Genomic DNA, 132,759 nt, shown 5'->3' with positions numbered 1-132,759 from the left:
TGCGAGCACCGTGCCATAGCAGCCATATCAGTACCATAGCGCAGTTGGTTGGAAAGGCAACTGACTCATTCTTCTTTCGCCGATCCCCTGGTCTGAAAAATGCCAGGGTGATGGCTGTTCTGCCTTGGTCGGGCAGAACAGTCATCTGCCTTGTTCCGCCTTTAAAATGTTTGTTTTAGGAATGGAGGCTTGCAGGCGTTCTAAAAAAGTAACAGAGCATGTGAGCGTCTTACACCAGGTCTAATCCCTTTATAAGACTTTGGAAATGATGCATACGTCATGAAATACCTGGTCAGCCCGTAAACAGCACCGACATTAGTTCAGCCATGTACCTTGCGTCTTTTGAGTGCGAAGGTTGGCTTGAGCATTTCGTAATTGAAGGACGTTAAGATTATGAAATTTGGTCTATGCAAACTCAGATGTTCTTTCATAAAGTCATGAGGTCACTGTGCATATCATGGCGCAAAAACCCTTTCCTGTTTCTGGCAATACAGTTAATTTAACGGTCATCTTATACTTGCGATACCACATTTTGCATGACACATTTGAGGCATCACAAATTCCTGACAGCGCATGATAGACACCACAAGCTCCTGACAACGCCTCATACGGTATCCTGTTCGACGCCCCAATCAGCGACATTCACAAGCATTACACTCAGACCACCTTCAGCTGCAGCTAACTAATCTCATCCCGACATGTTTTAGTGCCGACAGACCACGCCCAGTTTTTGTCACGTGACATGTGTCATGCGTCATTTGTCATGTGTCACGGCGCTCCGGCCTGTTTCCAAGCGGCCTGTGACGATCCTCAAAATGTGACGCCCACTTCCCTCCACATCTGCGATGTCGTTCCCCCCGCCCAGGCCCGCCGAGGACAAGTTTTTCGGTCGGAGTCCGGAGGGTGGAGAGCACGATGTACGTGATTGGTTTAGAGGAGGAGGCAAGTACAGGTATAAAACATGGGTTGTCCTGACCATCAACATCAGTTCGATTCCCAACGACATCGCATCATCATCGCCAACATGAAATTCGTAAGCTCAAAATATCACTGCAACTGCACGTCTTTCTTTCTTTCTTCTTTCGTCTTTCACGTCTTTCGAAGGGACAGTGTATGTCCATGACCATATTGGTGCATTCGCTTTTGACTGAGGTGCTTTCTGATGTGCTTTTTAATTGATATTGGAAGAATAATTATTGCAAACCGCTTAAGTGCACTACTGGTGACTTTGCCTTGTCTTTCCATCAGATTTCACAGCTTATCACAAGGTTGCCGTGCGCGGGACACGTTTTGTCGTCTAAAGCTTTTAAGTCTATAATTGTATGAATGTATAGTTTAATGTATACATGTATAGTGCAATGTATGCGTGTATAGTCTAATGTACAAATGTATAATCTCCAAGTGTCTAAACGCGTATTGAAACAACTAAGTGCAAAGCGTTCTCATATACGACCGCTGCATGCATCACGAAAGCCACCGTCATACCGAAATCCAAAGGTCTGACGATCGATGGGCCTGTTCTGCTCCAGTTCCTGACCCTCATGCTGATGGGAGCCGCCTGCGCCACCCATCACGTTGCCGACGACTCCTCGGTGGCCTCGTCGACCTCTCACGCCGGGCATCCGGGTCACCTGGGTCACGCCTACGTCCACCCCACGCACCTGGGCCACGTCGGCTACTCCGGACATCACGGCTTTGGGGCCTACCCCGTCGTGCACGCGGCCCATCCGTACGCGGCGCACTCGGGTCAGCACTACGCCATGACCCGTAAGTACAGCAGGTGTGAGCGCGTGAGCGCGGGAGTTGAGCACACGTAAGCTTGCCAGCTGACTAACTCGCAGCTTGGACGCTCCGTATTTTGTACTTGTTTTTCAGTGTCCTGTCCGTGTTTGGTGGGAATGCTTGGTTGCTTGTGCATTTTTTTCATTTGAAGATATCAGCAAGGTACAAATGTTGCATTCCGTGCCAAGTAACCATCGTTAGAAATGACCTTCATCTGTCACTGATGTTCTTTCGCTGTCTTTACGAGACAAATTGTCCTCCTGCTGCTGGCCCCACCAAAGCACACAATCCTACATACAATGATCCTTAAATGTTCAGCTTTGGGCGAGTGACCAAGCCATGCAACTTGGGCTCTGATCAATGCCTCCCCTCCGGTGCCGTGTAAGAACGTGTTGGTAAAGAAACGCTGCTTCTTTCCAGACGGAGCCGGCGCCGCCGTGCACCACAACGCCCATGTCGCCGGCGCCCCCTTCGGCTTCCCTTACGCCCAGCACCACGTGCTGTAGAACAGCATCAGATCCGACGACACTTTCCCAAACCTGAACTGACCCTGATGGTTCGAGCGCTGCGAAGTATCTCCGATAGCTGGTTGGCAATAAACGAGGCAAATGCTTGACGCCCAGTGGTTTTGATGGCGAAGCTGATGATGAAGGTGAAGAAGATGATGAACGATGCTGTCGTTCCATGGCTCATGCACAAACGCATGTTCGCTAGGCTTTATCCGCTGCCGATGGGATATAATGAAGTGTATCGAGCTCAAAAAGAAGGTCAAGGCTAGCTTAAAAAAACAACAAGATTCGCCGAACAGCTATGCGTAGCTACATCTTCCGAATAAAATGCATGTGCTGACGATTTAGTCCATTTTGGCAACTGCAGCACGTGGCGCTGTCTTGGATTGGATCAAGAAAGTAGTTCACCTAAGGCGCAATCTAGGGTCGATCAAAAGGACGAGAAATTTTGAGCTGTCATGCAATGTTTGCAGCCACTTTGCCACACAATTTTGAAGTGGCTTAGTTTCAAACTTCAAACGACGCAAAGACACACCGGAATTTGTATTAGTCGGTATTTTGTGTGATAACTTTAGGCGCATGCGATGGAGAACAGGGCTCGCAAACATACAATAAAATGCTGCAGTCAAAGAAGCCTGCGGTCTGTATTGCCTGCAGTCGGTACACTACCGTTCGCATTCGCCCGAAGTGACGTTAGCTTTTGGCTTAACGAATTCTGCGAAAAGAAGACAGCATGCTATTCTTGCTGCTCACTGCACGACAAACCTCCGGCCGTTCAGTTTAAATCTTAGCGTCATTGCTTTCAGAGCAGCAGGCTTCGAAATGTGTTTCATTTTCTAGAGGTCTTTCGTGGCGGGGGACGAGGGACGTGTGGCAGACGTGAGCATTGGTATCATGCCACGACATGACAGCTTAAGCGAACAGAATCCATCAACTTTGGGAACCACTTTAAATAGGTCTTATGACGCTTTGAAGTGACTGTCTTTCATGACTTTAGCGGGCAAGGAGGTTCACTAGTATAAGATGTGTGCGCGCAGACTGGCGAAGGACATTGACTGAAGCTGACTGGCTGGTGTGTTCATCTTATATGGCGACTTTGGCCCGGCCTGGCAGCTTTATTGAACAAGGCCGTGGAATTCGATCTCACTCGCGTTTTCGTTGACTGCGATCAGACTATCGCGAACATTGCAAGTCTTCTGCATGGTTTGTGGTCGCAGTGAGCCGGACAAAACGTCTGTACAGTTGACATGACCCAACCTCTCTTAGGTGAGGTTTAAGTGAGATCCATCAACGCTCAAGGTGAGGTCAGATTCGAGACCGGGCCTGCAAAACGCGATATTGGCCTTTTCCGGCCAGTTACTGGCGGCGCGATGCGTCGGGACCGTGTGGAGCGCGCTCAGTGATATTGGACGGTGCATCCACCTCCACCACGCGCAGCTGGTTGTACGCCTGCATCTTTTTTGATCGCCGATATTTTACATTAGTTTTTCCTTCTCCCACAGTGCCCGCTCCTCCGCCCAGGGTGGGAGACAGCCGACGCCCTATACTCTCAGCAGTTGGATGAGTTGTGAGGCCCTGATTACACACATCTGCGCCAACCCTCAAACTGTCCAAGAGCGGGGAAGTCAATGGTCTGTGCCCAGGTGCGCATAGGCTGGAGTGGGCTTGTCTGGTTGTACAGATCTATCCACACTTTATCAGCACAACTACCCTGAATGTGATGCACGTTTTCTCTGCTGTCAAGCGATTCTGGTCTCGTACTGCTGCAGCCCAGATGAGAATGATGATGTCACCAAGGTAAGAGGTGAGAATGTTAGCGGGATGAGGACTCGGCTCAAACCTGCGTTCTCCATTTATTCCCCCGTTTACAAATTCTACCTTGTCCATCTGAAAACAGGAACGATTAAAGTCTCACGATATTGTAGTGTCCCACGACAGCCATTCCTGACCAAATATATTCCCTGCAAACACCTGAACCGTATTACGGCACAGATTAAAAATTTGTTACTTATTCTTGGAATCTACAGGACGAGAACCGCGACTGGGGTGGCCGGTCCGGGTCGCTAAAGCTACACAACTTCCGGCTAAATGACGATGAGGGAAGGCCGTCCACAGTAAGCGAGTCTGCACCCTTGCACGCAGCAAGTGGGCATTTTCACGCATGCGATGCTGACCACAAACTGCGCGTGCGATGAATATCACCGGAAAAGGGGGTAGATAATGTCCTGGCGTCACGAGAACATCGCTGCTGTTCCACGCGCAGTGCACAATCGGCAAAAACCAAGGTCGGGCTTGCGGGCTACGGCGAGGAAGCCACGGCCGGTGGCGCTGGTATAAAATGACGTCACTGCGGGGCGAGTTCATCAGAGTGAGTTGAACAACTCAGCTGACAACTACCAGCATGAGATACGTGAGTTTTGAATAGTGACCTAACCAACAGGGGAGAGCACATGGACCATGCTCACCCTCTCCTGAAGCAAGAAATTTACTACAGATGCTGAGTGATTTCGCAGAAAATCGGTTCCAATTCGCACAAGTTCGGAGAAAGTTTACTTTTGCCCCCCCCCCCCCCCCAATCAAGGGAATATTAATTTTGGCAACCTGCCTGATTGTGAGATTACTTCCACACGATGAATTCGAGGGACATTAGATATTAAGATGACCCGTTTCGCGCAGATCCAAGTCCATTATTGCATACTTTATGTGTTGTCGTCATGAAGCACCTAAGCTTGTCCGTATAACTGTAATTTCATCGCCGCAAGCCATGCTCCAGATTTCGCGCAGAGTTTCGTGCAATATTTACTATGGGTCCCTCCGTTCCTTCACAACTTCGTGTTCTGCCATCACTGCTGATTAAACCACGTGGATGAATGGACACGGCATGTTGTAGTGCAAATCTTCAGGCAGTATGTCAGAGGAAACATCGGTCATGCTTCGGTGATTACACCGTCCGCGTCCAAGTCTTTATCCTACGCCCAGCGAACGCCCTATCTTCCGTATTCTCTCCTGACCACGAAATCCCACCATTTTCCACATAACTCCCCTCGAGTCTCCCTGGATACGCCACTGCTGACCGACCTTGACCTTATCTGCCACCAGTTTGCAGTTCTGCTGTTGGTGGCTCTCGCCGGCGCCGCCCCGGCCAAGGAAACTCCTGCCAAGGATCTGAAGGCGGACGAGTCCTTCCTCTACCCGGCCCTCTACAGCACCAGCGTCTACACCGGCCACCCCTACGCCTACGGCTACCACTGTGAGTCACAGCTCCATCGGATTCATCCAACGGTTGCGTCGATGACTGGTGATGACTTGTGGTGACTTGGTGACACCCGTTTCCCGTATCGCTGTCCGGGATCTGTCTCGTTTTTGTTCGTTCTTGGTTTGCTATGAAAACTTCGCCATCCTGATGGTGCGCTTCGTTTTTGTCATACCTAGCCCATGGTCTACAAACGGCAAAAAAGTCCTGTACCGTTTATCTGCCCGCGGAGGTCTTGGAAATGTTTCACTCGTTCTGATTCATTGTAATAAAAACAACGCTGGTAAGACAGTGTTAGTAGCCTTATTCTTCGGAGAAAACCGGGGGAATGGAGATATATTGCGTTGATATTTCGGCAATATGCCTTTATCGAGACAATTATTGTTTCGATAAAGTCATGTTGCCGAAATGTCAATGCATCTACATCTTTTTTCCCCGGGTTTTTCTCCGAGGTAGAAGGCTATTACTACGGTCCTACTTATATGCATAGTGTTGCTCGCAAATGCACTGAACAACTTGTATTAGTTACATTGACCGGCTCAAGAAGTGCATTAAGACAATTAACAGCAGATGATATATCAAAATAGAGGAGGATCTGAATGTATTTAACTAAATGATAAGTCAAGAGTACATTAATAGGCTCAATGAAGGCCAGTCTGCTTTCTTGGGCCACTCCGGTGTTACCGTTAAACGAAATTTCCGATGCTATTTGATATGAAACGAATCTTTGGACTCGTCATTTCCGGTTTATATGCATTTAGTTATCTATCTATTTATCCACTTGGGAAACTGCGCGCGTTTTCAGAGTGAAAACACAGCCGATGGTTTCAGCGCATCAGGATCGTAACAACTACACCGCTCTGTTCTCTTCTACCTGCTCATTCGTTACGTCGATGTTTTTCCAGACGCTCCTGCCACTGTCTACGGCACGGGTTACGGGTATCCTTACCTCGGCGGACATCACGGCGGATTCCATGGAGGATTCCACGGAGGATTCCATCACGGATTCGGCCACGGTCACGGAGGACTCCTCTACTGAGATGATGTACCTTAGCTGCTATGAGCTACGTTTCACTTGTCTTAAAAAGGCCTTTAGCGTAGTAAGTTCGGCTGATGGATAGAGGAATCAGCTGGTTTTAAGGGGCGTAGTGTATTGTGTATTTCCATCCTCAATATACACATTGAGCCTACATTTGCATTCGCATTTGCGGAAGGACAAATATCATGTTTCTCCATCTTCTGCAGTAGCACCGCATACTTCTGGACCAAACTCGACGAGCTGACGTTGACAGACTGTTCGACAGAGCGAGCGTGCGTCGTTTGCTGCCGGACTTCCAATAAAATGCAATGCAGTTGTGACCGTGGGACAATCTAAGAAAACGTGCAGGCTAGATATCGTTCCAAACATCAATGACGTCCACGCGCCGCTATGGCTTTAATGATAAACTTGCAACAATGCATGCTTTGTCACGAGCAAAGCTGCTGGCCGGATTACGTGCTTCTTGAGTAACTAAATTTTTAGAGCGAGAGAGACGGAACCGGAGCCTTCTGGGCTGTAAACTCCAACTCACTGCGACTACCTACCGGAAATGTTTGCGTTTTTTGCAGAGCCATAATAAACAGCGCAGTCGTAAAAGGCTTATATTTCATCTGTACAAATTACGATGTCAGGAAAACGATAACTGGCGAAGTTTGGAGCGGTCGATTTGTTTCAAGCTATCTCGCGAGCACTGCATTGGGGAAAACTCTCGTTATTGAAGCATCATGAAAGTCGGTCCCCCAAAGGCATTGGGAAGACTCTGCCTACTGAAACACCATGTAACTCGGCCCCCCAAAGGCTTTGGGAGAACTCTGCCTACTGAAACGCCATAAAAGTTGGTCCCCAAAGGCATTGGGATGACTCTGCCTACTGAAACACCATGAAAGTCGGTCCCCCAAGGCCATTGGGAAGACTCTACCTACTTAAACACCATGTAAGTCGGTCCCCCAAAGGCATTGGGAAGACTCTCCTTATTGAAACACCATGAAAGTCGCCCCCCCCCCCAAAGGCATTGGGCAGGCGTGATGGCATTCCTTTAGAAATACGTCTGACTCCATTTCTTTTTTAGTTTCTGGCCAATATCATCTTTCTTCACATCATGATAGCTAACCAGAAAGACCATGTGTACCCTATCACTGCGACAAAAATGTTATGCGAAAGACCAGCCCAATTGTGAGATACGCCTTGTCCTGACGAGCATTTTCAAAAAATGGATATGAGCCTGTAAGCATGAGTGGAGTATTGCACCTCTTTAAAACGGACTCAGTTCCTCGCAGTGTTTGACTTAAGTCCCTCAAAACACGACCGACATCACCAAAAACATCATTCCTAAATTAACAGAACTGCACAGCTATTTATGTCTTGGGGATTTCTAGTCCTCAGACACCAACTGGTTTGTAAGGTCCCATTTAGGCTTGTACGAATAGTGCACTCGCCCGCGTGAATTATTTCATCAGCTGTCCCTGAAAGATAAATCATGGTGCGTTTGGCAGCAGACAATACGGTGGAACGACTCCCTCGTAAAACCGTATGCAGATTGAGAGCAGTTCTCACAAACATTACAACTGAAAGGACGACTCCACCCTCCCATTTGTTTGTTCAGAAAATGAATAGGTCAAGACCTTCTTGCTAATGATTTGCCAAGCCAGCAAGTCCAACGATATCGGCTCACATGCCTCAAAAACTCGCCATCGCTAAGGTTAGTAACGTTATTTCATTCCTCCGAGTCGGTAGCTGTCAGAACTTGTAGTTTGCTTATCAGCCGCTGGATGGCGAGCACACAGTTTTTGCGTCTCGTGGCCCGTTTGCAGAATTGGAGGGTTTCACCGGGCGGATGGCACGGATTAATTGGTTACTTTTAGTTTTTAGGTCAGTAAGTTTTGACTAGTTCTAGCTTCAAGTAATTAGTCAATCAATTAAGTCATTGTCTAATTAGTTGCTGGCTTCCATTTGTATTGTCAGTTAGCATCCTTTGTTGCTTCTCGTGACCTGCCGTTGCCGATCTTTTCTGTTACACGCGATGCATTTTATGTCCTGTCGCCTCATCGGTTTCCGAAACAGTTTCGCAAAACTTGACGATCCAAGAACCACACTGCGTAGACACATTGCCACCGCGTTTTTTTACGTGGTGTTACTTCCGGGCCACTTTCGGGCCGCTTGACGTCACTCGTCGCGGTTTGACCTCGACCTCGGCGATGGGGGGGGGGGGAGAGCAGATAAGCACTCAGGGAGACCGAGATGTGCGTGCTTCTGCTCTAGACGACAGGAGCCCATACACAAAACCAATGCATTCCCGAGCCAACACGTTTTCGCCTTTCATACAGAAATATGGAAAGTTAAGATAAATAAGTAGATGCATGATAGATAAGATGGAATGTGGACATACAAGGCAGGTCGATGAGGAGACACATTAGGATCTTCTTAAAAAGCGACAGACACAGGATTTTTTATGCATTCATTTTTCTTGCGATCCTCCCGAGTAAAAAAGCTTAAGCGACTTTGTGCCGTGCTTTTCATTAAAAATGCTCCACATTCATACCACTGCAAGGCGTGAGGATGGGGATGACCTCAGCGAAATGCACGTGAGCCATTCTATCGTTTATTTTCGTAAATGTCTAGGGTGCCGAGGGAAAATGTTATATCATAAGAAGCAAAGTGAGCACGCTCCTTGCCTGAAATCAGCCTAAAACGATACCAGCTCCGTCGGACAGTTTGCGGTAGATTTTTCGAAATAGATTAGATTTTTCGAAATAAAAAAAATGTCTGGCCGAGATCTGTTTGCTGCTTAGAAGTGTTTGTGATTGCAAACGTACCTTCCTGTTTCTGGAAGCTTTTATGACAGCAAGATGCTCCCTCACGCCCAATCGAGATGGCTATCGATGTTGCCCGAATGCCGCCCGGGAATAATGGCGGTAGAAGAAGCTGATGAAGATGTGCTTTCTGCGTCATCGACGCCCGTTGATTCGTCGCTTAAAAGGAGTTTGGATTTGAGGCCAAAGGCTCGAAAAATATAAGGGGTTTGGAAAACAAGTTTTCTTGGGGGAGAACAAAACGTTTTTATGGTTGAAGTGTGTGCTGAATTGCAAGTGTGCGTGGAGTATAACACGATTTAAAATTGGTGATTCAAGTTAAAGTTAACGCGGTGGATCAAATTCAACATTATAACCATAGCAACATGACTTGACAATATACAGAGCGTGTCTGTGTGCTTAACTCACCAGAAAGATGATGTCGACTTCATCTCTGGTGCAATCAGTTCCTAAAACAACAGCACAAAGTTTTCTAGGGCAAGAAGGTGCAATTTTTCCCGAAATGGCTTTTCTTGAACTGTAAGATCTTCCGCTGCGAAAAAATAACTGTACAAAAAAATAGCCAGAGTTGTCTTGGTATCTTAAAACAGCGCCAAAAACAGGCACACGTGTCATTTCTACGGCTTCCTCAGTGCCGGTTTTATGAAACTTAAACACATTTCTCAAGCTATCATACGTGTGTTTATGTCCAGAAAAAGGCTATGGAAGAGAAATCTCGGCTCCGAACAATCATGTGCAACAGCATGTGTTATAGGACCAATACACGAGCGATTAGATATCACAGATTACAAGTGATCAGCGTACACCACAAGCGAACGAAATATGGGGCAGAGATACCACAAAGGGGGAATCTAGTACGTGGGGGGGGGGGGGGAGGGGGACCAGCTGTCACGACGGTCCTTATGTGTTCAGGGTTAGCTTGTGCCGACGAATAGCCGTTGATTCAGCAAATTGCCGGGGAGTGATATATTTGCAAGTGCGCAACATTTTGAGGGTGAGCTTTTCTGGTGGCATGGGATTGGTGGGCTGCTTTTTTAGTATGTGATGGCAAAGAGGAGTTCTAAATGCTTTATTCTCCGTGTCCCAGATACGTTCATTATGCCTCGTTCACACATGACACGTTGTCTCACCAATGTAGAAGGATTGTCTTTCAAGGCTGAGTTCCCCATTAACAAAGTGACTATTCTATGACGTCACAAGTGTTTACGCCATACGCAAGCAACTACACTCCAAGTCGTAAAAACCGTTGTCACGAGCTGACCAGCGACATCATATATTAGAGCTTGCTGAAGGCGTTTGACAATAGGGAACGCGGCAAAGAGGTACGCGGCAAAGAGGACGACGTATCTCCTAGATGACGTTGCGCGTTGTACACCTGCCCTCCCCACCCGCCTGACAGGTGCTGCACGCACAGTTACCTGTGGGTCGTTGTGTGAGAGCCAGGGGAAAAAGGATCAGTCGGTCCTTTAACCGGTCCTGTTCAGTTGTATGCATCCACTCGACAAGGGGATGCAGAATGGACGTAGTTCTATTGAGTTTAATATTTAGTTATGTTGATCTCTGGAATGAGTATAGAGAGAGAGAGAGGAGAAGAGAGAGATAGAGAGAAGAGGAGAGAGAGAGAGAGAGAGAGACGAGAGAGAGAGAAGGAGAGAGGAGAGGAGAGAGAGAGCGAGGGTAGAGAGGAGAGATAATATATATATATATATAGATATATTATATATATATATATATATATATATATATATATATATTTACGCATGTTTTATGTACATATGCACATGTTGATATGCCTATGTTTTATCACTCGGTGGATGGGAGATGTTGTTTCCATTTCTCGCGCGAGTCTGATGCATCGCGCATTTTATCACGCGCAGTGCAGTCATTTTAGGTGAAGATGCTTCCCACCTTTATCATCCCTTTTTGCACCGCCGTAGCATCTGAACCGAGACATCTCGCTGGCAGGATTGTGAGTGGAGCACTGGGCTCCACTCTGACACTGAGAAAGAGAAAAGCCGACGGGAAGCAACCCGTAAAGGGAAGCCTGTTGGTTGTTGTTGGTGAAGTTGTGCGTCCTGTTTGGGGCTTAGTTTCAGACATCATAATACTTGTGATAACTGCCAGTTGCGCCTGGACTGAACTCGAACTTGGAATGCAAGCTTTGTGAACTTCAGCCTCAACAATGCGGTCAATTAAATTAAGAAATAATTTGCTGATCAGTGTCAGTGATACTCGCCTCTAGAATCAAAGTATTCGGTGAGAGTAAAGCAGCTCTAATTGGGGTGACAAGTGATTTTCAGAATCAGTTACATAGCTCTTAGCAAAACACCGCCGCTAATTTTAAAGGCTGAAATATTCAAACACCGGCCAGTTTACTTTTTGCGGTATAATTAATTTTGATGTCAGCAGAATAAAATATATGATGCTCAACAAGAACTCCTGTAATCAGCAGTCACTCCCGATACTCTAATAAATATATCATAGACTCGCTGTCGTACTTTTGTCACTGCTATATGACACCACTGGCGGCTGATCCAGCGACGGGCCGGAACCGTCCGGAACCTTATCCAGTCCTTCCGGGAGAGGAGCAAAAACACAACCTTGGCCCACACAGCCAATCGCGGACACCCTTGGCAGCGCAACCAGCCTCCGACATCCGCTTGGAAAGCGGCGTGCCGTGTTTTTTTATTCTTTTTTTAAGCGTTTTTATGCGAGTGGTCGTTAGTGCTGGAGCTCATGGCATTGAAGCAGGGATGAAAATTTGTGCCAACGCATTGCACGCATTCGTCGCACGCCGTGCTTACGAAGCGGAGTGTAACATCTCACATTTATTGTCCCTGGAAATTTCAGTTCTTTTTGAGTTTTTTGCTCAAATAGTAATCCCGGTCCAATTTTAATGCCCACACCTTGCTTCTATTGCACGCCATCTTTTCTTTAGTACACAAGATACCTTGTTCACACTGCGATTATATGATCTAGGCATACAGCGAACAAGTAGCTTGACCCAAACATGTAAGAGAGTAGGTGATGGACTAAACCATGATGAGCGATTTTTCTGTCGCAGCATGGAGCTATCAACGACGCATCGCTGATTCAATGGTGATCATTACAAACAGGGCCAGCGGTAACCCTGTATGCATTTGCCACACAGCGGCAGGTCTAACGTTAACTCAAAGCACAAAACGTCATACCTCCAAGTCATGCGTGTCGTTTTCTTGAGCATAGCTGCACAACATTTTCGCTGTTGGGATATAGTGGAGCATCAGTCCCCATCCTGCTTTGAGGGGAGGGGACTGACCGACTGAAGGCATTTTTAAAGGCAAGTAAAGCATGTCTCATAACCGCTAAGACGCATCAGCTCAATTCTTCGCTGACGATGTGTTCCAGCTTCATCTTTGACCAATAAAACAAAGTCAGAAAGTAGCTAAAGGATTGAAAATGAAGCGGCAGACAAAACCATCACCTTACATGTTGGACAGACACCGTTTGCCGCAAATCAAATGCTATCGGCATCACACCGACCGGCATCACAGCGCACCGACAAAGACACCTTTTTGAGCGATGAGAATAGACACGGTACACTTCTTTCAATTAAGCTTTCTTGCTATTCTAAGGCCGTATCAGGAGCCACTCAAAGTGTTACCATTCAAAAGTTAAACAGCACTCATAACAAATCGTCTCCCTCAGTTTTCAAGCGAGCATTTGCTTCTGCGAGCGCCAGCCCAGCTCATAAAAAGTCAATGGAGTATTCATTCACTCGTTTTTCCGTCAGTTGAAGGCCTGGTGCTGCCGATGACCCAGCGAAATTGGTTCGTGCAAACTTACAATTCAAGCAGTTCATACAAGTTAGCAGTTTCAGCAATCCATGCAAACTAGCAATTCAAGCAATGCATGCAAACTGGGATGACCCATTCCCCACCCCATAGAATAGAGGTTGCAATCACAAACATGACGCCATTCTAGCTCATGCAAGCTGTCCTGACTCCCCCACTGCACAAGGCACCCATCACCTAAAAACTGATCATTCATCTCCCCCTCAAAACAGAGCCTGGCTCCGCCGCTGCGCACGCCGCCGCATCACACACAAAAACAAGACCAGCCATCTCCCCGCAGCAGGGAGCCTGGCTGCGCCGCTGCGCACGCGAACAACGCATAAATTGGGACAACGCACTGTGCCGACGATGTGGCGTAGAAACGGCGGGAGCGGGGGTGCGGGAGCACGTCAAGCCAAGCCAAGCGGCTCGGACCGGGTCGCCGCGGCGCAGCTGTGGGTCCTCACCAGACAGCCGCTTGTTCACCAGACAGCCGCTTGGCGCTTCCGCACGCTGATATGTAAGTTGTCGGCTAGTCGCTTTGAAGTTGGACACGTGTGAAAATTGCTTTCGGGCTTGTGTGGGGAACGTGCTTGATCTGTGTGCTGAACTTACGCTTATGCTCTGAGTGCTATGATGATGATGCGTAGGGGACGATGTTTTACTTCGTTAAATGATCGACTCATGCTTAAATATGTTTTTTGTGTGGATAATTATTCTATTAATATCGGTGTGTCCTTTTGCGCAAGCATTCGAGTGGAAAGCATCGCTCATTCGAGAGATGTCGTAGGATCTAGAGATGTTGCGGCACTCATAGAAGTCAGTTCTAGAATTGTCGGGTAGGCCCCGTCCAGTCCAGCGCGTGTTTCATTCAAGTCACGACGGTTAGTTCCCGACTCCGCCACCGACATAGAGTCAGCAACTCTCTGAGCACGGTTTTTAGCACATTTTTGTCGTTTAGTTGGGTCCATCCAAGTCTGGAAAGTGACCACCATCTGGCTGCCAGCCTGACGTGTTATCTTCCGAACCATGGTCAAACGGAAAGCTTTCCTTCTCAATTTCCCGTAGTACATAATAGCGGGAAATAACAATTTACAAAATTAAAATAGGTTATATTGATGCTTCACTTTTTGTTACCTTTTATGCTAATATTTTACTTTTCCCATTATCAGAGCACAAAACACATCGCGATCATAATATTTTTAACGTGTTACTGGTTCAAGGCGTGACTTCCTAGCATGGTGGTGGGAAAGTGCATGCAAATACTCCCTCACTATCATAATACGTACCAAGAGCATCATTTGCTGTATGCCTGGCTCCACGCCTTTTTGTTTTTCAGAGTATTGTTTGGGAGAATACCAGTCTATGGGATCATTGAAACATTGGAAAGCTGTCGGGAATGCACCGACCTTATTTATGGCTTAAGTTGTGATGACATCTCTTTCATTTGCAGTCTCATGCGGTTTTTTGCGCTTGTTGCCAATATCTATTTCCTCAACAATTTAAGCTGTTAGGTGCATTTGCGAGAAACATTATGCGTATAGATAAGACGGTAGTAATAGCCTTATTCCTCGCAGAAAAAAACAAGGAGAATGAAGAGACAGATGGGTTTATATTTCGGCAACATGCCTTTTCCGAAATCAATTACTGATATTCGTTTCGATAAAGGTATGTTGCCGAAATTACGTAAGCTGTTCAGCGCATAAGCGAGGAACATTATTCACATAGATAATACGGTAGTAATAACCTTGTTGGTCAGAAAACCAGAAGAATGGAGATATAGTTAGGTTGATATTTCAGCAACATGCCTTTCTCGAAAACTTGTACTCTTGTTTCGAGAAAGACATGTTGCGGAAATGTCAACCTAACTATATCTCTATTCTCGTGGTCTTCCGAGGAATAAGGCTAATACTACCGCCTTATGCACGTTGCCGAAATATCAACGCATCTACTTCTCCATCTCCTGGTTTTTCAACGAGGAATAAGGCTATTACTTTTTTCCCGATTTTTCATTGTCCACTAGGATTCCCAGCATCTGTTTAATGTTTTGCTTCCGCGCTGAGCTCTGTGCAAGACGAGACCAGACAGTCATGAAGAACCCAGGAAGCCTAGACAATCCAGACAGTCACGAAGAGCCCAGACGGCCCAAACAGTCCAGACAGTCATGGAGAGTCTAGACAGCCCAGACAGTCCAGACAGTCACGAAGAGCCCAGACAGTCCAGGCAGCCCAGACAGCAATGAAGAATGATGTCTGGGGTCTGCTAGAAATATAAACAGTTCAACAACGGGCAAACACGGCTCGTATTTGCGGGGTTGGCGCACGCGGGCCATCATTTACGAGTTTCATCGCATTGATAAATGATTTAGTTCAGCACCATCATCATCGGCTAATTCCGATCGGTACGCTCTTAAGAAAGCAATACTGTTACAACTGCCGAGCACAGCTCAGTTGAGTTTTCAGGAAAAGGTGGCGCAAATGTTTTCGAATGTGTTGCAATATTATATTTTTATAATACTTTTGTCATGCAATAAACATTATATTTAGGTAGCAATAATTCACCGAGGCCCGTTGTACAAAACTGCTTGGTGTAAGTGGTTTTATCAAGCGTGGTTGTCGTGCAACATTGCAAAATGTTATAAGTGTGAAATTGATCTTGTTAAATATTGGCACGACAGTCTTCCGGCGTCAATGTCTCTAAAATAAAAAGCTCTAACTCAAATCCAAGTTTCGGTTAACCGTGGTGGCATGACCACGGGATCATTCCGTCTTGGCTGAGCAGAAAAGACGCGATGAGATTCCACAAATGCAAGTCGTTGAGAGCAGCATTTCACGCGCCACCCAAAGTGCAGAACATGAACCCACCATTTTGTTGTTTTTTTGGGGGGAGGGGAATTCAAGGTATGCGGTGTCCGATCTCGCAGCCAGAGCATATAAGGGACTTTGAACTGTAAACGATAGTGACAAAGCTCCTGATTGGGCGCGTTTGGCGCGTTTTGGCGCGTTTGGCGAGTCCTTCACGTGTGTTTGCAGCACTGCGTCTTTTAGGTGTGACACCGAATTTTTAAAAGCAATTTTCTGTGCCCACAAGAGCTTTTCTTGCTATATGCTCATAATCACGCAATTAGTCATCATGAGTAATGTGTGCGTGTGACACGCATACTATGCCACACGGCAGATTTCAGTTTGTGCGGCGCCCTTGCGGGATAGTTTTGACCACACGCTTGCTCTCAGCCTCCCCAGGTGGCGCTTGCGCATGCGCGGAGGCTATATGTGCAGAGCTATCCCGATTCCCTAGGCCCGGTGAGTCAGAGGACTGCTCCGGTGACACGAAGGGGGGTCGTGTCCTCGGGGGAATACCACCGGAAGAAAGGCCGGAAGGCAGACGATGGGCGTGAACCCAGCGCTGGTACAGCGTTAATCCCATAGCGAGGCATCACCGTCCAGTTACTATCATTTCCTAGGCATCAACCGGTCGAGAAAAAGTCTAACGATGTCAGGCTGGAACCTTAGATCTCCCGCCTGTGTTGGCACGTGTATTTTCCAACTGCGCCACCGAGGTGGCCATGTGTGAAAAGAAGTTTGTTTCCAACGGTGTGACACCTCTCGGGGTGAATGCAAGCTTTCTAAAAAAAAAATTATCTACATTGTACGCCAGCAATCAACGAGAGCACATGTTAAATCATTTGAGCTATCTTTCAATCGTGTCAAGAACTCTACAATATTTTTCAAGCATTAGACCCGCATTGAGGAAGTTTTCACCTTTGCCCTTCGAGGGGAGGGCACACAATCCCCCCTGACATATCAAAAGTAAGCCAACAGGGGCCGCTCAGAACACGACATTGTAAAGATCTTGCCGAATTTCACTGGGATGTGCGTTTAAACTACTGGAAATATTCCAAAATGAGACTGGATTAGCACTCTCCTACCACTAAGTTAGAATATCCCTTCTAACTCAACAACTTAGCATGCTACGACAATGACAAGACACTGTCGAATAGCTCATCAAAACGCTTTCAGATAGGCACTAGTGGACATTGACAGATATATCCTGCGATAATGTCACGTCAGGTCAAGGAGATCAAGGTGATCATTGCATTGGTCCGACCGGCTATATCGCGAATTTAACAAGCCATGTCAATTGGGGAGCCTGGTCATAAAACTCGTTCAAGACATAAGGCATGTGTCATTAAGTCTTAAATCGTATGCTCTCCAAACAGCTAAACCTGCTCACGAGGAACAAAGTTTGACCTAGCCTCACCCTTAACGCTCTAACACCACTCGAGCCACCAGGACGGTAGCGATACGCTTCATAATGTTTTAGAAGAAAAAAGTAGTTTAAGAAAGATCTTTTGGAGTGCATTTCCTGCGAAAAGTGGGCATTGTATGTCACTTTCCAGCCTATGTCACCGAAAAGACCTTGTGAAAAGCGTTATAGAACATAAACTGTCGGTCTCAAAGGACCTTTTCATCTCCACAGGATGTGCAATAATGATGTAAGCTCAGGTACCCCAAGTTTCACTGCTCAGAAGTTATTTCGGAAAGCCTTACAAGTGGCCCGCACGCCTTCCCGGCCCCCTCGTAGGAAGGGTTAAGTATTTGCGAGGCTTGGAGCCCGCGCTCAGTGTCGGGCCTTGGCAAAGTTCTTTTATATTCGGAGCGTGCTTCCCTGGGGGCTCCCTCAGCGGATGGATTCCGCATGAATGACGAGGACATGGCATATTCTCATCATCCGTCCGTAAATACGATAGCGTGCACTCCCTTGAAATATAACAGCTTTCATTGCATTGCCTCTGACAGACTCACATCACCGACAGTTTGCAATGTTGAAAAGGCGCTAAACTTACGTTTTCTGTTATGCTGAATGCTACAGTAGCCACTTAAATCGCGTGGCAAGTGCCCGTCAAAAATTTGCGAAAAAAATATGGCGGCTTGAGGCGCATTACAAAACGGTTATTGTGCATTCAAATGAAACGAGTATATCAAACATGCCATTCACGCCCCGTATTGTGCATCATACGTAGGGTCGCTCATTAATATGCGGTTGGGTGAAAGAATTGTCGTAAGCGCCTTCAGCCGGCATTTTATATAGTTGGGTTGATATTTCGGCGACAAGCCTTTATCGAAACAATAGCAACAGTGAAGTCGAAGTTGTCTGCCGATGATCCTACTCAATTCTTCAGGTTTTTTTTTGAAACAGCAGACCACAGTGTTTACAGGACACCAACATTCAGGGGATGAAACAAAGACCGATTGCCAGCCATTACCACGATACAGTGCCTGTCTGAGAATTAGCATACGCGAACATACGGATTGCCTTAGGCGATTTGTGAAAATATTAAGAGTGATAACAATCTTATTTGAAACCCCGACGAGATGGCATTATATTACCACGATAACGGCTCTTATCACGGACATAAGATTTCCTCAGAATGCAACAGGGAAGACCCAATTGTTATTTTAAATTATTACTGTGCATTGCCACACAATTTGGAACTTTTACTTTTCGTAAGGCAGAAATTCTTTTTCTAAGGCGGGAAGTGAAACTTTCACTTTCACGTTCCGTGAGGCGAAAATTTGTTTGGTTCACCATGTTCATGCAAATATGACCATGTCTTTCGTCGACTCGCTGGTATACCGCCCAAAAAGGTGCATCACTGGCGTGAGTGTTCAGTTTTCCATTTCTTGGCCATTCGGAACTCGCACGCAGCTTAGTTGCGCCAGCAGCCAGTTCCATAATACGAAGCGGTAAATTTTGTCCGTTGAAAATTTACTCAGGGTAAGCACATGGGAAAGAAATGTGCCTCTTCATCTGATATTTTGATTTTTGGCTGCTAAGGGATAGCGCAAGTCTACAAAGCCAGGTATTTCTTCACAGCTCTTCACAGTCCTTAGTACAATCTGAAAGGTGTAAAATCACAGTTTCACTTTTTCCAACACACTACTAGATTTTGTGATGGAAAACAGCCGCAAAACAAAGGTTAATTGGAAAATTGCACTGTTATTGCAAGCATTTGCGCACATGTCCATGCTTGCAGTAGCGAATCAATATTTCAACATAATACAAACGTTACGTTTCACCAAAGGAATCCATTCCTCATCTAGAACAGATGAATTTCTATAAAGCCCATAGCATGTTGAAATTGCAACACATTCATGCCCCACGACCCATGCGACGACCCATACCGTTCTCCGGGCAGGGGCTTACCATCAACGCCTGAATCAACGCCCATTCCACCGCCCGCAGAGTCCGCTCCAAAATGTGGACAACCCCCGCCGTCGTCTGCGGCGTCTGCCTGGCATTAGTGACGTCCGCCCCGGCCATCGACGACGCCGCCCCCGATAACTACGTCTACGACTATGACGACTACGCCGACTACGGCCCGACCAAGGAATCGCTGCCGTTCACTATCTTCGACGACGTAAAGCCGCGTCCGCCTGCGCCTGACGTCAAGCTGCCGTCAGCCTGCGCCTGGGCTGTGGTCCAGTGCTGCGCCAACCCTGACGCCATGGTGAGGCTGAGGCCAGGGGCGCGCCCAGGCTGGCAGAGGGGTGGGATGCTGAGGGCAGAGGCACGGCCAGGGTTGCAGGGGAGAGGGTTTTGAGTGCAAGGTGCACCCACGGTGGCAGGGGAGGGGGCAGAGGCAGAGGGGGCAGAGGCACACTTAAGGTTGCAGGGGGGGAGGAGGGGTGGGGGCAGAGGTACACCCGGCGTGGCAGGGGATGGGGCGCTGACCGGAAGTGCACGGGAAGGGGCTATTCAACAGTTTCCTAGTTATTCAAATTTCATTAGACCATGTGTCTCCTCTTAAAGCCAACCGTAACAGCAACAGGAGAGCGGTGTCCATGATGGTGGTGTTTCGACATAAATGACGTGATAAGAAATAATTTGATGAACGCTCAAATCTCCTGTAGGTGCACATGCCTTACGCCCCTGGTTTTCTCTTTTACTGCTTTGTTTTCATGTCATTGGCTCGGGCTGCATTGACGTAGTTCTTAGCCTCAAGCAGCCTTAGACGTTGCATACGTTGATGACCAAAGGGTAGTTATTATACACACGTGTCGGGCTGAAGCTCGTTTATTTAGCTTCGCTCGTACACAACTGACAGCCATGAGACCCGTAACAAATGTGAAGCCTATGAATACAGCTACTCTGATATCCAAGTGTCAATGACATTCCCACCCCACATATGTAGGGGTTGGGGGGAAGGGGGCGCGTACTGAGAACGTGTTTCTCGCTGATATATTTACATGCTTTCCATTTATCTGGAGGACTTTTGGCACGCGTCGGGTTATTCGACAACAATACGTGAATTGCGATCCCCGTCCGAGACTTACGCGCATCCCCCCTGTCTCCCCCCGAATATTAGCACCTTGCAACGCCTCTGACGGAGGGGTCCCGAGTGGCTTTATTGGTGGCGAGGTCAGCCTCAAGTGGCCAGGAGGGCGCTGGTCTAAGCCAGCTGGTCTAAGCCAGCTGTGTCGCGTCTCACTCGTGTGAGGCCGCCTGGGGCTTGCGCCGACGATGTTTGTGAAGCCGTGGTGAATGTTTCACGCTATGGTGCTGAAACCTTTTGGATATTTTGGGAAACGGTTTTGCCTTCTTTCTGTGCAACACCATTGACTTGTGCTGGTTTTTGACAGTGGGACATGATGAGTCTTTGACCTCTCCCTCCCTCTTTTATCCTCGGTTTCGTGCTCATATTTTTTACATAACAGGCTACGACTCAGAAAAATGTCTTTGCAACGTGGGCCGAGCGAGTTCGTTGAGTACGACGTGGCGTAATGGCTTCATTGTATCGCGCCCTGGCGTCATTGCATCGCGTCATGGAGTCATTGTATCGCGTCATGACGTCACTCTGTCGCGCCATGGCATCACTGTATTGTGTCATGACGTCATTGCATCGCGCCATGACTTCATTATATCGTGTCGCGACGCCACGCATGGGGGAATCGCATGGTATGTTGTTCTAAAGGCTTAATCCCCTTTTGTTACAGGGAAGCCGAATCGGCTGTTTTTCAAACGTTGGTTGCTCCGGCGCCTGGCTACAAGACTTCTGCAAACCAGAAACCAAACAGCTAGTGCTGAAAATGGTTTTGCAATCTTTCCAGTTGACGCATAAGAAATAGGGTTGGCTATTTGGGCGCTGCAACTGTTGTTGACGCAATTCTATAATTTCATGGTCATTTGTCGCCGCGAAATGCTGGAGTTTTATGTCAAAATTGACTCAAAATCCGGCGTTTTCCGTTTGCGGTCATGACAATTTCTGCATGGTCAACACGATCACTTTTCATCATTTCAGGCACGCTATAAGCCATTCTCGGTCAGTAAATTGTCATTCTCAGGTACATCGTGGAAACAGAACTGTCCAAATGCAACTATCTGTAAAGAGAAGGTGACAATGCCTGAGAACGACTGGGAGCCTATTGATTGTGTTTTGGTCGCTTTAGATACCATATTGTTGGTAACAGTCGACTGTGTCTGAAGAACTATGAGGCACAATCCACAACGACGGAGTCATTTCAGTTGGCTATGTGTACCGGCCATCGAGAACTGCGCCAAGAATGTGCGAATGGTAACGAATGTAAGTAAGTCGTGTGACTACGTGTGACTACTAAGCGTGTGATTCGGACACATAAGTGAGATAATGCACGGTTCGATCAGGTGAATCACCCTTAGAAGATAGATATATGAATCTGGTCAGGTTAATGCGTGTCTTAATAACGCCGACTCAAAAATTCGCAACCGTTGCGGAAGCCGCTGTGTCCATGCTAGCCTGACCAATGTGACGATACGTCTGGTGTTTTCATTCATTGTAAATATCTTCCACTGGGTGGTTCCCGGTGACCATTACACTCATGATGAAATACATCGCACTCGATAAAAAACTGTTTTTCTTGGTGCGGCGCGTGACGACGCAATGCCGGTGGTTAGCACTTGAAGATGCTTTCGTGACAAATTTTTACGTAGCTGTTTCCTCAGTGCCAACGAAACAACCGCCATGAAACGCTTTCTCATCACTGCGAGTCATTAAATCTTATAATGCATAGTGCAGTATAACACACAGCGAAACTATGGGTGACCGCTATGCGTAACTGCATTGCAACAGTGCACGCCGTGGGATGGCAATAAACTCTCCTCGGTTTACGATGTTCACTCAGATGACTTTTTCTACAAAGCTACTGGTGTAAGTTCAAAAAGCACTCACTTACCTCCTTGTAGCTTGGGGTCAAATTTGAGAGGAGTTTTCCTCCAAACTACCTTAATACTTAATGGCAGCCTACCAATCCTCGACGCGCGGGGGGAGGGGCGTTACGACATCACCAATATCGCATTACCGATATCATGGAAAGACGGTAAAAGTGACAATGCAAAATTGGTGTAGCTGATGGAATGTACACTTGAACGCTTTACAAAAAGGTCAGCTGGTGCGTTACCTCATGGAGCTATTATGTCGCCTCTAACGGACATCAAAGCCATTTTACTAGCATCAGCATTTTGCGGATAGTGACGATCTGGGGTTGCCTTACACACTCTGACATTTTGATAAGCATCAATCCCTTGCTAATTAAAAAGCTCGGTAAAAGTAGGCGCTTCTCTTTTGATCTTGATGGCCGTCACCAACTGACGTTCGTATAAAGATGGTTCTCGATGTGTTGGCAAAAATGATTCATCACCGCACAATTCTCGACCGATGCACGTTTCGTGGAATTCGAGACCGGGCAGTACGTGAATGCTCTGAAAACGTGCGATCGTTTAAGACATGTATGCGCACCAGCATCATTTATATTGCTGTCATCGTTAGTAGATTGTAGCCGGCATAAACCGTTTCCTTTAGCATTCTTCTCTGTAGGTCATCATCATTGTACACCGCCGATTACCTTAATGATTCTTTGAAATCAACAATCATTAGTTATATCATCATCATGTGATCATCACCACATGATCACTATCACCCAAATGTGATCGCAGATGACGTCAACGTCACTCGAATAGTCTCCTTCCACTTTCAGGACTCTGAGATCACGAACGCGACTCACAGGTCCTGACACACCAGAGGCCAGCACGTCGAGTCACCGTGCTCACCATGGCGTGGGAGGCTCAATTCAGCGAGCTACCGGGAATACATGACTATTCGCGCCACCTCGGTGCCCTCGCGACTAATTTTGGCTGTCCGCGCCTCCCACAAGGTCCTCAAGTGACTGAATTGGCGGTAGCCGGTGACTACCACTTCCGCGACGCTGTGACTGGTTGTCGTTTCTTATTTCGAGCCCCCGCGGACAGTCACGTGACATTTCGTCGGCGCATTCACGTGATCACGTGACGTTTCGCCTGGCATAAGCCAGCGGTCACGTGACAGACTCCCAGGACGCGCTGTGGCCACGCAACAGGAGCAGGAATATCAAACGGGCGACGCGGCCTTCCCAGCCCGAGATAAGCTGAATCAAAACAGCGGGCGACGCAACAGCTGCAGAAGATTGACACCCGTGATAGGGCGGTCTTTGATTCGGCGAGGCGTTGCATTGCAAATGTCTCGCGCGTCTTGACGCTGCGGTTATGCAGCGTGACGCTCTGGGCTGTCCTCCCGCTTGTGAAGGCAGCATCAGATCGCCACGATGGCTTCGGCTCCGCTGAACGTCGGAAACCAGATTCTTGCTGCAAACTCTGAACCGACTGGTCTCTTGCGGCCGCGGCTCCGGATCGTGGGTTTTGCCGGATCCGGCCAGATCCGGCAAATCCGCCAGGATTCTGGTTTGATGTGTAGCGCACAGTACTTGTCGACTTAGGGAGCATCCCCCCCCCCTTCTTAACACCTAAAACTCTTTAGTTTCTGACCTACACACCTGCGGAGATGTGCAGGCTCCTTCGCGCGGATTATTTCAAGATCACCCAGACACCCATGACGCAATGATAACGTCATTCAAATCCTAGCATTTCATGGGCCATGCGGCGATCAAGGCGAAAAAAGACATCCTTGCCGATTTGTTCACATGTGACGTTCCTGAGTGCGATTTCCAGATATAATGGCCGTCAACTCTCTCAATCGATGTTGTGCAAGGTGTGGTGACGCAATCAAGCAATTAAGTATTGTGAAAAATATTAACTACGTGGGGGAAATTGTGTCGTCTAGGGCAGTCCTTTCCACTTCAAAGTATACTTATTGTCAAAAGTGAGCTTATTTCACCACACCTGATGCTTGCTTCAATATCTTCAAATTTGAAGCATTGTCTTTAACGTCTTTCGCTGGGAACGCCCTGTTAAAGTCCTGTAGACAAAAATCCAATTCTACGGATTACGCGGGACCATAGGATAGTAAAGCCGAAGTAATAATTTTCCAAGACGAACTCTATTGCCTGTGACAATGGTGCTATTTTGGATATTACGTTTCGACCGGTTTTCTTCACCCGATTATTTTTCAAACAGTATTTCACCAACAGATGCCAGTTGATCATGCGATGTGCCTGCCAATGGCTGCCTGGCAGACAATACCTACAAGGCCTCATTCATGGCATTCGAGGACGTGCGGAGGTGCTTAGGAGGTGCGGTTCGCGACTGGCTGGTTTCCGCGCTCAGTGCACCGTGAATGTCATATGAATTATATAACCATGACACCCACTCACTTCACACTCATCACACGACAGCAACTACGTATTCCAGGAGTGAGACCATCCCAAAAATGCTGAGGATGCGGGTATCATTTCTAGGTACGTTCTTTCTTTGTAACTCCGTAGGCGCACATTCCACGATAACTCGACACGTGCCTTACACCCTCTGCCCTTAAATTTTGATCGAAATGGGTCATAATGGTTGCCATCAGCGCTGAGGTCGCCTATGACATTTCTTAATCTCTCATCTGCACCGTTTCGGAGTTAGAGCTTTCGGCAAGTTCGAATTGCGTGGTTGCACTGGCAATTTTTTCTCTTTTATGGCAATTTTTTGTGGCAATTTTTCCACTCTTTTAAAGAAAGTTTGGCAAACCTATGCGTTGAAATGTTCAGCAAACTGTCCAGAATGTTTTTATGCCGCTCTTAAAATCGCCATTGCAAAATAGATAATAATCAGGACACAGTGAACTTTTTTTGCAAGGCACGAAGAACAATTATCCTATCTGATATTGACCTTTTTTCTTGCTTGCGTTTAAAAGAGCGTGGTGTGGTCCTCAAGGTCCAAAAATAAAAGGAGTGGTCCTCCGCTTGATCATTTGGGACCTTTCAGAAAACTATACTTTCGTAGTTCAAGGCGAGGTTCAGCTGTTTCACCAGAATGCAAAGCAATGCACGCCGCATCTTTTCGTGGTATATTAACTAGAACCTGGACAGCTTACGCCTACGAATTATTGCGCGCTGTCAGACACGATGAAACATAATTTGCGGTTGCGGTCCATACATTTTTTCTATTTTCTATTTCTACAGCACCTTTTACCGGAAGTGAAAAGCCCCATTTCACACATGAAAAAATGTTTTTCTTTTCAGATGGATCCGCTACGCAGTGCAACAACGGGTCCAGTTCTTTAAATACTTAGTTTCATGAGGGGAACTTAAGCGCGAAGTGCAAGTGTCATAACGTCGCCATATCCTATAGGAAGAGCCCTTTCCACACGGTTGGGGACCTTGAAAAGGGTTGCTGCCGGTGTCAGCCTGTCGCGCTTCCATTCAAATTATCTTCTCTCTGCTGAGAAGCTATGCCAGCTGTTGCAGAGCAAGGCTAATGTGCAGACAGTATGTTTCCGCGTACCGAAAGGAGCAGTCCTTCGCGAAGAGAATGACCTCAGCACCAGATTGCCTACCGCTAAGACTGTCAATGGGACAATTCAGGCCTGCAGAGTAAGCCCAGCGAGTGCTCGGACCGCCACTGTCGGTGAGCTAGATTCAGGCGTTGAGAGGGAAGTAGCAGTCGCTTGATTTCAAGAGCATTGATAAGTCAGAGAAGTTAGGCTGAGTCACTGGCGCACTGAATCGACTTCCACGTGAATGCGAGCCATCTTGATCTAAGCTTAGTGCTCCCTCACAACGTCCTCATTTTCCGCCGCCTGTGCGGAGAGACGCGTGGGAGTTACTGCGCCGGCAGCCAACGGTGGATGGCTCAAATAAAGTGTAGTCCCTTATTTTGACATCCTTTCTTAACCTTCCAGGCCGATAACCACCTTTTTTGCTTTAAATTATGGGTTAAAACTACGCCACTTTACACGTGAACGACAATAGGCTCTAAATCACGTAGGAAAATGGTTCTGGTTGCCTCACGATATTCATAATATCACAATCAAGATTTATTGTGCAATGACGGTTCCAACTACAACACACACACACGTAGCCTAGAAGGTTTTTGAACCAATCTGACATCCATACTTGTAAGGTTTTCTTTCATCGTAGTAAAAAAAAGCCTCCGAACGTAGCCATTGAACTTCACAGCGGGAAAATACCAGAGGCTGTGACTCCGAGATCGCTCAACTCAGAGGCACGAACATGTCACAGGCGTCTCCAGCGCCGCTGACAGCCACTGTAACCCATTTGACCCAAATCCGAGAGATGAGGGTATAGAACTGACCCTTCAACCTGTCGATTTGTTGTGGAATGCCCTAGTGAGGCGCTCGTTTTCTGCAGACCGCAGATACACCTCTAATGAACAGTAAAGCTACGCCCATAAGCCAACGCCTCCGGAAACACCGATGTTAAGCCACGACTGAGTCATGCCTGAGGCGGTTGTACTCATGGTTGTAATCAATCACTGCACCACATCGTTTATCAACAGGACGCGCCTGCCCGACCTCATTAAAACCACAACGAGCGGAAAACCCGCTCACTCCACCCACTACTAAGCCGCGCCTTTGCCCACCACTATCTCGCCTGGCCGGCCGCAGGCGGCGTCGCCCAAAGCCGCGCCGCGGGAAATGCGGCATCCGTCTGCGCGTTTGCGGTTGAATTGGGACGACCTTGACGGGCCGCCAAGGTCACCGCGTCTGGGGTTGAATGTCGACGATTGCTGTTACGAGGAAGGCCTGCTTGAACGAATATTCGTCGGGCGCCGGTGATGGCTGTTGAGTGGTGAAGATCGGGCCTCTTGCTCGCGATCTGTCTACACATGTCTGACGACCTTCTGACATGAAGTGTTAGGTTAACTTACCTAGGAAAGCCCTTACTCAACACCGGTAGCGTTGTTGATGACGTTACGTTAATCCTTACCTTTTGAGGCATGTTACGACGATAAGATGGATATGAACCGGACGTACTTGACATAAGCAGGCCGCAAATCCTCCACTTTGCAACGAAACGTTATGACTAGCATTGCACGAACGCGTCTCCTACGCAATGCGCACCTTCACATATGCGCAGCACGTGCAGAAGCGAGCGTAAATGTGCGTTTCCTTGCAGCGCGCGCGTGCGTAATGACGCTCCCAATGGGTTAACTTTGCACGTCGCGTTCGTTGCCGCGCACGTGCACGAGTCACGATATTCCACGCGGAGACCAGACTCACGCGGGAACCAGACCCACGCGGGGACCAGACCCACGCGGAGACCAAACTCACGCGGGAACCAGACCCACGCGGAGACCAGACCCACGCGGAGACCAGACCCACGCGCCTCGCGCCAGTGATTCAGTGATCCGCGTGATTGCCGTAGTTGAAGCGCACACATTTGATCTCCGCGACTCGCGGTTTTCACGGAATCCCGGCTTCTGCACCAGATGCCACGAATCAGCTTCCGCTCCTCACTGCAAACATTGCCGCCCAATTCTAGATAGGAAGGCAGCGACGCCCTGACTCATCATGTCTTTGCGGGAATGTGGGAAGGGTCATTGCATGGCAAATGGCTTTTTCCATTCGTGAACGGATGAGCGGAGGTATATTGTATTGCGCTAGGTACATTGCCTTTCATTATATATACTTGCATTTAGGGCGCAACAGAAGAAAAGATAGCATTTCAACTTACACCTCATTGCTCTGCGTGCCTACACAGCCGCCCATAACGACCTAGACTTACTGCCAATCTGGCAACGGTATAACCATATACTGGATATATTCATTGCTCTAGGAGATAAACTAACATCCTCCAAAAACTTTACAAACAACAGCGGACGCGGTATGTTCAGGGTTCGTCTTAATGGAAGACCACGAGCGCGAGCCCACGAGCCCAGAATCCCACGCTTATCGATATTTATTCTTATGCTCTGGTCTGTTGACGTGTTAAGTAGTCTTGCTGGTTTTGGGTTTTTGTTTGCTAGTTTTTTGCGGCCTTTGTTTTAAAGTTACCATTCCCAGGACATACTATCTGTAATCAGAAAGGACGGCACGACTTAAACGAGGCAGCACGTTATGGTGTTTCGTTGTAGTTAAAGGTATTGCCAGTTTTTCAGCCGCTTTAACACGTTGGGCATTTACACATAGGTGGTAGTAGAATTTTCTTGAACAATTGCGATGGCTAGTACTTCGTCTGCCCTCTAAAGCATCACGCGCAAGATTATCAGCCTGAAGATTTCGCCGAGTGGTCACTCAGACTTCACTAGTTTTAAAGTACACGAGTTAGAGCGTGAGTTTTAAGGTAGTCCCTCAAAATGCAGCTAGAAACCTGGCGTCGCAAAGAAATTACAACGCAGACCGTTTGCTAGACGTTAGTGCAAAACATATTTTGAAACGATCTCTCCAAAGCATTATTGTTAAAACACCTTTAATCTGGGCTCAGTGGTACGTCACTTCCTTTTCGGAAATACGTTTGGTTTTGACATGTCTTGAAATAACCATGATTGACAATACAATTAGACGTGGCGGCTGTTTGATGGACGAATCAGCCTCCCGGAAGGCGTGGCTTCATCACCTTCAGGACGATACATATTGGTAGATCCAGTATAACGACTCGTGGAAGCCCTCCCCCCCCCCCCCCCACCCCTGAATCGCATACCAGTCCCCAAAAATCCTGCCTAAAGGGCGGGAATTTTTATCCCGTTGTGTCCACCTAGATCCACTCCCGATAAGGCGGCCGGATTTATTGGTATGTACTACGGCGCAAGGTAGTTTCTGCCGTCATGTTGCAATATGCTATAGCTTCTAGTGTAACTGCTGCAAACGCATCGTCAAAGGCTGCAGCATCACCGAGGCATGCCCATAACGCGATCACGTTTCGTTTTTCCCTGTGCATGCAATTTGTGCTCTGTGTTCCTCCTTTTAGGAGATTGGACTGACTGGCATACTAGGTTAAGATCTTATCATCGATGCTTTTGCAGAACGTGCATGGGCATACATGCTCACTGCAGAACAGACAGCTTCGGCGTGTTAGGGTACTTGTATTCCATACTTCCGTGCCACATATGGTATGAGGTGCATACACGATGAGAGCCAAACGATGAGATGCGTTAGTGTAACAACAACAACAAACATAACAAACACTTCACATGAACGCGTGTCGTATGAAACAGGTACAATTGTCGAGACTCGCAGGTGGTAGTAAAGCCATGCGTGGGTACGTCACGTTTTTCAAAGACTCAGAAGCCACTCATTCAGTTCTTTCTCACGCAACAACACCACTACAAAGGATGTTGATCTTATCCATCCTTATAGATGAAGCGTCTATTCATTCGGCGAAGCTAAGGAAGGCTGGGCCAAATTATCGCTCAAGCTTCTCTTCGAAAGCCTTGGGAATTTTGTGTTCCTCTCAAGGCTCCACATCACACCTAAAGGACAAAAACTGACAAAAATCGCCCGCAACCAAAGCCCATCTGAGTCTACCACTCCTGCCAACCATATTCGGGCTACCCTCCCACGGCTGCTGCTACAACATCATCACCGCACAGACTCGTCACTCTCCTCCAGCCCGAGCGCCCCCTGACGCCACGCATCAGTGCTTCCGCAGCGAGTCCAGCACCATCTTGAAGATGGTCTGCTTGATGGTCGGGGTGCACAGGTCGGTGAACCAGGCGCCACTGCAGCCGAGGCGGGCGAAGCAATCGGCGCGGTTGCTCTGCAATAGTGAGAGACTCTGTTAGAGTCATGAGTCACGAGAGTCGTGGGCTCTGCCGCAGGACGAAGGACGCGTCCCCTCCAATTTTTACGGAACTTTACATCGTGCCTGTTACACGATTTGGAACGACACGCATTGGAAAGCTCCATGCTCCATTTCATTTTTCACCCGTGGTAGAGCCATTGTCAATGAGAGAGGTCCTCCTTGTGGTTTAAATAAAACGACACTTGAAATCGCTTGATTTGGTCAACATCAACAGCGTTTGTTAATCGATAACAACAGGCTCACAGACACACGTAAACTGAAAACGTCTCTTAATTTGCTTTTTTGCAATCCGTTTTTAAAACTCGTGTCTGAGTCGCTGAATGAGTTCTGTATATTGTGCTACCTGGCACCAAACGTCAAAAAAATATGGACGCCAAAAGACGTCAAACGTCAAAAAAACGTCAAAGACTTCAAGACTTCAGACGTCAAAAAAGTAAATATGGTTATCAACAAGAATGCTTAATGACCTTCTACTTGACCGGGCCTGGGCACTCACCCGTCGGTTGGGGATGTCGCAGCACTGCACCACGCCCCAGGCGCAGACCGACGGCTGCGTCTGGTCCCAGCGCGGGCTCCTCGGCTGCACATCCTCGAAGATGGCGAACGGAAGCGACTTCTCCTCCCTGCGCCGCTGCTCCTCGTACTCGTCGTCGTACTCGTCGTCGTAGTCGTACTCGTAGTCGTAGTCATCGTCGTCGTCGTCGCGGTCGGGGGTCGGTGCGGCGGCGGCCAGCGCCACCAGAGCCAGCAGGAGCAGCGCGAGTGTGCTGGTATTCATGTTGGAGGACCTGCCGGCGCACAAGGCACGAGTTATAGGAGCGTTGTGGGAGCCTGTCACTGTCTCCAGTGTGAGCGTGTTCAAATAATGCAATTATGCTTGCCGCGCGCTCCAGTAGTGAGTACCAGGTCCAGCGAGCATCGACCCCTTGTAGCGAGCATTGACCCCAAACCTCAGCCCAACTCCTTCAGACACCCGATCACGGACATCCGCACGGCGGAAGTGAACAACGCCACCAAGCCATAGAAATATTGTTCAGTGCGCTTTTTTCAGCTCGTCGCCCCGGGTAGAAAGTGGTTCGTGTTCGTTATCGATCAGTAGCAATGTGGAATGGCAGCAACACAATCTCAACGTGCAATTTCATGACGGCAGTCTGAGCCAGCAAATAACCTCCTCATGGTGGGTAGGAGCCCGAATAGGAGTTGAAACACATTTCACCATACGACAAGCGCACTGGGTATCCGCGTGCACATGTGGGCATTGTGACTGGCAGAGGTGGGATATGTCTTGCCAAAAATGTAGCTTCAGTGATGGGTAGAAATTTATCGCCTAAACTCTCTAAACTCGTTGCGTAACGCTTTTTAAAGTTTTTTTTAATGTTTTCTATTAAAAATATGACTGTATTAAAATCATTCAGCTTAACATTTCTCCCAAACGAAAGGCAACAACACACCGACCGGCTTAGATACGTGGCACAGTAGTTATTTAACAGGACGTAATCCAGCAAGGCTTCTGCGTGGTAAGGGCGACGAAGGTTCCAGCGTGATACAGTTATTTCCAGCGTGATACCCCCTCCCCACAACGTTTTAAACATGGAGAATGTGGCCCTTAAACGTTGCAGAGAAGAAGTCAGCCAATATCCTGTCGTGCTACCAATTTACGGCTGTTATAACATTCACAACACAGAACACTCCATAAGCAACACAACATGCAGGCTGCCACCATCTTTACACTTGGAGGGGGGGGGGGGGACTGGCCCTCCGAATGAACATCGTGTGTCATAAACCTCTAACCTTTTCTGAATCGACTTCTCACTTCTCGTCGTACGCTTCTCACTTCTCGCCGTGCGCTTCTCACTTCACGCTGTACGCTTCTCACTTCTCGGCGCCGTCCGTGCCCGTCGTCTCTCGGTTGCACACTGCTCTGCATCGGCCGGGCGGCGTCTATAAAGGGCACCAACGACATCCGGCGGTGAACCAGTGACGTCACCGCCCGGCGTGGGGAGACCAAAGATTCGCGGACGCCGCGAGGCGGGGCGCCGCCAGCTTGGAAAAGCCGGAACAGCCTGCAAGCGCCCCGCGGAAGCGCTGACTACGCGTTGTGCGTGTAGCGTGACTGGCAGGTAGTGAGGTCCTCCATGTTCGGGATTTGCGCGCGGTGAATCGTTGGCAGTGCTTAGCATCGGTAATGCGACGGATTTTCTGCGGAGCTCGGCGGCAGGCGTCCGTATGCATCAGCGCGCGGCTGCACATGCCGCCCGCGATCAACCGCGATAAGAGAGTCACCTGTCTGGCCGATAATCGAAGGACGCTGATTGGCTCGCGGGGCTCTGAGTGACGGTGCGCTGCTTGGTACCGCGCCGGCGGCACTTGGTGCCATTAGGCGTAGTTTTTGGAGCGAGGTTACACAAACCTGCGCGAAAAGTGCTGAAAGTGACGTGGGCTCGTGAGAATAGACTGAGCTGCTGCAGCGACATCGACATAGCTTTTGATGGGCTTACACCACAGGCAAAAGAAAGGATATGAGTCACCCCCATCTGTTAAAGGTTTAAAAAATCCATAACACTACGCATTATGCTTTATGTAGAAAACAATAATTTCAACAATTAAATTACCTTTCTTTACATTTCATTTACGTAAATTCGAGCACCATTGGTCTCGCGTATCACATCCACAACGCTGGACTAGTTCAGTTGGTTATCGCGGTGTGTCTCGGCGGTAGTTGTGTCGGAGGTCAGCGCTTTAGAATAAATTCCCATAAATGACGACAACGCTTTGCAACTGCTTCTAAAATTTACGGTAGTAGTATGCGCTATCGTTGGTAGTTCCAGATTATCCTTTCCACAGTACATTTGCCTGCTAGTTCTTCCCAACCAGGAAGGATTAACTCAAATAAATCAGATGTCGTCAGTGGCATGCAACAGACGAGACAGAGTGATGCAACAGCTAATACCAGTCTCATCTGAAGAGCGGTCACCAGACGTTTGTTTCAGACACTCACAGGTCCTGGTCCCCACTGCTGCTAACATAGGGGGAGATATGCTCCGTAAGAAGTGCCTGGAGCATACCCTGCTATTGTACCTGCGGACCAACCACCCCGTGGCAGAGTTTTTCTTTTGGCCAGAACCGGCCGCACCCAGGCCCGTCAAGGGAGAACGGCTGTAACCTAACGTTACTTAGAAAGGCTTTCAGAAGGCAGGCAGAAAGGCAGGCAGAAGGCAGGCAGAAGACAGAAAGGCAGAAAGGCTTTTGGTTTTAGAGGTATTATGTATTCGGAGGTTTAACGCCAATGTATCGACATTCATTATGCGAGGAAATACTGGTTAAACGCTGTTTTAGGGCAAACTTGGGTTACATTGCCAGCACTCAATGTTTCAAGCTATACTTATGATCACGAAAGAACGTGATCCTAAGCATAGCTTGAAACGCCTAGCATCGATAATATAACCACCGTTTGCCCGGTATTGTCGTTTAACCAGTTTAGCCATCTGGTGGTATATTCGAGACCGATCACTCAGCATAAGACCTCTGTACTTATAATGGCGATGGAAGCGGGAAGTTAACTCCGGGTGCGGAAAGACAGATCCCAAACAACTTCTGCTGCAGGAAGGCAGATCCAAGACGACTCCGGCTGCGACATGACAGGTCCAAGACGACTCCGGCTGCGGAAAGACAGGTCCAAGACCACTCTGGCTGGGGAAAGGGATCCACTCACACTGACCCCGTCCTGATATGCCTTTGCCTGTTTGCTGAAGCTTTCAGAATCGTGTGCTTCACTGCAATGTGGTCATCACAATTCGTTTCGTGTCCAATCCCATGGTTTTCGCCAGTCACATCTCACGCGAGAATCGCTTCACCTTAACTCTCCTTGATTCACTTCGCCTTAACTCTTTTTGATTCACTTCACCTTAACTCTTATCGATTCACTTCACCTTTACTCCTATTGATTCACTTCGCCCTAACTCCTCGTGATTCACTTCACCTTAAATCTTCTTGATTCACCTCACCTTAGTTTTTCTTGATTAACTTCACTTTAAATATTCTCGAATTACATAGAAACAACCAGGCTCTGACAATGAAGAAAATGAAAGCTGTCATGAAGTCATGCCGTGTCTATGTCAGCTGAGGTGCTGGGCTATACCATACATGGAAACTTTTCTTCGAAGCTGCTGAAAACTAGGAGCTTGCCAGATCAACCTATTATACAGGCAAAAACGAGACCTTGCCTCGAAGACAGTGATCCCGTACGAACAGAGGTATGGGATACGTAGCCACGCGCTCAACTCTCGCAAAAAATCAAAATCAACCCCATGGCGATGCGTAACAAGAAATAGTCAATATCTTCCACTGGCCCGCCTCCTGTTCTAACGTTGTCAAAGGTGTTTCATTCCGCGAGGGATTACAAGAGATTTAGTGGCCTGCAGCCCCAGACTGCAAATATCGGAAACCGCAAACTGCTGGCTTGCACCCGATATGGTTTCCAAGAGAGATATGACGTCACTTTGCCAAATGCTGTTATACTGCAAAGTTTTCATGGCACAGTCCGAGTCTCCCGCATTCGCACTAGGTCCTATTATAAGGTAATCATGGGTCTTAATCCTGCTATGGAACCACTGGGTTCTCGAGAGTCCTACCGGGCCCAAAGTTTGCTACGGCTTGAATATTGTGCATTCTCTCGCTGTGAAAAGCATATTTTTATGTTATCAGCATGTGCTGAGTAAGCGGAGACGTTAAGCAATTATTGGTATCTATCACGAGATCTCATAAGAAGTTTTATAATGTATGTCATGAGCATGCTCATCATATACATGGCGAAAGCTATGGGCTAGAGAAAGGTGAGTGTTATCACTACGAATCACAACGACTCCTTGACGTCCTCCTTCGACCAGCCCCTCCTGCTACACTGAAGGTCGTTAATTTGCAGCATGACAGCTCGCATTGCCGAAAAACCAAAGCTGCAGGCCCTTCTTGCGCACGTCGAGCATGACTCGACCATCGGTCGGTTCCAGTCACAGCCGACTGCCCGCAGAGCGGTGGAAAACCACAACCTCGTCCAACCCCCATCTGGGCCCCATGCCCATCCGGCCGGCATGGGCGGCGAATTAGGGGGGCAGGGGGGCAGCCACCAGCGCTCGGGCAGAATTCAAGACAAGCCCCGTTGCGGTGCACGGGAAGCGGAATCGCAAAGCGCGTTTCTCCCCAACTTTGTCGAGGATCCTCCGCCTCTGCCCGACGGACCTCATCACACCCTGCGCACGTGCGCTCTCCCGCATAGAACTCAGCCACTTCCTGTCCTTCGACCTCTCCCAGCCCCCCTCCCCCTCCCCGCGTCCGGAACAACTCACCGTTCCTTCCTGTTTCGTGCTCGTGGCGCAGAATCGGGGAGGGGCTCCTTCGGGTCACCGAGGTCAAAGGTTTGGACAGCTTTTTTTTCTTATGTCGCCGCGCCGCACCCCTGCGCACAACCACTAATATGCATGAGAAAGAGAGAGAGAGAGAGAGAGAGAGAGAGAGAGAGAGAGAGAGAGAGAGAGAGAGAGAGAGAGAGAGAGAGAGAGAGAGAGAGATAGAGAGATAGGGATATATAGGGATATATATATATATATATATATATATATATATATATATATTATATATCTGTGTGTGTGTGTGTGTGTGGTGTGTGTGTGTGTGTGTGTGTGTGTGTGTGTGTGTGTGTGTGTGTGTGGTGTGTGTGTGTGTGTGTGTGTGCGTGTACGTGTGTGCGAGCGCGCGCACGCGTGTGTCTGTGTGCGTGTACATATTATCCTTCGGGTGAACAACATCCATGGCGATGAACTTATCCCAGCTATACTAGCTGAACCCTTCCCCAACTTTGAAAAGGGAGAGGATTGCCTTGAATGGTGTTTGGATGGGGCAAAGGTAGGCTGAAACCGCCCCTGCTCGCTCGGAGCGCTGGAGAAGCGCGCCAACCGTGAGAGCAAGACCATTTTTAGATCATCCTTGTGATGCGCGAAGAAGCATTAAACATACACGGAACGGGTGGCCTTCTCTCCCCCCCCCCTCGCCCACTCGCTCACACCCAGCCCTGTTCCCTGCCTACCTGTACCTAAGCCCTTGTCACATGTTTGACGTTGCTGCCCTCCAGTTTTATTAGTCCTGAGAGGGGCGGCCAGCGGCCCCTGCGTCGCTGAGCCCGAATCGTGCAAACGGGCAGCACCGAGCATGCACGCATATCTTCTTAGTGTCACGTCATGTTGCACAAAAAAGAAGGCCCTGCGCCACCTCTGAGGGTCTTAGCTGTATAACACCACAAGCTTTGAGCAGTAAGCAGGGCCGCACGCTCATTATAACCTTAAGGAGCTCGTGGCCCCTCCCCTACCCATCTTACCAAATATATGACATGTGCCAATATGCCCGAGACTGAATGTGAACAGCTAACAAGTTCAGGTAAGCGCGTGAAGATAAGGTCGAGTAGATAGTAGAGATAAGAACGCGCCACGTTGGTTTATGATACGACAGAAATTGTGGTTGCCTGCGGTGCGCCAAACTCGGTTCCCTGTCAAATTTTTGGTTTATGCCGCCCCCCCCCCCCCATTTTGAGATCCTAAGAACGCCTCTGGCGCCAAGCATGCATGTGTGTGCTCGGAGTGTCACGTTATGTTGGGCAAGCAGATCACGCCCTCTGACATCTCCCGAGCTTCTTAGGTTGATTATACCATGCGCATGACATGGTTCCTACGCACATATTTTGAGTCAACTTGTGCCCTTTTGTACATTTCCTGGTCTGCGCATTTTTCGTCTCCTGATTGAAAAAGCACGCGCCTATCAGTTCGGTCTCTCCCATCGTTTGCTTTAAAAGCTACAATTGATATTCAATTAATATTCAATACTTGAGTTTGGTATCAGTGCCCATGAGTGCTTCGGGGGCATCCTTCCCAATGCTTTACTTCGCGTCGGCTTTTACGGCACGCTGCGCTGATATGACAGCTGCATGCAGAATACTCATCTCAGATGCATCACGTCAGAGGAGGTGCGGCAGGAAGCTCGTCACGTGATTTCCTGGAGGGCGTTTTGACTCACCCAGCGGAAGCTCATGTGTCAGGAGGAGGTGTCGCTTCCTCCGGGTTCCTGACCCTACTAATCTAACCCGCCCACCCCCTCCCCCGCCATCTTCCCACTTCCTCCCACTTGCATGGGGTGCGACGTGTGGCGTTTGATAGCACGTAACGAGCGGCCGTCAGATGATAGCAAGCAGCTAGCATGTGAGGGATCAGGGCTGGTAGATAGTAGTAGGCAGGTAGTTTTTTATTCGGTTGACTGAGCTCCAGCTCCCACCCCCTCCCCCTCCCACCCCCTCCCCCTCCCCCCCCCCGTCTCAACTTGGGCTTCAGCCCCGCTTAACTTTGGGAAGAAAGTGGGTAAAATCCGGGAAACCTCGTTTGCTGGAGTATTTTGGGGATAGGCTGCGTTATTTTTCACTAATCAGCCCCCCCACACCTCAAATCATGTTGCGAAACTTCGCCCCAGGTTCAGGGTTAGGCTCTGTGAAGGTTCTCTCTCCGTTCCTTACATAGGTAAGGTGAGCGTCTGCAGAGAGGATAATTCGGCATGAATTCAAAGTGCAGAAAAGCTGCGGCATTACGCGGTGTTACTGAAGTATTTCCAGGAAAAAGTTGAGGGCGACTCGCGCTTAAAATATTGACATATTAGCTGAGATCAGAGCTATAATCTATCAAAGCCTACAGAGTTATGAATCTTCAATAGGTTAAACACACACTGTTTTAACGTTACGGAGCAAGCATTACCCACATTGACAGAACCAGACTTTTCAAGTTTTGCTTACGAACACTTGTGATCTATCTCCTGGCTTACTGAAGATCGATAACTCAGCATAAAACTGTGAACTCACGGTGCCAACGGTCAGTAGCTGAATACGTTCTTTGGCTTGCATCAAAATTTAATTGCGTCTGTGCGAATATAGGCAGGCTTTGCCTCATTTCATGTCTGAAATCGCTTTTATCAATTGACGGGCAGGGCTACGCCTTACTCCAACGTCCAGTGGAGGGTATCAACGTTGCTCTCCGTAAAATCAGCTCAACCAGCTCAATTAGCACTGTCGTTTGTCCGTCTATTTACGGCTGGTGAACGAGGTGTCATTTATTTGTCTTCCGAAGCACAGAATCTAACAAGATGTGTATTCTCAAAACGGGACGCGGCCCACTTGTTGAATACATGACTGAACAGCAGCTGCAGAAGAGCAAAGATGCGAACTGCGCGCATGATATAGGTAGGTGCAGACTGCAAATAGGTGCAAACTGCGTGCATGCTATAACGAGCGCCTCGAAATAGGTCTTGAGAGTCAGACGCAAAATACATGAGGACCGTCGGTGGAATAAGGAATGATTCCTCCGACTCCGACACACCTCTTCTTTTGTCGGCGTTTTCTCACCAACAATTTTGGAACAAGGAAACGACGCAAAGCACGGGCTCAAGTTAAAGCACCGTCTAAAACAAAAGCAAACGGCAGCAAAAACGATAACAGTTGCAGTCACCAAAGATTCAAATTCGAAAAAAGCATGCGAGGCGAATGAAGACGACCATCAGTGCGAAGTGTCAGAAAAAACACGAAAGGGGTGCACGACACAAAGGCCAACGCTGCTGCACACGCTCTGCATGCTGTTTCACGTCTCAGCCGCAGTACTAACGCCAGGCCAGCATTTCTGTCGAACCGGCATCACTGCGAACCGGAAGCCGATGCAATGTGCATATCTTGACGATCGTGTGACACATCCAGCGCGACGAAATTCTCGCGATGATTCGAGGTGATGGTTTTACTTCCGCAGGGTTCTGAAGGCGTTCCTGAAGACATGCCGCTGAATGCTTGGAGTGCAGGGGTTCTCAAACCACGCTCCGCGGCAGCCGAGCCTGGAGAAGCATCCGGCGCGGCTTCCCTGAAATTTGAGAACTTCCGTCAGAGCAGCTCTAAGCGCGTGAGCTGTCGCCGAGCGAGCAATTGTTCCCGGCTAACCACCAGCTCAGGACACTTCACTGTGCAATGCTCTGACCAATGGCAGCATAGCAAAGACGAATGCCCGCATTTTCGTAAATAACCATGCCATTGCCACCACGCACGTGCGCAATATTTCGCAGTGAGGGACATAGTCGAAATCTTTTCAAGGAAAAATGACGGGAATGCAAACAAAATGTCATTAAAAGCGTGTTGAAATAAATGTTTCAGCAGGTGTCAGGACGTACACACATACCCTGTGACCCTTCAGACACATCCCTGCTTCCCCACCATCCCACTGCAGCGCAGGGCCTGACCCTCGACTTTATCATCCCAAAGCCACGGCCGCTGCGTTCAGCGCCGGCTCCCCGTCCCAAAGCCGCGGCCACTGACCACGGCGTCCGGATTGTTGCAGCACTGGACCACGGCCCACGAGCACGGAGACAGACGCGGCCTGGACCGCGGCTCCGGTTGGTCGCCGTCCAGGAACGAGAACGGCAGACCCAGGCGGTCCTCGTCGCCGTAGTCGGGGAACGGCGCGGCCGTAGCCAGCGCCAGCAGCGCGAGCGCGGCGAGCACGGTGGTGTTCATCGTCGTTCTCTGCCGACAGAAGTGGTTTGACGTCACCCCTGGCCTGGCGCCGCGCGTGATGACGTCATTAGAGTTTATTTTTGTTGCACTGGAGTTTATTCGCCCTGTGAAGGCGACCACGAGCGTTTGGGAGTAGGGAGAACGCAATTTTCGAAGTGGCTTGGTCGAATCGCTTTGTCGTTGAAGTTGAACTGGTTGCGACTTGAACAGGAGGAAGGTACGACGTGGGGTAATATTGCAACCACCTCTGATTTCGCCCGAAACCTCAGGACATAACCCGTAGGTAACCCCCCCCCCCCACCCGACGCCGGGCAGGGCGTGGGAGCGCTCGGAGGGAGTGAGAAGCTTAAGTACCCCCCCCCCCCCCCACCCGACGCCAGGCAGGGCGTGGGAGCGCTCGGAGGGAGTGAGAAGCTTAGGTAACCCCCCCCCCCCACCCCCACCCGACGCCGGGCAGGGCGTGGGAGCGCTCGGAGGGAGTGAGAAGCTTAGGTAACCCCCCCCCCCCCCCACCCCCACCCGACGCCGGGCGGGGCGTGGGGGCGCTCGGAGGGAGTGAGAAGCTTAGGTAACCCGACGCTGCCTCCTGCGGTGAATTGCTGCGGCCAAAGCGCCGCACGTCGAGGCTTTCAAAGGCGTGAGACGTGACGTAAAAACACGTGGCGAGGCGGATGTGGCAACCCTATACGGCGTTGTCTGGGGAGACACAAAGCTGAGACGTCGTGAGTTGTTCAGTGCATTTGCGGGGAACGTTGTTCACATATATAAGGCAATAGTAATACCCCTACTCCTCCGAGAAAAGGCAGGAGAATGGAGATATATATATTGGTTGATATTTTGGAAAGGTGCCTTTATCGAAACAATAACAGAAGTTTATTCTTCTGCTATTGTTTCGATAAAGACATGCTGACAACATATCAGCCCATCTGTATCTCCATTCTCCTGGTTTTTCTCCGAGGAGTAAGGCTATTACTACTGTTTTCAGACTGAAGTCTCACTTGCACATTCTCTCCCTTTAACAGTTCAGACACTCCGCAGCCACTGCTGACGACGTGGCACGCATTAAGACGAGAACACGCTCAGTACAATACGCCTTCGTGAACGACCCGTTATGTCGATGAAATTCAGTACGTTGGTTCACGCAGAAATGGCGCCGGATGACAAAAAGAGCGGAAGAGCGGGTGATTATCGTCGAGGTGGTGTGTGAGATGACAAGGGTTAAAATCGCTCCAGTCCCTTGACACGTCAATGCCCAAGTGTACGTGACTCCCAAACCCAGGAGCGGTGGCATCAGCCCGTCTCGGTATCGTGACTGTACCTCGCCGTGAGACCGCGTCAGATGCCGCCCGGCAGCCATCCGAATTTCATAATTCACTTACGGGGTCTTAAGTTACTACAGTCACAGCCACACATGCTGTGACTATGACGCCTCATGGTTGTCCTCGGCTTTGACGGTGAACTCACGCTGGGCGGACTCGAGTGATGAGTGCTGTACCACTCATGATTACTATGCATATTAACACTACGCACTATTAGTACTATGCACAATGTGCAGAGAAAGCGCTTACCCAAACATCCCGGAAGCACACAGACGTTCACCTCCGTTTCCTCACATACCTGGGTTGTCCGGCGTCCTCTGACGGTGTCCTCCGCGTGCTTCCTCGAGCTGATGGGAGAACGGTTCGAGCGTTACTGTCCTGCAGCCTGGATGCACTCCTCTCTTACATGATGGCCCCCAATGACGGCTCCGCTCTGCAAATGCGTGACGTCACCGCCCGAGCAGAGGTCAGACGGTCAGATCTACAGGAATAGAGCGAGCAGAGGCGGGTCGAGGTATCGAAAAAAGGGTATGCAAAATAGAGAAGTTCAATTGGCCAAGGTACCTGCATTCAGGGATCAACTCCGCCCAACACTAACAATCTAATAACGACAAATTAATTTAATGACGACAAAATCATTTTATTGACGTCAAAATAATTTCGACGGTGGCTAGAACGGCGATTGAAAGCTAGGGTTGTACAATCGCGCGTACCACACGGTGTGAGGAGAGCAGCTTGACCGGACATACTTGTTGCTTGGCCTTCCCAACCTGACGGGGAGTCTTCCCATACTGAGACGCAACGCTGATGAAAAAAATAAACATTACAAGTGAACAGGAGAAGCCATGCAAGTGCAGTCAGAGTTTTCCAGAATGAAAAAATCAGGTGGGACTGACCAGAGGATAAACCAGCGTTCGGGGAGAGCTCGGTGGACGGAGCTAGGGCGGAACCTCCCAAACCGATCTGCAGAACTACGCCCTGTAAACATACGACACAAGTGAGGGTGGGCGCAAGTGGACACAGCTGAGAAAAAGCTGACAAGATCATTTCGGACTGAACAAACAACACAAAAAGGGATGCATGGGATGTTGTAATGGATGTGAACAAGGGATGCTGTAAGGGATGCGTTTCTGGGAGATGTCCGTCCACCAAATGATGCAGACTCCATAAAGGAGGTGTTCCTTAGCTCCCCTGTCTGCTCCCCGAGATGGTATCCCCCGTTACTCTGTTGGGGTGTCTTGATGGCGGCTTCTTTTTGTCTTTCTGACCGCCTTCACCAGCTTGGTGGCAAACGGCTTATGGCTTCTTGCTTCATTCCACATTCGCTTCAAAAAGTTTGTATGAGTGACATTTTGTTTACAACCGTTTCCTGCGCAGAACATGAGGCGGACAGCCTGAACAAACCAACAAAGCTGTGACGCTCCAGTTCGGCAGATAAATCTGCCTGCGCGTCTTACAACGCCATGACAGGCCTCTTCCCCCCTCCCCCTCCCCCCACACACATGCACCGTCCCAGTTGAACAATCCTCCAATGACGCTTAGCGCCCTGCGACAAGTCTCATAGGTTTTTAGGTTGGTTTTTTGAACCTCCTTCAGCATGCGCTCGGGTGGGAGTCAAATTGACCCTCCCGAAGGTTTTTCCAGAATGGTTTCCAAACGGCGCGGCCAAGCCGCGCCAAATTTTGCATGGCGGTAGAAAATTGAATAGCGGATCGTTTGACAAAAAATTTAGATGTACAGTGTAAGGTCACTGGCCTTTGGCAGACCTGTGGAGTTGGTGCTTCTAGCTTTCTTAGTTCCCGAGATCTCATGGGGGGGAGGGTCAAATTGACCCCCTCCCACCCGAGCGAAGGATATCTAGCCGGCCACCCGGGCGCGTGTTAACCCTCAGGATATGATTATTGGAATACTTCTAAGCAGTAGTATTGCGCTCCTATCCTCCGTCACGCAGGAACCCAAATGCCTGCACGTTACTAAGAGGTCAAACATCCTTTGCAAATAAAACGTCTGCCTCCCCGACCCCGTGTCTGGCAATGCCACTGCGCCCCGCACGTGCGCAGACTGAAGGTCGCACTTCCGCCTCCGCACCGGAAGAAGCCGTGAAGGTTCCGGCTGAACTCCCAGTGCGTACTGCGGTATGGCGACAGTCCCGCATGGTACAGCTGCAAGTTTGCAGAGGCTGGCGCACGTACGCCCGCGGGAAGTGAAGTGTCACCGTCCGTAATCTAAGCTCAGCGTGTCAAGTCCAAATATGGATAATGTCTTGTTCGTTCCTGATCCCATGTGGATCAGGAACGATGCGTCTAAGATTCGTGCGACAGGCTCCACCAGAAATAAACTTAAGTTTTGGTTGTTTCACTTCGTTCTCCCGAGTGCTCCAATAGGAACTCTGGGGTAGGCATGGCAAATAGATTTGAACGGTCACGCAGGATCAGCACCTATTTCCAAAGGGTCTAGGAGTGACAGGAACGGCTACAAGTAAAATGCATCTTTCCTCTCCTTTCCCTCCAGATACAGTTGTGACAAACTATCCTGACCAGCATGCTGGGCATTGAGCCAATGGGAAGTATCAGTCCAGCCACCTATTTTACGTCAGCAAGCCCCAGCCGATTTTCCATGCTTGAAATATGACGGCACTCTTATGACGTTTGTGGAATGTATAGAGCGTTATAGCATGGCAATCATTAAAGCACGGGCACCCTTAAAATTGTACGCTGCAAATGACGATGCCGCCCTCAGCATGTATCAAGGAATACCCGTGAAACTCAGAAAAACAACAAAAACACAAGAGAAAAAAAAATAAAAAGGTAGGACGCATGAGAACACCGGGTTGGTAGGACCAGCGCGTCGTACAGAATTCTCGGGTAATTACCGCAGATGTGCGGTTTGAGTCGTAGCTAAAGCCGCGTGTCTAATTTCTCGCTGCAATTGGTGGCAGAGGCAATGGCACGCGCCGCTCTAAAAGTTGTGTTGACGTTGTTCGATTTGGTATCGAAGCTTTTATCAACTACCCGCATTGTATTGAATTGTGCTGACTCAGCGGCAAATGATCGCAATATTATCATACGATGACGTCCATACATATGGCGAAAGCACCAGAAAGATTTCTGCGCAGCTTCACGATCGGGCTTCCTGTCCCCTTTTTAACGACACCGGATGTTCCAGTCCCGTCTTGGGGCGGAGAACAACGTATATCCAATGACGCACGAAGGTTATAAACGACACAACATAGGATATCACTTCCATTCTGCGGTATGCACGATTGACGATGGGATTGCCTTTAAAATACGCCGGATGGTGCTGCCATACATTGTCACGCTGAGCCTGTCAATTAATTGCTCTGGCCCAAGGTGGCACTCATTCTCTTTTCGAAAAAGTTGGCCCTGAGCTAAAATTTGTGAAAAAATGTATTAATATTGGCAGATTTAACAACCACGTACCATGGAAATTATGTCACTTTATTATGTAAATCCAATATTAAGTCTAAAATAATTCAAATCACGGAAATCAGCACACATAAGAAGCTAAAACAGGTGAGCTGCATTTTATTGAAAAAGTTAGCTTTCTGCTGCATGGTTCAGGATGCATGTCGGTCATCCCTGCAGTTTGCTTGCCGCAGTTTTTCGGCAGCTTGTTGGCGCAAAATATCAAAACAAAGTCAAAATACTATCACCAAACGACTGCGACACATGTCTTGGCTACCTCAAGAGCTTTTTTCCGAGTGACGCCAGTATCAAGCTTTCTGCTTTCTGCGCGAGCGGATAGTTTGACGGGACCACTTTGTGCCCGGGGGCGGAAAACGAGAAAATCTCGTGACGCACGAGCTGAAGAGGCCACGCCTCTTCCGATTGGTTCTTCTAACGATGGTGTAAAAGCGCTAATGATCACGGTTATCCGGTGGTCCCAAGGCAGCGCGCTGTTCGGGTGAGGCTTTCTTTGGCTTTCTGAAAAAGACAGCGTAAGTTGATCCATGCTGGTTTCAGGTTGAGGGCTTTCCATCACGTCGCGATGGAATCCATTGAAGCAGCCGGCTGTGGTACTCCGCAGTCTGCCTTTGCCCTTTTTGCGCGTCTGCTCTGGGGATAATTGCTTTACCATTCGCGTAGCACGTTGGCTCAAGCGACAGGTTGTTAGAAAAGCGGGGAAGGAGAAAATGAGAACCACTAACAATTCTCCGCCTTATCCTCGACGCACATAAATTACCAGATCGTCAACGTTGTTATAGCAGGTGGAACGCGGGGTCGGCGAATGTTACCCGCGCCGGGAATCGAGCCCGATCTCTCTGGTCTTACGAGAACATGATTGTCCAATGGGCAACTCTGCGCTCGAGGGTAGCCCTCCACCTTGGTACGCATTCAGTTGAGAACAAACCATTTCGGAACAGATTGGCCTCATTGTGACGTATGGCACGAACATAACATTATCCATATATATATATATATATATATATATATATATATATATATATATATATATATATATATATATATATATATAAATATGTATATATATGTAAACATACATACATTGGAATGTTTTTAGCAGAATTCTTTCTTTTATACATGTTTGATCAAAAATACCGCTGGCTCAGCACTGACGAGCTTTTTGACACATCGTGCTAGTTTCCGGGCTCTTGACTTGGCATTAGCGGTTAGATTAAATGGTTCGCACACAATTACTCAAATGCTCGTCGCTTTTTACATCCTAACGTTTTGAGATCTTATCTCACCGTCAGAAAAGCCTGAATGGTACAAAAAATACGTTTTGAGTTTTAAAGGATCAAAAATTGTGCACTCCTATTGGAAAACATCTTTCGGTACGGTAACACAAATGGAGCATGGCCAATTGAAGTAAGACAGAATCATGTTTTTACTTCGATGTGTACAAAATACAGTCATAATGGGAACACTACAAAGATATGGCAATAGCGTTCCCACTGCGTCTTCGTAGTGTTCCCATTATGAGTGTATTTTATGTCTATGAAAGCGAAAATGGGATTCTGTCTTACTTCAATTAGGTATGCTTCATTTGTTTTCCCCGTACCAAAATATGTTTTCCAATAGCAGTGCACAATTTTTTGTCCTTTAAAGCTCAAAACTTTTTTCTTGTCCCATTCAGTCTTCTCCGACGATGAGGTAGGCTCTCGAAACATTGGAATGAAAAGAGCGACGAACATATTTTGAGCAATTTTGTGCGAACCATCGTTAGTCTAAGCGATAATGCTGAGTCAAAAGCCCTGAAGCTAGAACGATGCGTCAAGCTCGTCAATGCTGAGTCAGTAGTTATTTCTAATAGAAAAAAATATACATATATATATATATACATATATATATATATATATATATATATATATATATATATATATATATATATGTATATATATATATATATATATATATATATATATATATATACAACCTGGCATTTGTATCTGGCACCATGTGTTCCACCAGCGGCTTCATTGTCCGCACTGGGCATCACTTTTCGGCCTGGCAACACCCATCATAGGCTTTCGAGACACAGAACTCTTCCACGATCCGTTGCCAGTGCCTGCACTGTAAAGACGGCCGCTTAAAAAAATCACGGCGCGATTCACTATGATATCTAACAGATTCTTTCGTCACGTTCCGCCAGCGAACGTTTTCGATTTTCGAGTTTTTTCCATCACCCCTGACGTGACTAGGTTGTCTATTGGAGAGGGCACTTACCTGAGGTGATCGGTGTGTACATTTAGTGATAGGCATGTGTTTATTGCACCTTCGCAGTTGGCTGCAGCCGGGGCTGCGCCTGCAGGCCGTGAATGGCATGCGATCCAAATAAACAAATAAATCTATCTCAAAAATACACAACGTGTCAAGGTGCAACATTCCCTCCGAGCCCATGGCGAGAATGATGTTTCAGATATCGGTCCAGCCACCTCCACGCGGTAATATCAACCAACATCGATGAAGATCCCGCCGCGGTCAAGAGAGTGACCGGGGCGACGGTGTTTCGCTATGTGAAAAGTATGGCGTATCCTCTGCGCCTAACGCGAAATTTTGGTTTGCTCGCACGCATTTGCGGATCACAAAGCGGAACTACGCAACCAGCTTGCGTTAACCCAACCTACTTACGTGGAGCAGATAGTAGTAAACTGTGGATTTCCATGTGTCGGGCTGTGACGTAGTGACGCAAAAGCCCAACAAGAACCTATTTATAGTGTACTGCGCAACGTTCGTGGAACAGTCACGAGAGGAATTTGCTGCCGGCACTTCCACGCCGCAGCTGGGTTTAGCCTTCGCGTTCAATGCTGCACGATGCGATGATCCTAGCGGAAAATTCTTCCACCAGTAAACACAGCGTGTGACGCTCTCACCGTGACGTGGACCAGGCATTGATTAAGCGCAAGTCGGCTTAAATGAGATCTATGACCATCCAGACAGAAACCCGTCAGCATGGCACTCTCATGACAACCTGAGGATCCGTAAAACTAATCCATTTAGGACGACTGTTTATTGACGGTCTACATCATCATAAGGCACGACAATCCGATGTGAGAGAATGAAGGAGCGCACGTACATCTTCAAAGGAACCTGTGACAGGGGGCTCATTCTACGAGGCCGCGGCTAGTCTCCCATTTTGTGAAATCAATCAAAATAACGGCTGGATATGCCACCACCCTGAATTGTCTGAATTCACCCGAATGCAACACCTTGGGCCGGGCATCAGCCAAAGCCAACCCGGAAGATCAGCCAAAGCCAAGCCAAAGCCGAGAGGACCAGGCTCGGCGGTCGGCGGAAGTGCGGGACAAAGTCAGAGCCTAAGCTGATGACCATAAGCTGACGCATGTGTCGTTCTTCGCACCAGTTGTGCTACCTTCCAACGTCAGATCTTCTTTAAGGATTTGGTTGCACGTTTTGGTAGCGTTGTACGCGACCGATTTCAGTCAGACGTTCGGTGAATCTAACAGGGGATAGCAGAAATATTAGCGCGTCACAAATACCACGCGCCGGCTTTGAACTGGACTCAAGAGTTTTGAGCATATTTAGAAGCAAAAGGTGGCACGGTCCGCTTCAACTGTGCTCATCAATTGGCCATCATTTCATCTCTATAAGACAGCGGACGTCATACGGAACAGGACACGCGCTGTAAGCTCGAGGCGCAGCACGAAATTGTTCGAATCCCACGCAAGGCGTCGTACTTCCCGACGGGGAGAAAAGTCTGAACCATCGGGTGATCGTACCAGGCCCTGAAGTGGCACCTAAGAACTCCCTCGTGTCCTACAGCTGAGGCGACGGAGTTGTCAGCGCCGGGCGTGGCTGGCCATCTCAAGCACGATTACTGAGAGAGAGAGAGAGAGCAGACAATGTTCTTTTTTAAGATTTATTCGGTACGCTTTTATGGATTTCTGGGATCAGCGCCACCGCTAAGCAGCGCGTATTGCGCAAGCCTTGGCCTCCCTCTCCCTCCCTCCTTCCCCCCCTCCCCCCGACTCCCGACCGATCGTTCAATCCCAGTCAGCGGCCGCATCTCGCAGCCAAAGTTAGAGTGCCGCAATACTCGGCGTGTCCACCCTTCCCTCTGATGTCCTCCAGCGACGGACTAGACCACTCCGGCAGACAATGCACGCCGTTGTTTGTTGCAACATCACAGCGTGGGTCATGCCCCAAGACTAATTTCGTGTTGCATTATTATTTAAAGAACTAGTCCAGCAGGACTTTCCAGGCGGATCTGCCGGCGGGAAGTACGACCCAGGAAGTGACGCGTGCCATCAAAGCTCAGCAGACCATGTAACTCTGAACGGCCGGATCTGCATACACGCCGTGTGGGTGCAGCTGCCCCGAGTCAGACCTTGTCCCTGTCCCCATCCAGTATACTTAAGATCTTCTCCCAGGGACTGCACCTCCTGGTTCAAGTCTTTTCTCAAATGAGTGCGTAGCCCTATTTAACTGCCCTAACTTGTTGATGTTTTGGTTTTTATTGCTTCCATCACGAGCGTTCCTTGCATGTGAACATGAAGCTTCCATAACATGCGTTACATTATTCCATTGTTATGGGGGTGAAATTGGGCATGTATCGGCAAATGACGGTGTTCGTTGGTTGGCTGTGAGATATAGTAGGGTGAGCGGCTATTTCAGTGAGTGATGAGTTTGAGTGGCAGCACTCGACACGATATATATATATATATATATATATATATATATACAAAACACGACATAAAAAGAGGAGCTTTGTATGTTTTGCCCTTGCAAGGATAAATCATACAAAGCTCTCCCTCGCATGTTCGCTCACCTTGAGCCCAAACTTATTCTTGCCTTCAGTTTAGAGCATGTAGAAATACAGTTCTGGTGGATCGGTTCACAAGTTGGCGGAGGCGCTAGCCTTTTGACCAAGCTGAAGCTGCTGAAGCCGCTCTCCATATTGAACACAGATCCCGCAGGTCAAGTCAACACTGTATTTCTGCGTCACAAGCATACATCAACATGTCCGCACCGCGAGATCGTTACAAACCGGCAGTGACGTCATAATGGCGTCACACATGTACAGGAACGGCATTCACTGATCTACGTCCAGCCACACGACCGCACGCCTGTGGTTAACACTATTGCCTCGGGTAATGATTGTCTGAAAAACGGAGACATCGATTTGATGACGTCAGTAGTAGACAGCGAGTTTGGCATCTGAGGCTCGATGCACGCGCCGGCCTGGCTTCCTGGCTGGCTCGATGCACGTGCCGGTCTCTGCCGCGTTCGAATTTTATCGGCTCACAAATGAAAGAAGTGCTTCTGTTACGACTGATAACAACGACTGAAGCCGACTGGCGTGGGGAAAAAGAACGGAAACATCCTAGCACATAGCATGAGAACCACGAACTTCAGCCAGCCCACAGCATTCTGACAACGGCCAAGGCGACGGAAACGCGAATCGGGGACTGTGCGTACAGGTTGCCAATATATGCTGCGTGACGTCATTCAGGATATTTTACGTCAGAAATAAGCGCCCGCTCTGTTCATGCAGGGGAAGGCGTGGCAAACATTTGTATTGAGGAGCTGGACTGACTTCCCAAACACTACGCCTCAAGAAGGCTCTGACAACGGGGGAGACATGAGCGACTGATCAAAAATCAGCAGTGGTGTCACATAATAATGTTCGTTACGTCAATCATAATCGTTTTGGAATATGCATCGCAGGTTCCCCTCGAGATGCCCGAAAATTTTACCACTCGAAGCACCACTGCCGCGATCGACGAGACAGAGTAGCATACGAATTTCGGAACGGAAAGCCATGAAATGAGACAGATTTTGCAACAGAAACAAATCCCATTACTGCCTCCGAAGAGAACAGCACGACATCGCACCACATGAGAAGAGTACGTAACCAAAACACTATCGAGAGAGGAAGCCAGAAGCCGGTGTAATGACAGCGGCACACAGGCATTTCACGCGAAGCGCCTGCCTTCGTCCAGCAGCCATTTTAAGATGTTTCACCGGGGGCAGCGACGGACGCCATCTTGCATAGCTAACGTGGAGTACGCGGTCGGATCGGTTCGAGCGCCGCTCAACAGGCCGGCGTGGCACCTTACGACACGGGGTCGCTCGGCGACAAACGCGTGATGTTGCACACCCCGCCAAGACGGAAGAATCGCTCGCGCCGGTTCGCTGGTGTTGCAGCCGCGAGCGCAGGGACAATTTTGTACATGAGTATCGCGGCATTTGAAATGGCAAAACAGGAACACGCAATAAATCGTCATTTCGACCAGTGGACGAACTGGTCACGCGGACCGCCCGCCATCCGTTGGCCGCCAAGAGAAGCATTAGTTACGCAGCTATGACACGAGGACTTCTTATCAAGCGAACATCACGAACAGAAACCCAGCACTGGTGAGAGTCAGCGAATACACACATACGCACGCACAATGTACACTATGATCACCCATAAAAATCCTCTATTTACATGTCAATATGGAATGAATGTTAAGCTGAAATGAGGTAAGTTTCGGGCGCGTTTTAGGGAGTTACGCAACTAAAGAACTGGGATCTTTCGACGTGGCCGCCGTTCGCGCGGCGTCCCGTCAACGAAACAAACGCCAGGCCGGCCGCCAGCGCACCGAACGCGGTGCACGTGCGACTGAAAGCGCGCAATACCAAAATATAACACCTCCAAACAACAGCGGCGCGCCCGCCACCTATCGGCGCCCTCCCAATGCCCAGTTCGCGTGCGCGCCGCGCGGCTGAGCAAAACAACGACCAACTGAGCCCAACACAGGCGGCGGCCGCCCGACGCGTGAGCAGAAGCAATATCACATTCTGTAAGCATGGTTGGGAAGCAGGTGCGGCAATCGCCGATTGCACCTGAATTCGGCACTCTCGTTCCCCCTATGGCACACTGACGCCACGCGGCGTCGCGTCGCCGGCCGCGACCGTCACGTCACGCTGACGCAGGAGGCGGGCGGCGGCGGCGGCCGCGGCGAAACGCACTGACTGGTCCGCGCCGGGCACGGCCGCGGCGAGCTGTTGGTCAGCTGCCCTACGCTCAGCGGGTTGTTGGCGTCGCGCGGGTTGGCGCCGACCGGCGTGCGCGGCTGCTGGAACACGGGCGCCGCCAGCGGGTCGCCGCCGCTGGCCGGGCCGCCGGCCGGCGTCATCGGCGACGGCGCCATCGAGCTCGGCGACAGCAGCGACGCGAACGAGTTGGCCGGGCTGGCCAGGCTCGGCATCGACACCGACGGCGAGTTGGTGGCCGTCTGGTCGTCGGTCGAGTTGGAGTTGGGCGTCTGCGCCTCGTCGCCGTTGCCCGACGAGTCCATACCGTCCTCGTCGCAGTCGTCGTCGCAGTCCTCGCCGTCTCCGCCGCCCTCGCCGTCTTCCATGTAGCGGATGCACTTCTTTTTCCGTCTGCGGGCAGCGACCTACGGTCAGGGGCGGCGCGTGGCGGGAGCGCGGGACGCCGCGGGGTGCGGATGCCTCGCTGGACAGCGAAGCTTCCGTGGGCAAGAACCCCAGCCAACACGGCACAGAACATCCCACCCACACGCGGTAGCGGCGAGACCACCTTCGACTGCGCAGAATGGGGATATTTGTCACATTTTGCGACCCGAGGAGGCGAATCAGCTGCTACTTCGTTCTGGGATTTTTCACTAGAATCTGTTCCTGGCGTAAGCGTTGAGCATCTCCCGGTCGCAAAAATATCGTCGCGCTTCCGCCTGGCGCGTTTGCCCGGCCTTCGACACGCGTCAATTCATGTTAGCGGAAAGTTGAAACGTTAGTAGGCACATCACACTCGACAAAGCCAGCCGACTCACTTCAAGAGCCGTTCGTTCCACATCAACACAGCAACGAACACATAACACGCACGGCCCGTCGCCCCGTGGAGGTGACGTCATCGTCCTACGCGGATGACGTCACCGGGCAATGGGTGATGTCATCGTGCAGCGGAGCGCTACAAACGCTACCAACTGAGAAAAACGGCGACGCTGGCAGCCGGAGCCAGGCCGCAAACGAGTCTAGCGAATTAAGTCATTGTGTAATTCTAGCAAACATCGATCAGGCGTATGCAAAACGGCGATCAACAAAATACATCCGGACCAGTGGAAGTGGTCGAAGCGTGGTGGTAGACGACCGGTGGGAGGCGGGGGTGCAGTTTCCTACGCAGTTTGAGAGGGGATTCGAGCTTAATGCTCATCCGGCCGCTCCTGCCCCCCCCCCCCCTCCAAAAACACACTTAACGGCCGACCTCCAGCTTGAATACCATTACAAGATACATTTAATCAGAGGATGTGAGTCCATGCTGCTGGCGATCGGGGGCGTAGAGTACTCACTCATCCCCATCGAACGATATGGTTCAACTGAACACTTGATGACAAAGATGCAACACCGATAGCCTGCAGCTTGAGTTCTGGCCCTTTTCTGTGGCTCGACCAACGTTGGCAGCTGAATTTTGTCCAGTATTGCACATCCCGGGTCTTAACTTGGATAAGGAACCTGTTGGTGGCTAGTTTGGTGGAGGGTGGGGGGTGGGAAGAGCCAACAATACGCTTCGTTCCGCTTTGCGACGTAGCTTCATCCGTCACGTGGTCAGAAGCCCGTGACAACGATATATTTTCGCTAATTTCACTCCAAGGCAAAACGTAAGCGCAGGGTTAACGGCGCGCTTAACACCACAATGCAAAGGCGATGTGTCAGCATTATGCGGCTGACGGATTTGTCTCTGTCACGCGGACCGTGTCGCGTTCGGCTACCGGCACCGGTACACCAGCCGTCCTCCACATCCCGCACAGCGTCACCCGGCCTCCGCTGGCGACCCTTCCATCCCGCCCCACATCGACAAACGCATGCTGGTGAGTGCGGAGCATGCACGCATGCGCATGCGCAGAGCCACGGCACGCCAAAGATAAAGGCCGTCAGTCGGCGACTCACACTATAGACTAATAAACGTTCTCCCAGAGGGCGAGCGAGCCGCCTCGGCCGGCCGGGCCGGCTCGCCGCCGCCCCGGTCGGCCACAGATGGCGACACCGTCGGCTCGGCCGCGGCGCGGCGGCGGCGCGGGGGACTGCGGCGGGCGGAGACAGGCGGCCCCGTTAGAGGGCGCGCGGCCAATCACGGCGCGACGCGCCCAGGGAGCGACCAATCAGAGCAAGCCGCGTTGGCAGGCGGACCAATCCGTGCGCCACGAAGGCTGGCAACCAATCAGGACGGACCAGGCCGGCCAACGGACCAATCAGAGCGCACACCGCTGGCGAATGATCCAAAAGGCGTTGCACCAATTGCCAGGGTACCATTTGCCAATCACGGTGCGTGATTTGATCATTCTGCGGGACATCCATCGAATGCCGGAACCGTAGGTTCACTGGAGTTTTCACAAGACAGCCTTTTAGTGCTAAACCTTTGGTGTGCACTGTGGTGGTGGAAATATGTCATGTCATGTCACTTGAGCTTTACGCCGCACTCAGGTGCCTAGGCTGCATGGCGCCACCTGCCTCTCATACCGGCACCGCGGGGAATCGAACCCTGTACCTCTGGCTACCCACACGCATAGCTTAACCGCTACACCATCGGCACACTATGGTAGTGAGGAAACAAATCAGACGCTGACAAATCAGACGCTGTACTATTCTGACCCATGATATAACATAGACACATTAAAAATCAATTTGACCAAGTACACAATTCCAACCACCATCAAAACTGGGGCACGATAGTGTAGTGGTTGTTCTGCACGTTTGGGAAGCCAGAGGTGCCGGGTTCGATTCCCCGCAATATCTGCCCTTCCCGCCAGATTGAAAGGTAGAGGACACGTTATGGCCCCAGCAGCTAAGTACGTCGTAAGGTCCAATGACACACACCATCACAACTAAGTCATTCCAGATTTTAATATTGTACGTGACGACCACGCAAGTAGACAGTAGGCGTCTCAAAGCGTAGCGTCTTTCTATCGACTTTAAGAGGGAGCCTAAAACCGTTTGTGGCATGTTAGAGATTCGGCATTCGTTTAAAAGCACGAACATGATTTGCACGCGTCAGGCACTTCGGTGCCGAAGATGTCGATTGAACCAGGAGTGTTAGGAGTGACTGTTGCTTTTCTCCGCATACGATTCCCGACAAACAGCACCGTTTTAAGGGAAAAAAAATGGTCAACCGATCTATATCTCGATAACATTCGTGTCCCAGTCAACAGCCATTGATAATCTTCCTGCATATTCTCCACTTTTTGACACGCTCTGAGCCTCGTTGGTTACATATCTACGGCTCTCAATCATTTGAAATCGTGCTCATGTCGAGGCAGGAGCCCACCCAGTTTCACACAATCGCCAATAGCCTCGCTCCGTTAGTGAACCAAACCTAACACGGATATCCAAAGACAATCCACGAAGCCAGTTTCGTTGCCAACTTACGTGCTGCGCTTGGCACGGGGGAGACTCGTTACACAAAAACACAACTGACACCGATGTAAAGGAAAAGGTACATTTCATCCGTGCTTTCACTGATATGTTCCGGCAGAGTACTTGGGCCTGGATACACTGACACAATGGTCCGCTTATGCAAATGGCTGCGAAAATGTGACACTGAATCCAGACGCAAAGTGGTGTTGAACTGGCATAAAGTTTTTCGGTGTTTTATCGTAGTTTGAACAAGCTGGCTTCGTTCAAACGCTCAACAATGACTTCAAGACTCAGATTTAGATTAAAATTCACACGATTCAGGTTCAAAATTCATCGAAAGTTTATCGCATTCAGTGTGCTCTCTAATATATCTCCTAAACGGATAAATTTCCGAAAAATCGGTTGGTTACCCGCGCTGCAAAGAAATCAACTGCACAAATCACCAACACAGCTTTCATAGGACCGTGTAGTTTCTCGCTCGCTGACATTGAAGGCCTGCATCTAAGTATCACGTTCAATCTTAGGCAATGCACATCAACTATACGTATGGCAACTGACGTCATCTAAACATTCAACTTCGCCTTCTGAACAAAAACGCTTTGATTTCAAGGGAACGTATCAGCGTGAACACTAGGGATTGAAGGAAAACGCCCAGCCAATTCCAAAGCAACGCAATTTCGGTTTCACTTGCCCGCATCCTGCAGATGGTTTCAGAAGCTATGTATAAACCACAATCCGGAAAATCCACCACTTCCCTTGTCAGGCAATATGTAACGTGTTTCTCCTAGGACACGCGAGGACGCGTCGTCTTTTGACACGCCTGGGATGCGTCTATTTGAAACATTGAGTATATTTGGTAAAATACTTGAGACTGTTTGTGACATTTTTGGACGTGTCTTTTTGAGACAATGTGTCTTGGCCGCGCCGTGGCCCGAGGCTCAGTGAGGGCACCGCACGCGCTCAATACGAATCCAAAGTCTCACAGTGGTCACGAGCAGAGGTGGAATTTCCAAAGACAAGATCTGGGTGGAGGGGCTCAGGGGGCCACGTTTTCTACACTGCATCCGTGCGTCAATGTTTTAACTCAGGAACGTGAGGAACGTGGCTCTAACCCCTCCAAACATGTAGAAAAAGTTTCAACCGCGGTCACGAGGGCCCGACAAGACACATTCTCTCGAGACGGAAGTGATCGACTTCCAGTGAAAATATCAAACGACACCGGCGGAAGGGGCGGGCGTCCGGTCCGCACGCGTTAGCACCGTGAGAGCTTTGCTTTCGTATGGAGGAGATTAGTACTGACTAGGCTATACTATCCCCCTACCCAGCACCTTATGCCGCACGCGCGACTTACGCTGCCCAGGGCAGCGAACAGCACACAGGCGAGCTGGAAGGCCGCGCCACGAATTTCTGCGTCTATCATTTTTCGGAGATTGAAACTGCATGCGACCAACCTTCTCGCATTAAGACTTGCGTTCACCATCCGTAAAACCAGAAATAGGTTTCGACAGCAAGATAAAACTTATCCGTGCTCCTCTGTATGGACGTCGTATTAGAATGAACACGAAAACTTTATTCCCATCGTACAACTTTGTAGCTCCCAGCCAAGGCAGCGCTACAGCTCGAAAGATGCCAAAAGCCAGACAGTTTTACATCGAACCAAAAGCTAAATCACGACACAATAATTTCAAAACTCTTCTGCCCCGCAAAGAAGTGTTTAAAATTATCATTATCTATCATTATTTGAGGATAGAAAACAATATATGTATATATATATATATATATATATATATATATATATATATATATATATATATATATATATTATCATTCAAAGATCATCGACCGCTTTGCAGCCGCCTCCTGCGCCTCCAGCTCCCCTCGCGTCTGTTCGCGGCCCGGCGGCCAGCTTCGCGCGTCGGCCGCGGCGCGGCGCTGCCGTCGCGCCGCCATGCAGCCCTCCCCGCCCACATGCGGTCGGTGGCAGCCGGTCCCCACCTGCATGGCTTGCACCACTGGTCCTGCTGCTCCAGGCCGTAGCGCGCGCGGCATTTCTTCATTTGCGCTGCCGGTGCGGGAGAGTGGCAGTGAGCGGCAGTCATACGAGGTCACAGGGTCAAGGGGTTAGGGTCAAACACCAAAGCACATGTCGAACCGCATTGCTTTGGAATGTGGCAACGCGACGTGCTTTAGCCACGCGACGTGCTAGGAGCCCTCAGACAACCACGACAAATCAAGCAAGTTACTTCCTTCAACAATGTACGGAACGCTCCGTTTAACATTTTGATCGACACCCACCTCACAGCCTGGCGTCAGCTGTTTTCATGGTAGACCCAGTGAAACGCGTACTACTCGAGAAGCACCCCCGACCTGCTTGCCGCAGGTTTGGCACCCCGCTCTCCCTACTCTCTACCTAGTTCCACTCCCCAGCCTCTCGACCTTCCCCACCACCACACCCACTCACCGCCTTCTCCTCCCCTCCAGCGTTGCTCACCTTCTAACTCACCTCCGTCCACCTTGTCCCGTTTCCGCTTCTTCTTCTTGGCCTGGGCGTAGTTGTCCCGGGCCGACCAACCGGGGTACATCTGCATGTGCAGCTGGCGCTCCTTCCGCGCCATCTCGTAGTACTTGGACTGCTCCTCGCGGTTCAGCGCGTGCCACTGTGGGTCGGCGAGGGTCAGACGGGATCGGCGAGGGTCAGACAGGGGTCGACAAGGGTCAGACTGGGTAGTCGGGGTCGGCGAGGTCACAAGGGGTCGGCGAGGGTCAGACAAGGTCAGGGAGTGTGTGGCTCAGTGACGAACAGTCGAGATCGGCGGGGGTCAGGTGAGGCTGGTGAGGGTCAGACGGGGTCGGCGGGGGTCAAATGAGGTCGGCGGGGGTCGGGCAGTAGGCAGGTGTCTGTCAGCGGGAGGCCACTGATAACCAGACCACGCTCCTCTTCAAGATTTACTCGGCACGCTTTATAACGGATGGATTCCCGGGATCAACGCCATCGCTGAGCAGTGACTATTGCGTGAGCCCTGACCCCACGACCAAATCGCTCAACCCCGGGTCAACGGCAGCACTCAACTACGAAAGTTAAAGTGTCGCACTGCTCGGCGTGTCCACCCTTACTTCTGACGTCATCCGACCTCGCAGTGGCGCTGTCACAAACCGCACGTGTCATCCCACTCAACGGCAAAAAACCAGCGTCTAAAGCGACTCAAACCCACCCAACACGGCTGGGTGGATCGGGAGGACAGGCGTTCTAACACACCGAACTATCGGGACGGACGGACGTCGTGGGGGGGGGGGGGGGGGGAAGCGGGGGGGGGAGGTTACGGAGAGCCGGACAAGGTGGGCTAGCCACGGTTTGTCTCGTCGCACTGCGTCGCGTCGCCCAAGGCTAAGATGAACAGCACCCGGGTTAAGCGTGGCAGACGGCGGGCGGGGAGAGGAGGTGGTTCTGAGGTGGTGGACCAAGTTGCTGCTCAGCGAGAGAGAACAAAAAAACAAACAAAAAAACGGTGGAATGTCAAATGAGGGCGACGGCGGAGCTTTCAATCTGGAAGGACGATCACGGGGAGTCGAAACGTTTCGCGCCATTAGCACGGAGACCGAAGCCGCAACGAGACGAATGTAACGGTAGACGAATGTGACGGAAGGGCAGGTACGGAAGGGTAACGACAGGGTAAGGTATCGGGTGAGTAGGTGAGCGGTGACTTCCTACTTTTACAAGTCGCCTCAGGATTAAGGGCAGACAGGTACAAATCGCGCAGAAGCCGATGGAGTTGGTCACAGCGCTTCGCTACCGAGCGCGTTTCTGTTTCGTTCGCACTGGGTTTGGACGAGGTGAGAAGGGCTGCTTACGGCGGCTCGCACGAGGTTAGAAATCTTACAGCGCCAACAACCAGCAGCAAATTGACCCGGGATATGCGTGAGAGAAGGCGTGATTCGACAGCCTGTCTCTCGGCCCGGATCCGGACCTGCACGAGCGGCGTACGCGGCCGCACTGCGCACAACACTGCCGGTGCTCTGGGCAAGACTGCCATCGGGAAGTGGGACCACGAACTGGGACTGGGACATGTGGCGAGACTCCGCACTAAGACTCCGAACTGGGACTTTTTACCTTGATCCAGCAGAGGAAATCCAGGCCTGGACTCGAGATCGAGACCACCAGAACTGGAGCGCAAGTTATGCCTCCGAACAGGGATTCCGAACAAGAACTGGAATCCGCATCGGAATTCCGAACTGAGATTCGGTACAACCGATGGGATCCATGGCTGTGAGCGGCGGAGTGGCGCTCGGAACATGAGCTAGACTGGACGGGACGAGAACTGGAGCTCGGGACGGGGACTGGGACAAGAGCTGGAGCTCGGGACGAGGAATGGGACAAGAACTGGAGCCCGGGACGGGGACTGGGACAAGAACTGAAGCTCGGGACGGGGAATAGGACACCACGAAACTTAACGAAATGATCATATAAATTCTACGCCGAGCGGATAAGACCACATCACGGGAAAGGTAAGGAAGTCCCTCCAAAAAGGAAAAATAAAATACAACTACCGGAGCTGAACATGGGCGTAAACATAGCAGGTCAGAGGTGAACAAGCAACGGCTGTGAAGGTGGAGAACGAAGAGGAAAGATCCCGTGGGAGGGGGGGGGGGGGGGGGCTCAAGCTCCAACTCCCGAAGGCGCAAGCGTCGATACCCCATCGGGGGGGGGGGGGGGGGCACCAAATCAACTCGAGCGGGGCGCCGCCTCTCGCTGGAACGGAACGTTGAACAAAGGAGAGAGGATCAACAGCAGACGTCAATCAAACTAAACGGTCAAATACGACGCCAGGTCACGCTCAGAAGAAGTGACGTCTAATATATATGATACAGGCCGCACAAAAGCAACAGCACAAGGCACTCACTAGAGGTTAGATCCCTTTGCCTGCCCCGAAATCGTCCGAGCACCCAATGAAATTGAGTCAGAGTTCAGCGGAGAAATAAGCTCTGGTGACCTTGCCTGGTTTAAAATTGGAGATTTTAGAGGCACAAAGCTTGAACAAGTCGCGTTTTTTCGAAAAGTGTCGCATCGACGGGATTTTATTGGGTTCAAGGAGCTGGTCATATCCAGAACCCCGATCTTGCCACATCTCAAACGATCAAGTTGGGTGGTGCTGCGATCACCAATGTCGCAACGAGACCCACTCGCGTGTGACTCGGCAAAAGCACGCACAACTACGTGTGACCGAACAGACGGCCAGGGGACCAGTGACGTCATTTGAGCAGGCGGCTCGGACGGACTTTGGCGGCGGCAGAGAGCACCTAGTTCTAGTGAGCGCTACTGAACGCGGTGTCCACTAACCCGGAACGGAGCGGCGCCGCATGCGGTACGCAACGGGGTTTGAAATCTAAACCCTCCTTGAAATCGCTCTGAGGTGAAACCGAATCCGGTAGAACAAATCAAAATTTACGTAGTCAGAGACTCGACGAAGCAAGTCCACCCCATCAGAGGTGGGATACGTGGAACAGAATCGTCACGTGATTTGTTTTATTGATTCCGGGGGAGTGGACACCGCGCTTTGTGCTGTTACCTTCTCTTTTTCGATGCGAGCCTTTTCATAGAACACAGCCTGGTCCTCTTTAGATAACGCACTCCACTGAAAGCACATGACATCGTGAACGCCCCGCGCTTGGCACAGTGGGAGTCTTTTGTCCCCTGGTCTCACAACCAAGGTGGAATATGAATGCGTACGCAACATTATCTGCTAAGTCTTGGGCGACTTAATCGCTTTTAGACGTCAGAGGAATAAGCAGCAATAGGGGAAGGCCAACACGGCGTCCGATTTTAAACTAGCAGGGCCCACAATTCACAAACCACGCTGCTGCATTCAAGTCACACGTGTATCAAAGGCAAGCACGCAACGAAACAAACAATAAAACAATGGATAACAGAGCGCAAAACGAGCCGCAAAGGCACCACAAATCTCACGTACAAAAAAGCACAATAAAATCCGCCACAATACCACACAGCCTCGGACGAAGCCCAACACAACGGCCCGGGAAAATTACTTCACCTCACACAAAAAACCTTCACAAACTCGGTTGGCAGCGCTCTCACCCGTCGGCCGAGGATCTGGTTGATGGCAGCCGACTCCTTGAGCGTGCACTCCGCGACCACTTTGGCCCGCATCTCCTTCATGTACAGCATGAACGCGTTCAGCGGCTTCTTGATGTGACACTTCTTCTTTTCTGTTGTGCAAAAGGGAAGTGGGAAGTCACGAGGTTGTACCTCACGACTATTTTTTGTCGGTACGGCTTCTCGCAAGATGAAATAGAACGCCCGCTTCTAACCAGAAGTGGTATACATAATATGTGACGGCACAACAAAAATGTAATGACTACAAAACTGCTTCGGCTCGACAGGCGTGAATAAAAGCTGCTGGGGCGGAGGATACCGCTGCGAGCTAGCGCACGCTGGACGCAATAATTTCATCAGGGATCTGAGACCCAAAAAAAGGCAATCGCTACAAAACTGCCCCGGGTCGACAGGCGTGAATAAAAGTTGCTGTAGCGTAGGATACTGGTGCGAGCTCGCGCACGTTGTACGCGAGATTTTCATCATGAATCTGAGACGAAAAGACGTGATCTGACTGACGCGCATGGATCAGATGAGAAGCAAAGGGAGACGCATAGATGAATCGGATTCCTTCCAAGGAGAGCAAAAGCAAAAGCAGGTTATTGCTTTATCAGGAACAAAATGCGCAACTCTGCAGCTCTTAATCACCGCGGGCGCATAACCAGCGGGGCGACCAAAGATATACATTCTTCATGCGCCGACACGACCTTAGAGCCGCCGACACGCGGGGGTTCCGCATGAGGTCAGGGGTTCCGTGGGGCCGGTGACGTCAAATACGGAAGGGGAGGGGAGGGAACCCACCGGGCTCCTGGCAGTGCTGCTGAGAGGACTTGGAGCCTGAGACGGGGGGCGGGGCCGATATCACAGGCTTCACATCGGCGCTGTGCCTGAAACCGAATCAGGGGTCACATACAGGTCAAAACAGCTCGCCGGGGGGTCAGCGGCAGGTCACAAAAGCCTGTCAGGGATCGCGTACAGGTCACAGCAGCTTATCACAGATCGGGGACAGGTCACAGCAGCTTGTCAATCTGTTGAACTATCACCAAAAGCGGGGTCCATGGTCCCTTCACTCCCTTACCTTTCTGTGTTTCTGCTTCCATGACAAAATGACAAACAGTTCGCATGACAGACACCACGGCTTAATAATACTAGTCTCGTTTTTTATTAATCGTTCATGTGATACGTTATGAGTGTACCAAAGACCGCAATCCACGCCGCAAACCACACAACCAATAAACACACAATAAACCACAAATGACGCCAGTCCTTGGACCACTCCGTGTCAGCACACGAATTAAAAAAACACATTCGTTTGGACAACAGCGCTTTCATCACTGACCAATAGGAAAAGCCCGCAGAATGAGGAAGTCGCACTCGCGCAATGCGCAACTTAAAACCGGCGCAGTAAGCAGTTATTTCACACGTCTGAAACTCACTAAAAACAAAACCCAAATCCCGAAAAACAATAATAATAAGGAAAACAGCAAGTTACACCAACTTAGTCTAATTCAAATCATTAAATAAGCTTAGCTTACGATCCTACGCCGGGAGCGCGACGAGGCCGCCGCAGCGTTCGGGCGCCGGCCCCAGCGCCGCTCACCTGTGGTCTCCGTTGTGTTTCAGGTAGTCGGGGTGCAGCAGATGGGGAGGGAGGCCAGGGCGGCAGCAAACCAGGTGAAAACCTGCAGCACGCAGCACGACGACGGTCGGCACGAGGCACACGAGGGGGAGGGGGAGGGGGCGGGTGGGGACCAAACGAGTGCTGGCGTTCAGGCCGGGTTCGTGGGCCTTCGGATCAGTCAAGCAACCAGTCGATCCTTCAACCAACCCTTCCGCGCACCTTAAGCGATGCACATAGAATACTCGAAGCACGGCATCTATATGACAATGCTGTTAAATAAAGTATTATTTAATAATTAATATAATTACTTATATTCATAATATTTATCAACAATTTAATATAATTTCATAATGTTGTGTAATATCATTATCTTGATTTATCACTTAATGATTCAAATAATTCATATGTGGCAATGCTATTAAAAGATAGAATGTGTCCCACAGGCCTGAACGTACGTTTGAACGCGTTTAATGCGTTTCAGTAAGGCACCACACAACGTAGGACATCGGTCGACATAAATATTGTCGGGCGGTCCCGAGCACCCAGGCTGTTCTACCCCACAGACGGCTGAAGAAGCGGACCCAACACGCGCCAGCGGCCGATTGCTAACCGGCGGCAGCGGCCGGTTGCTAACCTGTGTAGACTGGCGGGTAGAGTGGAGTAGGGTGACCTGAACGCCCCAGACGTTGACGGGTAGAGGGCGGGTGCGTGCCTGCGAACACGCGAGCGCAGGTCAGCATGGGGAGCACACACGCTCCGGTCTTGTCAGCTACACGGGTACCTCCCCGGATGTTTACTGCGGCTTTGAAAATCCGCTTCTCATTCGTTTGTGCTGAAAGGCGCGTCGACAGCGAGGTTACTTTGGCGCTTCATATTCCAGCATATGAAGGGGATTGAACGACCGCCATCACGGAGAAACATGATCAAAACGCGCCCAGGTGAGGCAGCAAATCAGCAGGATCTATTCCGACGACATGTTCTAAACATAATGAAGCCCTCATTCCGCACACGTCAGTAAGCAACATCAATAGGCACGGGCCCAAAGGCAATGCGCCGTCCGTAAAACCCAGGCATGCAGAACAGCACTGAAACTGGACAGGACCGTCAGCCGCGACGAAAATGAAACGTGAGTCTCAAAGCGGACACTTAATCTTCAGCTTCGGCTTCTGTGACATCAGCGTTCTGACGCAAGATCTTCTGAGGACTGAAAAATTGAGCACACCCGTGCCACGTGTCCACGAGACTTAACACGCCGATGTCCAGTTCCCCCGGACGTTAATGGTGTCCGTGCGGGCTCCGAGATTATGCGACATAATCCAAGCCCCGCAACCTCGTCGGGCAACACGCCAGAGGTGAGTCCTGCCACACCAGAGATGAATCCTGCCACACCGACATCGGGGGCGGAAGCGCTCTACCACCTAACGCTACAGTGAGAGACGATGGCCAGGTCAGAGACGGAGAGATGGTGAGACAAGGGCGATATTCAGGCTCGCACGCAGGATTTTCATACGGATCACGAACTGGAGGACAGCCCCCCCCCCCCCCCCCCCTCCATTGGTGATGTTGGTGATGATCGTAGTTTTAGGGTTATTTCTTTCAGTCAGCGCACACAAAAACAAGCTTTTATACAACTGACAGGCTCTGCCCCTGCTCTGGTTTGGGAGGGAGGGGGTCCGAGGATCTGCCCCACGCCCCATCAACCAAATCCGTAACCCGGCCTTATGGCCCCCAGCCAATCTAATAGCAGGCCCCTGGGAGAAGGCGCCGCATTGGCTGGGGCAGAGGCAGAGGCTGGGTGTGTTCTATTCGGCTTCCTAACTTAGGCTTCAACCCCTGTTTCCATCTTTAGGATGAAAGTGACAAAATCCAGGCCGAAAAACCCGTTGGCTGGTTATTTTCCGGCAGCTTGAGGTTTTTTTTTTCATTGTTCAGCCCTTCTTCCAACCAAGTTGGCGAAATCACACCCCTGGGCACAGGCTCACGTGCCTTTCCTTTGTGATCAACTTTGAATGTATTCCAGGGAAAGTGTAAGCTATGCGAATTCGTTGTTCGGCACAAGAAGCGCACGCCGGGTGGCGTCCGCCGCCAAAAACATTTTCAAAACAACGCACATCCCCACGTCCATCAGCAATGCCTGCATTAGTGCAGCCAGCCTAAAATTTATCCCCCTCCCCAGCTACCATGGTTATTACAGCGTTTCTACCGAAATGCTCCCGGAAGTTTTATCAGATTGGCCCCAAAACACACTACGCTTCCAACACCAACCACAACAGCTCCCATCCCGTCCCCAGGCGCCAACACCGCCCGACAAGGCCGCGAACCCCAACTTCCATCGCCGCTCGCGAGATGGCGTCGGCATCGCCGTCCGCGGCCGATCTGCCGGCGATAAGACGGCGGCGGCGTCGGAGGCGCGACAAGGAACGTCCATCCGCTGACACGCCGGACGGCGCCGGCGCGCGCCTGCAGACGCGCCGGCCCGACCGGGGCCGACACGGGGCGGGGGGCGGACCCGGCGCTGGGGCCGGGCGCGCGCGGGTACGCTGGGGCGACGGACCGAGGTCGGCGGCGTGTACGCGGCGTGGGGATGCCGTGCACGGAGGGGTGACACGCATGGTGTTAGGACAACCGCCTCTTGCCGGACGAAATGATGTCGCTCTCATGATGTCGAACCAAAACTATATTGTCATTATGCTACCGAGCAAACCTGCGTCGTTATTTTGACACCGGATAAAAAAGCCCACAAATGCTGCCACGAGCGCTCCGCATCCATTTGGACGGCGAGTGTGCAGAAAACGGCCTTACATTCGATAGGCACAAAAACAGATGATACTGTACAGCCTAGCAACATGGCTGCCGAAATTTCTAGTCACGCTTCACTCCACGGCGCACCATCACCAAACCACTCCTCTATGAGTCTCGTCACCAATCAGGCGCACCAAACCAGTCTCACGCGTTCTCAGTCTCACGCGTTCTCAGTGCACCAAACCAGTCTCACGCGTTCTCGGTTTCACGCGTTCTCAGTGCACCAAACCAGTCCCTCGCGTTCTCAGTCCTCACGCGTCCTCAGTGCACCAAACCAGCTCATGAGTTCTCAGTCTCATGTGTTCTCAGTGGACCAAACCAGTCTCACGCGTTCTCAGTGCACCAAACCAGTCTCACGCGTTCAACATTAGATTCTGCCCACGACGCCGTCGCCGCCACGGAAACGTATGGTGATAGCTCTGTCGACACCTTACTGACGACCTCGCCACCGGCTGGACACCCGGCGCATGACGAGAGATTAGGGACGCCTAAATCTTCCCATAGCTCATTCCATGGTGCATTACTGGAAGCGTGGCGATCATGCATACGCTTATGGGGAATTCGCGCGAGCGCTGCAACATCTGTCGCCAGCGGCGGATGTAGGATACCCTGATAGGGGGGGGGGGGAGGGGAGATCATTGTCCTTTCTTTGTGTGCACCTTAAAAAGACGGCAGAAATTTGCTGGAAAACAAATGAAATCCATGCTAGTATTCTACTGGTTAAATGCAACCATGCAATGGTAGCTAAATGCTAGCAAACTAGCATTTTACTAACATTCGACCGAATTACATAGTGCTGCATTAACATTCACCAATAACATTGTTAACGCGACATTAACATCCTCCCCTGTTTCCAGGGCGACCCCTCCATGAGCACCACTGCCAACTCCACCACCTGCCGCGAGCTCTTGCGGCTCAGGCGCTACGCCACTCGGCGGACCCAAACAAAGCTCATCCCGTGCGTCGAGTCGGCAACGCATGATTCAGCCGGCCCCAATGAACTCCAAACGAACAATGATTCAACTCGCACCGAGCCGCCCGCCGCGCTAGATCAACATTTTCCCAACCGATCCGGAATGACAGCTACGAGCGGTCCGAGGCCTCCGAACAAAACAGCCGCCCTCAGGCGCGGCCGTGTTTGGACACCTGTGACGTCACAGTGGCGCAGACAGGCGCCCGGCGGGCGCTGGGCGCATCAGCATGACGCGTCCTCCCCCCGGCGCTGAATTGGACCCGCCCATCGGTGCCCCCCCCCCCCGCGGCTGTCGGTTGTCGGTGGCGGAGAGCTGGTCCCAGGCATGCAGCAATGGTGCCGAGTGACGCAGGTGATGCGAGACGATACGGTGATCAACTGTCACCCAGGCCTCCTCTATAACCCGGCCCACCGAACACTTATCCGCGGCCAGACGACGCGAAACACTGTCACCAGTTGGAAAGACTTCACTAACGAACGTGATCCCCGGGTCCCTGATGAGCCCTGTCATGTCCGCGTCTTAAACGCGTCCCTTATCCCCAGAAATATTCCGTCAAGTGACAGATCACATGCTCAAATTCCACGTTTTCTTTCTCAAAACACGACATCCGCACGCCTAAGCCGGGCAGCTGCCAGGACCCAAACAAGGCTGCCGAGCTCGGCGCTCATGGCAGCCGCAATCGAGACCTCGCATACGATGCGGTATTGCGACATCGATGCGATGCATGACAGCATCGTCGCATGTGACGATACGATGCAGCGTTCCTCACCACGATGCTCGTAATAACACCCGTGGCGCCGAGCATCACGAGCTTGTCGCAAATCCACACTAAAATATCACCGCGGGTCAGGCGCACTGCCGCCTCGGCCCACCGTAAACAGAACAGGCCGCGGCGGGAATCGAACCCGCGCCTGCGCACTTACCACGGTGGTAGGTCTGGCCCGCCGAGTGGCGGGTACGGGCAGTGTGACGACACCGGAGTGAACGGGTACACGGACGGCCGGGGCATCCCTGCGGGTCACAGCGAGGTCACGGGTCACACGAGTCGACGGTGGTGAGTCATCAAGGTCACGGGTCACACGAGTCGACGAGTCGACGGCGGTGGATCATCGAGGTCACAGGTCACACGAGTGTCGACAGCGGTGGGTCATCGAGATTACCGGTCACAGCCAGAACACGGGTCACACGAGTCGGCGGCGGTGCGTCATCGAGGTCATCGGTCACAGCCAGGTCACGGGTCACACGAGTCGACGGCGGTGGGACATGGAGATCAGACGACCCAGCATCCATGGAATATGAGATTCACATCAACGAGGCACTCATCTTCAAACACGCATGAGAAAAGGATGGGGTGCCGCAGGGGCCAGGTGGAAGACCAGCGGAGGGTGGCGAGGCAATACGACCACGACACTGGGGTCCCTGGTGAACAAACTGTCAGCATGGAGTCAACGATATCCGAGAAGAATATACCTTTCAGTTGAATGTACCCTTGTCGATATCTTTACATGAAATCTTAAAAGAACATTTTTGTTAGCCGCGCAATTATGCTTCCGAAATCAACGGCGCGTCAACACCATCACTAAATCAACATCGCCATCTCAACATTTCCACATTACGCCAACATCTCAGCATCACCACCTCCTTGACAGCGGAGGCCACACCCGAAAACCTCCGAAAACCTCCGAAAACCACCCGAACACCTTGAGCAGCCGAGTGCTTCGACCGAAAACCAACGCTCGGGCCGACCACACTTGCCGGTCGCGTCCCGAGGAAAGCGCCAGGAGAACACGGGCGACCACTCGCTGCCGAGCCGCCTATTCGACGCATTGAAGCAAAAATGCACGAAATTCTACGGGGCGTGTAGGAAGCATTTACGCACAGTGGCATTCATGTGGCGAGATGCCGCAGCCGCGGAGAGCATTCCCGGGGACGGAGCTCAGAAGCCGCCGCCTTCTAAACCAGGACAAATGAGAAACAACGCGGGTTGCGATCTAATCAACGCGCTGGTTGGGCCGGCACACATTTTTTCTGGCAAATAGCCAAAGAGGTGAGGCCAGAATCCACACGTCACGACAGCTGAGCGTGTGCAGACTTGGTGCACAAACACGATCTGACAGGGATTTGCATGTGCAATATGACGGATGACGACGGCCCAGCCGCGCTCGCCTGACAGCTTCATTGTGTGCAAATTGCGTTTCCTAATCGATCTGTACCTCAGAAAAAAAAAAATGCGGCGCAACATTGGGCGTGCGCATGCGTTTATGTAAGGAGTCAATGTTGCACCCGAACTGAGGCAGCAAAATCTCTGGATCTCTCTCCCTCTCTCTCTCTTGCCCTCGCTCCCCTCTTTTTCTATACGCATATATACATATATATGTCCAGGAATGTCAAAGATGTCTCCTACGCACAAAGTGGCTGTTTATACATTATGGGCACATCCCGTACCTAAAAATACTTCAAGAACGCAAACATTGTTACCAAGCAGGCAGTTGCATTACAGTGTAGTCGCCTCTCCCCAGGGTATCTTAAACAAGGCGCTCGCAAAACAAAATGCAAAATCCCGAGCTAAAAGTTCGTTCTCGAGCGAGTGTCAGCGAATTAAGCTCATTGTCAGCACACGCGAAGTGAAAAAATAAACCAATCGTCCGCATTCGAACACGACTTTTAATAACAGGAAAGCAAAACTCGTGCGTTTTGACAAAGCCAGAGTCGGAACTCCTTTCCCCGAATTCAGCCATTCGCGTCCAAACAGCGTGGCACGCGGCCGATCAAACCAATCTTCGGAGACCACTCCAACCATCGGCTTAGCGGAATGAACTTCCTGCTACGTCTCAGGTCCGGCGGGAGGGGCAACGGCGCATCCAGGAACCGCACAGGGGAGGCCACACGAGATCGCGTCCGAGACAGGCCACACTGACGCGCTGAAAGAGAAGCCCGGCGCGAATCACAGCGAGATGACGACCACCCTCCAGCGCGTTCGCTCCCCCGTGTCGCCTCCTGGACCCGCCCCTGCACAAAAAGGCTTGTAGGACAACATCCGGCGCCAGCTTTAAAGTCTGCGCCATTTAATCCCGATTCCAATCAGGGGTTTTCTTCCTCTGTATCGGATCAATCGGGTGCACCTCAGCGAGCACCAAGTGCGGAGATTGGATCCCGTCCCCCCCCCCCCCCCCCCCCCCTCCTCCCCTCCCGCTGACCAGCAGCCGGGAGGTGACCGGCAGGGCGGAAAAACACGCCGCGGACGAAAAAGCGTCGGGAAAAGGCCGATCGGACGCGGCCCGAGCGGCGACGCCGGCGAACTAGTGTGATCGAGAGCTCGGGGCCTGTGTCGGGATTACGGGTCGGATGCGCAGCACACACTACAGCGATCATCAGGACGGTAGAGACGCACGAGGGGTGGTTTTTGTGGTTGCAAGTGTTGCCAGGTGTTTGTCATGAGTTGCTGTGACTTTGGATCACTGTTTGCTGACTGGCGTCCACAACAACCCCGGGATTCGTTCACATTTGGCGCACAAAACCACTACTTAAGTCCACATACACTCAAAGTAACGCGCAGGCACGGGATGGCGAGAGATGAAACTAATCGCGTGGGGTTTAGGGCTGCGTAATGGATATATATATATATATATATATATATATATATATATATATATATATATATATATATATATATACATCCGCACTAACCAGATGGGTAAGGAGAGACAAAACATTAAGAAGATATTCACGACAGATAAAGCTGCTTGCCTGACCCCACAAGATTTTCGGAGGCACTCCATGAGCCCCACCCTGGCACCCCTCACCGAGCACGGTCCCAGTGTCAGTCTCTCCGGGCCCCCTGCGCCACCTGGGGGCCGGAGTCGGGGCCGGGGCCAGGGGAGAGGGGCGGGGGGCGCCGAAGATAACGATCCATCCGCCCCGTCGGCCGTCACAGGCGGCGGCGCCGCTAAAACAAAGCTCCCGGGAAACGCAGACGGGCGTGCACGAGCTGGCCGCCGGCTGCGGCCCCGCGTCAGATACAGAGGGCAGACGGACGCAACACGCTGCTGTACGTGGGGGGACGCGCACAGCAGTACGTGCAGACATACACGCAGACCAGAGCGGCGGAGCTAGTGGCGCGCTGATCAGAGCGGCGGAGCTAGTGGCGCGCTGATCAGAGCGGCGGAGCTAGTGGCCCGCTGATCAGAGCGGTGGAGCTAGTGGCCCGCTGATCAGAGCGGTGGAGCTAGTGGCCCGCTGATCAAAGCGGCGGAGCTAGTGAACCGCTAACCAGATATCCAATACTGATCACTGACCCTGCCCATGTCTTACCAACCCAGTCATGGTCTCATAACTGCCCTGCCTTCTACTCAGTCATGATGTCATCACTGACCTGGCCTCTGACTGATTCGACGGACCCGGCTGATGAATGCAACTTGTCCGTTTTGATTGGCATTCCAAACGACGACACGAGCCCACGCGTTCTGACAGCGCTCGAAAATCCCTCACTCACACCGTTCCGAAATACCCGAGCTCCACCACCAAATTCCCAGTTGGTCAGGACTGACCCCTGATGACCCAACCTGACCTGACCCGCCTCTCGCCCGCCGCTGACCTGGTTTGGGGTCCAGCTGGTACGGCGGAATGCCCATATGGGCCGGCGGGGGCTGCGACAGCGAGTCGCCGCCGTAGAAGAACGGCGGCAAACCCGGCGACGGCAGCGGCATCTTCCCCGCCTGAAAGCAGAGGTGACGACGGGTCAAAACACGGGTCAAGGTCACGGGGGTTGGTGGGCGTCTTTCTCGTCTGTGAGCACAGGTCAAACAGGGTCAAGGTCACAGGGGTCATCGGGCATCTCCCCCCCGCCTTGAGGTCACGGCTGGTCGGCGAACGGACAGGTCACGGTAGCAGGGGTCGGAGGGCACGGTGGGGGGTGGGGGGGGGGGGTCACGGGTGTCAGCGGACGTGGTGAGCGTGGCAACAGTTGGCGGCCATGCTTAAGTGCGTGGGAGGAGGAGGGTCAGGTAATGCTTCGATGTCTTGGATTCGATTCGATTCGATTCAATTCAATTCAGTTCACCTCCACAACACGCGTACCAGACACGAAACGCCCACTGGGGGCTTCGCGCTGGGGGGTAAAAAAGACACCATCACGAAGAAATGGATGGTGAGGACGCGCCAGCAAACTGGCAATACATGATAACTTCAGTATGCATTCCGTGTGTCCCCTGGTTTCATTTAACTATGGAACCAGCCGGTGTCCCAGTTATCGTGGCAAGATGTCACAGTTTGCACGCGACCAGCACATGGATCATGACAACGACAGCAGCCTGACAACATGATTTACGACTGAGGACCACACAGAACACGACAACGCCGTACGGATGAAGGGAGGGGAGGGGGGGGGGGGGCACGCAGGCCAGATAGTCATCTACCCCCAGCTCCACTTTAGGACATCATCATCCAAATTACAGGGCTCGCGGGTGGAGATGTTATCGCAAACTGCGCCATCTGCACCAGAGGAGATAAAACAATGGCGGCACGTGGCCAGTAAAAAGCGACAAAGGGCGGCACCCTTTCAATCCTCACAGGCTGCGTTGGCATAGCCGGCAAACGAGAGCGATTTTCGCAAACACAAAAACGTTTAAGTAACCCATTCGAGCCCCATTCAAAACGGACTTATTGAAGGACGTGACGCATGGTCACAGAAGGTCACCTAATAGCCCAAAGGTCACCTAACAGCCCAGTGCAAAAACTTCCGCATATCATTAGCATTAAGTGCGCTGTTTCGCACCCTGGCACGCCATTGGCACTTAACTCATCTTCCCGGCTCTTTGTAACGGCATAGTAGCTTTAAAGCCGGCACCCGTCCTTCCAATGTCCTCACGATGTTCTAGGCTGCACGTTCTAGCACGTTCTAGTTCTAGCACGACGCTAACGTCGCCAGACACCTGTGCTGTTCTGAGTTCTGCCCCGAGCTCAGCTTCTAGCGGGGGGGGGGACACCCCCCCCCCTACAAGACACGCGAAACGACTCGTCCCTGGCCAGCGGAGGTCATCACAGCACCGCCGGCGCCGAGGCCTTGCACACCGGAAGTGCGCCGCTTCCGGCCCGTGTTGCAATCGTCACCGGCACGTGTCATCGCTCTGACAGGTGAAACATCAAAGCTAAGTGCCGCTGACGACGTCAGGGAACCACGAGAGCCACCTTGGATGATGCCACGTAACGGACATGTGCGCATTGTACAAATTTGGGGCGCATATGATAACGCTGCACGCGTTTTAGTCACTTTTTATTTGCTGTGCGTTTTCGTGTGATCTTATCATCGGCATTGAAGTACCTAACGTCGCGGCCTGCATCGCATGCATCGTGTACAGTGTGGCTTTTGCCGAATTCCCCGTGCCTTAAGCTTCTCGCCGTCAAGACCGACACAGCCACAAACGCGGAGAATGCAACGCCAGATGAGGGAAGAGGAAGCTCCGAACGTCGCTACCAGACCAACTACTACTTAATACCAGCTACCTACTACCAACTACTACCTACTGCAACTACCCAGAACGTCCAGACGCTGAAAGGCCCCGCCTTCTCCACCGCCCGACCGTCCCGTTCCCGTCCGCTCTCTCGAACCATCCGTTCCCGTTCCTTTGGACCACCATCGAGCGTCCCGCCCCAGCCTACCGCGAGCAGACGCCTGGTCTCCCCAGACACCGGTCCCCGGAGACCGACTGGGGACCACCTCGGCACCGGTCGGGGGCCGGCCGGGCACCGCCGGCGGCCGCGCCGCGCTCCTCCGCCCCCGGAGGACGACGTGCACCACGAAAGCGCACGTGCACGCGGCCAACACGGGGCGGTGAGTCAGCCGGGGCATCAGTACGCTTCCCGGTAGGCTCAGTGGCTCTTTTACCGGGGCTCGCCACAGTCGCGGTCACCGGCGCCGACACTGCCGCACGCGGATAGAACCGGAGCCAGGGAATGTTGCCTAAACCGGGAATCTAACTCGGGCTATTTCCATACAGAGTGACGCTACGCCGCCGGCTTCCGCCTCCATCGGAGGCTTCTGATGCTGTGGGAGAAGCCCGGGTATGAAGGCGTGGCTCTGGGAGAGCAAGGCCTTCTGCTCGAAGACGACTGCATCCTCGTCGGCGCGCACGCCGCGGCGCCGACAGCCAACACCGGGCACGTCCTGCAACACTGGCGCCGCGTCTGCACTGACCGGTGCAGGGCATGCAAGATCAGGTTTCAGGCATGAAGATCAGGATCAGATTGGCCGGCAGATAAAGTGCTGACCTGCATTAAATGGGTCGAAGCCGATAAGAGAACGTTGCAGCCTGCTGCCTCCATCACCCTTCGCTCCAGTTCAGCTTCCAACAATGCGCTAGCCTTACTTTCCTATCAGTCAGCGTACTTTACGGTGACGTTATGGATGCGGTAAAGAAACGTCACGCATGCAGAAAAGACCGGTTCAAAGCTTTTTATGCAGAGTGTTGGCAGGCTTGGTTGCCTTTCCCCGCTCCCCCCCCCCCCCCCCTCTTGGTTGCCTTTCCCGGAGCCAGAGCAAGAACATGAACATGAACATGTCGAACATCCGGAACACGTCGAACCGTCCGCATGCTCTGTGCAGAGAAGTGTCCGGTGGATCGCGATTCACTCATAACCGTTCACCACCAGCCGGCCGTAATCACCGCGCAATGTAACTTCTCACTCACGCAACGGGCACACAGCAGCGGCTCTGCTGACACCCCACCGACGACGCCTCTACCCTTCACGGAAACCCCTCAGCCCCCCCCCCCCCCGAAACCCTCCCACCTAACCTCACCACCCACCCTCCACGGGTCATTCGGTACGCCGCGGGCGGAGCGGGGGCACGGGGGGAGGGAGGGAGGCGACCCACACCCGGCGCGGGCCTGCTTGCCATTCCCCGGGCGGCGCCGCCGCCCCCGGGAGCGATCATTGTCGGCCCATTTCCATACGCCGATTGAATACCAAAGTTGCCAGATTGAGTCGGAGCGTTGCCAGACGGGCCAGCGGCGGCGGCGCCGCGGAGGGCGGGTCTGACCACCTGTTGCCACGTGCCCAGGCGAGGCCGGGCCGCGGCGGAGGTGGAGAGCAGGACGACCGCCGACGCGGCTTGCTTGCTAGCTCCGCTCGGCGGTGAAGCTCGTGTTGGTGGATTCATCAGGGATCATTGACGGGGGGTTGAGTAAGTGGTGATGGGTGTTAAACGCACAGCTGCCTTCCCGCCAGCGCTGTGATCACTTCAGTTGAAGGAAATGCACAGAATACATACACACACATATATATATATATATATATATATATATATATATATATATATATATATATATATATATATATATATATATATATGTATATATATAATTAGTTAGCTGATTTAGTTAACTGAAATTATTTATTCCAGTTCACCCGAGTATGAATTATTCCAAGAACAAACGTCGTCCTTCCAGGATTCTGCAAGCTCAACACCAACAAAAATACCACAAACATGGCTTAATTACGACGTTCGAAAACTCTCCCAAGGAAAGCAAAACCGAGACAATGCTTTCGTTTCAGCTGCACCTTCGAAATCACGCCATTTCCCAGCTGGAAGCAATGTCCCGAAATACATTTCCTATTGCTGGGGAAACGCGATGGAAACCAGGCAAAAAAAACCCATTCCGACCAGGGCGACTGAAAATTCAGTTTCTGATGAAAACTCGATAGTAGAGCACACGGCCGGCCGGCACGCGCCAGCTGGCCCGATTAACGAGTCCGGCCGAGCCGTATGCAATGTCGGCAAGATCAAAGGGTGGCGCAGCGGAGTCGGGCAGAGCGTGTGCCGCTCTGCCAGTGCAGCGGGCGAGGCAGCGCACGGCGGGATCAAGATCCGCGGATCCGGCAGCTCCGCAGTCCCCACGTAGCGTTTGCTTCACCGGACTTTAAACTATGCCGGGAGGGCCAATATTTCCCGGCGCTGACTCAGTGCCGAACACTGCCGCCGCACGCATCGCCGCAACACCGAGCGGGTTCAGTACCGGCTGACGGTACCACCACACCGGTAGGTACGGTACCCCTGCTGCCTTCACATGCCCCCGCCGCACAATACGGGAGCTAGAGGAACTCCTCCCCAATCGGAGGTGCCTGGACAGTGGCGTATACAAATGGTGGCCCTCAGAGGGATCTCACCGTACGCAGCTGACACGCTCTTACGGCCCAATAATAATATAACAAATATAACAAAATAACAATACCCCTGCCCCCCCACTCTTTCATGCTGCTTGCACGCGTAATACGTGCGTGAACAAATGGTGACGAACAAAAACTCCCGACACACAGGTAATTCATTAAGAATGTGCTGACGTGCCTGCCACGCGCTAGCCTGGGTTTTTAGTGATTTGCTGGTCAGTTGCGCCTTTCTCGAATCCGGCACAAGTCCCTTCACTGGCGTGCAGGGCGGCTGGCACCTTACACCAGAGCGTCAGGCCGGAAAGTCCCAGCGAAGTGAGTCGTTCCAGGGAAGCTCCGCCGAGTAGCGGCACTGCCGACATCGGACGCAGGAGTGAAGATGCCCGACTGCCTCCGCCGGGCATCATTCTGCTTATTCAAGAACATCGGCACTTGCTTTCAACTTGTAATCGCTTGTTCCCCTCAAACAGGTCACCAGCAGCGTCAAACGCCTCAGCTGAGGAGCATCGTCAGTAAAGTTTGGAGGCGGCTTCCGAACCTTACGTGCATTCCTGGCCACGGCATCGACCCCACGCCTTCAAGTGATTGCTTCCCGTCCCCTTCGCATCCTACCCCAAGCACCAATTTGACCCCACAGCGCATCGGTTCACCCCCGGCGTCAAAGCACAGCTACCAGTGACGTCAGCGTCTGAGTTCTGTGCCTACCCATTCATAGAAGCATGCACGCACTTCCAGGGCTGCTCCACCCACAATTTCAACAGCGCCGCATCGCATCTTAGAACTAACGTGTTGCGGTAAACCAAACCGACACCGTCCGCGTCGACCAAGCTTCACGCGTTCACGCGGTGCCATGGAAGGCCTTCAATGACGAGTTGATGAGGCGGACCCACCCGGATCGAAAAACGCCTGCTTACGCATGCGCAAAAAAACGTCCCCGCATACACAAATATCTTCGGATGATGACGTGTCGTTGTTTTCTCGTGATTTCCGAATCTTTGATTTTATCAGCTTATTTCCACGTGATTTTCATCTTCCTCCCATCAGCCAACCTATCATCCCCCTTAATTGCCTTCCCCCTCCCTTGCAGCGCCCCTGGACGCGCCCCTGCGCCTGACCGTGCTGAGGCACCGGCCGGACGCAGTGGCGGCGCCAGGCGAGTGACGGCGGCCGGCGCACGCGTCCGTCCACTGTCAGACAGACCGACAGCAACACGGCGTAGCCTGACGGGGATCGGGCCCGAGCGGGCGGGAGCGCGGCGGCCCGTTCCAGACGACAGCCGCCCAGCTGCTCCACCAGACGCTTCCGTCTGGCGGGAGCAGGTTCCTCGCGCGCGCCGCTGGTGGGGTAGTGTACGCGAGTCGAGGGCGAGGTGATGTTGCATGAGGAAAGCGCGGGGCGACTCAGTCCTCTCTGAGACGGATGAAGCCTTGGTTGGGCCACGGGGGATCCGTCGTCTGGATCTGGAAAGAACGCAGCTTCCGATAAGCTGGAAGCAGCGCAGATGTGCGTGTGAAACAGCGTAAAAATGTCTGCCGCGTTCGGCCATTTCAAAACACACTCACACAATTATTTTTGGCCAAACCTGGCGGAAGTGTCCATCCGGAAGTGTCCATCAAAAAACAACACAAACACATCTGACAGAAATACACATTTCACCTACCGAGAAACGCCGGAAACAAAGACGACCCAGCGGGTAACGACAAACCATAAAAAGAAAACAACCACCACCCCGTCCCAACGGCCGAAGACACCACCTGCCGTCACCGCCGCCGCGTCACCAAACCGTCGCCTTCGTCAATATCACCTCCATCTCCGCAATGTCCCGCTTGTCGCGCGCCGCCGGGACCTTCCGTCCGATGCGCGTCGCCAGAAGCGCCGATGCGACAGACGCACGTGGCCAGATTTCAAATAGTCGCTAATCCTGTTTGCGCCGCCAACCCGCGCCGCGCAGAATTAGCATCCGGGGATTACACGGGCTCATTTTCTATGGGAGCGACCACCAGTGCAAGCACGCCCGGCGAAACAGTAGCGACGGAGGGGGACTACGGACCGGTTTTAATACACCGCATGCCGTGGGCAGAACAAAAAACGGCTTAGCCCGGGCCGCGACGAGCACAATTTGCCAGGGTATTAGTGTACTTTGAGCGCAAATGTGTCCGCTGGAACTGCGCAGGGAATGGCGGCTAGAAACGTCTGATGGTTGTCAGCACACTTTTGGAACTACGGGCGATGCAACGTAGTATATTGCTGACCGGCTTCGGTGTGCCATTTCATTCCTACCGGGGTTTGATTTGGGCACGGCGCCGGAGGCAGATTTTAAAAGTTTGTTACATCCGAGGTAAAAATGAAGATCACATCATTGTGCGGACCGTGCCGTATTACCAGCATATCTATGGTTTAAAAGGAAATTGCGCTGCCCGAGTCCCCCGTCACTAAACAACCCATGTGCATGCAATGAAAAAAACATTCATTTCATTCGCGCGTCGAGTCTGCATTGTTCCGTGTGAGCCAATACCATTCAAAAATGCTAGAAAAAAACGGTGTCCAAAACGCAGTGCTTCCATTGTGCAGACAAGCACCGCCCTGTTGAGGCAGCTTGGCGTAGATCGCGCGGCGACGTGACACTCATAAAACTCATCCGGACATAAACATGGAATGAGACATGTTACGCATTAGCAGAGCAAGTCAACTGGCCGACAGATGTGTTTAAATAGCGAACACTTGCATCCAATTAGCTCTAATGAGCAAACTTTTCACGTAATGAAATAAAAACAAAGCTTGGTTTGGCCAAATTTTTTAAAAGAGAAGTCAGGCATGCGTCCCTACGAAAACAAGCCATCGTCTGGTCATATAGTCACTCGGAACGCGCACACTTGCATCTAGCATCATGCATCACCTATTAACTCCCATCCCCACCTCTCGCCACTAAAGAAGTCCGGTTTTTTCCCTTCAATCCGGCCACACCGTCTTACCAAACCAAAACCGTCTTATCGCAGCCGCCAACAACGCAGTGACGTCACCAGTCGAGATCTGGCAGCCCCGCACAACGCTGCCGGCGTCTGTCAATTCGTGCAGCCCTGAGTCATGCTCCGGCGCCAGGCTACCGCTGGCAGAGTGCGGCGAACCGAACCGTATTTTGAAGGATCGCTGGAGGACGTGCCCCGTATTATGTTTTCCATGCGAGCATATTCTTTTCTGCACTATAACAGGTGCAATAATTCCTACTCACGGCAGCCTGGCACTCAACGGCTGTTTATTTACGAGTCGATTTGAGCCGATGGTGTCTAGAAAAAAAGAACAATTCGAGCTGCTGGCGGCGCGAGGTATTCTAAGTCACGCGGCCGCCGTGATTCAAGAGAAGAGCGACTGTGCATCATGAACATCAAGACTGAGCAGCGGCGCAGAAACAGGGATATCTGCGTCTGACTTTGGACATGTTTTACATCGGCCCTGTAGCAGCACGTGCCACGGAATGCATCAAAACCCGCGCTTTAGTTTGACTTGTTTGGATAATTCCAGGTTGCTGCAGCCGTGTTCAGGAACGAACAAGGGTACGACTACCTTCGATGCGTGACGTATCGGATGGCTGTCTGGCTGTCTGGAGGATGAATGTCTGGAGGACGAATGATGGTTGTCTGGAGGACGAATCGGTCGCAGAATGTTTGTCCTTTAAGTCGTCTGTGCTGTGCAGGCTAGCACTGAAATGCTATCCTGACAAGTTGAGCGGACAACTAAAACTAAAATTTGGGCCCAAAGCTCAACTTAAATTCGATCTTTACGTTCTTAGGCTCGCACGACACATCCTGTCCGACGTTTGTCAAAAAATGAGTGTTTATGTCAATCAACAAGGGTTTAAGTCACCGCGAATTGCCTGCACTTTGTCACCTGCGACGGACAGTGCTTCGAGAAAAGGTCATATATGGCACCCAACGCCGGGAAGGTTGAGCGATATCAGATGAAAAATATAAAGATAAGTTTTAAAACATTTTTTACTGTTATTTGGTTCTATAAATATTTACATGATATATTTTTGTAATATATATATATATATATATATATATATATATATATATATATATATATGTATATATATATACATATATATATATATATACATATTATTGAGCTCATTAAGATCTTTTTATTATTATCAAGCTTTAAAATAATGTGTCAAATCAATTGCACACAGTCCATGTGAGCGGATTATAATTGGTGCCACTACGGTGCATTTCGGAGGTCCCAGCAAAACGATCGAAGGGTTTCGCATAGTACAAAAGTGTGCCAAAACACGACATCGTGCCATTTCGGGTTCGAGAACAAGCTGTTGCGTACTGACAAGCTAATGCCACTGGTGCGTATAGGCACACCAAACCTCGGACCTGTAGCACGGTGTAGTCGATTGTCGATTTTGATTTGAAATATAAAAACAAAACAAACTTTCTACTACGCCAGTGAAATAGACAGTGTACAGCGACAGGCAGTTACAGCCAACTTAGGAAGGCTGACGACGACGAACTTTGACAGTTAAGTTCTCATCTTTCCAAGCATCGCATTCATCAGGAAACCACACCAACGATCTCTCGCAACCAACGCTCCATTCAAAATTTATACACAAAGAAGGAACATCTATCGCCCAAAATACGTTTTTTAGTCACCGTTTAGGAAGAAATATGACGCACTAGTCGTGAGTTCCACCACGTCATCGTCCGCAGCTCTCTTCGGAATGTCAGGCGCTTCCGGTGGGTGCGTACTTCCATCTCGAGCATATTACGGCTCGAGAGCAACTGTCCAACGCACAAGAGCCGCCGGCAGCTGCCTGCCCACGACATGTCCACGGTCATTTAATTGGCCCAGCCGAGGCGGATAGGCGCATTACGGCGGCGGACAGCGCGCCGCTTTGATCTCGGGCTGCGCTTGTTTTATTTATTTTTCATTCCCATCGACACATCCTGCTGAGCTCCCGTGGGGACTCCTTGCAAATGACAGGGCCATTAGCCAATCAGCGCGCCAGGCGCACGGCCGTCGACCAATCAGAGCGCGGTGAGGATCGATCCCAAGCCCGGGCCCCGGCGTCGGCAGACGAGTTTGCGGAGATTCGCCAGCGCACGTGATTTTCGAAATGAAAAACCGAGTTCTCTCCACCGTGGGGAAATGACAAATCGGCTGAAAATGTTCCGAGATGAGCGAAAAAGAACCGGGTGTTTATGAAAGACGATTTGAAAGAACAATATCGCTGGGTGAAGCGTTCGGTTCAGCAGTTCAGCAGTCTGACGATAAATCAACTTATCTAATAAACATCAGGAGAGCCACAGCAGCGCAAGCTAGGGATTAACCACGTCTCCGCAGTGAAAAAATATCAACACTTTAAAGGAGGCATAATTTTGGATCTCCATGGTTTTGAATTTCTAAAATTCCATACCACGGAGACATGGCTGATGGTCTTGTGGCGGTCAGGAGGGAGCCCAGGGCCCCCGGCTCCCAGGAAAACTTAACTGCGAGGATCTAGAAGCGTCCTGCGTGGCAGGTGGTGCCCCCCCCCCCCCCCCCATAGGCACCTCTCATCGCTCAAGAACGCTTCTGGTCAAGTGATCATCTGGCTTTTGAGGGCCCGCTGTTTTTTTTTTTCACCGATGTTTTACAACGTGGAGTGTGACTGCTATTGTATCAAAATGAGGCTCTAATTAATGCGAATCCCGCTCTTTTATCTTCAAATGTAGGTTCAATGGTTCATGCATGCGACAGATACCTTATAACAGAGGCTATACACCACAACATGCGGACCCAAATCCCGGCCGCTTCATCTGTCGGGCCCCCACTCCTATCATTATTCTCCGGCGCGCATGCCAGCTTTCACGGCATCGTCTTTTTGTTTGACGAATTTCAATAACAGGGCCTTTCATAACGAAGAAGTCCGCAACGTGTGAAGTCCCGAACATGGTCTTTAATGTTCAACTGGCCGCCAGGACCCTGAGCCTTCACCACTACCCCACGTTTCGAAAGTGGTCTCCATACTTGAAGGCACAACGAACAAACGGTTTATTTTTAGATAACACTATTCCGGTGAACTGCGTATAAAAAACGGAAATGGAGAAAATGGAGACAAGATGGAGATAAAAGCCTAAAGAGGTGTACTGGTTTTGACCAACCGAGGCCAAATGCAAGAATGTCGTTGACACCCAACACCTAACATTCCGAACACCGAACACCTAACATTCCAAGCACTCCGAGGTCTTCTCCAGCATCTCATGTGCTTACACCGAGCCAAAATTCCCGTAAGCTCCAAACGAGGTCGAACGAATCAGGTGTCGCGTCCATGAAACAGCCCAATCAGAGATGCCGCGTCCACCAGCTTAAGCCAATCAGGTATGCCGCGTTCACCGTCCGAAATCAGAGACGCCGCGTCCACCGTCCAAATCCACGCCCGGCATGACACCGCTGCGGAATCTGGACCGGTCACGCCGTCCCGGCGGCCGATAACGCCATCAGAAAACAGGCGAAAGCCTCCGTACGGAGCGCGGCCGGTGTCACCGCTACCTGCCCGATGAAGGGTTCAGCCGGCCGATCTCACGGACACGACACGTCATCCTCGGGAAGGGGGGGGGGGGGGGGTGACGTGAGCGGCGGCATGTAACGGGAGTGGACGGCGCGTCGCCGAGTGCTAAGCCGTTTGTCCTCGAGAAGCTTCGGCGCCCCCGGTGTCGCTCACATTCCAAGATAGAGCGCGCCCGGGATCCGCGCTGGCTCCATCGCGGCCGCTCAATCCAAGGTGCATTCACAGCGCGACAAAAATGCTCTGTTCTTCGTGACGTCACGGAGAGTCTTTCCGGCCGTGTTTGCAGCGTAACGAATTTTCTGTTTACATCTTCGCAAGCGTCGTGACAATGACTGTGCATGCGAAGGAACAATATTTTTGTTTGGAGATTCCATGAGTGCTCGTAACAATGGAAACTGCAAATTGCACTGTTTGTAACTTATATAACACCTCATCACTTGAGGTCGGTCGTTGGCACCCAATTTGACTCCTTCATAATTGAATCTGTCAGACCATTTCTGTCTGACTCCCATCGCGTCGCGCAAGAATTTTCTGCGCGTCCGACAAAGGTCCTTCGTGAGGTCACGTACAATGGTCGTCGTCCATGTCGCTGCGCACACCAAGCGGCGCAGGATTTATCGCACGTGACGTCATGGGTGACGTCGACAGCCTAAAAGCTTTGCTGCCCGGGTCGCTGCGAATACACCCCAAAAAATGTCGGCTGGAAACGGCCCGGTGGACCTATGGGAGTTCTGGACATCGGGGCCGGTTCGGCATTTGTTTCAGAGCCTTTTCCGGAGCTTTCAGAATTTTCAGAGCGTTTTCGTGACAAGGCCTGTTGGATGGGCTGAACTTGATGTCATCATCGTCTACATACGACGCAATAGTTGAAATAATCACTAAATCGTCCACCAGGTACATAAAGTACCACGGCTTCTAGGTCCCATGGAACAGAAATATCAACCCATGCCATGGCTGCCAGGTCCCATGGAACAAAAATATCCCCATTTGACTATAAAAGCCCATGCCTTTCAGAAGGCAACCTTAAATGTTCCTTTCAGATACAAAGTCGAAAAGGTCTTTCGGTGGAATAATTGGACAGTACGGCTCGATCCAATAGCACATATCATTTCGCTGGAAACCGTTGCCAATAACGGAACGTCTACCCATTGGGTCCCGGACGACCAATCAGATGCGGCGTTACAACGAAATTCGAACCCCTCTTTTGGGTCCTAGTGCCTCCGGAGGTACAGCCCTCGTAGCCAACGCTTCCCTTAGTAAATACCGCCAACGTAGGATACAGTGACCCTCCCATGAACAGCTTTCAGAAGCCGCTTCGACTTAACTTAACCCGCCGCTGCATCAAATACTTCTAGTAACACTGCGCTGTGACTTTTGGCTATTCACGTAAGCTGCTTTAGCATAAGTGTGTATCTCAATTACGCAACCGCATAATGCAAGCCATATCTCTGAAACGACAGAACAAAATATGTCAAACTGTCCCACTGGAATGCATCATTGAAATGCATGGGGATTGCAATGCATCATATAGGCGCAAAATTAGCGGATGAAAACCACAGTTACGTGCTGGGGGACTGTCCAAGAACCACCAACAAAATCCGGGTATTATGTAAGGATGTGATGCATGTCCCGGCCCGCTCAGTGCAGCTGGCGCGTAAGCCATAGGCGCTGGCAGCGGGGCGCCTCAGCACAGATCTACAAAAGGACATTTTTACCGACAAACATGAAGATGAAAAAATTGCCTGGGGTGTACGTGGGGCACTGCCCTACAACAGTTTTCAGTCGGCAACACCACCGCCATTGCAGTCCGTCAATACTACCGCCATCCCAGTCCGCTGATACCAATGATACTGCTGATACAGTCCGCCTGAACCGTCCATCGTCCAAATATTGCAATACAATTATCACAAATATTTACTACGGTGCGTCGAGCAGTACGAGCGCACGTAATGAATCCAAAACGCCACAGCCACAATAAATTGACGCAACCAAAGCCCAAACAACCGACCAGCCAGCCCAAACTGAGCCCATGCACCCAGCTGTATACAGGCGCCATGTCCCCGCACAGACCACTCCCTCCCCCCTGTCCGCAGCATCACCGCCCCCGCCGGGCTGACCGGCCGTCGCCCGCGGCCATTCGCCGAGCGCGGGCGGCGCCGACGACGAATCGGCGCCGTCCATCCCCGGTCGATGCTCGCCCGGCCCTTTGTTGCAGCGCGCGCCGACCAATGGCCGAGCCACATCAAAGGCGCCGCCGGCGCGCGGGGTCACGACCCGCACGCGCCCGCGGGCGCCGGGTCGGGTTGGGGGCCCGACGGGGCGGAGGTCGGGGGGGGGGGGGGTGACCGCTGTCTGGGGGTGTTAATACGTGGCGGGGTGTCGTATGCTTGTAAGTTGAAACGCCAACTCCGCATGGTTTGCTGATGCCATTGCATAAACATGAGTGGACGAGAGATGGTTACGCTATTTGATCTAGATCTTCGTTCTATATCTTGATCATATCTTTAATTCTTTGTGGATCAGGCTCACGGCTTACTAAAGGATACCCACAGGATGGACGAACACGGAAGCATGACCGCAGGACATAGAAGGCAGTGGAAGCTGCTCCAGCGCCAGAGGTTTGAACACCACTGGACAACGAGTACATCCAGAGGTCGGGTTATCAACAGAGCAACAAACATTAGCCAGACGCGACCAACATCATGGCAGCTTTCAACCGGAGATTTGTGACCAGCCTCGCCTGGACACTTTCTTTCACACACTGGCGTGCCTCCAACGCCTTCAGCCCGAGCCGCTCACGGGCCCAGAAGTGGTGCTGCCGGCCGTCCAGTTCCCCCATAAGGCGAAAGAAAACAAACGCATTGGTTGGTTGGACCGCGCAAGAAGCGTAAAGCGTGTTGGTTGGACCGCATAAGAAGCGTAAAGCGTGTTGGTTGGACCGCGTAAGAAGCGTAAAGCGTGTTGGTTGGACCGCGTGACATTGACGTATTGGGTGGACGGCGCTCTAGAGGCAACCATATCGGGTGTCCCCACGCTCTCCTTCGTTTAAGCCGTCGCCGTAGACCCACTAGCGGCCCTACATTCGATACAAACCGGACGGCAAAAAGGAAGGAAAAACATCGACCCACGTGACAAGCGCAGACTGAGGTCAGCCGACAGCACGTCGAGATGACGAAAAGCCAGCGCACCAACCCATCAGCGCGCGAGAATGCCCGCCGCCGAAATGCACCAAGGGGGCACTGAAGAAGACACAAGCGATGATAACCCTGTTGGCCTCCAGCGGCGCACACGCAATTCTCGATCAACAACTTGAACAAGAACTGCGGGAGGCGACTTCTAGCCGCTGCCACCGGAAGTCGTCGACGTCACTGGCGTCCACATCCGCTACCACAACCTCAACGAGACGCCCAAAGCGCGGTTCTAGCTGCTGCCTTGCCCCCTCCCCGGCCCCGGGGGCATTTCACGAAAGCCGCCGCGAAGCCCCGCCGCCGGCCGGCGCCGGGCGATTGTCCAATGCCTCGCCAACATCAAACGGTGCTCAGTTGACCCGGCCAAAATCCACACCGTGCCGCGGCCGTGCTCAAAGGCGCACACCGGCTTCAAAGCGAGCGCCGGCGGCTCCTTTGTGGCGCGTGACCCGTGCGTCACGGCCGACCGCGACCCCCCCCCCCCCTGAATCATGGCCGGCGGCTACTTTTGGCCGCAGCTCTCCGACAATAAGCCCGCCGCCGCCGCCGGGCGACCCGGGAGGTACGGGGCGGGGGGGGGGGGGGGGGGCGTGGCCGGGCTGGCGCGACGCTCGCGCCAGAACGGCACGTGCGCGATGGGTTTTTGTCGGCGTTCGCGCACGCTGCAGTTTTTAGCAGCGATATGCGTGCGGGGAGCCGAGAACGCAGGCAGCAACACTGCGCTATCGGGTTAGCACGTAATAGAAAGCGACTATTTCAGTACAGGCGGATTACGTGGGACTGGCGGGAATACTGCCCGCGGCGACAGCGCAACAGTGGTTTTGAGTCCCTTCTTTCCGTGCAGCTCATGGGGCAATGCTGACGCCTGCACACGCAGTTGGGCAGTCGGAGAGGACTGAGCTATGCCACGTGCCACCGTTCAATGAAGCACGAGGATGCATATAACCGCGCGATATCGATATCTATCGGCGAAACAATTTTGCATGTCCACAGCCTTGGATCACCATCGCGACCTTTGCCGACTCGGGACATAGACTCCCATCCATAATCATTCACCTATTGGGATCAGCACGCAAACGATACAGCCATTAACGTTACGACTCCTTCCACCCATTACGACTCCTTACAACCCCTTACGACTCCTTACACCCCTTACAACTTTTTACACCCATTACGACTCCTTAAACTCATTATGATTCCGTACACCCATCGCGACTTCTTACACCCCTTACACCCATAACGACTCCTCACACCCCTTACGACTTCTTACACCCATTACTTATTTCATCCATTGAGACTTCTTACACCCATTACCACTCCTTACACCCATTAAGTGAGAGACCAAAACATAGCTGGAAGCTAGCCTCAAACCAAAAGGCCTCGTATTTTCCGTCGAGCGAAAGTCACAACATCACGATGACCCTTCCTGCGGCAGCAACCGAGCACGTCACCATGCAACGCGCCGCATCGACTCAGCACCCGCCTCCACTCATAGCAATTCAATTCAGCGTGTAACACCCTGTATTCACCCGTCGCCGACGTGCGCAAAAGAGCCCGGACCCTTTCGATCACTTCGCCGCGGCCCCAGTTAATTCGCTATTCATCGGTGGGCCAGCCGGGCGGCCGGCTTACACGCGTTATGAATGTGCCGACGATAGCTGAGCCGCATCATAATATAATCCCTTTCATCGCGCTACAATAACGCAGGGGTGTAATCGGCAAGAGCGTCCACTCCCTCCCCGAGGCGTAGCCACTTGATCGCGGGCCATATTCGCCCTTTTTGCCGGCGGAGGCCCACGTCATGCACGATCACGCAGCGGCATCTACGGCGGCACAGGCGCGATATTCCTCGCGGGCGTCCGGCGAGTGTTTGCCGATCCGCGTCGGTGCTTTCAGAGTTATGAAAGGGCCCAGTTACGCGTCTGCGAGCGTAAATTAGGCGGGAAATATGAGCATATACCCGGCGGCGGCCGCGTGAATACAGGGTATTACCCGTTGCTGGGATGACTTCGGAACACAAAACCCGCAATTCCACGCGCTGAGACGGTCTTTTTGCCCGTTTCTTTGTTGCATTTGAGATGATCTCGCTCGCGGCGTCGAGCCAACAATGCCCTGACGAGCTTGAGTGGATACGACATCGGCACGACACGACGAGGCTCGGCCGAATGAATGACTGGCACCCGCTGGAACGAGCCTGAATACGACGCCACCTCGCACGAGCGGTGTGAGAGCGGAGGCAGACGACGGAAGGAAATCGTTCACCTCAACGGCGGCCCGCGTCAACACAAAACAAAAACGTCACAACCCTTTACGACACTACGTCAGGCCGTATCGCGAGCGGGCGGCGCGAAACGCCCGTGTCAGCGAATCAATCACCGGGCACAACAACAGCCCTCAACGACGCAATAATTCCCCCAAACAAAAAACGGCCCCATTGTCGCCGATCTTCCAGCAACGGAAACGCCCAGCCTGGCAGTGCCCCGATCAAACCTCGTCGCAAGACCCGATCAAAACTCATCGCGAAACCTCGATCAAAACTCGGTGGGAGACCCCTGATCAACACTCGTCACGAGACCCCGATCAAACTCCTTGCGAGACCCCGATCAAAACTCGTCGCAGGACCCCGACCAAACCTCGTCGCGAGACCCCGATCAAAACTCGTCGCGAGACCCCGACGAATATTCCTCACACGCGCGCGCCGCCGAATAAAACTGGCGCCCGCAGTTTCCGGCGGATTGATAGCCGTCACCGTGGCCGCCCGCTTAAGTCACCACCCGCGCCCATTAGCATTGAGTGGCCGCGTCGCGCCGCGCCACAATACGCGCCGCTGCGCCGCTGCACGCCGCCGCGCGACGGCACAATAGTGGCGCGGCCCGGCCGGAAGCCGTTGACGTCCGCGCGGCGGCCCGGAAGCGACGTCGCGTTTGACGTGCGACTTAATACGGCTGTGGAGACCGCTGTCTGCGAGCTGGAATCAGCCACGCATGGGTGGCGGCTGTATTTAAACCGTGAGGCATGGGCGAGTGCCGAAAATGCCGGGCATGACCGTTCGAGAGAGGTTCACTTTTCGACAGCAGCAAAATGCACTTTTGGGAGGTGTCAACTAACAGCATCGCAGCAAACCAGCTGGTCAATGGTTTAGAATGACTGGGCGAATGTTCAAGAGCAAAACGAAAAACCTCCACGACAAGAACGCCTTTTGAATCTGTTTTCGCAGCGAAACGCCATAGCCTCCTACTGAAACGCAAAGCTACGCCTAGGCCAATCTTTTCCGAGCAATGGGAGGGGGGGGGGGGGGGCAGTTCCACTCGGGCTCTTGAATCCCGTGCTGTTGGACGATGAGCCGATTCGGGACCAACAGCACCGCTGGAAATGTCGCATATTTCTGCAACATATTTCAATAATTACTTGGCATCCTATTTTAATAAGCGCCTCCTGGAATATTGGATAGTCGTCGTTTGCAGCGTGAAAACTAAAAATCCGATAAACCGGAAGCTTAATGCCTTTCTTCCCCACATCCAGCATACCACGAAGTCTCTGCTCATAGCCAGGCATACTGAGGGAAGTCTCATTAGATTTGCCGTTACTTGCCACAGGACTCACCGCAGCGTGACAAGACTTGGGGAATCAAAGGTATATATCGGTCTGGCATGAGCGGCGCCAAATGACGTCATAATACCCGTAAGCGTGCTAGCATGGGATTGGATGGCATCCTGCAGTCTTGATCACACTATCAAGCTTCCTGCAGCGCGGGTTTACACCATGCGTAACAACAGGCTCAATGCCGTCATCACGCGGGTTGGATCGTGTTCGCAACGCAGACAAAAAGAGTAGAAAATCTGCATTCAGTGTCGCAGATTATTCTGATCTGTTTTCAAAAATGTAGAAAACGGTCATTTTACTGGAGTAGGTGCTTTCCACATGACTCACTCTTTTTCTGTTTTAACGAATCTGTAGAAAACTGGCATTTTGATGGCGTCACAGTTGCTAACGTGACTGTCATATTCTTTTGAAGAACGTAGATAATCTGCACTCTACTAACGCCAGTTTATAACACGACCCATACAGACTTGCCCAGTGTCTAAGCGCGCTGTCTGTCATCCTCACCATAAGCCCGTTCGCAAAGGCGTTAACTCCAAATCACATCTAGAACGCTGCAGCGCCATCCGTCGGCTGGAGCGCCCGACTCCGACGGTCGGCAGCGCAGGGCAACAGGAGGGAGAGCCTCCGCAGATCAATAACGGCCACCGGTATCTCGGCCACATGCAAATTACGCCGCTAAGAACATTTCACATTTCAGCAGGCTTCAAAGTGAGGCCGGCGGCACGCGAAAAGCGCCCGGCGTCACCCCATTACGTCGCCCGGCCGCCGAAGGCGCGGCGTGTCGCGAAGGGCGAGATCCCCGTGCGACGGCGGCTTCCCTCGGGCAAATGAGCATTGGGAGGTAATTTGTAATTGCACATGGAGGAAAGCGCCGCCATAGAATGGCTGCCGGGAAATGTTGAGGGAAATCGGGAAAAATGTGGAGCTTGTTTGCCGGGTGGGCACACAGAGCAGACTCCCTCCACGCAGTCAGCGTCTCGCAGTTTGATCAGTTGGCGCAAACAATGCCAACAGCTTTCCAGACGCCGATGCTTGCGTTTTCGTACGCATAATCGGCTCAACTGTTCGAGACAGTTTGCAGTTGCAAGAATGACCAATGTTATACATAAATTGCCACGTGCAATGTGTCAAGGACCACCCATGGCTAGAAAGCGATTACCAGCTTCACATTTAAGCTCCCCAATGGGCGACAAGTATGCATTATCGTCAAGGCCATTTACAACGTGCGACGCATCCGAAAGTGATGGTTATGAGCCCACATGCCGTCTGCAGCTGCCAATATAGTTCCGATATGTTCCGCTAGATGGCACTGCATGTACCGAAACCTACCGTGACTGCCCCTCCTCCAACAGAGGGCCTTTTCCAGGACTGACGAGACCGCTCAAAATATAGCATCCAGCGCATTTGACACTGCTGAAGCCATAACGATGAGCGTGCGACTACCTCGGCGGTGAAAAAGAGCACAACGCACTGTGTAAGCTTATTTCGCGCTCCGAACATCTAGGTTGTTTGCTCATTTCAGCTAAGAAAATAGCATCCATCTCGGTGCCATCACGTCGGACAGCGAACGCCGGAAACACCTCAAACCGCTCCATTCATGACGTGCCTAGCGCTGCCCCTGTTCTCTCCGGCCCCGCGCTAAAAATCAGGTGTGGAGATAATACGTGGACGGGCCGGCGAAGGCGCGCGCAAACAAAGCCCCCGCCGCTGGAGCCGGCCCGTGGGTGGAATGGGACGGGGGATTAGGACCCTCTGCCAGGGGCGTGCCCAGGCGGGCCGCCCTCCGCGACGCTGACCGCGGCGGTCCCTGCTCGCACTGTCTTCAGCCGCGGAGTCCGCCGGCCGCCGCGTGCCAAACCCCGGCACGCCGCGTGCTCGCCGCCCCACCGCAAGCAGCGTCCGAACTGAAGCCGCCTCCGGCGACGACGCTGAGCGCGCCCTTGCCCCAGTCCGGGATTACGGATTCCGGGCGGCGGCGGGTGGTGGTGGCCCGAGCGGCGATCCCTCCCCCCCCCCCCCCCCCCGGTCCCTGAGTCACCTACCGCTCGGGCAGCCTGACCGCCGTCGACACGTCCTCCGGCCCACGACTCGGGCGCGGACGTTGGGCAAGACTCGGGCGCCACGTTGGTGGCCATTGATGACGATGCAGTCAGCGGTACTCAAGGGTAAGGCTGTCTCCGCGGCAGCCTGGGAGGACCCGGCTGGGCCGTCTCTTGTCTTTTCTGCGCCGCCTGATCGTTCGTAAGCGCGCTTAGAAAATTTGCCGGAGACAAGCGCGAATGCGGGTGTTTGTGCCATCAAACCAACGGACGCTTTGTCAAATATGGGTAACATGAGCCGGCTACGTACGTTTCACATCAATGCTCCTTTTGCCGACACCAGCAACTGCCATGATCTTGAACAATGTCGGGCAAACATCTACCGTGCCGTTGGTCCCACTTTACAATGGCGTCCCGCCAAACGTTTACGACTCTCATTTGCGACGTGAAAACCCGCAGTCGGTCTCAACCACTTCCGCGGTCTGCATGGGCACTCATCCACACCGCGAGCGTGTGTGGTCCGCGCTGAAAGGCATTCATCAACACCACATTAACAGCACGAACACCCGCGCTGTCATTGTTCCCAGCCATTGACGCCTGCTCCCTCTCACGGGAGTGCTCTTCACGCCCATTTTTAACGGTGCAAACCCGCAACAAAAAGGCACAACTCTGCACCTGTTGGCCACGCACCACCCCGCCATCAATATAATTGACAGCCAGCACGTGCCACCGTTTCCACGCCGCCTCCCGCTGAAAGGGAAACACCGCAGCGCCCCTCGTAACAATAATCATCTGCTAACACAGCAAATGGGCGGCAAATTATCCATATCCACCGTATGTAAGCTTCAAAACGACCGCCCGGGCCAAATCAAAAGCGCCGCCGCGGCCGCCGCTGCCACCGCGCGGCCAGACAGCGCGTGCGGCTGGTCCGCTCGCTAGCAGCCGGGAACAACCCGCGACTGGCCAGCCGGTACCGCCGCCGGCCGGCCGGGCGAATTCGCGGCTGGAATGTGCGACTACGGCTTGGGCAGCGGCTCAAAGCCGAGGAGGCGCCGCGCATTCTTCGCCCATTTTGCCGGCGGCGGCTGCGGCCGGCCGGCCGGGTTAACAAGGTGAAAATTAACGAAATAAACAAATTACGTGCCATTATTCTGCACTGCGCGCCGTTTTAGGGAGCGGCCTGGCCACATTGGCCGACAAACTGCAGCAGTAATGAATGGGTGGTGCGGCATTCCCTAGGTAATGAACCGATAAATAACGACCTGAACTTAGCGCGGGCATTCTCCCATGCGCCGCGCCGATTCGCCAGCGCGCCACGCTCGTCACGCAAAAAGGCAGGCCGCCGCGACGAAAAACCGCGCCAGATACCGCCACCAGACGCGGCGACGTCACCGTTTTGAACGCGCGCTGTCCGTTGGCGCCGTGCGCGCGCCGCGGGGTACAAAGAGCGCGCGCCGCCGGTCACGTGGTGCGACGGCGCGCCGCGCCGGCGCCGGCGCCATTAACGCACGTGCGTGCCAGCCGCGCGATCGGCGCGCGAGATCGGCGCCGGCGCGCTCTCCCCGCCGAGCGGCGTCTGAGGCGGCCCGCGCAATGCCGGGAGAGCTGGCGGGTTCGCGGGAGCCCCGTCAGTGAGCGGGCGCATGTGCGTGATTGTGGAGGGGGGGGGGGGGGGGGGGGGCGAGGGAGGGAGATCAACCCCCCTTCACGAAAATAGCGTGCGGGCGGTATGCTTCGCAGCATATCTCACGACAGGTTTGGGCTGCTGCAGAATTTGCAGCGCGCCCCTGAAAGCATCTTGAATACCGACATTCCCATGCACACGAGATAGAGGTAGGCAGCAGTGTCAGTCCACGCTCCGAAGCGTGTTGTCTTTCTGCGTTATTGCCGTGAAATATTGTTGCGTCACACAGAACTGGACCTTCTGTATGGAGTATACACCAAGCGACCTTTGGCAAGTCAACATCACTTTTCTTGCCTGGATTTTATGAAAAATTTGCAATCCAGCTGAAACGAACAAGTTTTTTTAAGACATGCACACCGATGGATGGTCAGCGCGAACTTTTCAGTAGCATCTAAAACGCATCACAGAATGTGGCACCTGAAACGTATGACAGAATCATGTGCAGGTACTGGGTGAATAACATATTCCCAGAATTCTGGTCAACAGTTCCTGGAATTTGGCTTCTTTTCCTTTTTGTGATAAAACTGATTTCAATTTCCTGATTCATACCAAACAACATCCTTAGAATGTAGCGTTTCCCGAAGCTGGTTCTGTGCATACAGTGAAGCTTAAAACTCAGAACTGAATATATGATAGAAAAGTGCTGCGGTGCAACTAGCCAATAATTAATGAAGCTTGACGCCCGATTCTGAGGGCCACTACTTCACCCGTTCGTGATTTGAAGCCATCAGCAACGTACCAATCTGTCGTCAACCCTCAACCGGAACCAACCACCGCGAAGTGTGATTTGTGTGGCAAATGGCAAAATCTTGAGGCATCGTTTATCACTATCATGCCTTCATACAGCCGGGCACAATTGGCCATTCAGGCCACTTAATATCTTGTTACGGGAACTACTGCACACCGCAAAGCAGTTTGCACGATTTACTACGTTCATGACCAGAATTTATTGGAAGCTTCCTCGCGTTCGCATCCGCAAAAAAGCGAGGATTTCCTCCCCGCAAGCGTCAGTTCCGATGTGCGCGCGTTCTGATCGCTTAAAAATGCTTAGTCTCGTTCCACAACCGAAAGGGCCATCCAACGATTTATCGATGCCTATGAAGATCACGCAGTTCAGACGGCCACGAAGTAAGCATAATGACCTTGGCCGCATCGTCACACCGTGCCTGGCGCGCGCGACGCGGCACTAGAGTAACCGCACAAAGCGAGTGTTCTGGTAAGGGAGCCCGAGAGCAGCATCGTTGCCACCACGGCGAACAAAGGAGCAGCGTCCAAGCCACAGCGGCGCGTCTGAGAGATGACGGGCGGCAATTGAACATGCTGCCTTTTTACGCCAAGCCACGGCTGACGTGAATTTTCGCTGATATTATGGGCAGCACGCTCACCCTTACCTGCCCCCTCCCCCCCCCCCCCCAATCGGCCGCCCAAGCTAGGACGAAACGAACCCAGTCCTGGACTGCAAGTAGGTATAATGACACAACACCGGGGGCGATGTTCCCTTTTCACGCCCCTTTCTTCACCAGCATGTAAATCGAAGCCGGTAATTACGGCCTGGCCGACCAGCCAGGGGTCAAACGTATAATTAACGCTCTGACCCATACCTACTAGTCACGAGGACCCATACAGGACGGGAAAAATACCCTGGCGGTGGCAGTTGCGCCGTTTTCGCCGTGTCTGCGCGCGGCGGAATTACTCCCGGATCTCAGACGACGCCGGACGAGGTTCTGCGTCCGGCCAAACCTGCGCCGATGACTTTGTGAGCCCTTTAGACCGAGGAATGTAAAATAACACACTTTTGCACTTTCATGTGCGGTTAGTAACTATAATTAAAGCGATGCCTGCGATGGCACCACTTGTTTTAGACTCGTAGCACAAGGACGTTCAAGGATATTGACGTACGAAGTCCAAAAGGTTTTGCGAGATAACAGGGCAATTACGCCAGTGTCAATCAATGTTCATTATACCACACACGCTGAAATGTTGCGTAATATAAAAAACATTTAATTATTACATTATGTAATATAATATATATTTCACTTATTATATAATGTAGAATAATAAATATTTCATTCATCATAGTATGCAATAAATAAATGTTGTATTTATTACACTGGTAAACTAATAAAAAATTGTACTAACATAATAAATATTACCCTGAACTGCCGTAAACCAGTGCTGCACCGCACACGAATGATGTGGTGGCAGATACACGCAAACGTTGGTACACTCGTATGAAATGCCGGCTTGCAGAGCCCGAAGGATGTTTTTCCAGACGTATGGAAAAGTACACATCCTAGCCTAACAAAAGCTTCCGCGATTAGGATGCTGGTACACAATTGTACGCAAGGCAAGCGGCAGCTGGAAACATGCGGCACTGACGCGCTGTCAGTTGTTAAGTCTCGTTGCTTTAGCAGCACACATTGTTGAAGTTTGTCATCAACGACGCCTTGCGACATCGGGCAGAAGTGAATCCAAACAGACCAAACCCCCCCCCCCCCCCCCCGAGGCGCAAACGAATAAGCGGGCAAACATTTACTTGTTTACCACTAACTTTATGCAGGCAGTTTACGAGACAGTTTACGAGCAACTTTATGAGTAACTCGGAGTTTTGAAAGCAACTATGACGGATGACAACTGTTCTGCACCTGCTGTTGTAGGAACCAGGAAAAACGACGTACGCTGCGGATTTTAACGGACACCTTGACAGGAGTCATATGCACAGCAACGGATGCGCACTTGGGGGATGTTCTCTGACAGCTTCCCGCGCACGCCAACTCACGATGACGTCACACCCAGCGCGCACGCCAACCATGACGTCACTCATACAACCTCGCGCGGACCGCCGGCGTCGTATTTTCAAACCGTCGGCCAGTAACGGCGCGTTCGAAAACGCCGTAAAGATTCGGCGATACGGCTGACGCGGCCCGGCCCCCCACCCGCGGCCACCGGGGGTCCATGGAGGAGGGGGGTCTAGCTGGGTGGTGCAGGCGCCCAGCCCCGTTTGGCTGCCCCCCCCCCCCCCCCTGTGTGGGCCTCAGGCTTTTCCATTACCGATGGGTGCGCCAAAATAGGCGTCTGGCGTCTGCGCCGTAAAGCGCGCAGAAATACCCGCCGAACAACTGGACATTAGACACGCGACCGTGATTATTAGAAATGAATATTAGGAACACGTCCGTAATTATTACAATCCCTGATTGTTTCTCCGGCTGCGTTCTTGTATCTGGCGGAGGACTAATGAGCCCAAAATAAATGGTAGGTTGGCTCGTTCATGTGGGGGTAGGAGACACCAAAATGGATACATGGGCATCCTAAAACTAATTATTGCTGTCCTCCGCCCATGTGTTTAATGCTAATATTTCACCACATGTAGGGTGAAGGCCCATCCCGTCTCCTCAGCGCCAAACCTACATCAATCCATTTCCGAACAACTTTCGTGCCTCACATCGTCGAACACACGAGCCTTTGGTTGCATGACCCATCCTCCCTTTTCAGCACGTCTGGCTTGAACCTATCGAAATACATCAGCCCAAATAACCGGCTCGTGCAGCCGAAAACCATCCATCGCCCCCGAGCCAGGTAATCGCTGTGCCCACACGCGCGCAAGTCGCTGACCCGGGAGTCGACCTTGGCGGTCCAAGTCCTCTTTAGGAAAACTGTCAATCAGGAGCGTGGCCTCGTATTCGGATGATGAGGCCGAGGCGTTCCCACACAAATGTTGGACAGCCACGTCCAGTCTTCCAAATTGTATTAAACTGCCTATTAGAGTTTTGAGTCACACGAGTCTGAACAGCGGACAATTTGAGTCACACGAGTCTGAACAGCGAGTCTGAACAGCGGCGGTAAAAATTTGTGAGAGCATTTTCGACCAATGTCCATGTAAAAAGCACTGTACAAATGGTGCATCCAATCCGGCGGAAACAAAGAACGAAAGAAAGAAATAACCAACCAGCCGACCGACATTTTAGTCTGAGAGTTCCGAACATACAGTTCGCATCTATTCAAAATTCGCAACGTCCTCCATTTTTTCTCATTGCATTCGCTCGTTTCAGTCAGTTCCGACCCCGTCCCACTCTCGAGCTTCTGTTCGCTCCGTTCCGTTCCGTTCCGAACAATTCCGTCGGGCCGTCGGCGTCCGCATTCACTCTCGTCTGTTAGCGCCCGGGTGGGGTCAAAGGTCAACAGGCGGGTCGGCCGGGGTCAAGGTGAGGTGGCCAATTTCACTCCTGTCATCCCCCATTAACACGGCGCCTATGCTAATACGGCGGGGACCCCTCGACGAGCAGGGGCGGGGCCAGGGGGTCACGCAGGTCAAAAGGTCTACTTGCCCCGATCGGAAAAAGGTGTGTTTAAAACACAGTCCAAGCACGTCTTGATTCGGCGTGGGTGGATCACACCATTTTATTTTTTGTGCAGGAAGTATGTAGAACGCGCCACACCACGAAATTTGCACCATGCGGCGCGAAATGGAGACCGCAAAGACCGCTCAGAACGTTTGAAACGTTTCCGCTCAGAACGTTTGAAACCTCCTCCCCGGAAGACCTGGCTTTGCCTCTGCTGCTGCGCGATGCAAAAACAATGCCTGGCGACTGTGCCACGGTTCGGAATGCGCAGATGACTGCACGTCCAGCGGCGTGCGGCGCACGCGCTCACGCGGCACGCTCAAACGCCTCGCGCCTGCGGCCGCCTGTGTGCACGGGCGGAGGTGGACAGGAAGAGGTGTGCGAAGAGGGGGGGGGGGGGGAGCACGCGCACACCCAAACGGAACGGCATACATTTTTGGCCCGAGATACAATCCCAAGCTAGCAGCTTTCCCGAGTCAGCAGCCTCCTTCACTACAAGACAGACAGCAAGAGTGGCGATCGAAAGCTTTTCCAGGACACTAGGCCAGAGCCGCCCCTGCCAAATTCCTGGGTGCGCCCCTGGCACAGCGCGTGAGTCGCGACGACGGCGACCCACACGCCGAACGCAGAGAAGATAAAAATACGCCCGCCGGGCTGCACTGGCAGTGACGGAGTCGCGGCCTTGGCGCGTCACACGACCGGTTTTGTCTTCGCTAGGCGCGCCCCACGACCGGCAAAAAAGACCAGGCCCAGCTGTGTCGAAGGCGGCGTTTCCGGAGTGATGATGCGGCATCTCGAGCGACCGGCGACCACCATCGCAGACGAGGTGTGAGGCGGAGGAACCCGAGAGGGCTATGCAGGGATTGATAACAGGATCAACCCATGTGAGGAACAGACACTCATCAGTTGCAGTCATGAAACAAAAATTAAAATACTAGCGTTGTTGTGCAGCTGGGTTTATTGCAGTTTCTATTGTTGAAACAAAGAGGCAAGCCTTAGTCGTACCACTGCCAGGCCCCCTTTCAGCAAGGTACGCGAACGGCAAAATATCGTGTTTTGATTCGAGATAATATCACGTATGTCTAATGAAGTGAGCGAGGCTACTGAAAACATTAACAAGACCAGCACGATAACCGCCAAAACTTAAGTGAAACCACAGCATGAATTTGCGCCCGGGACGAGTAAACCGACCCCAGGGACCGAAATCGTCACGACCCCTTCAGCCTGGCACCGGAGAGCAGTCAGCCAGTCAGTCAGACAGACGGACAGACAGACATACACACCGATCTCGCCAGCGCCGCCGCAGAGCCTGACCAGCCGCCATGCCGGCGCCGCGAGACAGATCGAGCGAAAATAAACGGAAGTGTCACCCGTCCGCCACTAAAAAAAAAACACAAAAAACACCGACACTGTGAGAATCCCAATTGCGCCACAATTCGTCGCGACGGCGACATGCGGCGCGGCGACGGAGGGGTCACGCGTCCAGCGACCTACAGCGTCACGACCTCTGCTGACCCCGGCCGCCAAAACAAACACGGCGGGGCGACGGAGGCCCGCAGGTCAAACGTGACGTCACGGCGTCCGCGCCCCGTGACTGGCGATCGAGTTTTGAGTCAGTGCCATGGCGTGCGTCGACAAATCAACGATACCGCCACACATGCGGCACAGCCGTGCGGTAATTCTAAGCCCACAGGGCCCGGGTCAGTGGGACTCCGGGCCGAACAGAGGCTAACAAGGCTCAAACCGATCACGTGATCACTCATCCGCGGACGCTAAGTGAGACCGAAGGCGGCCAGCCGCCCGATAATTATTGATTTTCGGCATACTTAATACACACGATGGATGGGGAAAATCGAGGGCGGGTCACTGGGCACCTCGTGAGATAAACAGATGAGGTGGCAGCGCAGCTTCACGAGCGGGTCCTGGAGCAAAAATGTCCAGCACTCGAAAATCTCCCTGAACGGAGGCGCCCCGAGGCAACTTTGGTTTACAGGTGGATGGCCGGCGGAGGACCATAGCCTGAAGAAGCGCCAAGTATGATCATAAGGCGTTCAATGGAATTCTGGAACGGCCAATACAACGCGCACGTGAATCGATCCCTGTTACCGATCTACTTTCGATCCATACTGGCAAGACGTTGGCAAACGCACAGCATACCACAGAAAAGTTGTTATAGTGCCTTCCCCAACAAGTGACGACCTATCAAAATACCTATGGGGTGTATGTATATCGCCACTCATTGCTACCCATCAGCAAATTGAAAAAGGGATTGATTTGTGCACGCGTTGCGTTGGTAGTCCCAAAATTCCAAAACCACTCTGTTCGTACCACCGGACTCCACGGAACCCGCTTTTGGGCAAGCATCTACATCAGCATGCACATCTACACTATCCAAGCTTCAAGTTCCAGTTTGTGTTCGGCAGCGATCTCTATCAGCACGAGATCTTTGACGGTGGTGGTTTTGCACGGGTCGGTTTTGCGAGGGTTTAACCACGGTTTGGCAGCAAAACGCTTTATCGCGTCAATCTCAGCCACATGATTGAATACTCGAACGCCCAGCCTGTATTAGGCAATCTAAAGCCAACTAGATAGTGCCAATAACAGCCTGCAAGCGAAGCATGGGGCGGGGCGAGCATGCGAGCACACGGAAGCTCTGCATAGCTGTAACTGTGAGCTGACGCGTCATGTCCGTTTGGTTATCCACTCCTCAACGGTGACGTCACATGTCCACTGCCCGCTTCAGCACCGGGAATCGCTATGCTTGCCCCCGGTTCTGCTACTTGACTCCTCAGTTCCCACGCCTCCGGCGCCGGACACCTCCGACCCCCCCCCCCCCCTCACCCCTGGGACAGGCCGTCCGCCACCGCCAGTGTCCACTGACCTCGCCAGCCGAAGCGCCCCTCCCCTCTCCCGGATCAGCTGTTTATTGGTTTAGCCCGGCTGTGACGGTCTAATGGGAACCGGGCCGACACGCACTGGCCGTGTCACCCGTCAGACCCGCCGGACGACGCGGCACCCCTGACGGCACCCTGACAGCACCCTGGCGGCACCCCCCGCCGCGGTGACACCCCTGGCGGCACCCCCGGCGGTATCCCTGGCGGCACCCCCGCCGCGGTGTCCCCGGCGGCACCCCAGCCGCGGTGACACCCCTGGCGGCACCCCCGCCGCGGTGTCCCCGGCGGCACCCCAGCCGCGGTGACACCTCTGGCGGTGGTATCTCTGGCGGCACTCCTGGCGGTATCCCCGGCAGCACCCCAGTAGCATCCCCGGCGGCACCCCCGGCGGCGTGATGCCCGCTTTGAGCACCTGGACGTCGTGTGCAGGCAACCGGGAACGAATATGATCGCATAGGGGTGTTACTTTGTTAAGTTCGGGGGGGGGCCTGGGCTTCCCATTAATTCCACATTTGTCATTGGGTCTAAGCCCGTGTGTGGGTAAATGACTAAGAAACTCCTTTATTAATATTTGAGCCTACCCCCCAATAATTTGGGACAAGGTGTCACGATCCCTACTGCAGAGTCATGGCACGGGAAATGCCGCCGCCGATGGTTCCTCCTTCCATTCACTTTCACTGTGGCATACCCATAATTCAACGGCAAAACAAACCTTAGGAAATGTTGCTAACTTAAAGCAGCCTTCCTGATTACAAAAACGTTCGTTGCTGGCGATTTATGACAGCACGTGATAGTAGATGGATGCAAAGAAATGCCGGCCGGGACGGATGACGTCATTTTTTTCAAATGACGCAACTGATGCCATACGTCGATATTCCGCGGCAGCACAGCGAACGCAGGGCGGTGTGGGCTGATTTGCCAGGCCCTGTTCCCGGGCCTCTATTGCTGCAACGTAAACGGAGAAGCCCTTGAGGAACCCTACCGCACGCCATCCGTGACTGTGATTAGCATGTGGAAGGTACAAAGATACACATATACAAAGAGGCAGAGGTACGAAGATGCGGAGGCACAGCGATATAAAGGTACAAAGATAAAAAGGTATAAAGATACAAAGGTACAAAGGTACAACGGTACGAAGATACAAAGGAGCCCCACAGCTCGCAGGTCACCGGGCTCTCACGCCACGTGACGCCCGCCCCTGACGCCGTACCGGCGCATCCCGCGTCACTCGTCGGCATCACGGGCCGGCGCCATCGTTACAGCAGTACGAAGAAGGGCGTGTACATGAGCCACACCACGCGCGGCCGTGACGCGCGGGCGACGGACGCGTCACAGCACACCTCCGAGACGCCGGGACGCGGCGGCCGTGGCGCCACACGTCCATGCACGACGGAAGTCAGCGTAGAAGGGACGCTGGTGTAGAAAGGCCATGGCGTGGGCAGGGACTACCACTACTACTCTTGCCGTGTTCGAGGTGCCCTGCCGTGATCTGTCTTGGTTTCTGTTGATGACAACACGTGACATGATTTCTGTGCTATTTTTTAGTGTTTTTTTTCCGTGTGAACGTCGGAGTCACACTTGGCCGTTTTCCTAATTCCGCAGGGCTGTTTCACTCGCGGTTCGCATGTGTGGATTTCTCATTTACACTCTCCAACCTTCCTGACTGCGTATCAACTTCTTGCTTCCCTTTTTACACTGAATATCCATCTTTCCTGCTTTCCATGTGCACTTGTGTCGGTGCTGCGAGTTGCTATCGTATAACAAGACTAAAAATAATCACACCACTCTAAATGCCGGCCCTGACGACGCGTTCTCCAAAAAAGAGCACGGCGAAACATATTTGGGGCGAGAACAGAGACTTGCCGTGCACAGCAGCCCCCTTTGCCACAACTCACGCCGAGCTGGCGGGTCAGAGTTCGATCGCCTGATAAAAACCCAGGCGAACGTCACACCCTCTGCCCAGCTGTGTTGGCTCAGCGACAGGAGCGTGGCGGGCACGGCGAGTACCTCGTCATTCGTCCTGGCGAAGGGCATGGTAAATTGCAGCTCACGGTAAATTTGCGAGCGTGTCTGTGGCATCTTGTGTCCGTGGAGCTTAGCTGTCTGCTGCCCGGGTTGATAAGCGTTTAAATTACCCAAATATGACAGTGGCATCGGGTTCTTAAGAGGGCATGCAAATGCTAACGCGCTTGACGGCAAAGTGCAACCGACGAAGGTCTTCAAAGCGCGGTCCCTTTTAAAATGATAGTGTCCAAACAAGGCCCCGACGTAGTCACTCAGTTGAGTATTCACGTGAACCGGAAGGGCCCCTTTTAAAATGATAGTGTCCACGCAAGGCCCCGCGTGCAGCTCTAGTTAGTGGACATATGCCTCATTATCCACGGTGATAGCAGTACGCAAACCAGCAGCTGCCCTCAACTTCAAACCAAATTCTGATCCGCGAGATTGTCGAACCAGTTCAGTACCAGAGTGCTGACATTCTTAAACGACTGCCACTTTTTAAGCCCGCGTGCGCTGTTTGCATGCATGACGATACAGTCCCCCCTCAACTTCCCCCACACGGCCGTGAAGCAGCAGCCGCCCCAAATCCGCCGCGGCCTCATTTGGTCGATGATTGCCGCACGACGTCGCACCAAATACGCCCGTCACCTCTCCACCTGAAAGGGAACGCCCGCATACACCCTCCGCTGGCAGGGGTCTCCGACCCGCACTTTGCAGGGGTGTCCAGCCGGAAAAGCCTCCGCGCCCGGGCGTTCCGTGAGAAACCATCAGACTCCGTGAGAGCCGCGGCAATATCTGCGCCGGCGGTTAACGGTGATAGCGTGAAACGTTCATGCTTCCGTTGCACATTACGGTCGTTCTCAAGCCATCCCACGATTGCCGGTGCATTTGCTCCAGCATCGACACCTCCCTGTGAGTGTGTGCTGCGAGGCGCCAAAGCCGCCCTTGGTGCTCTAGGAAAGGTGCAGAAGAACACGCGGCGGCGACAAGGCGAGTAAGGAGCAGACGGACACTGCCGTCATCAATACTACGCCGCTGCCGCTGGGACCGCTGTGGGCACTAGGGCCATTGGTCCAGCAGTCGGTGCTCGCTTGGATTGCCACACCGGTTAGGTCGGGCGGCTGGGGACGGTGCGAGGGTGCATCAGGAACGAGGGGGGGCCTCGGGCAGCCGGGTTGGGGGTGGTGCGAGGGTGGGTCAGAAGCGAGGGGGCCTCGGGCAGCCGGGCTGGGGGCGGTGCAAGGGTGGAGTTGCGGGGGGGGGGGGTGTGACGTCGGATAACCGTCACGACCGCAGTCCAGGCCAGCTTCTCTGCCTCTCCGTCAGCCGGCTGTTCTGGATCGCCAGGCATTGCTGACGGCTGACCTCATCCTTAATTGACGATTCGTCAAGAGTTCCTTTGTGCATCAGCCCAATGATTTGTGGAAGTGAGGTAACCCGTCCACCTGTCTGGTGATCCCGTACCTGTCGACCTGTTCACCTGCTCGGTGATTCAATGAGGTTGCACGGCGTAACTGCTCCGTGGCTCCCTATATGCTGCCTCTTTCAGAACTGACTGATTCAAAGATCGCATGCGATTGGATCCAGAACGATCCAAGAACTAGCCATCATGCATGCACCAGATATTAGTTGAGCGCAGACACGTTTCCAATTAATTTTACAGCCTGTTGGATCAGGTCTCATCGCGTTTAAAAGGCGCAATGACGTCGGTGTCTCACAACGCTGGTGAATGATCCAAAGACGCCTTGTCTGAGGGATCTCGTGTTCACTTTTTAGGACGCTTTATGGCCCACTGGCTTCGTCGGTCTCAGAGTCATCGAAGGAAATTCCTACACGGTCGTTAATTAAACCAATTCAAGTCCTGGTCTGCGGTTGACTTAACCCAGCTTATCCCACAGTCACAGGTTTAGTGACCTTTCAGTTTAAAACATTTGGTCAAATGTGTTCAAATTCTTCCTGCATGACGTCCAAAGTCCAAACGACGCACGTAACGAAATCAGGTGCCTGGTAGCCCGCTTCGGCAACTCGGCTCAGAGCAGAAGAAGCGAAGATGCTCCTGTGTGTGTGTGATTGGGGCTCTACGACGCATTCAGCTGCTGAGGCTATATGGCGTCGCCTGCCTCTCACCCTGGCAGGAAGGGCGGGCACCGCGGGGAATCGAACCCCGTACCTCTGGTTTCCCAGATGCGCAGTGGTTAACGCAGACGCGTGAACCACTGCACTACCGGCAACCCCGAAGATGCTCCTACGTCAACCCCGTGACCAAGGAGACGCGTGACACCCGCGACAAATTATACCCCACGCAAAATCGACGCCGGCAATTAAGATTCATCGCGTGCAGTAACAGATGCGGATGACAGAAAGTTCAGTCTACAGCCCAGCCCCCGACGTTAGAAGCGCTGTATGACCTGACCTGGTGACCTGTGACGGATGGCGCACGGGTACTCACCTGAAACGAAACAAATCTGCGTTACGTTTGGCCACACGCGCGCACATGGACGTGGATATGTCGGCAAATAAGTCACTGTCTGGCTGTAAAACAGAATTACGGCATTGGAACAGCGAGAAGTGAGGCATACAAATATGTCTTTCAGGCTACACGTAGAGTAGTAAATGTGCACCTTCGTCATGTACAGCCTCGATGCGCCAAACACATCAGCGTCAACAATGCAGTCACTTAAATGTTACATCAGTCCGCACGCCGACAAGCCATCCGCCAACTTCTCCAAGTGTCGACGCCCATTCATTCTACGACATTCCCGCTTGGCTGCAGCGATAATTCTCTCCACTGCTCCAGCTGCAGCCCTCGCCGCGGAGCCATGCCAGGCGGCGTTGTGTTTAGCAGTCCGTCATGCAATGTTCATGCTGATGGAGCGGCTGGATTCGCCCAGTCCGAGCCACATCCGGTCCGAAACAGGATCTCCAAATATTTGTTACTGACTGGCACCTCCAGAGAGGCTGCTCCCCAGACGCCATCTCTCCGCCCCCCCCCCCCCCCCCCACTCACGGCAACCCCGTCCCCAGGCGGGCAGGCTACGGGGGTCATTGAACTAGCCACTAGTACACAAAGTGGCGAGTTCCACTGACGCCAGCTCCTCGCAGGAGGGGTAGCGAAAGCTGCTTCCAGTGCGCGCGTTCCGCCACTTCCAATGCCTGTGCCGCTGTCGCCGCAGCTTCAAAGCGCTGGATCATTCCGGCGGTCCCCGAAACCCTTCGGCCGCTTGGAGACGATGCTGTGCGTTTTTCGCCGGGTCGGGATCATGACAACGCATTTCTGCCTTAATTACGGTCATTCTGATCCTTGCCGGCCTGTGCAGTACGGTCGATCTGCAGGCGGACCGCGCCGGAAACCGACCCTTACAGCCGGAGGACACAATGCAGGATGAAAACAATGGCGCCTCCACTCTGGAGATGCGGAATTAGAATGGCTTCATCTCAGACGCGAGAGGTCGCATTGGGAGCCGAGACGGGGAGATGCAACAGCCCTTTGTTGCTGCCAGTGTGCGGTCTGAGTAACGTGCACGCTGCCGCAAAACGTCTAGGTTAAGTCCGCTTGAAAAACTGGGTTGTCGGAAAGATTTGAAGGGCGGGATACGCGACGAGTCATATTTACCTAAGTGCGTGTTCAGTGACGGGGCTTTGCTTCAGCATGTCAGCGAAGATGACGCATGCAAATGCCAGTGGTTGAGACTGAGCCACTGGTAAGCTACATATCCACTTAATCAAGCCTTTGATGTCCACAACTGAGACCTCCAGCACACTGCCACTGACATCGGCAATCGCATTACTGTTATCACCGACGATAATTTATTTCGCTCGCTGCCAGTTACTTCATTTCTGGACCACTAGGGCAATTTTGCTAATTTGACGAGGGCTGTGGTCATTTAACCACTTGTCAGAGCGAAAATCACAATTCACTTGCACTCAAACCGCCACTTTCATTGCCACCAGCCGTCGTAACAGCATACGCACTGGTCACACAAAATGCGCAGCAATGCGTTACATGCAGAATGATAATGTGCAGACCTCTTCAAACGATTACAACGCCCAGTTTAGCGTAACGCAGTGCGCTAGCCATTGCTCTCCCACCATCAAATCACGGGCTGAGGACGATTGCGTGGTACAAGCTTTGCTGTGATAGAGGTGCTTGAAAAGAAAATTTTCCCACAATCACGTGCCGTTGTTCAAGAAAGACCCGCCGAATAACGGCGAGCAGCACCGCCATTTTCGGACCCACCAACATTACCCCCGTGAAAAGCCATCCTCCAAAACAAAACTACACACATCGCCAGTTTTTTCAGCCCGCCGTCCAGTCACCCTCCCCCCTCCCCCTCCCCATCGATCCGGAGCGTCGCCGCCGTCGGGAGAGCCGCCGGCGCCGCTGTCACGGGCCGTGCAATTACCGGCCGTGTTTAGCGTCGCGCACGCGGCGTGCGACAGCCAGATTTGTGTTTGGCGCCACGTGGTCCGACGGCCTGCCGCCGCCGCCGCGGCCAAACACGCAAAAATTGGCGGCCACGCAAGGCCCGATTCCTTTTTTAAGCCGGTGTCTTGTAAGCGGGTAGGGTCGGGGACAGTGCAGACACAATCCAAGTGATTTGTGGCTTTAGGGCGCAAGAGGGAGTCGTTTGTTTTTAAGTGAGAATGTTTGCAACGGTGTCTAAGAGTAGAAGGTACGAATGCAATGAAAATTGCATAAAGTTCCGTTGGGTTAGTGTTCGTCACGCTAAGGATCTGACATTTCAATGAACGATGATTGGCTTTGCTTGCGTGAGGTCGACCATTCCGGCTTCTCCCAGAGCGAGATATGCCCCAACACCCATTCCATAGCGCACCCACGGCTTCGTCGCCATCAGCAGGTTGCCGAAAGCCTTCACGCATCCCCCTGGCGATCCCCAGCCCGAGCTGACGGGCCGCACCGCAGACCACAGGATCTCCCTGGAAAGAGCGGGTGCCCCTCGAACGGAACATCGTGGGGTCACCACGTCCCCACGACTCGGATGACACTGATAAGAACAACAACAGCCCCGAGACAACCCGCGCCCCGCCCTGCGTGCAATTGCCTGCGATGCCGACGCGCGCGCCCCGTCTCCCCCACCTCACACCTGCCACCGTTCCCATTTGCTCGAAACACGAGCGGCGGCGGCTGCCTCATTTTTCGCGACAGGTCACGCGGCCGGCCGGCCCGCGCCGCCGCGCGCACGCGACACCCGCCGCCCGCATCGACCCCTCCCCGCCCCTGCCGCCGTGTCACGTGACCAGGTGACACCGCGCGCGCTCTCGCGCGCCCGGCGGCGATGAATATTCATCCAATTAGCGCGCACCGGCGGCGGCGGCGGCCGCGATGATACCCGCGCCGGCTCCACCGCGCTCGTCCCGGGTTGCCATCTCGGCTCGCGTATCATCACCGCGAGGGACGCAACGCGACGGACGCGCCACGGCGGCGACGGCGCTGATTGGGGGCGCACGGGTGAAAATCGGGGGCGGGAGGAGCGGGTACGCGACAGCAGAACCGTCGTAGCCGCGGGCCGCGCCCGGCTGGAGCCTCGTCGAGCCTCGACGCTGCCTCTACAGCGCCGCCATCGCCGACGCTAGCTCGTCGTCGGCGTCGACGACAACGCCTCGTCACCGTGCCGTCGTCGGCGCTGGTTCCAGCTCGCAGTCAGCGGTATGACCGCTTTGCTGAGCTGTTGACACTGATATTTTTATTTGTGTTTTGATTGGGTTGACGTGTGAATCACAGAATACACACCACCAACCACGCGATAATGCTGCCAGCGGCGCAAGAGGCTGCGACTCCGGGGCCGCGACATTTGTGTCAACACAGGAGGACCGAGCTGCTACTTGTAGACCGAGAAGAGCGGGGGGGGGGGGGGACGCTCGAGCCCTTCCCTCTGAACACGACCTTGCGTCTCGCCCGTCCAATCGTTCCGCCTCACCCCAGCCTACAGCCCACTGCCCGGGTCATCCGTGCCGCTGTGGAGAGCCCGCAGCCTGTGACGGTCGACTTTCGCCCACAACCATGGCGCGGCCATCCTGGCGGGTGGCATCGGCAGGAGCCTGCTGGACGGTTAGGACACCGGCCGGTAATGACGTCACCACACCCGGTGATGATGTCACCGCACGCGCATTCTCGTCCGGCGCGCACGTCCCGTGGCGCGCGACCAGTGGTGCGCGCGTCCAACCCAGCGCGCGCATTATCCTGCGTTCAGGACCGTCAAGGAGTTCAACAGACTCAGGCAGCTCGCGTAGTGAATTTCTCTGACCAAAGGTATTTTTGCACAGGACATGCTCGCCACTAGGCCACTGCTGCCACAGTAAGCGCGGACGTCTGCGTATTTATATGCAGTTTCTTACATCCGGGGACGATCCGCACAATATGTGCTAAGCCCCGATAATCAGGTAATCTCGATATGCATCCACCGGGTGTAGCCGTTTTCTCAGAGAAGACCCAGGTATACTCACACGTGTATAGCATATGGTTCTCTTAAAATAGAGATTATCCCGGTTTCGTCAGATCTCAAGGAACCCGGAGCAATAACTCACATCGGCTGCTTCAGCCGGTAGAAGAGCAACAGACAAAATAACCAACAGTTGAGTCATTCAGCTTCGGACTGGTGGCCGACAGAAAACTTTCACCTCGTCTACATCCGTAAAGACAGACAGAACTTCCCATCAACGGTCAATGCAGAAAGCGCGGTGCATCATCCCCTAGAAACGTTAGTGTTATTCCCCGGAAGGGGCGATGTTAGTGTTATTCCCTGGTGGAGGCAATGTTAGTGTTATTCCCCGGAAGGGGCAATATTAGTGTTATCGCCTGGAAGGGGCAATGTTAGTGTTATTCCCTGAAAGGAGGCAACGTCAGCTTTATTCCTCGGTAGGAGCAAAACAGTGTTATTCCCCGGAAGGCGCTTTAGGGTAATCACCGCAGTCCACAGCCCAAGCTGGACGGAGCCCTCGCCAGGTATACCTGCCATGACAACCCGCACAAACACGCCCGGCTCGAGTGTGACTGGCCCTTCGGTAAATACAAGTCAATTCCGTGACGGCTGAAGCGTGAACAGAAGGGCCACAAAACACTTGCGATATGTTATTGATGCAACATATATCACACACATAACACTCGGTGATAAGGAACTTCGTTACTTCTTGCTGCCAAAAATAAGAACAAATAAAGTAAGCAAGGTAAAACTGCATCGAACCATACCTTGCCGGACCTTGACTCGCTAGCCCATGCTAACCACCCAGACACGTTCAGCATCCAAAAAGGGTGGATACACAAGCACATCCGATTAATTTCGACCATACATCCAGCAAAGGCAAAACCTCCCAAAGCTGGAAGCGAGCACCTGCGTCTGTTCTTCGCCGCGGTACAACACACAGCAATATTTTGTGTTATTTGCTTAGCACATCTGTCCTCAGCGGCGGCACCAACCGAACGGGGTCGAGGACCTCCGATGCCACCGCCGCGACCGCCGTGACCGCCGGGTCGCCTCGGCCGCTCCACTCGGTCCGGCTCTGCTCCCAATCAGGAGGCCCGGCCGGCCCGATGAACACGATGGCCGGCGCGCCGGGCCGCCTCGTTATCGGCTAATTAGCCGCGCCGCGAGCGGCAAGCGCGGCGCGGCGGCGGCGGGCGGCGCACTTTAGCCGGCCGGCTATCGGCCTACACGGCCCGGCTCTTACGACCGGTCCGGAGCGATGCGCGTAATGCGCCGGCGAACGGCGGTCGAGTGTAGATGAGATAACTGGCACGCTTGGGCGGGCACGCGGCCGTAACAGTGCCGGCGGCGGTGGGTGGTCACATGACTTCACATTTCGACCGAGCGCATGTCGCTGGGCGGTTCCATCAGTGAAGGCATTCGCACTAGTTGTGGGTCGTTGGCAGACATCATAGGCACAGGTCAACAGTGACAGCTCGGGTGAATTGTTGGTGATTTCAATCAACGTGGTAACGTGGCCGAAACTTGGCCGTCCCGAAGAGGCTAAGTGGCCAGCAACCGCAAGACCTGCTCAGCCACAAGCGACGTCTAACTGAGGCAGGCCACCCTAGAGCCGGGGCGGCCTTCACTTTTCGGTCAGCATTCTTCAAATGATCTCTGAGGCTCACCGGCTCGCCCACCACTGACCACATCTGAGTTCGAAAAGATCTTGACCAGTCACAGCCAGGCCTTTCCCAACGCTGCTCCCGTATGATTTATCTCCCACGCGGCGCACGGCATTCACCGCCGCGCCATCCGTCTCACAACAGCGTCCCTGCGGCGCATCGTCGCGACAAAGCGTCGCTTTCAAACGCGCGGCCCGAATCGTTCACCTGTCGCCCATCGCCAACCGCCGCAAATGGCAGCCGGTCGTCACGTGGTATTTCGCTGCGCGCGACGCACCAGTCACGTGACATTTTGACGGCGGCACCTCCGTCCAGGAGAACATCGGCTTTTTGAATGTAAAAAATTAGCCGGTGATGGATGCAGCGGCCGACAGTTGGCGCCGGATTAGCAATTATGACGCGCTAATGGCGCAGGCGATACTGATCTGGCGTCGTGAGTAATGGCGCAGCCGGGCCGGCGGCGGCGCGAGAGGAAAGAAATCCAATCTGCGTGGCCATGAGTGTCAGGTGTCCGGGCGGCCAGCCGCCGAGCTGCTGGGGGAAACAGACACGGACCCGTGGTCGGTGGCTGAAATGGAGCCGGGCGGCGGGGAGAGGTCGGTCGTCGAGAAGGGTGGTTTGTGGCGCGGCCATACTTCATGGGAGTGAGTGATGGAAATAGTGAGGGATCTAGATTCTAGATAGTATTGGTCCATCGAGACGGAATCTTGAAGAGGACGTTAATTTCTTGGAAAGGCACGCAAAGGGCGGAAGAAATAAGGGCTGATGGGTATCCCGCCAGCGATGATAAAAATGACATAACTATTAGTGGGTAAGCAGTTCTTCAAATGCATACCGCGCTCTGTTATGTTCGTGTGATGCTCACACACTTACCGAGTTATTCACATTCATAGTGAGGGCGTGCTATTAAGTCCAACGACACAGCAGCGTATAATCATCCATTTACTGTCACACAGTTGTGCGGTTCCGTAACCGGATAATTGTGGTCCGGACGTGACGATCTGGCAGCACTCGCCACGTCCCCGGGCGGGCAGAGTAGGAAAAAACTTACTCGCCCAAAAAGTGCCACCCTTCGGCGCCTATTGAATTCAACCCGCCTCTTTTTCTTACACCTGGTCACCCCGGCAATTTACCCGAAACGTGAGCTCATCACGATCCGGAATCTAATTTATGACGTACCAAGCACCGGCTTCGGACGTTTTTCCGTGGCGTTCGGCCACCTTGTCCTACATCACCGTCACCCCCGGCAGTCGTTTTTATCGCGTCAAAAAACGCGATCCGCCATCAATTAGGCTAACGGTGAGCGGGTCGGGACAAGTTCGATTACGGCCGTCATTAAGCAAAGTCGCCGCGGCGGCGCGACGCACCAACATGGGAAGGCGATTCAATTTGGCCGATTTCGCGGCGACTGTGCTCGCTATGAGCATGAAGGACGGTGAATGGGCCGACGCCGGGCCCGCGCCATTCACCCAGCGACGTTTTCATGCTTCGCAGTCGGCGAGCGGACGCGACAAAGACGAATCAGGCGACCGCGAGCAGCCTTCCCAGGCATACACCATGCGTGGAGCGATGGACGCCGGCTCGAAACTGCCGATTCTCGTTTGAAAGGAGGCGAAGGGAGATCGCACGACAGAAGGGACGCGCTGTTCAATAAGTTTCACGCAAATCAGGCGTTTGGACATGGCTTGTGCTGGTAACTTTGTGAGCACATCACCGCAACAAATGCCAACAAATATTGACATCGTCGCGCATCACAACATTACAGGCGATTGACAGGCGACAGAGAGCCCTCTGAGCCGCCGTCGTCACACCTCATCCACCGCCACCGCCGACAAACGCCCCACAGACAAGTCTACAGCCGAACGGAAACCACCGCCGGGTGGGGAGTCGGCCCTCCAACTCCCACCGCCACGCCAAATTTCGCCGCTCGCCGGCGCTGCCGTCGGACCCATTCACCGGCACACGGCGTAATCTACCACTTCTGCGAATGCGCCCCCATTGAGCCGACGCTCTGAAAGGCCTCACGCTGCTCTAATTGGAAACCTGGGCGGCCGCTGTACACAAATAGTCAAAGGCCTTCGCCGAGTCGAGTAGGCCGCGCCGATAAGTGCGTCGGGCCGAGCGAAATCGGATACCGACGACGGATCGGGGAAATAACACGTGCCACTCTGCGGCAGTGCACCGCCACATCGGGCGGCATCGCGGAATTCGGCGACGACCGATCTTGAAATCACAGTGTACACGGCACGTGCGCCGTCCATGGTCGTAGGACACGTGCTGTCTGTCTGCTGCTGCAGCACGAGCAGAGATCACACCGATCCTGCCAATAAACCGACAGCTGTTTAAAATTACGTCAGTTGTTGAGTACATTTGCGAGGAACATTATGCATGAAGGTAAGACAGTGGTAATAGCCTTATTCCTCGCAGAAAAAAAAACAGGAGAGTGGAGAGATAAATGTGTTACTATTTCGGCGACATGCCCTTATCGAAGCGACCATCCGCGGTATATTCAAAATTTCCCAAGATTAAGACAGTACTTATCCGAGCCCACCTACACCACCCTCACGCCCTCGTCGATGACACCAGTCGGACCCAGCGTACTCATACAGTGTGGAGGAAGCCGATGCCATTTGATTTTGTTCTTCTGTTGTTTATTGGTGTTTTTGGGCGCGTCGACTGCATTAGTCATTTTGCGCCCATAACGATGATTTGACTTTCCTCCCATCGGTTTAACCTCATTCAGGTAATCTCACGAAAGGGCGTTTGCATCTCCACAGCCTGATTATTGTGCTCTGTCTAAGATGCAGCCCCCACGTCCCATCCAAAACGGGTTCATGCATGGGAGGTGAATGCAGCATGAGAGGTGCGCCAGCAGCCACACAAACTTTCCTTGACATTCCAGGAATCTCAACGTTCCGCCGGTGAAAAACGCCCGCTACTGCATCTCAACCACATAAACGTTTCTCAGCACCGCCCACCTCTGCAAGCATAAGGCTCCGCTGCCTGACGGTGTGACATTGGCCTAGCTGCGCAGCTCCCCCCCCCCCCCTCCCCGTTCCTCCGCCTCTGCGGAGGGCCGTGGCCCAGTCAGCATTGCGAGCGGTGTTGCGCCTGAACGCACGCGCGAGGCGGCGTCAGACGCTGACGAGGCGTCTCGTGACCTGCCGACCCTGCACGCGCTGGAGGGGCTGCCGGCCGGTACAGGGCCGGTCAGCGATCAGGGGCGCACCCAGGAAATGTGGGCGAAGTTAGCGCAGGTTAGAAGTGATTTGGCGCACCGGCTGGCGATGGTGATCACGACCGGGCCTTTAGCAAACATGGCTTTTGCCATCATACAGCGTCCACATATTGTCGGGCTGCACAATTACGATATGTGCTAGATTGGCGGCACTTTCCAGCTATCATAACCCATCGGTCAAAAATATCAACTAGTGGATCTATCAAGTGAGTGCCTAGTGAATGGCGCCATGGCGGTGAGTCCCCCAAACTACTACACCTGTGTGCGCCTTTGACGACACCGCGCTCAGGCTGGAACAGTGTGGCAGTGATAGGGCAGGGCAGGTACGAGGAAACCAAGGGCACCGTGCTAACAGGACGAGGGCGCACTGGCGAGAGACTGGTGATTGAGGGGGAGTTTGAGGGGGGGGGGGGAGGCGCGGAGTAGGGAGAAACAAGCATCAAAGGAAGGGTGGAGCGGGCGGGGAGGCTGCCGTCCCCACCCAAACGTGCAGAAAGCTAGGTGCCTACTGCTCCGCTACTTCCCGTTCACTGAGGCCCATGAATCAGAAGCCCTCCTGATTCAGGCAGCCTCCACCTCCCTGGAAGAAGGGGGATGGGGCGACAGCATGCCGTATAGGACTCGAGAAATGACAGTAGCAAAGAGACCGCGAGCAGAAAAAAAGAGAGATGGAAAGTAGGCGGGAGAGAGAGAGAGAGAGAGAGAGAGAGAGAGAGAGAGAGAGAGAGAGAGAGAGAGAGAGAGAGAGAGAGAGAGAGAGAGAGAGAGAGAGAGAGAGAGAGAGAGAGAGAGAGAGAGAGAGAGAGAGAGAGAGAGAGAGAGAGAGAGAGAGAGAGAGAGAGAGAGAGAGAGAGAGAGAGAGAGAGAGAGAGAGAGAGAGAGAGAGAGAGAGAGAGAGAGAGAGAGAGAGAGAGAGAGAGAGAGAGAGAGAGAGAGAGAGAGAGAGAGAGAGAGAGAGAGAGAGAGAGAGAGAGAGAGAGAGAGAGAGAGAGAGAGAGAGAGAGAGAGAGAGAGAGAGAGAGAGAGAGAGAGAGAGAGAGAGAGAGAGAGAGAGAGAGAGAGAGAGAGAGAGAGAGAGAGAGAGAGAGAGAGAGAGAGAGAGAGAGAGAGAGAGAGAGAGAGAGAGAGAGAGAGAGAGAGAGAGAGAGAGAGAGAGAGAGAGAGAGAGAGAGAGAGAGAGAGAGAGAGAGAGAGAGAGAGAGAGAGAGAGAGAGAGAGAGAGAGAGAGAGAGAGAGAGAGAAGAGAGAGAGAGAGAGAGAGAGAGAGAGAGAAGAGAGAGAGAGAGAGAGAGAGAGAGAGAGAGAGAGAGAGAGAGAGAGAGAGAGAGAGAGAGAGAGAGAGAGAGGAGAGAGAGAAGAGAGAGAGAGGAGAGAGGAGAGAGAGAGAGAGAGAGAGAGAGAGAGAGAGAGAGAGAGAGAGAGAGAGAGAGGAGAGAGAGAGAGAGAGACGAGAGAGAGAGGAGAGAGAGAGAGAGAGACGAGACGATACAGGAGGATCTACACGAGACGGAGAATGCACACCGCCGTGGCATCGCGAGAGAGCGAGCCGTGACAGCGGGCCACACAGGCGGCGGCTCTGTTTGAGCAGCGCCGGTTATCTGCCGAAGACGATAGCGTATCACGCGCGCCAGGTGTCACCCGTGTCACCGCTCCTCGAGGCAGCGCCAGCTCTCGCTCCGGGGAGGGGGGGGGGGGGGGGCACGCGCTCTTCACGGCGCCCATATCGTCTCCTCTTATGACAGCAGAGCAGCTCTTGAACGCACACTGATTAGGAGAGAAGCCAAGCCATGCACAACGATCGCAGTGCTCAACGCGGCGGGCAGACCGGGACGATGAAGCGGAAGATGCGCCGGCAGCGCGTGCCACTTCACTTGTGCATGAATTTTTAACGTGGCGGCAAACCGGGATGATGAAGCGGAAGATGCTGACGGCGACGCTTGCTCCTTCGCTTGTGCCGGGATATTTAACGCAGCGCGCAGACCGAGACGATGAAGTGGAAGATGTTGCCGGCAGCGCGTGCTCCTTCGCTTGTGCTGGGATGTCCTACGTTGCCTTTCACAGACATCACGCACCTGCATGTCTCAGATCGTAGCAGCTAACTTCGTTCGATGCCCCGACACACGCCTCAGCACGGCCGTCTCCAGGCACGCGACCGTCGCATTTCGGCCGCCCTCACACTTCGCGTGAGGAGTTTGCGACCGACGACCCGTGCAAGGTTTGTGATCACAGTCCATTGGACACAAGTGAACCAACGATGAAGGCGATGAGCTCTAGTTCGAAGCGGGAGGGTTCGATTCCCGGTGCAGAAGACCTTCATCTGCCCATTGTTTAACTGGGCGTGGCCACGCTGGTGATCCTAGCAATCACCACATGCGTAGAAGAATAACCTAGCGATCACGGCAAGCCAAACGCGTTGTCACTTAAACGACACTAGTTGAAATACATGACAGGTGTTATTGCTCTTCGATTCATAAGGAGACCACGCAGGTGACAACACGCTGAAGACAATTACCGCCAAGTGCCTCGCCCCGGCCACAGACGACATTACCGCCAAGAGCCTCGCCTCGGCCACAGACGACAATTACCGCCAAGAGCCTCGCCTCGGCCACAGACGAGCTTCTGCCGCGGAGGCGCCAGCGACCGCCGCTCGCGTGTGTTACGGCGATTAATCACCAGCCAACCACGCCGGGCTACAGTGCCCAGCCGCGGCCGGCTCCAGAGGAGGAGCTGCCAACCACTTCGCACGCTTCGCTGCGAGAGACGCCGGCGGCGGCGCCAGAGGCGGATCCAGGTGTTCAGGCGGGGGAGCTAGGTGTGAAACGCGTTATTTCAGAATGCGTCGGTGCGGGATTTCCGTGCTGACGTAATCGAAACGCCACCCTCGCTGTCCGACTCGGGAGGATAAATCATCCAAGCGCAGGATAGACGTCAAATTAGCTGCGCTGAGCACGCCTCTGCGCGCCGGCCGCTCGTTCTTGGCGAGATGTGCCGACGCCGCAGTCAGCCTCGTCAGCCTGCGGCTCGGCGAAGGCTGAACGGGCAGCCCGCACGCGGCGCCACGCGGGTGACTCACTTGACCTTTGACCTGACCGGAAACCACCCGGCCGCCACGACCGTGGAACGTCCGACTCCACTCGGGGAAATCGACGACGTTCGTTGGGCGTAAAACAGTCATCGCCGCCCATAATTCAGCCATTACCATGGCGGGACTGACCACAGGAGGCAGAAGAAGCTGGTTGTAAGGGTCGTTATTTCAGAATGTGGGGCAGCGCGCACAGGAGGGGGGTGGGGGAGCGCGAACTACCAGAGACGGGGCTCTTGCTCTCAGGAACAGAGCTGCGCGCTTGCCTGTTCTTTGAGGATCCACTTCGCGAGCGAACAAGGAACCATCAACAGCGTGTGAAGGTGGTGTTCTGTCCACACACTGTCACATGGGTGTTACCTCAATTGGGGTCGGCGGGGTCCAGACCAAAAAAATGTGGGGCAAATTGGACTGGTTTTATGTTTTGAACATAAAAATGACACCAACACAAAAATGGGCCCCGTTACATTGCAGGCGTGGTTGCGTTCATGTAGATAGTCGCACAGTTCACGCAAAACCACAGGTATACCTAAATTGTCCTCACACTGGAGGCCCAACAGACCAAAGCTCGAGAACCAACGTGCCTTAGCCTCTGGCCCGACGCGAACCAACGACCGACCCCACTCCGCCCAGCCGAGGGGTCCGACCCAGGCCGACACCCAACCAGGTGCGAAGGCCAACCAGCCCGCCCCCAGAGACGCCGGTCGGCGGAGCAATCAGGGGGTGCCCTCATTAGGGGCGGACGCCGTCACTGCCGGACGCCGGACGCGAATTTACGCCCGCTGTCACCGCGTCATAAACCACCGGTGACGACCCGGTGGTCAGACTCACCGCGCTCGCTCTCTTTGTTTTAGCGGGCCCGGGGCGGGCGGGGCAGCCTTAAATCACGGCCGGCCAGATTAGCCATATCAGCGGCGGGCCCGCGCCATGCAGCGCGACGCCGCGAAACTACGCCGGCTCCGCGGCGGCCGGGCGGCGGCGCCGCCGCGCGTCGCCGGCGGCGGTGCGGTTTGATGACGCGGGCCGCGACCGGCGGCAGCGGGAGATTACGCCAGTCGGGCCAGGTAATTTGGGCCGGGCCGCCGGCGGCGGCGGCGGCAGCCTGCTTAACGGGGTGGCGACCGGCGGCCGTCCCCGCCGCCCCACCGGCATTTCCTGTCCCGTCCGCACCTGGTTCTGCCCTGGTGCCCCACCGCGCCGCGGTCACTTCGGCTCGCGGGCGCTTTCGCCGCCTCGTTACGTGTGCCTGGTCTCCCTCTAGTCCCCCCGCCCCCTTCCAAAGGACCCTTGCACCCTTTCCCCTGAATCCTTGCACTCATTTCCCTGGACCATAACGCCCATTCCCCCAGACCCTTACACCCCTACCCCTCATCTCCGCCCGCCCTGTCCCTTTTCCCCAAGCCCCCGCTCGCCCCTTCCCTTAGATCCCTCCCGTTCCTACCCTCCACTGCCCTCCCGCTGCCACCCCTGCCCGTCTCACCAATCCCGCCGCCGCCGCCGCCGCCGCCGTCGTCGTCCGCACCAACACCACCACGGTCTCCCAGCCGCATAAACAGAGCTTCGATCGGGCGCACGCTCCCGATCAAAATATTTGCCCCGCGGGCAAACAGCTGCCGATCCCGCGGCCCGCGTGAGGAGTGGCGACGATTTCGGCGCCGATGGCGGCGCGGGCGGTCCCGAACGTGTTCTCGGGGCGACGTGACGCTCTCGGCAGGCACGTTGTCGGCGACGTTCTCGGCGGAGGAGGCGCGTTCTCGGGCGAGTGGCCGAGAACGGGGGAAGGGAGGTGTGTTGGGGGTAAATATGCTTTCTGTTTGGCTGGTTGCGTGGTTACCGGCATTTGCTATCGTTTTTGTTTGGTTTGCTTTGCGTTCTGAATCACTAAAAGACGCAAGAGAACTCCTAGTGGTAGATATAAGCGGCTCATGTTTTCCTGCATTCAGGGGGGGGGGGGGCGTTTGCCTGATTTTGGGGCGGTTGTTTTTGCGCTGTCAACTCCCTAAAAAGGCTTGCACAAAGATGGCTGCAAAGGCCGACTTGATAAGCCCGAACTTCAACTTCAGCTGGTCACAAAATGTCACGCTCGTTATCTGGAGGCACTTGCTTCCATCCCTGTTCTGGACACATCCTGGACAGAAAACCCAACTCACAATGAGTCGGATGGAAGGCGAGCGACTGCAGGGAGCAGCTAGTCAAGTCTTGGATGCAAGCTGTTCAATCCACTGTGTAAACACCACCAAAGTCAATAAGGTGGAGGTTCAAGGATTTTTGGGCGCTATCTTCGCCGGAGGAGTCGTGTCAGCATATCAGCAAACACGCCATCCTGCGTGCGCAGGCGAGGCTGAGCTTTGCCCCCGGAAAGTCCATAAGAATGCGTGCGTTTGTGCAAGGTGGTTTTCGCCACGATGATTATCAGCTGTCGCCGGCGCGGCCGCTGTCAGCCTGCCTTCCACGCATCAGTAAGGATATGATGAATTCCCGGAGCATGGCCTTAAACTCAGGTGACAAACGAAGACAAGGGCGACAACCATGTGTGCGCAGGTCTACATATGCCCCTCTCAACCAAAAAAGCTTTCCAATCTTAGGTTTAGTTTGGATTCCCAAGCCTAGCACACGCGTACGTAATATTAAACGTTTCTAAAAATTACTCAAACCTTAGCCCACCTACCCATTCTCAGCTATCTACGCCGCCACTGTTTTCACGTACATGTAGCATGCTTTAAGTGTCTTCCGACTGTCTGTCTGTCTGTCTGTCTGTCTGTCTGGTCTTTTGACTGCTCAGTCAGAGGACCGCTCGGCTCCCCGGCGCCTGTCGCTGACGACGCCGCTGGGACCACCAGCTGAACACATCGCCGACGTCGCCCGGCGGCGCGGGAGCCACGGCTGTCGTGCACCGCATTGTTGCGGCAATTGAAGCGCCCTTGATCTGTAATGACCGCCAGCATGCAGAAAGCTTAACCGGAGGTAATGGACAGCAATGCGGAATGGGCGACAGAGCCTCCAACGTCTCGCCCCCTCCAACGTCGCCCACAAGCATCCAGCTGACGCGGTGACTCGACGTCAGCCGGCGAGAAACTCGCGTTCATTTCAGACTCTGCGAAGCACCGAAGCAATCCTTCTCCTTCCCCGCCCGAAACAAAGCGCTTCCTTGCTAAGCACCGCAACTCAGCACATTCATCCCGCAGTCGAATCAGATGATCCCCAGCCCGAGAGTTCCACTCTTCAGCGCTCGAAATTCCCACCGCTTCGCGCGGCCGGCTCCAGCCCCACCTCTTGTTTGAAGAAGCGTCAGGCGGCCGACCACCCGCAGCCATGGCCGCCGTTTGTAGTTCGTACGTCAACCGGGCCTGAGCATTAAAGACCAGGGGCGCACTCAGGCCACCGCCAAGGTTCGAACTTCTGACCTCTCCCAGCAACGCCTACTCACATCACCTAAGCCGACGACTGTTTCTGCACGAGAGGCCTCCAGTCACGAGGGCGACATTCTTTCCGCGGACAGCGTCCTCGCGCTGCTCCCTCCCCCCCCCCCCTCCTCGCCCCCCGCACCGCACCCCTCTCCTCCCGCCTGACGCCGCGACTGCGCACGATCCGAAGGCATTACATTACGGCCGGCATTTTTCATGGCGGACCGGACCAGCCGCCATAAACGCCGCTGAGCGCGAGGCCTGCAAGTCTGCAACACTGCAGCCGGCTGCAGCGGCGACGGCCCGGGCCGGCGGCGCGTCCCGGCCGGCCGGGGCGGCGGGAGGGCGCAGCGGCCTGCACCCTGCCGCGCGAGTCCGGCCGTGCCTCCGACTCTGCGCGGCGAGCGAGCGCATGGACCGGCTGCAGGCCTGCAGTAGAGTGGAAGAAGGGGGGGGGGGGCTGACCCACGGGAAGAGGGAGGGAGAACGGCGAACGGCAACGGTCGTCCAACCACCCGGGGTCATCGGCCATGGAGGCTAGTGCCGTCAGATGGATTCGCGTCTACGCTGCGTGCTTCGGGCGTTCTGCGCGGGAATACGGACGGTAACAATACCGATGGCCGGACGAAGCGGACCTCTTCGCACCCCGAGTCGGAGTCGGAGTCAGACTGGGAATTAGAGCCGGAGTCGGAGTCGGAGTCGGAGTCGGCGTCGGCGTCGGAGTCTATGTCAGAATCCATTCCTGCTCGCACAAGACAAAGGTCACTTCGCCTCCACCCCCTCGGCGACCCGCCTCCTTCTTCCACCGCCCTGTCAAGCCGACTGGTGCCCTGCAGGCAGGCCCTTACCCTCAGGCGTCAGCTCTGCCGGCATCCTCCACGTCTCCTGCGCACCGCAACCCGTGATTCCCTGAGCTAGCTGGCACCGATAACGCACTTGGTACCTCGTACCTGGTACCCGTCGCATTAAACGAGACGCGATGAGTGTCCGCCTGCAGTCGGCAAGATTTGTTTGGTACCGGCAACTGGTACCAACCTTCAACGCATTTCGCGCATGCCTATGTGTCCGGCACCGGCAAAGCCCAACATCGTCAGCTCCCAAAAACGCCGCGGTACCTAGCGCCAGCACCGGCTTCACACCGGGTGTCGTACCACCAGCCGCAAACCCAGCACATCTACTACAAACCCTGCACATCTGCCGTAAACCCTGCACATCTACCGCAAACCCTGCACATCCGTCGTAAACCCTGCACATCTACCGTACACCCTGCACATCCACCGCAAACCCTGCACATCCGCCGTAAACCCTGCACATCTACCGTAAACCCTGCACATCTGCCGCAAACCCAGCACATCTACCGCAAACTCTACACACCTACCGCAAACCCTGCACATCTGCCGCGGCCTCCTCGCGGCCGGCAGCTCCTGCCTGGCGTCACGACGCGGCTGGCCGGCGGCGACCTCGGCGGCAGGGGGGCGCGGCACGTCCCAGTGCCGGGCGGCCGACGGGCGCAGGTGTCAGCGCGCCTCGGGCCGCGACGGGCGTGGCGGGCCCGCCGAGCTGGCCGTTCCCACGGTCCGGCTGCGGGCCGGCGCCGGCGGGGTCTGGGCGGACGTGGGAGTCAGGGTTGGAGATGCTGGCGGCTGGGCTCCCGTAGCTCCCCGGACTGTGGTGTGTGCGTGTGCTTGATGTCGGTGTTACTAGAATGCTCCAGACGCTCCTCCCGCTTTCATGGAAAACACCCAACGGTAGCTGGTAGTCGGTTGATCGCCGATCAACTGCTTGGTTGATCAGGGATCAGGGATCAGCTGTTTGTTTAATCAGGGATGAAGGGATCGCTGGTCGGTTGGTCACTCAGCGCAGCTGGCAGGGACCAGTGACCACTTAGCTGACTGTCCTGATTTGCGACAGCTCAAACAGGCCAGGCTGTTTGTCTTAACTGGTTTCCACACGGCTGCTGTCTCGTTCGGCCGGCACACCAGTGCTCCTCTGGGTCACGACGAGCACAACTCTGGTTCTCATCACCATCGACAGCTCCAAACATTCGCCGCACCCGCTCCCATGGGTGAAGCTTCGCGTTCCTCTGGAGAGACCTCGCCTCCGCCCCTCCCCTTCTCCAGCATTCAAATCAAACCCGATTAAAATCAGCAGAAATTCCGAACCCCAACAAAAATGTGCAGCGAGGAATCGGATTACCTCCCATTCTGAGTCACTTTTCAGACCAGGCTCGCCCTGCCCCTCCCTCTCGCCAACACCTCTCCGAAGCCTCCGAAGCCGCGTCGCTGGCAGAGGCCGCCGCCAGAGGCCGCCGGCAGCGGGGCGGCCGCGCGGCGGGCCCGGCGGCGACCTCGAGAGGCCGCGCTCAGCGGCTGGCGTGGCGTGCCTGCTGGCCGTCTCGTTAATACGCGATCGCCGTGCTATCAGCGCCGGCCGAGTAACCACACACCTGAGGCGGCGGGCCGGCAGGGGCGCGCTCAGACGTGAGAGGTGGGGGAGTAACCACACACCTGAGGTGGCGGGTCGGCAGGGGCGCGCTCAGGCGCGAGAGGTGGGGAAGTAACTACACACCTGAGGCGGCGGGTCGGCAGGGGCGCGCTCAGGCGCGAGAGGTGAGGGAGTAACCACACATCTGCGGTGGCCGGCCCGCAGGGGCGCACCCAGGGACGGAAGGTAGGGCAGCGTCTGCAGGACTGCACCAGCCAGCTAGTAGGGGCGTGTCCAGGAGCGGGAGGACACGAGTAGCACAGAGTGACGGCGCCCACTTGGCAGAGTCGTACTACGAGACGCGTTAAGCAATAAGCGTTTGTTAAATCCACGCGGCAGCTGGCTAGCAGGGGCGTACTCAGGTACCACAGAGAGAGGGGAGGAATTAACTGCCAGAACAACCCGGAACCCACTTAGCAGGGACGTACTCAGTGCTGCAGGCTCAAGCAGTACTAAGTGATGCCTTCCGGCGGTAGTTACGGACAAAGAAAGAGAGTCACAAATTTAGGGTTGTGGTGGCCGATTACACGCTTGCGCCTGAACAGGTGCTTTATTTGGGGGCGCGGACGCATTCCCTGCCTCAAAATTGAATAAGGGTGGGGGGGGAGGGGGCATTATGCCTAGCAACGCACGTACGCACAGCCGCTGCCAGCAAATGAGTGGCTGACATGTAAATTGACAGACGGCCACCCGGCAGGATATGACAGCTGTAAGTGTTTGACCGACGCGAGACACTGGTCTGACCGCATGTCGCCACACGGCAACACACCGGCTGATGTGACAGGGTCAGTGATATACTTGTCGTCGTAAGTTGGATTCGAACCCGGGTCTCAAGACGCCGGTGCTGGAGACTGTGCCACATACATCAAGGCCCGGTATGGTCGGTCCGATGCTGGGCAAAAGTAGAATTAAGAAGGATTCTTACAACCAATGTTTAAATTTTCGACGCCAACTTTCATGCTCCATCGAATGAGCACAAACGCCACGAGCCGACACAAAAAGAAAGGAGCTCCAGAGGTTAACCCAGTGACGCGTTGGCGCTGCACGGTATTATCCAGTTTGTTACACAATGATCCTCCATGAGTATTGGCAACTTCGGTGTGGAAAGCAGAGCGCAAATCAATCTTGCAACGTTTGACAATCATGGGCAACATGCCACACCCCGACCTCAATAATGCCACGCCCATGCGGTGCCCTTCATCGCCCCCCCCCCCTGTTGCCGTGCCCCTCCCCCTCATCCCCCCGACGCCCGAACCGCGCGGCGAATTGAAATTCATACGACGCAACGTCCGTTCTGCTAACAAGCCTCTCCACGACCCACCGGGCCGACAATTCGCAGATCGTCCGCCAGGGCCCGCCAGCGGCGCGTTGTCTTGGCGACGAGTCGGAGTCTGTTCGGCGTCGGCCATAAACACGCTGTCGTTAGCTGTATCCGTCTACGGAGGCGGGCGCTCATGATTTAGCAAATCCATAAATAGGCGGCGATGGGCGGGCGGAATTTCCGCACGTCGATATTCGCAGGCTGCGCTAGGCTACACAGGCCGTCAGGTACACCTTTCGGCGCGGCGACCACCTGTACACCTTTCGGTCGATGCACTGGCAGGACACCGCTTGACCGGCCTCATTGCATCGCTGCAACCATTCCTTGTTTGGCGTTGTCTGAAGTAGGGGTCGTCTTTGTTCACCGACTGGCAATGACTGTACACGATTGCGATTCTATACCATTCCTTACACCTATTTACCAACAGAACAACTGTCAAGAAATTCGTTCAGCGCGCGCCACGAATCCGAGGACGGTCCAGAGGGCCAACCAATGGCATTCCGACACTGAAAGTATCCCGGATTCCACATTCTAACGAATGCGATCCCAGCTCTATCCAGTCCAGATGCGCATCTCCTCGCAGCACCACGCCCGCCACTACCGCACTTTGCTACAGCATGGCATTCTCACACCGTCGCTGTAAATTACGTTGAGGCCACCGCTAAGTAAAACAACCTCAACTAGAAGATCGCAACGACATAGACAAATCCCCAAGGCTAACTCAAAATAGGCACCGCAGTACAGAGCACAAAAGGAGTACTGCGGAATACAGAGTACAATAGGCATCGGAGAGCGAGACCATCCCGCACCGCCACACGTCAATCACAGCACCGCGACAGCTCGTCTGCCCGCCTATCCGGGCATCCAAACAGCCCAAGATGACCTTGGCCACCGGGCGCCGCGCGCCCTCTATCGTCGACATCAGTCACCACTCGTCCGCTCGCGGCGTCGCCTGGCAACGCTAGCGTACACAAACATGTCGGCAGCGACGTGCTGCGGGTTGCCAACATGGCCGTGGAATGCGACGCGAAGGATCGCCGACGGACACAGGAGGGAAGGGAGGTGGGGGGGGGGGGGGGGGCAAAAAAGTGACCTGAGGTTTCTACAATCATGGTGGTTCGAAAGGGCCTGGTGACAGTAATTTAACGGGCAATTATACAGATAACAGATAATTTAACAGATTTCGTTAATAACAGAAGTCCGTAATTGGCATTCCTACTTGGAAACGTTTTCCCAAGCGGCGTGCAGCTTCTCCACAAGCTTAAAAGATTCTCAACTTTACGGCGTGCTACTCCACCTTCTTCTCCTCCAAGTGAGTCTGGGGACCCACCACACGGGGCCACCTAATGGGACCATCAGCAATGCCAGCACATGCCCACACCGCCCGCCCGCACTGGCGCCCGCAAATGGCTCGCCAGATTGGGCTTAATTATGAGAGACTGCAGCGCCCCAGGAAACTGCAGGTGCCACAGCAGGCGCGCGGCGTGCCGTCCGGACGGAAAACAAGGCTTTGATGCCATGTGGAGCGCCTCAGTGTCGTGGTGTCCGGGTTCTCGTGAAGTGCGGGAAGCAGCAGACTTGAGTGAGTGCGTGTGTGTGTGTGTGTGTGAGTGTGTCAATGGGGCTTTACGACGCACTCAGCTGCTGAGGCTATATGGCGTCGCCTTACTCTCGCCCTGGCGGCAAGGGCGGGCACCGCGGGGAATCGAACCCCGTACCTCTGGTTTCCCAAAAGCGGACCGGTTAACGCGGACGCGTTGAACACTACGCTACCGGCACCGTAGTACCAGCAGCAGCAGCAGAGTTGAGATGCGTCGTGTTGAACACAGCGTGTGTACAGAGCGTCCTGGGAGGCGGTTATCGCTAGATCACGCCCCTTCGTCGCCATTACTGTGATTATCCCGCCACCTGCTTCAGCAATGGCATTCGGCTTTTCCACTACTCGCTGTAAAAAAAATGAATCGCTGCGATCTGTGTTTTGTCCCCTGTGACCCCTCTGGCATCCGTCGAAGATCCCAGCCATGGGTCCTCGGTACTGCCTCGCGCCGCACCTGCGACCCATCGGCGTCCGTCCGTAACAAACTGTGACAAGCACATGACGTGACACGCGACCACCGGTGACGCCCAAAAATCGCGAGGGCCAACAGTCGCACCAACGACCAGCTCACCCGGCGCGAGATCCACCTATCCGCCCGCCTCTCGGCCCCGTCTCCCCGCGCCGCCGCCTGCGGAGGGGCCCTCGGGCCGGTCGTGGCTCGTTAGGCGGCTTGAGACCGCCTAATCACGCCCGGACGCGCGGCGAGAACGGGCTGCAACACGAGAACGCGCGGCGAGAACTGGCTGCAACGCGCTGAACGCTGCAGGCGCGCGGACTGGGCGCAGGAGCTCGTCCAAGCGTGACGGTCGTACTCGGGAAGGGGTGCCGAGAACCAGGCTACGATGGGTCGGGGAGGGGCACGGAAGATCTCGACCTCAGGCGAAGGATGACGTGATGGAAGGCGGGAGGGAGACGCGCCTGACACCCGGAGACAGAGTCTGGGGACGCCTGACGCCTGGAGACAGAGTCTGGGGACGCCTGACGCCTGGGGACCAAAATGCCAGACGCCTGGGGACCAAGTCAAGGGTATAGGGAAAGACTGAGACAGACAAAAAGCACGACTCGAGCACGAAGTCATAATGCGGCACGAGGAGAGATTTGAATTTCCAAAAATTCCAAATTTTTGGAATTCCGAAAATTTCCAAATTCCTGCCGGCAAACTGTACGGAAGGAGGCCGAAATTTTTCCAACTTTTTGAACAGTCAATATCATTCTGTGGTGTCGCAAATTGGTATGCTATGTATCAACTTTTCTAATGTAGATGACCATGACTCACCCACAATTATTCTATCTATTTTCACTCGATTCCAGACAGGGAATGCAGCGACGCGAGTAACAACCAGGGCTATTGTATGTAGGCGGTAATTATTTGATACAAAAATGAAAGTTTTTCGGCAAAATTTTTGGGAAATTTTAGATATCACAGCACAGACCCCGACCTGGAGGGTGTCCCCGCCAGTACCCTATCCCCCTTCCAGTTTCTTTCATCCACTATCGCTGGGTCTACAGCACGCAAGCACTAAAAATAATGACCAACTTGCGCACTTTCGGAAAATCTCGTTCTCCCGGGTTGAATCCTGCGAAGCTCCACTCCGTACCCCGTTCTAGCTGCCTGTCTCCTCCTCGCACGAACCGCTGCTCAACTCGGGTAGAGTGATCCTAATCGACCGAAGACGGCTTAGCTGGCTCGTGAACCGTACATGGGAAATGAGGCACGCCTTCGCACGGCCAGTGGCACATCCAGGCACAAAACTGCGGCATCTGACTTTTTTCCCATTCGTAGACGGCAGGTGTGACGTGGAAGTGGTCGTACGTGTTAAATGTAAGCGATAAACTACTATACAATCAACTATATAATATTTTGTGTTAAAAATAGACCAAATACCACAAACGACATTTCTTATCGTCTTTATCTAAATTCTAAATAAATGCGACAGTATATACCATCTCTATTCAAAATTATGTAAAATACCATAGACATGTAATACGATTATGTAAAATACCACAGACGATATCATAAAATAGATGATAGACTAATGTTTCGCCATCCCGAGTGAGTCATGAGCGCTCCCTGGAACCGCCCCTGCCGAGTGAGTCATGAGCGCTCCCTGGAACCGCCCCTGTCGAGTGAGTCATGAGCGCTCCCTGGAACCGCCCCTGCCGAGTGTCTAATCCCGAACTGCAGAGCATGTTCCGGCAGCACGCATCGATTGATGGCGTGTTTGGCCCGCGTTTTCCGGCCCGCTTATTTCTCAAAGTCAACCGGCAAAGCCGCACTGGCGGCGTTCCGATCCGACGGGACTAACGAGAGTGTCGAGACCGACGAGGCTGCCGCCGACGAAGCTGACGAAGCCGACGAAGCTAACGACACTGACGACGCCGAGGGCACGTGACCTCAGTGGCCGGAGGTCGGCACGCCAGCCTCGTCACGCCATGGAGTCACCGCCCTCCGAGGGTCGCGGTCGTGTCGCAGAGTCGCGGCCGCTTGCGTCGCATTCCACGCGACCCCACGCCGGCATTCGTGCCGTCGTGCCGTGCGTTCCTGGCCCGTCGTTAACCTGGCAGGCCGCACCTTCCGTTAAACGGCTCGACTTTGAAATGTCGAATTAGGGCTCGTCGGCATTGTCCACGTCGGGTGGTCCACGGGTCCATAATTGTGGAGTCCACGGTGGAGGGATATTGCCGAGCGTCTGAGTAGTCGGTGTTTGTGGACACTATGCTTGCTGCGTGCGACGGCATGATAAGATGCGTCGTGGAGTTTAACTACCGAACTCACAAACAGTCCAAACCACTGGATTGCTTCAGAGGTTCTGAACAAATTTTTGTTGCGATTATGTGGAGATTAATACGTAGTGAAGTTATTCTCAGATCATTGACTCGGTATGTGTCTTCGAAATAGCACGCTTTTCGCCTTCAAGGCCTTAGTATTTGATCTCTTCAGAACCTCCACTACGCAGAATCATGACCACACCGCGCTGTTCGTTACGTGCGCTTGGCTTCGTCCCCCGCTTCTGTCTGTGCGCCTTCCGTGCCCCATTCGCCCGTTAGCTGCGGTCTCCCGTCTCTCATCCGTCCCTCGTGATCGCCGCCCCTGGCGTTCGCCATTTGCATCAACTGGGGCGGCACCGAGTGGTCGGCCTAGTTCCTGAGCCCGACGGACCGCCCGCCGGGGCCCTGAATCGCCTCTTCCCCGTACCCATTGGTCGGTCGATCACGGCCCGGTGTCTGCCGGAGCGGGCACCGTCGCCAGCAGTTAGGTCCGGTTAGCGTCAGTGGGGAAAGGCCCCCGCTTACTTGCGCTTTGATTTGGGCGTTTTTGTCCGAGGTTCGATCCAAAGTCCAAGAACGGACTGGCTGTCGGTCCAAAAGTGTCCAAAAAATTCAGGTTCAGGTAAAAAAAAATGTAGGGCTCTCGCAGCGGTTAAGGGTAGTTAAGGGACGGACGGACAAGAAAGACAGCAGAGCAGGAAGTACCATCAGCTTTAAGTTCAAGTTGTCTCACATTTTTACTTGCTCTTTATTTGCTGAATAATTAAGCTTCACGTTGGGTTGTGGCATAATTGTGTCATGTTTTGGTCCGTTCATTACAATGCATCACACGACAGAGGAAGTAACCGTACCTTAGAAGCCTGTTCTTCCGCATGAAAACACCAGGCCCTAAAATAGGCAAGAGAAAAAGACAGCGAGACGGGGCGACCCTACGAGTGAAACATATCGGCGATCTAGTTCTAAATGTGAATAAAAAAAAACACAAAGACGATTCGCCTGCGGTATGCCACGCCGTAATTACCGCCCCCATTGATCCGTTTTCACCCCCCGTCGCTATTCAACGGCCCGCTCAAGGTCACAAAACGCTGGACCCATGTCCAGAAAGTCAAGCCTTCAGACTCACTGCCGGCGGGGTTTCCACGTCCCCCGCTCAAGCAGCGGGCCAGCGACGTCGTCAGCGGCGTGAGCGGCGTCTGCTGCAGCGCGACCGAAGGCGAGCCTGCCTGGCCTGTCTCCGGTCTCCTGCACGACTATCGCCCTCCCAGTCTCCTGCACGACATCTCTCTTCCAGCCTCCTGCACGACATCTCTCTCCCAATCTCCTGCACGACATCTCTCTCCCAGTCTCCTGCACGACTATCTCCCTCCCAGTCTCCTGCACGACTATCTCCCTCCCAGTCTCCTGCACAGCATCTCTCTCCCAGTCTCCCGCACGACATCTCTCTCCCAATCTCCTGCACGACATCTCTCTCCCAGTCTCCTGCACGACATCTCTCTCCCAATCTCCTGCACGACTATCTCCCTCCCAGTCTCCTGCACGACATCTCCCTCCCATGCCCCGGCCCGGCAATCTCCCTCCTGTCGGGATGAAGGTCCCTGCGCTGGCGTGTTAGCCCGGCGGCTGAACGACATCGTGCAGCACTGTTTACCCCCGGCGATAACACGGCTACCGGAGGCCGACAGAGGAAACGTCGCAGCGTACACACCGGGCGCTCGGCTCGCCGCCGGCTGAGGCCGCCACGGGAGCAGGAGGCAGGAGTGGAGACCTCCGCTCCGAGCAGGGGTGGAGATCTCCGCCCTGAACAGGGGTGGAGATCTCCGCTCTGAACAAGAGTGGAGGCCTCCGATCCCAGCAAGGGTGGATATCTCCGCTCCGAGCAGGAGTAAAGTCTCCGCTCCAGGCAGGAGTAGAGGCCTCCGCTCCAAGCCCGGGGTGCGAAATATTTGCGCGCTTCCATGACAGGGCTTGTCCGCCGGTTTGACGTTTCTCTACATCATATTTTTTACACCCAGAAAGCATTCGGCAGCCATGAGTTTCCAGCCCAATATCTTGACATTCAAAGACCAAAACTAAAGCCACTGCATCCTTGCTTCATATTCACAACTGAGAGAACTAACCGCCTTTGTAAACCTGATTTACCATCGCCGATTACTTCAGTACGCGTAAAACCGCTGCAGTTGACGGCTTTGCAATATCTTATGCTGCTTTGCTGGCGTGGGAAGTGAAGCCAAAAAACAATGCCGGTGGCGCGTCCCGAGCGCACGATCCCCCGGTCACACTAGTCCAGCATGGCATATCACGTCGGGTCAGCAGGTCAAGTGCTACGCTACGCCGTCCCCACCGTCGTAAAGTTGGCGGGGCGTGGATGGAGAATGGTGGCTCCAGCCCTCCCCCTCTCCTGCCCACTCCACCCGAACCGTGTTGGAAACGACGCCCTCGTGGTCCGCCCTGCCCGCCTCGTCGCACGCGATGCAAAATGGCACATTGGCGCTTCGCAGCAGCCAATCACACATGGGCCTTACTGGAAACGACCTGGTCGGCGACGCCTGCCGTTCGCGCCAAAAGCCGGCGGCACATTTGCGATGATTCCGTGCCCGCTCGGGACAGTACCGGCGTCTGGGAGCGCACATGCGCGGAGCTGAGGATGAAGCCGAAGGGCGACGACGGGCTGGTGCTGCCCCGAGAGGCCGGTGCTGCCCCGACGGGGCTGGTGCTGCCCCGACGGGGCCGTCCTGTGCCGCAAACACCGACAAGCTGGGAAGGTTTTGCAAGAGGATGAGTGTCATGGGCCGCGGATGACGAACAAAGCGCAATTCGTTAGTCGCACATAACCCCACCGTGGCATTCATCCCACGCCAGCTGGCTCTTGCACATTTCAATTGTGAAATACCGAAAAAAGTTTCCACCGACGTCATGCAGAGACTGCCGGTCATTTCAGGTCAGGTCAGGTCAGGTCATGTCAGTTTGTCTACCCGTCGCTGGTGACCACCGGAGTCTTCTGATTAAAGCATTAATGTGAAAATGGCTTACCCAGGGAGAGGGGTCAACAGAGTCATGCCCCTCTCCTCCCCGAAAAGGATGGCCAAGGTCGGATATCTCGTTGGTCCGCCTCAAGGCAGCGTTCTGACTCCGCCTCCGAATGATTATCTCCTCGGCTAGAAACATCGCATTGTTGATCATCTGAAATCGCTAGTCTCAATGCCCTATTGAACTACCGCATTTTTTCGACCGGTGTCACCAATCAGGCAGACTTATTTGCCTTAACACACCCGTGAGATTGCTATGATCCACACATGATGGGTAGCCCACTTAAGCTTTCCGCGCCGAAACCGAGCATTATTTTTGAACCCGCACCAGCCGTAGCTTTCATGCGGTCTTTATGCATGGCGCGGGCCTGGCGTCCTTGACCGCCGCCCTGTTGGCGCCACCGCCGTCCGGCGCCAACAATCGACGCCCCATTTGATATGCGGCGATAGTGGCGCCGACGCACCTCACCCCGCCGCGCCACGAACACCGCAGGCAGCCGCGCCACGTTGCGAATGCCGCCGGTGCCACCGGCGCCCTGCCGCGTGGTGGGAGGGGGGAGGGGGAGGGCGCCGGGAGAAGGGTTCACCAGGTCACGCGGGACGGGTGGTATCGTTCCAGTCGTCCTGCTGCACATGCGTCGTTTTCTCGCCCACCACAGGCTCGGCTCCGTGCGAGGCGAGCCCGTGACAGCGGCGAAAGACCTGATCAGGGAATCTGCCGACATGGCAGAGGAATTCCGAGAGACAACGCCATCCGTCCGAACCCGCCGAAAACTCCCGCAGGGGTTTTGCAGTTGCAGGGCCGGCACCTCTCAAAATCCCGCACCCCCGACCGGACCGCGTCGTAACGTCGTAAAGGGTCGTAACGTCCTCATGCGCCGCGAATACCCGCGGCGGGAATGCACTGAGGGAGGTGGCAGAGTCACGTCCCGGTCGGGGCAGGCCAATCGGAAAGGTCGGCAACCCGGAGTGGCGACTGGGACCGACTCGGATTCGTGTAGTTCCCGCTTTTGAATCAAGACGATTATGGGCAAATGAGGCGAACTGAACAAAACAAGAAGAAAAAAGCCCGTACTCTGCGTATGGGTGGCGAATGTCACGAGCCATGGTGGGCGCGAGACAGCTTTGAGGGCGAGGAGGAAGATGGACTCCGTTGGAAAAATGATCTGTGCGGGACTCATAGGCTTTATAGCTACAGCACAAGCCATAGCACTTGAAACACAAGAGTTGCGCAGTCAGCACTGCCAAATCTGTCACATAAACAGTGTTATATGCAAATTTTTACTAGCGGGAAACTTTGGCTAGCAGGAAATCAGTATTTTATTGTATTGGCCAATGACACTCACAAACTTACCACACTCATATCAGTATGCCACCCAGCATCATGTCATCTACTTTGCGCAGCCCAAGAAACACATTACCTACTCCCACACTAATGCATTTATGAGCAGCCTGCAACAGTGAGCTAAGCTACAGAAATGACTCATGAATGCTACATAGTTAGTGGCAAAAATTGTGTAACTATGTTGTCTTTCCCCATCCAATGCATCATCAGTACCTGAGGGCAGCATTGCCATTTAGACTTGGCATGGACTGGCAAGTCAGAATGCAGCTATTTGCTTTCTTGACATACTAGGGTTGAAATACTGCTTTGATATCCTTGCAGTCAACAGCATTGGCTGATATGGACTGATGGCTAGGTGGCACAAACAGCTGTGTTCGCACAGTCCAAAGATCATAACATGTGAACCAGCCCCAGAGCTGTCATGACAAACGCAATCTGGGCTCAAAATTCATAACAAATGAT

General features: G+C 53.2%; 4 protein-coding genes and 2 long non-coding RNA genes across 6 annotated transcripts in view; 2 read left to right on the top strand and 4 right to left on the bottom strand.

Moving 5' to 3' along the window:
- Nucleotides 1-845: 845 nt before the first annotated feature.
- On the top strand, nt 846-2,288 carry LOC119104672 (uncharacterized). Its single transcript, XM_037228391.1, has 3 exons — nt 846-917; nt 1,530-1,767; nt 2,203-2,288. Exons 1-3 carry the CDS (start codon nt 846-848, stop codon nt 2,286-2,288), a joined length of 396 nt encoding a protein of 131 aa, XP_037084286.1.
- An 11,303-nt stretch (nt 2,289-13,591) lies between these two features.
- On the top strand, nt 13,592-22,365 carry LOC119104641 (uncharacterized). The gene is made up of 3 exons (XR_005094980.1): nt 13,592-13,725; nt 19,452-19,716; nt 21,203-22,365. It is a non-coding gene; the product is annotated as an uncharacterized LOC119104641 (long non-coding RNA).
- A 7,095-nt stretch (nt 22,366-29,460) lies between these two features.
- LOC119104821 (uncharacterized) lies at nt 29,461-32,137 on the bottom strand. The gene is made up of 3 exons (XM_037228538.1): nt 31,991-32,137; nt 30,696-30,987; nt 29,461-30,154 (listed from the first exon to the last, which is right to left on the bottom strand). Exons 2-3 carry the CDS (start codon nt 30,975-30,977, stop codon nt 30,032-30,034), a joined length of 405 nt encoding a protein of 134 aa, XP_037084433.1. The 5' UTR covers nt 30,978-30,987; nt 31,991-32,137; the 3' UTR covers nt 29,461-30,031.
- Nucleotides 32,138-38,320: 6,183 nt separating this feature from the next.
- Nucleotides 38,321-41,519, bottom strand: LOC119104557 (uncharacterized). The gene is made up of 3 exons (XR_005094961.1): nt 41,394-41,519; nt 39,579-39,785; nt 38,321-39,129 (listed from the first exon to the last, which is right to left on the bottom strand). It is a non-coding gene; the product is annotated as an uncharacterized LOC119104557 (long non-coding RNA).
- A 7,990-nt stretch (nt 41,520-49,509) lies between these two features.
- LOC119104487 (protein pangolin, isoforms A/H/I/S) lies at nt 49,510-71,177 on the bottom strand. The gene is made up of 10 exons (XM_037228200.1): nt 71,055-71,177; nt 67,384-67,471; nt 63,319-63,396; nt 62,664-62,745; nt 61,865-61,950; nt 61,046-61,176; nt 60,519-60,584; nt 57,446-57,611; nt 56,950-57,016; nt 49,510-51,969 (listed from the first exon to the last, which is right to left on the bottom strand). The coding sequence occupies exons 6-10, from the start codon at nt 61,133-61,135 to the stop codon at nt 51,498-51,500; spliced, it is 861 nt and encodes a 286-aa protein (XP_037084095.1). The 5' UTR covers nt 61,136-61,176; nt 61,865-61,950; nt 62,664-62,745; nt 63,319-63,396; nt 67,384-67,471; nt 71,055-71,177; the 3' UTR covers nt 49,510-51,497.
- Nucleotides 71,178-104,115: 32,938 nt separating this feature from the next.
- The window catches only part of LOC119104486 (uncharacterized), a 73,857-nt gene continuing 45,213 nt past the window's right edge, over nt 104,116-132,759 (bottom strand). Inside the window, exon 4 of the mRNA XM_037228199.1 lies at nt 104,116-104,373. Within this exon, the coding sequence (XP_037084094.1) occupies nt 104,290-104,373 (84 nt within the window). The 3' untranslated portion in view covers nt 104,116-104,289. The remainder of the gene's footprint in view (nt 104,374-132,759) is intronic.

The sequence above is a fragment of the Pollicipes pollicipes genome, unplaced genomic scaffold, assembly GCF_011947565.3.
Source record: "Pollicipes pollicipes isolate AB1234 unplaced genomic scaffold, Ppol_2.1 Scaffold_6052;HRSCAF=7182_pilon_pilon_pilon, whole genome shotgun sequence".
Classification (NCBI taxonomy): domain Eukaryota; kingdom Metazoa; phylum Arthropoda; class Thecostraca; order Pollicipedomorpha; family Pollicipedidae; genus Pollicipes; species Pollicipes pollicipes.
This window is presented reverse-complemented; position numbering and strand designations above follow the sequence as displayed.

What these genes read in the sequence shown, in the direction of transcription:
- LOC119104821 (XM_037228538.1), bottom strand. Translation starts at nt 30,977, where the DNA reads ATGAATACCAGCACACTCGCGCTGCTCCTGCTGGCTCTGGTGGCGCTG. An exon ending in GCGACATCCCCAACCGACGG is followed by an intron (nt 30,155 to 30,695) that starts GTGAGTGCCCAG and finishes TCACTATTGCAG; the next exon opens with AGCAACCGCGCCGATTGCTT.
- LOC119104487 (XM_037228200.1), bottom strand. Translation starts at nt 61,135, where the DNA reads ATGCTGTACATGAAGGAGATGCGGGCCAAAGTGGTCGCGGAGTGCACG. An exon ending in ACCAGATCCTCGGCCGACGG is followed by an intron (nt 60,585 to 61,045) that starts GTGAGAGCGCTG and finishes ATGTGCTTTCAG; the next exon opens with TGGAGTGCGTTATCTAAAGA. An exon ending in GGACGGAGGTGAGTTAGAAG is followed by an intron (nt 57,017 to 57,445) that starts GTGAGCAACGCT and finishes CCGCACCGGCAG; the next exon opens with CGCAAATGAAGAAATGCCGC.
- LOC119104672 (XM_037228391.1), top strand. Translation starts at nt 846, where the DNA reads ATGTCGTTCCCCCCGCCCAGGCCCGCCGAGGACAAGTTTTTCGGTCGG. An exon ending in CGGAGGGTGGAGAGCACGAT is followed by an intron (nt 918 to 1,529) that starts GTACGTGATTGG and finishes GTTCTGCTCCAG; the next exon opens with TTCCTGACCCTCATGCTGAT. An exon ending in TCAGCACTACGCCATGACCC is followed by an intron (nt 1,768 to 2,202) that starts GTAAGTACAGCA and finishes GCTTCTTTCCAG; the next exon opens with ACGGAGCCGGCGCCGCCGTG.